General features: G+C 25.5%; 17 protein-coding genes across 23 annotated transcripts; 10 read left to right on the forward strand and 7 right to left on the reverse strand.

The window, feature by feature from the left end:
* The first annotated feature begins 4066 nt into the window (after window positions 1-4066).
* Window positions 4067-26754, forward strand: LOC122718480. The gene is made up of 5 exons (XM_043943550.1): window positions 4067-5623; window positions 22670-22813; window positions 24659-24960; window positions 25303-25559; window positions 25775-26754. Exons 1-5 carry the CDS (start codon window positions 5311-5313, stop codon window positions 26523-26525), a joined length of 1767 nt encoding a protein of 588 aa, XP_043799485.1. The 5' UTR covers window positions 4067-5310; the 3' UTR covers window positions 26526-26754.
* A 192-nt stretch (window positions 26755-26946) lies between these two features.
* Window positions 26947-30348, reverse strand: LOC122718534 (ATP-dependent RNA helicase DDX24). 2 transcript variants are annotated; one of them, XM_043943639.1, is made up of 10 exons: window positions 30247-30348; window positions 29829-30094; window positions 28892-29668; window positions 28671-28816; window positions 28292-28584; window positions 27996-28218; window positions 27836-27947; window positions 27590-27707; window positions 27329-27506; window positions 26947-27250 (listed from the first exon to the last, which is right to left on the reverse strand). In XM_043943639.1, exons 2-10 carry the CDS (start codon window positions 30012-30014, stop codon window positions 26947-26949), a joined length of 2337 nt encoding a protein of 778 aa, XP_043799574.1. In that variant the 5' UTR covers window positions 30015-30094; window positions 30247-30348. The 2 variants fall into 2 exon arrangements, with proteins under 2 accessions (XP_043799574.1, XP_043799572.1); XM_043943637.1 differs by lacking the exon at window positions 30247-30348 and having other exon boundaries at window positions 29829-30154.
* A 1004-nt stretch (window positions 30349-31352) lies between these two features.
* On the reverse strand, window positions 31353-34211 carry LOC122718536 (conserved oligomeric Golgi complex subunit 8). The gene is made up of 10 exons (XM_043943641.1): window positions 34035-34211; window positions 33846-33917; window positions 33646-33770; window positions 33254-33529; window positions 32976-33189; window positions 32758-32909; window positions 32399-32674; window positions 32112-32300; window positions 31886-32041; window positions 31353-31732 (listed from the first exon to the last, which is right to left on the reverse strand). The coding sequence occupies exons 1-10, from the start codon at window positions 34087-34089 to the stop codon at window positions 31427-31429; spliced, it is 1821 nt and encodes a 606-aa protein (XP_043799576.1). The 5' UTR covers window positions 34090-34211; the 3' UTR covers window positions 31353-31426.
* A 653-nt stretch (window positions 34212-34864) lies between these two features.
* On the forward strand, window positions 34865-35839 carry LOC122718573 (39S ribosomal protein L48, mitochondrial). Its single transcript, XM_043943712.1, has 4 exons — window positions 34865-34888; window positions 35021-35098; window positions 35237-35370; window positions 35441-35839. Exons 1-4 carry the CDS (start codon window positions 34865-34867, stop codon window positions 35736-35738), a joined length of 534 nt encoding a protein of 177 aa, XP_043799647.1. The 3' UTR covers window positions 35739-35839.
* Window positions 35840-35981: 142 nt separating this feature from the next.
* Window positions 35982-41270, reverse strand: LOC122718487 (WD repeat-containing and planar cell polarity effector protein fritz). The gene is made up of 15 exons (XM_043943562.1): window positions 41059-41270; window positions 40716-40845; window positions 40469-40646; window positions 40095-40288; window positions 39840-39940; window positions 39625-39739; window positions 39343-39552; window positions 39100-39263; window positions 38921-39028; window positions 38643-38851; window positions 38453-38576; window positions 38210-38379; window positions 36443-38130; window positions 36184-36316; window positions 35982-36127 (listed from the first exon to the last, which is right to left on the reverse strand). The coding sequence occupies exons 1-15, from the start codon at window positions 41139-41141 to the stop codon at window positions 36039-36041; spliced, it is 3696 nt and encodes a 1231-aa protein (XP_043799497.1). The 5' UTR covers window positions 41142-41270; the 3' UTR covers window positions 35982-36038.
* Window positions 41271-45173: 3903 nt separating this feature from the next.
* Window positions 45174-61885, forward strand: LOC122718565. Its single transcript, XM_043943693.1, has 3 exons — window positions 45174-45365; window positions 60846-61105; window positions 61758-61885. The coding sequence occupies exons 1-3, from the start codon at window positions 45266-45268 to the stop codon at window positions 61806-61808; spliced, it is 411 nt and encodes a 136-aa protein (XP_043799628.1). The 5' UTR covers window positions 45174-45265; the 3' UTR covers window positions 61809-61885.
* A 1580-nt stretch (window positions 61886-63465) lies between these two features.
* Window positions 63466-66281, forward strand: LOC122718538 (reticulon-4-interacting protein 1 homolog, mitochondrial-like). The gene is made up of 9 exons (XM_043943643.1): window positions 63466-63652; window positions 63705-63821; window positions 64158-64398; window positions 64571-64716; window positions 64861-65010; window positions 65087-65376; window positions 65441-65626; window positions 65766-65943; window positions 66014-66281. The coding sequence occupies exons 2-9, from the start codon at window positions 63774-63776 to the stop codon at window positions 66215-66217; spliced, it is 1443 nt and encodes a 480-aa protein (XP_043799578.1). The 5' UTR covers window positions 63466-63652; window positions 63705-63773; the 3' UTR covers window positions 66218-66281.
* A 415-nt stretch (window positions 66282-66696) lies between these two features.
* LOC122718540 (flap endonuclease 1) lies at window positions 66697-68964 on the reverse strand. The gene is made up of 8 exons (XM_043943644.1): window positions 68754-68964; window positions 68566-68668; window positions 68336-68502; window positions 68101-68210; window positions 67841-68044; window positions 67384-67602; window positions 66970-67152; window positions 66697-66883 (listed from the first exon to the last, which is right to left on the reverse strand). The coding sequence occupies exons 1-8, from the start codon at window positions 68833-68835 to the stop codon at window positions 66809-66811; spliced, it is 1143 nt and encodes a 380-aa protein (XP_043799579.1). The 5' UTR covers window positions 68836-68964; the 3' UTR covers window positions 66697-66808.
* A 421-nt stretch (window positions 68965-69385) lies between these two features.
* Window positions 69386-73581, forward strand: LOC122718491 (probable ATP-dependent RNA helicase DDX27). The gene is made up of 13 exons (XM_043943570.1): window positions 69386-69530; window positions 69602-69790; window positions 70025-70115; window positions 70176-70315; window positions 70405-70710; window positions 70868-70995; window positions 71061-71258; window positions 71365-71509; window positions 71608-71789; window positions 71853-72184; window positions 72277-72525; window positions 72597-72678; window positions 72793-73581. Exons 1-13 carry the CDS (start codon window positions 69444-69446, stop codon window positions 72881-72883), a joined length of 2220 nt encoding a protein of 739 aa, XP_043799505.1. The 5' UTR covers window positions 69386-69443; the 3' UTR covers window positions 72884-73581.
* A 254-nt stretch (window positions 73582-73835) lies between these two features.
* LOC122718488 (sister chromatid cohesion protein PDS5 homolog B) lies at window positions 73836-81771 on the reverse strand. 5 transcript variants are annotated; one of them, XM_043943564.1, is made up of 18 exons: window positions 81523-81771; window positions 81314-81432; window positions 80650-80801; window positions 80344-80538; window positions 79992-80182; window positions 79649-79856; window positions 79065-79571; window positions 78686-78984; window positions 78242-78584; window positions 78035-78139; window positions 77531-77950; window positions 77074-77436; window positions 76665-76911; window positions 76302-76549; window positions 75905-76201; window positions 75503-75538; window positions 75332-75382; window positions 73836-75269 (listed from the first exon to the last, which is right to left on the reverse strand). In XM_043943564.1, exons 3-18 carry the CDS (start codon window positions 80728-80730, stop codon window positions 75213-75215), a joined length of 3648 nt encoding a protein of 1215 aa, XP_043799499.1. In that variant the 5' UTR covers window positions 80731-80801; window positions 81314-81432; window positions 81523-81771; the 3' UTR covers window positions 73836-75212. The 5 variants fall into 5 exon arrangements, with proteins under 5 accessions (XP_043799499.1, XP_043799500.1, XP_043799498.1 ...); XM_043943565.1 differs by lacking the exon at window positions 81314-81432 and having other exon boundaries at window positions 80650-80782; XM_043943563.1 differs by lacking the exon at window positions 81314-81432.
* A 669-nt stretch (window positions 81772-82440) lies between these two features.
* Window positions 82441-83280, forward strand: LOC122718490 (40S ribosomal protein S20). The gene is made up of 3 exons (XM_043943568.1): window positions 82441-82596; window positions 82785-82890; window positions 82973-83280. The coding sequence occupies exons 1-3, from the start codon at window positions 82594-82596 to the stop codon at window positions 83227-83229; spliced, it is 366 nt and encodes a 121-aa protein (XP_043799503.1). The 5' UTR covers window positions 82441-82593; the 3' UTR covers window positions 83230-83280.
* A 161-nt stretch (window positions 83281-83441) lies between these two features.
* Window positions 83442-85317, reverse strand: LOC122718532 (eukaryotic translation initiation factor 2 subunit 1). The gene is made up of 6 exons (XM_043943635.1): window positions 85240-85317; window positions 84780-85025; window positions 84435-84666; window positions 84123-84355; window positions 83900-84015; window positions 83442-83818 (listed from the first exon to the last, which is right to left on the reverse strand). The coding sequence occupies exons 2-6, from the start codon at window positions 85015-85017 to the stop codon at window positions 83633-83635; spliced, it is 1005 nt and encodes a 334-aa protein (XP_043799570.1). The 5' UTR covers window positions 85018-85025; window positions 85240-85317; the 3' UTR covers window positions 83442-83632.
* Window positions 85318-85669: 352 nt separating this feature from the next.
* On the forward strand, window positions 85670-90024 carry LOC122718481 (ubiquitin carboxyl-terminal hydrolase 20-like). The gene is made up of 4 exons (XM_043943551.1): window positions 85670-86332; window positions 86455-88209; window positions 88310-88581; window positions 88673-90024. Exons 1-4 carry the CDS (start codon window positions 85914-85916, stop codon window positions 88972-88974), a joined length of 2748 nt encoding a protein of 915 aa, XP_043799486.1. The 5' UTR covers window positions 85670-85913; the 3' UTR covers window positions 88975-90024.
* A 992-nt stretch (window positions 90025-91016) lies between these two features.
* On the forward strand, window positions 91017-95649 carry LOC122718509 (vesicular inhibitory amino acid transporter). The gene is made up of 4 exons (XM_043943597.1): window positions 91017-91379; window positions 91977-92280; window positions 92500-92629; window positions 92719-95649. The coding sequence occupies exons 2-4, from the start codon at window positions 91994-91996 to the stop codon at window positions 93901-93903; spliced, it is 1602 nt and encodes a 533-aa protein (XP_043799532.1). The 5' UTR covers window positions 91017-91379; window positions 91977-91993; the 3' UTR covers window positions 93904-95649.
* A 4902-nt stretch (window positions 95650-100551) lies between these two features.
* On the reverse strand, window positions 100552-102808 carry LOC122718528 (ER degradation-enhancing alpha-mannosidase-like protein 2). The gene has a single exon (XM_043943633.1). The coding sequence runs from the start codon at window positions 102616-102618 to the stop codon at window positions 100552-100554; it is 2067 nt and encodes a 688-aa protein (XP_043799568.1). The 5' UTR covers window positions 102619-102808.
* A 989-nt stretch (window positions 102809-103797) lies between these two features.
* On the forward strand, window positions 103798-109120 carry LOC122718503 (protein phtf). The gene is made up of 16 exons (XM_043943592.1): window positions 103798-103823; window positions 103905-104044; window positions 104172-104383; window positions 104506-104692; window positions 104787-104923; window positions 104998-105100; window positions 105181-105393; window positions 105726-105790; window positions 106411-106577; window positions 107033-107169; window positions 107277-107586; window positions 107738-107966; window positions 108076-108171; window positions 108246-108389; window positions 108490-108585; window positions 108655-109120. The coding sequence occupies exons 1-16, from the start codon at window positions 103798-103800 to the stop codon at window positions 108802-108804; spliced, it is 2412 nt and encodes an 803-aa protein (XP_043799527.1). The 3' UTR covers window positions 108805-109120.
* A 2848-nt stretch (window positions 109121-111968) lies between these two features.
* LOC122718499 (microprocessor complex subunit DGCR8) lies at window positions 111969-115660 on the forward strand. 2 transcript variants are annotated; one of them, XM_043943584.1, is made up of 6 exons: window positions 111969-112924; window positions 113205-113288; window positions 113443-113827; window positions 113943-114220; window positions 114426-114862; window positions 115034-115660. In XM_043943584.1, the coding sequence occupies exons 1-6, from the start codon at window positions 112525-112527 to the stop codon at window positions 115364-115366; spliced, it is 1917 nt and encodes a 638-aa protein (XP_043799519.1). In that variant the 5' UTR covers window positions 111969-112524; the 3' UTR covers window positions 115367-115660. The 2 variants fall into 2 exon arrangements, with proteins under 2 accessions (XP_043799519.1, XP_043799520.1); XM_043943585.1 differs by having other exon boundaries at window positions 112718-112924; window positions 113153-113288.
* Window positions 115661-117673: the final 2013 nt, after the last annotated feature.

Genomic DNA, 117673 nt, shown 5'->3' on the forward strand with positions numbered 1-117673 from the left:
CAAGGACAAGGGCACGCCATTTTATAGACGTAAGCGCGCAAACAATTATTATTACCCCGAGAGAGGGCGCAGGGTGTGGCGGCTTCAGTCTGGAAACAAAGCTGGCTGAAGTCACGCGTGCACGGAGGCAGAAGAATGAAGAGTGGAAGAGGGAGTGAGAGGGACGATGGAAAGTGGCGTGATGATGCAGAATGCGCGATTAAGTACTTTTACGGACCTCAAGGTCAGGGACGAAGAATCGTAATAGAGCGAAACAATTATTTCACGTTTGTCCCTTCGGCTCTCTCTCTCTCTCTCTCTCTCTCTCTCTCTCTCTCTCTCTCTCTCTCTCTCTCTCTCTCTGCGCTTCGTGCCGAGTGCACCTGCACTCGGAACGGCTGTGGTTGAATGGCGATCACATTTTGTTCCCTTCTTCCCCCCCTCGAGGCTGAATCGCGGATTTAGAAATTCCGAACTCCCCGGTATGTGGCCGAGGTATCGAGTTAATTAGTTTGAGATTTAAGCACTCCTAAAATTACAGTTCACGTTCCATTATCTTATTCTATCCCTTTGTAACCCAATAAAATATTGCTCGATAATATATATAATTTTTGGTCAGGTTTCGAAGCTTGGAATTGGTGAAGTGTTATTTTTAAAAAAAAAAAATAATTTATTCGCAAATAAAATTCCTCAGAGGAAGGTATCATATCAAGGATACCGAGAAGGATATACTTTCTTGGAACACCCTGTACAACGACAATGGCAACTAATCCGTGTATAGCCGACGACAAGCATTAAACACGAAAGAAAACGAGACGAACACAACAATGTAATGGTCGAGATTCAGCAAAGCCTGATATTACACGGCCATATTTTCACCGCGTTTGTTTTATTTGCAAATTCTCCTACACGGGACGAGAATTTTTCGCCCCCCCTCGAGCGAAACGTGTAACATTGAAAAGCATTTGAGAGACAATACGAATGATCATTTTGCACAAGTGGTGGCGCAAGTGTTCGTACCCCCGTGTTATGCGGACCCTTTTCGCGGTACGTGAAACCAACGGGCAATACGATACGGTCTCAATAGTCCAGATTTCATGGGGTACGCCCAAGGAAGCTTGTCCAACAACCCATAAAGATGTGTAACGGCCAAATAAATGCTACTATAATGCATTTCGAGGGACGAAGGAGACTTTGTACTCGTAAATGTTTATCAAGATGAGCTGTCCACCCTTTTGTCTGGACCATTAACAGCGCCGTTCCAGCCGCTTTGAATATCACGAATGCGCGCCAACTATTCGTCTCCGATGAGATTTTTCAAAAATGGTGGACACGTATATATTGAAAAGTTGGTTATGCTTCTTGGAAGAATGAAAATCGTAATTATCTCTGGTATTGTATTTTCGAAGTTAAAAATGAAACTTTTCTATTTTATGAATGATCAAGCGTTTTAGTCGATGAATTTTTAATAAGTAAAGTTTTATTCGATTATATTTATTTCCAAACAATTAAATCATCGATTTAACAATTTCGAAAAACTATTTAAGAAGTATCATTAGAGAGAAGAAATTTCGTAATACTCTTCGAGGGGAAAAAAAGATGACTGACTCATGCCTCTAAGCCATATTTCTCAAGTTGGACGTCAAAATGAAATAAAAAAAAAAAAAAAAATGAAAAGAAAAGAAAAGAAATAAAACGCACAAGATGCAGAAAACACAGGTCACAAATACTTTCCAAATTTGGATATACGTATATCATGTATTTAAACTCGAGTTACACGCAGTGTTTCTCAATACATTATAAAGATACCTTAAGATCAAGAAAATTAAATACGTGAAAATAATTAACATTTAATATTTTTTGAAACAATATTGAGAAACTCGTGTTACAAATGTGAAACAAATATTCTCATACTTGGTAACATTTATTAAATATTTTCTTTTTATTATAAATTACAACACATTCATGTATCATTATTTTAAACGAATAAATAATTACGTCACGAAAATTTAACTAATTTTCAATCGTTGAATAGGTCGAGAAACACTGAATAATGTCATCTCGAAATCGTAAAAATCGCAAAAGAAACCTTCGTACTTTTTGTGCTTTTTGCCAACAATCGCAATCTTAGCCGACGATCTTCTTCGAACCTCTAATACCCATTGTGAAACAACGAGATTACAACGTGATATAACAATATACATAAAGAGACAAGTTTCTCCGAAAGAATTCATAAATTCGCGCGGATGTGACAATTAATAGCGCCCCTGTTACACAACTGCTCTTACCTTACTGAAGAATAATAACCAGAAGAATCAACAAGTATAAGAGAAAAGTATATCGTTTATAATTTTATTTTTTAATCCTTAAGATACTCTTTTCCAAGGAAACTGCCGACTACGATTCTTATTCATTTCAACAAAACAACAATTCGAACCGTAAATCGCAATTTTTATCACGCGAAACACGTATTTTTCCATCCGACGAAACATTCAAATTTGATACTTTCGCGTTTCTGCGCAGGCGCAGCAGGATATCTCGATGTGGCAATGATCTCTCGTCACGGTACCGTACATCGTCATTACACGTCACTATGCGCGCGCAATCGACGAACAAAAGAGTGTGATTCCCGCGACGACGAAAGAAAGAAGAAGAAGAAAGAAGGAGAGAGAACAAGACGAGAGATAAGAAAGAGAATCGTGCGAACACTATGTATCATCGCTTGGCCGTGATGCAACAACGTGTATTATGCATCGTTATTCTTTCGCGATGGTACACACGTTCGACAATGAAACTCAAGGTCGTTCCACTTTCCAAGCTTCCCAGGAACCGTCGTTCCTCGCGCACCATCGCGATTTTACGTTTCTCTCTCTCTCTCTCTCTCTCTCTCTCTCTCTCTCTCTCTCTCTCTCTCTCTTTATCTCGGATCTCGTCTTCGGGGGAGGGGAGGCGAATAAAATGATATAATTAAATATACATCCCAGGCATGTACCATTTCCCTTTAATGCCGGAGATAACTGTATAAGGAAAGGTATTACGGGTACGGGTTTACGGGTGAACGTGAAGTTTTACTTTGGACGGATCTTTTATAAGGATCGACCGAGCCGCCTTTGCTCCTCCGTGTGTATTTGCCAGTGAGATTGCTTTTTAAGGCGTCACAGTTATATCGTTAAGGATGCGGAGTTGTTACAACTTGCGATCGAGGCGGATTAAAATAGGGGAGAGTTGTGCAAGCGCAAGGAGGAGGGGAGGAAATTTGACGAGAAATTAATTATTCTCGGTCCCAGTTTCTACTAGATATATCCATTTTTCGTAACTCGAACTCCAAGCTTCTATAATATAGAATTTTTAAAAAAATAAAAATAAATTAAAATATTTATCAGAAATATTCTTACAATCTCGTTCTCCTTGTTTACAATAACGGTATCAGTACGCTGGGGAGATAGAGAAAAAGTCCCTGTTTATAGGCACACGACGTTAATGAAACCATTATCGATTCGAAACTAAAAACTAAACCGCTAACTCGAACCCACCAAACGACTCAAATCCAATCTATACACGCACGAGGAAACGCTTCGAGTTTCGATCTTTGCTTAATAATTCATTGACACCCAATCAAAAAGCATCCGTCAACTCCATTTTTATTTAACTATACAGATGATTAAAAAATCATCTGTCTTCAAATTCCCCGCCTCCCCGTCAAATTATCGATACCCGTAACCCGAGCGATCCGTGCGCATGCGCGCGCGTGTGTGTACGTACACGGCAACTTCACTCACCACGCCCGATTACGTTTCCAGAGGAAACTATTAAGGGCGGTTCGCTTCTGTCCGTGGCTGAACAGTTCAGCCCGAGCACAATAGGACCCCTATTGAATAAGCCCACGTCGTCCCCCGTCGTAGGTCGAGCTACGACCATAGCCGTGTATTCTGTTAGAGCCTGGCCGGGGAGGGCCGCCGCTCGTGTAGCACACGCTGGCCACTGGCAGCCGCGCGTGTAGTGGAAGGCCGCGTCGGTGTGTCGGTGGGCCTCTTACGCCGGGCCTCAGTCACGCCGGGCGTCAGTGACTTCGCGTCCGCCGCTTCGATCGGTTCCCTCCTCCGGGGAGGAAGTCCCTGATTGTTGGCCTCGTACCTCGTACATCGTCCCAAATATCGTCCCGAAAGTTTTTCCAATCGTGGAGGGACAATTGCGTTGGAGAAGGAAAGTGATCCACTCCACTCTTCTTAAATATTAGATAAGAGTTAAATGTTTATATATCCAATGGAAGATTTTATAAAAGTGATTACCTTTAATTGGTGTGAATCCAATTGAAGGAAAGAGTTTATACAATTGATATATATATCGAAGATCTTGTTTTAAGAAAAAGGATCGTACAGTTTCTTGCCAAGTAGGATGCTGAGGGCTCTGAAGTCTGGAATCTCTTAAAACTGATACACCGTATACAATATTCGCGTGAGAAGTTCCATTAGAATCATAAACGCCAACTGGGGAGCACGTATGGATTCTTGAAGGAGTTGGACGATTTAGACACGTGGACAGATCGATCGAAATGGCGTTGAGGGGGATCTCGAGGTCGGGGCGCAACACCATGGTCGGAATCATCAGCTGCTTGGAAGAATGACCTTGCTGCGATCCTTGCCTCGACCGACGTCCGGAAAGGGGGAGGCCGAGCGAAGCGATTTCGAGGATGGAAGGATCTCGAAGAAAGTTTTCCAACGAGAGAATTTTCGCAAGGGTCGAGATACGCGCCGCCCGTTTTGCAAGAACCACACCGTGATCTCACTGCGCCCTGTTGCTTGCGGTAACAGTTAGTGTACAGTGAATGAATTCTTCGGTCGCGCTCGATGACTCGAATCGATCGGCGGCTTTCAGGCTTGATCGAGATCGGTTCTGAAATCTTGCCCCGCCCCCCCCCCCTCCCTCCCAGATCCCTTATCGCGACTGTGTGGCTCCACCGCGGATAACTATCGAGGTGGAAACAGTGACAGTGACCGGGCCGGACCCCTAAGCAACCGACGTAACCTCACGTTTATCAGGGAAGTGGTCGTCCAAGATAGAGCGGATGAGAGATAAAAATGTTGTCGAAAGTTGGAATAATCGTTCGGACTGGAAGCGCCGCTCAAACTTCTAAAGAGACGTTACCGAGCATCTTGTCCATACGGGGCGATCCCTTCAATCGTGGCTCGTCGTTGTTATCGTTGATTTGGAACGATGCGCAATAGAGGATTTGCCGATCGGCGGACAGACACGAGTGGAACGTTGGGTATTTGATATCGGGTAGTAGTCGGGAAGTTGGAAGAATCTCCTCTCCTTGGGGTGTCGTCGAAGATGTCGTCGAACGGTGAATTTTCGACGATGTCGAGCGAGGAGGTGCCTTCGTTGCCGAAATCGTTGCCGAGCTCGAGGGAGGCGACGGCCGAGGGTAGTTCCGGGTCCAGTGGCGGCTACATGCCCCTGCGCGAGTTCCTGGATCGATTCTCGTTGCCGAGGGTGGTGAGGCTCGAGGGCACCGGCGGAAGGCCGGTGTTGCTGTACAAACAGCAACAGAGATCGCTCCGCGTTACCGCGACCCTTTTGATACATCGTTACAGGCACGATGTCAAAGTTGGGCCGGAAATAGTCATTCCAGAAGGTTATCCGGGTGAGTTGTCCCTTTTCTTTTAATTCTTTGATAAAATGCATACGTTCTCGAGGTTCGTGTCCCCGCATCATTTTTCACTTTCTGTTAATCAAGGGGCTTGACAGTTGTTATTAACTGTCAATGCTTTATGACAAATGACGTATACGTATAATGTATATATCTGGTATACATTTCAACAGAAATTAGCTCGATATCTCTCTCTCTCTCTCTCTATAGTTAATATCGAATTATCGTAAATTATGTAAGGAACAAATTACTTTCTCTAGAGTTATCTTTAAATTTCATCCTCGTCCACAACGAAACAATAATAAATAATCCTTCGTGAATTTCGCCAACGTCCCATTTAACCATCTTCGCCGCTCATCTTCCGCTCGAAGAATAAATCAAATCCCGCGAAAACTTGTTCGATGCGAAATATAAATCTAAAAGAAAGAAAGAAAGAAAGAAAGAAAGGGGAAAAAGGCAGAAGGATCGCTCATAATTGATAGTGAAGTATAATCGTTCGGCAACCGGCGGTTAGCTCTTAATGGCCCCTGTATCCGGTAGACATTTTCAGGAAAACGTAAATTATGCCTGGCAAAGCAAACGGGAACGGTTGTGATAACCAGCTTAGATCACTGAAACTGGTTATACACAATATGTATATGTATATGTAACGCGAACTCGTCGATAATATCGCAAAGGGCTCGCCAATGTCCCCCCCCTCCCTCCCCTGTCTTTCAAACTCGTCCCGATATTGGAAAAACCTAACCTAACCTTCCACTCTCGAATCGTAAACTATATCCATTGTGGCAATAAGTGTGCAAAACCGTGTGCGGGGAGGAGGACCCGACCCTCCGCTCAAAGGTGGATATCTACCGGAGGTAGAAGGTATTCCATATTGGTTTTCTGACGTTCACCAAGAAAATTACGAGGCAATAAAGAAGGGTAACGCGAGCGTATTAAGGTTGAGCCGGGCGAGAATGGCGAGAGAGAGAGAGAGAGAGAGAGAGAGAGAGTTTTAAGATGGAAAGGATTGTCGGTAGGAACCACTGTCCTTGGATCCTCTCGTATTCTTCGGGGGAAAAATATGATCGATAGATGGACCGATAGTTCGTTCTATTATTTTCTTCATTTTGTTGCTGCTTCGACCGTATAGCAACGATATTTATGTTTGGTGGATATGTTCTTGGTACATGCATATTATATACATTGAATATTGTAGAAAGATGTTGCAGAGATGAAATTATGATGTATAATGAAATTTGAATAATTGTACTTTGTAGAGATCTAGAAACAGTTTCTCATTATAATAAAATATTTGAATTATACTGATTATATATAATCGATCATATATATATATATATGTTGTTTGACAGATTTATTAAATTATATTGTTTATAAATTTTTACTCCTTTAACGGGAGTCAAGGGGTCGAGGTAACTGTACATTTAAACGATTTCAATCTTATTCTAACCCCGATCGAAACCGATTATCCGTCCTCGGCCTCCTCTAATGAAAACGTCACGAGTGGGCATAGTGGTTAGCATACCTGCCTGTTACTCGATAGTTGCAACACACGACAGCGTTATTGAAGCGACGCCTAACGGATTAACCTGTCGATTACCGATCGTGACGAAAGGAGGTTGCGGCCACCACCGTGTGATGACGCGTGGATAAGCGTGAAAAGAAAAAGAGGAAGAAGAAAGGGAGAGAGAGAGAGAGAGAGAGAGAGAGAGAGAGAGAAAAAGGTACCCGAGTGCGAATTTTTATGATCGTCGCGTGCTTTCGAGATAGCGTTGATTCATCGCGGGGGAAATCGGTTACGTGCGATTGCGACACTTTTACTATTGGTGCCGATCCACGTAGGCGAAAACGATCCGTGAATGAATCACGCTGTTTCGTTTAAAATAATCGAGAGACCACGCTATGGTCGAGTATGCACTGACCTTTCCATCTCGGACAATGTGTTACGAGGGGTTGTTACGTGGGGATCATCATTAACGTTTTGAAATGGTTGTCTCGTTGCGTTTAAACGAGTATTATGTAATTGTGTAATTGGAAGATGTAATTTGAGAAAAATGTGGGATGCACAATCCGTGGAATCGAGTTCAATAGGATGGATTTGGGATAATGAGGAGCATAGCGAGCGATTGAAAAGATGTAAAGAAGATTGCATTTATAGAAAAGTGAAATTTTAAAATGTGACAAAATACGCTTTAATATAAATGATATTTAATTATTAGTACTCTTATGACAAACGTAGTAAAATGAGTAAGTAAATCTGCATGAGAAAATACACTTTTGAATATGATTTTTTTTTAATTTTTATGGATCCAAAATTAGACGTTTTCCTATATAGATACTGATATACTGATAAGAAAGATACATCATCGTAAATGTTTTATTGGTATCGTAGAAATATATATGAAATTTTATGGGAACTTAATCAGGATTATAAATAGCCATTTTCCTCATAAAGATACGCTCCGAAGGAGTTGCAACGTCTCTTCGCAAAAACAATGAACACTTCCTTAGTATCGCATACTATCCTGAAACAAAAAGGAAAAAATGCTTCAGCATATTGTCTCGAGACCGTTTGCTCCTACACCGACATTGTAAATTATTTCAACGGACGGATCGTTATCGGTCGACAATAAGGATGATCATTCCGTGGAACCCAGAGCTCGTGACAAATTGGCCTGCTCCAATTTATCGTAGCAAATAGTGCAACGCACACGCCTAGCCGACGGTTTACAACCCGCTCGTAAATATGCAGTTCGTGCCGGCCAAGCGCAGGTTATATCGAACAAGGCACTAACAGTAAATTGACTAAGGAAACATTATTTAACGCCTACGAATACTCTATAAGCGCGGCACAATTCACGATGAGCCTCGTGAACGCGATAAAAACTTGACCTGTGCCCACGTGACAACTGTGTTTCCGCTAGTTTCTTCACCGATCGCTTGACGTGGCGCTAGTATCTAATTCTAATGTAATTGGAACACTTTATGCCCGAATAAAATTAGATTTTTTTTTTTACAGAATGACTATTTTAAAAGAATTTTAATTGTCGAAAGGAATCCAGTTAAAATGAATGCCGAACATTGGAAATCTAAAGACCCCAAAAGATAAACTAGGGTTCCCTAGTATATTAGATTTAAATTTTTAGATTAGAATCTAGATTTTTAAACTTTTGTTTAAATTATTTTTTTTTTAAACTTAACATTCTCTTAAAATTTTATCAAATACTTTACATTTCTTTATCACCATACATTTATCAGTATCTATATCCAAGAAAAAAAAACTTAAAATTCTAAGAGATCTAAAATTCTACATCGAAATTCATCCCAATTCATCTTCTCCGATTGGCCAAAGAAACGCAAATCTCTTTAAACGATAGAATGTCAATGCACGAGTGGAGAGAGCCGCGTTTACCTCGAAGCCAGGTGGCTTCATTAGGTGAATCGATCCTCGCGTCACTCCAATCAGGCCAACCAAGGACTCTTTGTGATTCGCGTGTGCAACAAGAAATTCTCAGGTGCCCCGGCATCGAACAGGGCCCCCGGTTAACTGTTCCACCGGCAACTTTTCCTTCTGCGTCATCGTGGAATTTCAAACGGCACGATCGGTTCCGTTCCGAGCGGACACTTTCGTCACCCGGCTAATCCCATTTGTCCGACGCACGTGCATGAAATGCACGATCGGACGCACGTTGTTGCGAGAAGCGGATTACCGACCGAGCAGATATACACAGTGTTCGAATTACGAATTTAGACGAAGAGTGAAAACGTGGATATTTTCGTGAAAAATATGTGTTATATCGTTCGAAAAAATTCTCTTGGTAAGTTAGAGAGTTGAAGATGTAGTTTTTTTAGTGATAGTTTATTAGAAATGATCGAAACTGTTTTCAGTTATAATCTTCTGGATGATTGCTCTAAAATGAAAATTCTTGAGATGATTTTTTTGAGAAGAAGCCTAGATTTAAATTAGGATAAAGAGTTAGAATAAAGACGTATGTTTTAAATAATGGAATAAAATGTTGATACTCGTTAAATTCGTCTGTTTCATCCGAACACCTTGTGTACAAGGTTGCTACTTGCTCTGGACGATTTCGAAAGCAAGTGAAACGATATAGTTATTTCTTTGCGAAGGAAGGTTGTTCGTTTTAATGATTGTTATACAGGGAACTGGATTGTATGATTATTCGAGCGTTGCAGTTGGAGTTTGTTTTGAAAATGTGAAATATAGGGTGCTAGAGGTGTAGAAAGTAGGGAAGAGTTGGATAAGATGGGATTACGACGGGATACCGCTTCAAAAAACTATCATAGCATGTAATTTATAACGAAGTAAATGTTTTCTATTACTTAATACGGAGATACGTTTATTGGAAGAAATTGAAAGCGTGCAAACGTAAGATTTTTTTTCAAAGTTTCGTTTATATTTTGTCTTATATAATTTGATGAAAGTGTTGAATACTACTTTATTAATCATTTATTTATCCTTCGATAATATAGGTATATTCAGACAAGAAGTTCAATATAGGAAATTGAAAAAAAATAGTTAAACTTTTTTATTAAAGTTTTGAAAATTTTTATGACAGAAAATATATGATGATGATGATGATGATGATGATTATGACAAAGCATGATCGAGATGATCGGCTACGTCATTGGATTAAAATCTTTAAATCTTGATATTAGATAAAAGATTAAATTTAACAATTATAACTAATTATCCGGCTAATTGGCAGTCAACGATCGTATATGTGATTTATGTCGCTTCATTTTATTACATAATTAACTATCAAATTATAAATTATACGTATATGTACGTTAAACGTTATAAAAATTGCATTGTTCAAATATTCATCTGCTGTTTAACGATGTATTTGTAGGTAGTAATTTCTTGTATATATATATATATATATACATTAATAACTCACCAAAATATCGTTAGAGCGTATTTTTCAATTAACTTTATTGCCTTTACGAGATCTTTTGGAATTTTTTTTTTTTTCTCTTTTCGTTATCTTAATCAAATTAACTGTTCTGTTTATTTCAGTGATTCTTATGAAAAATGGAATTATCGTCAGAATTGGTAATCTCTCTTTTAACAATTTAAAAATATTATTTTTTAATATCGATATTCTGATAATCTATCGACTAATTACAAAAACAAGTTTGATTACAAGTCTCCAATTATAATAATTCTCTCTCCCTCTCTCTTCTTCATTAAGAAATAGCAGCCAGAAAGATAAGTACATACACCTGATAAGTACAACGCTCAATATATTCATTATAATCGTTAAACATACAATTCAATAGCAAAAAAAAAAAAAAAAATGAAATAACTAAGAGGAAGAATAATAAAAAAAAAAAACTACGTTCATTTAAACATTTATTTAGCCATTATTAATAATTATCTTCCCAAGCCTTTATTTTAGCTTCCAGTAATTTAAGAAAAAAAAAAAAAAAAAAAAAAAAAGCAAAAAACGCTTAAAGGATGAATCATAAATTCTATTGCATCGCAACTTTTATCTAACACAAGGGAAATAACGGGAATCATTCATAAAAAACTAATGGCTGCTAATCAGGACTATGGTTGTGAAGAAAGTTTATTACTTTGCACGTCGTGTCATAAAACGGATGAGGATATGGTCACTATGAAAACCTGAAAAGTAGCTTTATGACTGTAAAACGAGATGACTTGTAAAATAATTAGTAGTCAATATACGAATTTTTTTTTTATCGTTTTATAAAAACTTACGTGAAAATCGCTTATGCTCGATTTAGAAGGAAGTAATAATGTTCGAACCCTTTTAATTGAAGATTCATATAAATTTATTAAATAAAATATCAGTCTATTTTTTCTTTATTTTATCACGTTATTATAAATCATTATTTTAATCGTTTGCGAATGATGAATCTTTTTGAACAAACATTTATAAAGAAAAGGCCTATTTTAAGCCTCTCTTCTTATGGATAATAAATAATTATGGAAAATTAATATTAATTTGTGATAATCTATTACAAGATAAATACTTTTTTTAAAAATAATATTAATATATATTGAATAAATTAATAATATTCACTTTGAATAACTCCATAAACAAGCATAACGAATAGAATTCTAGCATAAACGAAGAATGATACTGTCACTTTTGACCCACATTAAATCTTCAAACTCTCATTTTATTAAACAAATTATTACAAATTTTGGAATATTAAAATTTTTCCAAATTCGATACAATCGACAAACTCTCCAAGATCCTCGCAGAGGAAACAGGTTGCCCCCCTTCAGGATCGTCCCTTCCTACGATGCACACATAGTACCCCCACCCCCTCTCCTCCCCCCATATCCGTGGAATGTAAATTTCACGACAGGAGCGCGGTCGATGATTTTCGACGTAGCAAAAACCATCTCTCCTTCCCAGGGGGATGGATCCTCCATCCTAACCATAAAGCCATTCTTCGAGGTTAGAAAGAAAGAGATAGAGATAGAGATAGAGANGAGAGAGAGAGAGAGAGAGAGAGAGAGAGAGAGAGAGAGAGAGAGAGAGAGAGAGAGAAGGAAAGCATTTGAGGGGAGTATCGTCGCGAGGGCACCGTAGAGGGGGAGGGAAGGGGAAAAAAATGTAAGGATCCGAAGGTCTCCTGATGAGAGGGACGCAGGACGTCGACCTCGTCGGCCAAGAGCTGGAGGTTTACACGCCTAATAAATTACTGTAAACTGGAGCCCTGAGTCGTAGCCGAGGGTTTGCACGAATAGTAGTTAAGTGAGCCGGTGATTTGTGCGATATCGTCCATCGTCCCTATCAGCCCCTGGAATCGGATGCACGGTTGAATCTTCCCCAGTAATTTTATCCCGGTTGAAGGTTCAAGTTCCCTCGACTCGTGGATTCCGTTTCCCCCTTACTACCGATTCAGAGAGGAGAGAGAGAGAGGCAACGGGTCGGTCGCGCACCAATAGGCTAACAATTCCACCGAAAATAGACGTTCTTGCACCTCCTTGAGCATTTTTGCGCGACACTCGATATTTTTTTCCCTTAGCTTCCTTTTCGAAAAGTTTGGGTGAATTTTTCGCATCGTTTCGATATTTCAAACTTAAGATAAAAATTAAGATCTATAAAATTTTTAAAATTAAAATTCGAAGATTAGAGATAGAGTCAAGAAGATTAAGCTCCAAACATATATATATATATATCTCTATTATATACGTTTCAACAAAAAGGGTGTAAAAAAATCCGGGGGAGAGGGGGAGACGAGGGTGCGCAGAAGAAATAATCCGCGACGAAAGTTTGGGTGAATTTTTCGCATCGTTTCGATATTTCAAACTTAAGATAAAAATTGATCTATAAAATTTTTAAAATTAAAATTCGAAGATTAGAGATAGAGTCAAGAAGATTAAGCTCCAAACATATATATATATCTCTATTATATACGTTTCAACAGAAAGGGTGTAAAAAAATCCGGAGGGGAGGGGGGGACAAGGGTGCGCAGAAGAAATAATCCGCGACGAAAGCGCGCAGCGAAAGCTACCTCCTCCATAAATCATAGTAATCAGCTTACGACAGCGTGCAAAAACCGATGGGTGAATTTTTTCCAAGTTTTTCCTCACGGACGCGTAACCAGAGGGACGAAATGAAGACATTGAGGGCGAGCAAAAAAAGGTGCGTCGCGATCTCGGAGAGAGGGTGCATCAAACTCGAGAGGACTCAAGAGTGAGGAATATCGTGGAACAGAGGCGCGTTGGTTGGCTGCTTATGAAATTGTAATTCGATCTTGGTTTGTACTCTCGATCGACGAACGAAGCGAAAGATTTTAATTCCAGCAGATGGGGAAAAAGCAACGAGAGATGAAGGCAATCGTTCTTGAACGTTTCTTTCTCGAGCAATTTACAAGTCGGGGAAAAGAAGGTGAATCTTTCGATATTTTTCGTAGATTAAATTCTTTCTTGTACTTACCAAAAGCTTTTGCTACTGTTTTGAGTAAATTTTGGAAGAAGAAAGAAAATGTTTTAGTATCTGACGGTATAATAAAATTGTAGATATTTATAAATATAAAAAGAAAGAATATGAAATTTAGTTTAATCTTTTTTACTTGTGGAAATATATAAGGAAAGAAAAGCTGAATTCAACGATAATTTATTGGCTATAATTCTTTCCTGATACCACATAAATTTTATCGATACTCATCGGAAGATAGAATACTCTTGACTACTTGTTTGATCAAGATATTGAGGCAGGTTATAGTTTCTAAAAAGTTTTTATCCTTGCAATGATCCTTTAAACATTTATTATTATAGAAATTTGAATATAGAAAAAAATAAGAAACTAAAATTAGATGGATCTTTCTTCATTATAAGAATTTATTTTTCTTCAAAAATTCATTTTTTCTTATTCATGATTTATTATAAAATTATACTTCCATATAAATAACAATATAGCATGAAGAAGTCTCTAATGTTTTTGTCTATTTAATTAATATTTCTTGATAAAAAAGCTCACTCTTAAATTTATTTGAGAAAGAATTTGATTAGATGCTTGTACCAATATATATGATAGTAAAAACCATAAGAAAGAAATCAAAGATAGAAATCAAGTTTTCTTTGTTCTATAACGAACCGTTTCACAGGTATGAAACGCGTGTCATTCTAATTACAGAGTCATTTTGCGGAAATAGCAGAATCACGGGTGGCAGAACGCATAAAAAATTCTTGGGTTTGGACCTTTGTCGATCTCCAAAGCAGGCTAAAGTGCGAAGGAAAGTTCTGTGACCACAAGTCACGCCAATTTAACATGTCTACTGCGAGTACTACTGGCCTGCAAACTCCACGCTCTACTGCTTTGTTCGGTTGGCTGCAAATCATGCTAGTTTTAACACTGATACAATGTCCAACAAATACAATCGAGAATAAAAAAGCGAGCACTGTTGTTGGCTGATTAGAAATAAATTTTGCGTTAAGGATCTTATTGTTAGAACAGAAAATTTTAATTCAAGTATCATGCAAATAATTATTTTCACAAAGGAAATTTACTTTGCTCGTAAAATGTTATAATGAATATTTTATTTTGCATATTATTCTTCGTTTTTTTTTTTTTTTTTTTTGCATTTTAAAATCTCTAAATTTGAATCTCAAGATCTTTCGTAGAAATATATTAATTCAATTTTTGTCCAACAGTGTTTACGGGTTCCAAGAAAGAATTTAAAGAATTTCGACGACCACATGGCTTTTCTAAATCACTTCAAAGAAATTTGGTCGGACAAGCTAGACTCCATTCTAAACAAAGCGAGGATGTTTTAGCAGACGTGCTCCCGCAAATAACTGCTCCCCCTAAATTTCAAATAACGGTCATTATATCCATATAGCCTTGTACGGATATCGTGAACCTACAAAAATGGACGACAATAAAGGAGCAATTACATTCTCCTGTCTACGATTCGCGTCTGTCTGCGGTTAACTAATTGCCTAATTTCCTCCAGACGATAAAATTTTAAGATACGCTTTTGAACCAATGATTTCTAGGATTGATCCATCGTTAGTAGAAAGAAAAATTAAGTTGGACTTGATATTGTCCGGCTTTGAAAATTATTTAAACGAGATTGAAATTATTTATAATCCTATTTAACTTTAATTTCGAATCTTTCTTTGATATAATTTTTCTACGGAAGGAATAATCACCATTACTATTATTTTCATGATTGCTATTAAAAGGAATCTTCTGTTATAACCTCACTTTTTCGTGATAAGATACGTTTATTTTCGAAAGATTTCTAATGCCACGTTCATTCCTGAAAATAAAAAAGAAATATATCTCCGGTTGTTCATTGACTATAACGTTACGAAACATAAAACGTTCCATGCCTTGAACCGAGATTATCCTCTAAATCGAAATAATTATCATCGTCGATGTTTTATAATTATTCCTCGAAATTGCGTGTGAAAGCGTAATCGCGATTCCACGTAATTAAAAACCTATTCAACGGGGAAGTTAAGTTTACTAACTTGTTTGCCCCACGTTTAGGCGCGCCACCTTTTCCATATAATTATCTCGAGCGTACATTACTTTAAATTTTATTCCTATTGAGATTAATACGTGAAGTTGTACCGTACATAGTGCAACAAACTGCTTGTGTGTTATTACGTTGCAATGGCAAAAAATTGATTACTATAATGACAGTAAAATTCAGTATGTAATATATTAATTTTAATATAATCACTATGCATCAATAACAATCATATTTTTTATCGTGTTAACCGGTAAAAAGGATTGAGAATAATTTATTGTAATCATTTTCATCATTTTAGATATAATAAATTTATATTTCGCTGTTATTATTTATTATACAAAAATAAAAGTGATAAATTATTTAATGAAATGGACGAATAAATATAATTGGATTTCGCTTCGAAAAACGAGTATTGAGAGAAAAAAAATATGATAATTTTAGAAATGGTAAAAAGAATTAGATCTTAGAATTAGAAAAAAAATCTCACTTTTGATCGTTATGTCCTTACTCTTTGCTCTAAAAATATTAGAAAATATTAGTAACAAAAAAAAAAACAGCAATAATATCGTTATGCAACGATATTCGATGGTAAAAAAAAACGTGCAAGCTGTCGCACCGTGTAAACGAGGCATAAAGTTCTGTGAAAATCCATCATCCGGAGATGTAGAAACGGTTTCGAAGAAACTATTTCAAATTACAACCGGCACTTCGGTAAAACACAATGGATCTTTGACAAGAAGTAAATAAGGGCTTTGAAAGGAAATCGTGGCTTATATGAAATATCACAGATCCGGTTGAAGTATCGCGAAATTGCGTGAAAAATCCTCGAAATCATTACGAAATCAGGAAGACATATATTACGTATCAAGATGTATCAATTTTACAGTGCATCTTGCGTATCACAAAGTATGAATCTTACGGTACCTCAAGAAATATGGATCTTACGGTGAATCAGTGATTAACGGTGATGATACGAGTTCTAATCACGGCACATTTTGATCCCATCGCATTGATATGGAGTTATATACGTCTACATAATTAAACATTTTCCTCTCTTCTTACGTACTAAAAAAAATTTTTTTTTCAACTTTGTAGAAATTTATTTTTATTGACTTTAAAAAATGCAAAACAAAAAAAAAAGTTATTGGTTTCGTTTCGTTAAAAATTTTCCAATAATAAAATAATTTAATTTGGAATTATTTGCATTGCTAGTTGAAATAACCTAACCTAAATGTAATCGGAGTGAAGCATTCGTGCGCATGCGCCGCATGCACCGGGACATTTAAAACTGTCAGATAGGGAACGGAAGATAACATCTGGAATCAAGCGTACCATTGTCGATTTCATTGAAAAAGGAGAAGGTCTCCTTTCAGAGGAAGTCAGGGAAAAATCCTTTGGCCGGAATTAATTCCTGAAGAGCGTTACAATGTGACGTGTATCTTGAAAGCGCACCTGGATCACACGAACATCTGGTTCCTCGTGGGGATAACAACCTTAGCCATGGATTCCTTCTGCGATTCACTGACAATGAGTCCATTTACGGTTCTTAGACGAGGGGGAGGGAAGGTTGCTCGACGCATGGCTTTATTCAACGCCCCTGTTCTGAAACTTAAACCCGGACACGTGCTGAAAACACGTCCCGCAATGCGTTCACGTTTCGCAATGCATCGCTGCGTACCAAACGTAGACCAGTAATGCGTCACTTCCGATTACTGGGGACCAACGTTACGTTAAATGTGGCCTGAATCATTTCGATCTTGTGTAACTTGATTTAGAAAAAGATGATTTCGCGTAGAAGTATGTATTGTCGTAATCTGATGGTGTATAATACTGAAAATATTCTAACCTAACCTATTATTCATCATCGTAAAACTCATTGCAATCTCTCCTCAAACGAACTTTTATTTTCCTCGATACCGTTTTAATTTCCACAGGCGCTGATTGTAATGTTTCATCCGCACGATTATGTGAACGCAAAATCGAAGAAAAAAAGCGGATTATTATTATTAAGCTGACAATGACTTTGACACGAAATCCCTTCTCAGAGGAAACATTATATCCCCTTGAATAATTAATCGAAAAGCTATGTAATTACACCATTAAATTGCGTAATCTTATGATAGCGTATACTCTAATTAAGAAGTCGAGGAAGTGGAAGGAATTTCTACCGGGTTCTGCGACTCGTTTTACCCCTCTTTTCAAGAAGCTACTTTTTCAAATAGACTTTTCCAACGGATACGGCAATCTTCTATTCGATTGTAATCTGAATGCAAACACGAACATGCAAGTCGCGTTAACTATGTCGGATACGGGCGTGGAAATGGAAAGTGGAGGAAGCCCGTTTGTGCAATTCTTTGTTGATTACGAGGGATATACGCGTTTGCAACATTTCTTTTCCGGAGTGCACGCTCCCCTGTATATCCTGTGTCTATCGTGTACAAACCGAGAACGAGAAATCACAATCACGGTTTCTATTGAAATTTATTTAAACGTAATTTCTAAACTGATTTCAATAATATATCTTTTGTTCAAAGGTAAAAGAAACTTCAAACGTTCAAACACTCTCTTGCGAAATACTTTACTATATATATTAACTATAACAATTGTTAATAATATTAACAATTTGACATGTTGCTTCTATTATTTCAGAAGAAAACTTTTTCAAATTACAATTAAAACCAAGCAAAAACTTTCTCAAACCTATTCTCAAATCTTAGTACATCCTAACCTAACTTTCACTCACTCGCTCGCTAATCTATTAAAAGATTATCATTGTCCAAATGTACATTCCATGTTCGAACAGCCATGTGAAAAACAAACTTTACAATGGTTAAAATAGAAAAAAAAAAAATATACGATCTAAAAATTTAGGTCTCTTCAAGACTAGGATCGTCTAGAATAATCGAAGCATTCCAATTCGATGGGCATGGAGGCGCTCGTGTTCACTAGCAAGCGCACACGGTCCTTAAAGGCCGGATTCGATGCGCAGCATGCGTGCATTCGCATCGGGGCGGCATTCTTAAATCAATTAGCGACGACCAAAAGAACCAGCCGACCTTCGATCAGCCGACCACTCGGCTACCGTGTCCCCGTTGCCGTGGCTCGCTGCTATTACCGCCGCGGGGCGCGCGCCTGGTATCTTTGTCGAACTTTGGAACGCTTTTTGCGGACGAACCGAAACACGTCGGTGTGTATTTCCTTCCTACTAAATGGCTACATCCTTCGTCCTTCTTCGGAAGACCACCAACCGCGAACACGGTGGAACGCGAATCCTCGATTTATTTGAAGTCTCTAAGCCAGCTTTTTCCCCGCCTCCACGGGACGCCAATGACGGTGACCTATGTACGTTTCGAGATAGTTCTGGATAAGGTTATGTTGAGATCTTTCAATGACATTATTACGAGTTGTTATAGGGAAAGATTTTTAAGAATGTAATATACAATCGAAAATACACGTGGTATTTTAGAGTAATGTATAGTGCAACTTAACCTCTGAATCGTCCAAAAAATTGTACTTATACATCATTCTTTATAAAAATGTAAAGAAAAAACTTACAGGTTATTTGATCATTATAAAAGGAATTTTACGATTCGAAGAAGATTGAGAATTACTGGTACAATGTAAGGTTATACCAATCGAAAAATGTCAATTTGACTCGAAACGAATAACACGGAATTCTCGTTAAAATTTAGAGCGTCGTAATTTTATATTACGCATAGATTGGCGCACGAGTTCCTTCAACATCGAAGCAATATACGTTACTTGGAAGTTCGTAAATTAGCAAGGAGAACAACAGAACGATACATTATATGCGTTACTTACGATCCACAAAACAAAATAGAAAATACAAAAAGGCGGAAAGCGTAAAATTGCCATTTACCGGTAAATCATGCGTAAATTCTAAACGCCCACCGGTATTCGAACGTTGGAAACGTCGCAGGCGCACTAGTTCCTGAAGACGTAGCATGGAAGCCCGTTACGAATGACATAACGGCAACTTCGATCTTGCGCCAGCGTGGAGAAAACGAGGCAAAACACGGATAATGCCTCGGACCGCGGCAGTACCAGGAAGGGACGATATTTCGTTTCTTCGTCGGATCGTTGCGGTCGATTCCTAGATCAGCAAAGGGGACAAATCGAAACGGAAAAATAAAACGAACGGTGATGAGGATCAGGCAAAAGGGCTATCGTGAACGAACGGTCGTGATCCAGCCACAGTTCTTGGTGAACAAGAGAAAAAAACGCAGCTAAGAAACACGCAAACTGAAATTATTTTGATGATCTGCGTTTCGAACGGATAGAGAAAAATATTTATCTTAGATCATTAAACAAGTATTTCTCAGAACTGTCTCTACAAATTGGCTAGTATAGTTTTTCAATAATTAATACGAATTTACAAACAAAAAATTTATAGATGACTCCAATGTAATGATCTATTATTTCAATTTTAATTATTCATTCTAATAATTCATGCGATGCTAATTTCCTAAAAAAGCCGAAATATAATCAAAAAGAAAAAGAAAGGAAAATGAACAAAAATAATAGGAAAAGAAGCTATTGTCTCCAAAAATAAATCAAAGAGAAATGCAATAACCTGTCACATTCCGAAGACCGGCGGCTCTCGCAAGCGTAGTCCAAAGAACGCGACCAATTATAGCCAGAAGAAAACCGAACGGTTTCCGGCGTGTTCCATTGGAAATTGCATGGCATTCGCTAATTGCCCGGCAGAAGCTCGCTCGCGCACACGCATCGATGCCTTTCCCCCCTAGTAGAAGGCCGGCAGAAATCAAAAGACCAGGTCTCTCTGGTAACATTTTAGGTCCGTTTAAACTGTATCGTAATTACTCGAATCTCCGACGTAACTCGTGGCGGCTGTAATAACGCGAGATAATTTTATATGCATAACGCATATCGGTTAGCGGACGATACCAGGCCACACACCACATTCACTGGCGCGGTTAACTATAATTTAAAAGCGTCTTGTTATATTTCTTCTCACGTTTCTCGTTACCCATTGCACACACCAACGACATAACCTATACAGGATAGTAAGACTTTTTCCCTTATGCACATGCATATCGCTACTAACCGAGGACGAAAATGCGCGTGCGCACGCATGCGCATGAGGGTGTAATATAATTCAGCGCCTCGCCCGGCGAATGGCGGATGGCAGAGCTTTTCGTTCGACCGATATAACGCGCGAATTACTTGCACGTAATATATTGCGAAACAAAGCCCGTTAACGTCATGAAACGGTAAGCTGCAAAGTATTTTGTTTAGTGTCTCGTAACTTATACTGTCCACGCACGACTTTGTAAAGAAGCAGGATAATTGAGTACTCGTACGAAACGACTGTTAATACGGCCGACCGTTTTTACGCGCGCCAAACTTGAACGTAAATCTGTCCGGAGCGATATCTGAAAATGCTCGAGCTAATTTATGGGTTGGATCAACTGTGCGAATATATCAATGTATGCTGCATACATTATTAAATGTAACGTGAAAACTTGATATGCACTTATGTTGTGTTTGGCGGTATGTAATATACTCAAATAAGTAGATAAAAAATGCTGGATCTGTGTAAATTGCAAATTAAACTTATTCGAGTTGTGTATTACCTTGTTATGATTTGAATTCCAATTAATTCCATTAAATGGATGATATTAAACAATTATTCAATGATAAAGATTTAAAAATCTTTTTGATTACATAAAATGAAAGAATTGTAATTAAATTTAATATTTAACTTTCTATTCTTTTCAGATGATGCCACTTAATAAGGAAAAAGTAATAAGATATTATGAAAAATTATAAATTTTATTTTATTAATTTATACTATATAAAGGTAATTTCCATGCAATTGATTTAATATACTCTTTAAAAGTTAAGTCAAATACAATTATTGTTTCTTTTTCTTTAAGTAAATCAAATAATAACCATATAATGTAAATTGTTTATTTTCTATTAATTATAATCAAACGACAAAATAAAGAGAAACATTCTATATAAAAATTATAATTTCATTGTAGTTAAAGTTTTGTTTTGTTATTTTCATAAACGACCCCCGTTTATATCCATATCCGGTCGCCTATTCGTATGCAATTTGCAGCTACTTGACTCAATAATTTGATGTAAATCATGCGTTGCAGGGTCAGATTATTTCTTCACTTTGCAAAAACCAATTTAGTTTACTATTTTATTACTGACATTATTCAGCTACTCGCTGCATCATCCATTATTCATTATGTAGCCTGACGCACGATATATTCATCAAACTTTTCACAGGAAAAAAAATTCTGGCACTCAACTTGGAAACATTTTTCATGCTAATGATTCATCATTTACAATAATGAACTAAATATCAAAATAAAATTCAAATAGGAATTTTTTTTTAATTTGATGCTGTCTTTGTAAATATGATAGAAATCATAAAAAAAAATTAATTGCTAATTTTAATATGATGAAAATGTATGAATAAGAATAATGAAATGTAAATGTCAGTCCCCTTGTTAATAAATTACATTGGCACATTATGAACAATCATCAATAGTCGTTCCCATGTCTGAATATCATTACTCTCAAAGCAATTGAGCAGTAAAATTTGCATTCAATCGTAGAAAGTATTATTTCTATGCACCTAATGTTTCTACACAAACCTGTCCCCTGAAATATTATCATAGGAAATCATATAGAGTCTTACGATATTTCTCTTGTAATTTTCTTTCTAAGTTTCATGTTTTTTTTCTCTGTTCAAAGGAGTATAATTCAAAAAAATAATTTATAGATTTACTGAAAGATAACAAATTGATGATTTATTATTCAATTATTATTCAATTGGAAGAATATATAATTGTCATTTAAGGATTGCAATAAATGCAATTTTTATTAAATCAATATTGAACTATTTACAATACAATTTTCCAATAGAATCTCAAATAAAACTAAATATTAATATTTAGAAATTAAACTATATTATAATTAAACTGAAATTTATCATATAATTAATTGCATTAAAATACATATAAATAAAAAATTAATTTTCATTTATTTCAGGATGGTTTTCTGTGATATCTGGGAACAATACAACGGGCAGTGCAAGGGTGTACAGAAGAGTGGATTCCTTGGTACGAGCAGGGGTACCAGCGTTTCTTTTAGCCGCACCTTTAAGGGCATACATCTTGACCCACTCGAAAATGGGTAAGTGAGAATGCCACGAAAATTAAAGACGTATACACATATTAAGATTGGAATTCTTCGCTGTATCACGCGTCACACACATGCACAATTCTTCAGGGCATCTCGTTAATTATACGATTCGTAAATTAACTTCTTGCACCGTCGCATTTCTACCGTTGATTAGCGTCTCTTCGAGGATTTAATTAAGAGCACGAGACGAGAATACAGAACGAGAAAATTGAATTGAGATCGAAAGTGAGAAAAGAAATGCACTCGTATATGTATAAGTATTCGATCATTTGGTGAAATTCGATTAAAAAATTTATATCGCGTTTAAATTTTTTATGTAAAATGATTATTACTTTAAATTTGATATTTATGACAACCATTGTATAATTTCTTTAAGTTCACTAATGTTTTTTTTTTTTTTTAATTACTTTGAATATATATAACTTTGATTACATATTATTTAATCAAATAAATTCTTATATTTCACGATAAAAGTGAAATTTGATTAAAATACTTATAAATATAGTAAAAGAGTATTTAGATAAGGAAAAAAGTATTCAAAAAATCAAACTAAGATAGTCAAAGGTAATAGAAATAAATAATGTGAAATATGAAAGAGAAGGTAAAGATAAAAAGAACTAAGAAAGTGTTTAAAACAAAACAAGAGAAGATTCAAAATGAAAAGAAGGAAAAAATAACAGATAATCACTATGAAGCGAAGAACAAGTTAAGTATGAGAAAAGAATCAAAACACCATAAAAAAAATTGCTGGAGAAGGCAAAAAAAGCAAGAGGCGGAAAAAGGAGCAAAGGAAAGAGAAATAATGACACACGTGAATGTAATATCGGTTGTAATGTCAAGCAGCAACGTTCTTGACCTAAATGCATATAAATATCAGCGTTCATACCCTGACATGGTAAAAAGAGAAATATGGGGAATGCGCAAATTATACGTTCCAAGCGGTAGCAGAAAGTTAAATGCGGTAAATGGAGTATATAGCGGCGGAAACACACAAAGCAATGATATAAGAGGCATAACAGAAGGGTATTCAAGTTTCAGTTTCTGTTTTACGCTTGAAATTGTCGATATTTCCATTTTAAAAAGTGAAATACCACGTATCTTGTATAAAATAAGAAATTATATCATCTACAAGGGAATAATGAGCGGATTGAAAATATATTTTTTTAAATAACTAGATACTTAGTAATATCTTGGTAGGTTATTACACAGCGTTGAATGTCTGTAGGCAGTGCCATTCTATTTGCAGTCACAGAGGAAATGACATTGCATTAACTATTCTAAATAATAGAAAAGAATAGAAAATTTGATGGAATTTGAAGAATAATAAAAAAATTTATTATACTCAACTTATTTTTTTCTTTGACAATTTAATAGAGAAATATTTATATTGAATTTGTAAGTTTAAATATAATTTTTCACTTTCTTAGAAATCAATATGTAGTAGATTTATATCAAAAATATAAAATAAAGAATCTTAATTTGTTTCTGTAATTTCAAATACTGATATTAATTTTTCAACTAGAAATTGTTATTGCTATAAAATTACACGACATCTTTGTAATCTTCCTTTCTGAATGTAATATTATACTTTTCTCTCCTAGTTTTAAATCAAAACAAAATGTGTGGAAAAGCTTCACGACCGCAATTCGCAAACCGCAAATGGCAAGAATTCCACCTGCGACCGCAAATAATTTAACCGCAATTGGAACTGTTTCGTTGACCAAAAATATGTACATTGAACCTAACTCTATCTTCTTTCAAAGAGATATTAGTTAAATTCACACGTTGTTCAATATTTAATTCTTTTTTAATCAAAAGATCTTTATTAATTTACAGAAAATGGCAATCTACGAGCTCATTATACAAAGACCACGATCAGAGCTGGAGAGATTCTACGATTAATAGCGGTTTTCCAAGACACGCGAAAGTGTAGTACGGTTTCCTTCGGAATTTCTGGCAGCTCTTCCGAAAAGGATCAGTACGCACAATGTTTGGATCCACATGGTCGTGAGGTATTCGCTTCTTTGTCGGCAAGAGGGGAATTCTATGCTATTTGCCAGAATGGAAGTATCGATACCGGAAGCGATGCAGTACTGTACAAAGTACATCATCTTGCTAAAAGACCGTTGCCTCTCAGGGTAAATATATTTTATTTTTTTAATTTCCTTAATTACACTTGATAATATCTGTTACTATCATTTTATTTTATTTTCAATAATAATTTAAATTGCGTATATATATATCTGATATAATATTTTCTTTCTTATTCTAATACAATTTTTTTAAAAAATTAAAAAAATCATATGATCTGTTATTTTATATTATATTATATCATATGATTTGTTATATTTTGTTATACACATTTAATTTCATTATTATTGTTCATTTATCGATTAAATTATCAGAAGAGGTAAAAATTTACTATTATATAGTCGTATCGATAATATTGTAAAAAATAAAATTATTATTATTATTTTTAGGTTCGCTTAATAGCCGGTCCATTACCTGTACCATTGCCAAGGGAATATGGCGGCTTAATGCAACTGGAAAGTTCAACTCGAGGTCCAATTGTTTTAGGATGCATTGTACCGGAAAGACCTGTTCACAATCCTGAAATGCTTGAGTTGGTTGTGACCGGAAATGGTGCACCAAGAGTGAGAAGAGCACGATTAGGTTATCCATCAGAAGCTAGACTTCTGGCATCACCGAAAATGCAACGATTATTATCTGCCTGCAGGTAAATTAATTATAAAATAATATTCCATTTCTAGAAAATAATCGATTCATCGATAAATCGCTTTCATGCATACATACACGATGGGATAAAAATATATGCAATCACTGATAGAAAATAATATATCGTACTATATTTCGTATTACCATGTTATTCAAAGGATATAAAACATTTGTAAATATATATTCTATGTGGCTTAACCTGTTCTTCCACTTCAGCCGGGCTGTCGGAGATCGTGCAACGGAACCAAGAGTGGCACCTTTGAAACTGCATCCAGTCGGTGAAAATCTTAAGGAGATGCATTTAAAAAAAATCAAACCGAAACCGGAAACGAAGCCAATATTGCAAAGTCTGAAAGATGGATTGGAACAATTGAAGAAAAGCACCGTTCGAGAAAAGAGTCAAACCAGACAGAATTGTCGAAACGGATTTCTAGATCGAATTTCGAAATTCGCTCAAGGCAATCGTAGCAGGAACCCCGCGAAAAAATCAGCTTCGTTCACGTTTGCAGTGAAACCGGAAATTGCAATGAGATGTCAAGAGCGTTACTCCAGTTTAGAGCCAGAAACTACCTCTCATCCGAATCATTCGAATTCTTCTAAACAACCTGTACAAAGATCGGCATCCACCAGTGTTCTAGAAATGCCAGCTAATGTTGAATTACAACCCAATTATTCTCGTGTTAGAGATAGTCTTACACCAGTGCCATCCCTTCCCAAGTTAACTAGGACTAAAGCTGATGACATTTATGCGGAGATTTGTGAGAACGCGGCTGCACAGGTCCAAAAATGTCCCGGAAGTCATGTTATGGCTAGGATCAAAATCGTTGTAAAAGGTCGTGATTCGACTACAGCTTTGCCAAGCAAAATTAGTGACAATAATAGATATGCAAACTCGATGGTAACGACTGATCAAATTGATTCGATTATCAGCACGGAAGATGAAGTTATTTACAATACGATATTTTGAAAATGGAAAATTATTATTATTATTATTATAAGTTAACCGGCTGTGTTTGATGATCGAGAACTCGTTGATCGTTTTTTATCAACGTAGAATTAGAAATTGAATCTGTATTATATTATATAAAAAGCACTATGAAATAATATGTAATATTTTAAAAGTTGTAATAGTTGCATGTACATATCTTTGCCATATATACTAACAATAGTAATGAAAATGAATAAAGTTCTAAAAATGAAAAGTTTTATGTTTTTTTAAAAAATAAAATGAAAAACGAATATAATACAAACAAAAATCTGAAAAATTTTTCTTAAAATTTATTTTATTAGAGGAAAAACAAGATGCAAAGAATAAAACAGATTTATAAAAAAAATTTATGAAACATTTATTTATACTTATTGCCTTTTATTTTACTGGAAAATATATATTACATTTTCTTTCTATTTTTTTTCTTTAAAGCTTTAATTTTATAAGAAGCTGTTTTAAAAGATGCATTAGATTTTTTATTTCTTTCTTTCTTTTTTTTTGGAATTTCTTCTATAACTTTTTTCATTACATCAATAGCTTTTTGATTATCTTCATTTAATTTAAGTTCAATATTAACATCAGGATATTTTCCAGAAAATCCTTTTGGAAATAGCAGTTTTGACATAAGTGATGTTAATTGACGTTTTTTTATTTTTAATTGATGTTTTAAATCTGCTTGTTCTTTTATTCTTAACTCTAAATCTCTGTAAAATAAAATTATTTTCACAAAAGAAAACGAATATTATTAATTGTTATTGAATTTAAATTAAAAGAAATCTTACTCTTCATCCTCCTCTAAAACCAAATCCATATCTTCAATTGCTTTACGTAACCAACCTTTTTGTGAATTATCTCTACGACACTTCAATTCCAATTTATCAATTTCTCGAGCAATATCAACTCTCTCTTTTACAGCAACTAATAATTTATCTACTACAGGAAACATCGGTAAATCTTCCGCTAAAATTAAAATTATTGTATTACTAAAAATATGTGATATTAAAAATGAAAATATCACGTCATAACTTAATTTCTTTACTTACTGCGACCAAGTGTTTTACATAATTTACTATAATATTGTTTTTCAGAAGGTTCCATCATAAGTACTGTTATGCCATTTTTTTCTGCTCTTGCTGTTCTGCCACTTCTATGTACATAACTCTAAACAATAATTATAAACATAAAATTTAAATTGTCAAATATATTTAATAATATTGTATTAATTTGATAACAAATGTTCAATCAATTTACACATAATTAAAATTTTTATTATATCTATTTATACATACCTCACTCGTTCTGGGAACTTGATAATGTATCACATGTTCAATATTTGGAATATCCAAACCTCTTGCAGCTACATCAGTAGCTATTAATAATCCATTTTCATCCGTCTGAAATCTGTTCTTTTTTATTATTTCAAAATTATATATATTAAATAATATTTACCTTTCAAGATTTTTTAATCGTTGTCTTTGCTGCATACTTGCATGTAACGGTAAAGGTTTACAATCAAGAATTCCAAAAAGAGTACTTAACCGTTTTACGCAACCAATACTGTTACAAAATACTAATGTTCTACCATTATATCTTTTCAAAAAATAATAAAGATAATAATCTTTATGATCCATTGTACAAGCTATTCTACATTCCGTTAAATTAGCGGTAATACCTAAAAAATAATTTTAATTATGTTATATCAAATGTATTATTTTCAATTATATGATAAAAAAATTTAAATTAACCTGATTTTTTTGTAACATCAATAATTTTTGGATTTTTTATTCCTACTAATTCCATAATTTTTTCTAATTTTTGACCAGGTGTAAGTTTTTTTATCTTGCTTTTAATATGCTTTCTTTTTTTCTTTTGTAAATACTCTGGAATATCATGTACCATAGTTAACGTAGCAGAAAATACAAATGTTTGTCTTTCCCTCAATTTTTTTTCATTTGTATTTATTTTTTCCAATAACTGTTGCAATTCTTGGAAATGTCCTTTTTCTAACATTCTATCTGTTTCATCAATAACCAAATACCTGTTGAATAATATTATTTCAATGACATATATTGTATGTATTTGAAATAGATCATTAATTTAAATAAAATATTTAATGAAACTTACTTAACAGAATCTACTTTACAAAGATGTGGATTACCATACTGTATTAATTCCCATAATCTACCAGGTGTTGCAATTACAATTTCAGGACCTTTACTTAATATTCTTTCTTGTTTAACAGCTGCCATTCCTCCTAATACAACAGCTATCTAAATAGAAATATAAATATCAATACTTAATAATTAATATTTAAACAATTTTTAATATTATTTATCAAGTCTTACTTTAATATCTATATATTTTGCTGCTTTAGTCAAATGATCTTTAATTTGAATAGCTAATTCACGAGTTGGAGTCAATATTAAGGCATATAGTGGTTTTTCCATATAATTTTCTGTATTTGTTTCATTAAATTTTATATTATTAATTACACGTACACAACCTATATTGTTTTCATTAACACTATCAATATTTTCTTCATAATCAGATTCAGAGCTATTATCAATTTCTATTGTTTTATTTTCAGAGCATATCCAACCTTTGTTCTCAATAATTTTATTTTTTTCTTTTTCAGATTTTACATTTAACTGATCAGATTGCTTATTTTTTAATTCCAAAATACCATTTATAATTGGGATTCCAAATGCTAATGTTTTGCCACTACCTGTTTCAGCAGCACCTAATATATCTCTATGACCTAATATTGCTGGTGGCAAAGTTAATGCTTGTATAGGAGTTGGTTGATAAAATTGTTGATCTTTTAATGCCTTTATTATAGGAGTAGATACACCTAATATTTGCCATTGTTGGGTATCAATATCATATACATCATTTTTATTCTCATTGCATTCATTAAAAAACTGATTATCATTATTAGAATTAATATCTAAATCATTTCTTGGAGATAATTCTTTTCTTATTTCTTTATCATTTTTTTCTTTAATATTTTTTTCTTTAATCTTTTTTTCTTTAAGTTTCATTTTTTTAGTTTTCTTTAATAATGGTTCAGTATCTATGTCATTTTCCAACCATTTATTGGAATGTTTATGCTTTCGTGAACTCTATTACAAATAAATAAATGTATGTTCATAAAATATACATCATATATATATCATAAGTTATTAAATAATAAATTTTCAATAATAATAAAAATTATCATCGATTAATAATTAAAATGGATTAAAAATTCAATATTATTGAAAAATATATTTCTTATTTTACCTTAAGTTCTTTCTTATCATTTTTATCATTGTAAATTACAATTTTTGTTTTATTATTTTCTTTTTCCAATTTATAATCAGTTAATTCCTCAATACCAATTAAATCCTCAACATTACCCGAAAATACAGAACCTTCTAATTTTAATGGTTTCCATATACTTAGATTACTATGTTTCTTTTTTGCCATAGTTTTTATATTAATATTAATATAATTAATATTACAATTGCAAAGTTATTATATTTAAATATATATAATTTTAAGAAAACCTGAAAAACAGAAACACGTGGAGAATCAACATTAGCACACACAATATAAATGTACTTAAACCTTGAATGAATGCTTGAAATTATATATACTTATTTATATACTTTTTGATATATAAATAATAGTTAACAAATATAAAAAATAATCAAATTACATGATAAAATATATCGGAACCGTCTCTTAAGCGAATAAATTTTACAAAACAAGTATAAATGAGAAAAACATATAGTGAGAAAAGGATAGAGATCAAGTAAAAATTGTGGAATCAGCGCCATCTCCAGAGTGCCGCAAAAGAAACTCATATATAAAGGATAGCAAATAATGAGAGAAAGATAGAGATAAAATAAGAATTGCCTATTGGTGCCATCTCTTGAATGTTTATAGAAACATGTTTTCTGAAACTACTCAAGAGATAGCACTAATTCTTAATTCTTATTCTACTTTATTATGTCTTCATCACTAAGAGATGGCGCTAATGGATAATTCTTATTTTATATCCTTTTCTTTTTATTTGCTGTCTTTTATTTATGAGTTTCATTTGCGGCACTCTGAAGATGGCACTGATTTCATAATTTTTACTTTACCTCTATCTTTTTCTTAGTATTTATTTTCCTTGTCTTATTCAGTTTAAAATTTAATTTTGATTTCAACGATTACAATTTTATTCTGAATTAGTAATGTAAAAAAAATAATATTAAAATAAATAATTCTTAATGTTCTTAAGATATAGAAAATAAAAATATATTAAGTAAATCTATTGTGTATAATATAGTATAATAATAGTATATATGAAAAGTAATAGAACATTTCAAAACTTTATAAATAAACTTTCAAATTCAATCATCTTTTAAAAGAATTATATTATTTTTTAATTATAATTAATAAAATTAAGATATACAACAAATGAATATTCAAAAAGATACAAATGAAAAAAATGTTTTGAAATAATTCAATTATATATAATTTTATAATAACATTGTACATATAATATAACAATGTACATATAAAAATTAAAATATAGCAAAAAAATATTTTGTTAACATTAATAAAATATGATAATTGTTTTTTTGCATAAATTTATATAAATAATAAAATAAATTTATTTCAATAATTTGGTATATTTTAATAATTTTATATTTCCCATTATTATAATTTTATTATTTAAATATATAATTAAATAAAAAGATAATACTTATTTAATAATATTAACTACTATTAACAATTTATATTTATAAGGAAATAAGTATTATGTGCATGTAATTCATTTAAAAAATTATGTTTTTATTTACAAGATTTTTGTATATAATAACATATAAAGGAACAAAAATTAACAATTACCTATTTTGATTTTCACCATCAGCACTTGAATTATTTGCAAGAATTTTATTATCTTCAGTTAATAAAAGTTTCTTTTCTTCTTGTAAATCAGTTTCCTGTTCTGTAACTAAGAGTGATTCTGGCATTTTCAATTTTTTTAATTGCGAAGAAGTTGTATCTATCTCTGTATTTTCAAATGACGATATTTCAGAAGTTTTATGTAACATTAATGATTGTACATTAGAGATTGGTAAATTTTTCTGAATTGGCAATAAAGGAGCCAAAGGTTCCAGAATAATATTTCTGCTTAAATATGTTATTCCCTGCAAAAAAAATATATTTATTTTTTTTCATATCTGCATATTATTAATATACTTTATGTTGTAATATAATTTTATTATATTATAATAATATATATATAATTTTATAATATAATTTTATGTTATAAAATTTTATTACTTATTATTATTTTATACCTCTGTTTGTAATAAATTTTCTGAAATTCCTAAATGAATTGCACTTTGGTTTGGAGGAAAAATAGCATGAATACAATACTGTACATAAGGAATTAATTGTTCACTTAAACATTCTATAAATTTGAGCATATTTTCTCTTTCTGGAGCTGCAAAAGCCTGAAAAATAAAATAATATTGCAAATATAGATTTATTTAATTAAATTATAAATTAAAGATATATATTTACTTGCTGTTCTTGTTTATAAAAAATTAATATTGATTTTACTACGTTTTGTAAAGATTCCTGTAAAATTTTTGTACAAAAAACAGAAAGTGCTATTGGTGGACAAAGTCGTATTTCATTGAAAGCTGATATAAGACCATTACAATATTCAGCTAAAGGATAAAATTCTACCAATTGTTCTGGTGGATTTTCCTATAAAATTAATCCGTAATTTTTATTCATATTATTAATATGCAAAAAAAAAAATATTATATATGTATATATATATATAAAGACAAATATTTACTTACTGATTTAATTGTAGTAGTCATTTTAACATTTGTCTTTTGTATTTTATTAATTAATGTAAATGACTCCATATCTTTTTCAAATTTTTTTGTAGTTTTGCGAACACTAGTTTCAAATTTTTCTCCGATAACACGTACAAATATATCGCACATTCGACCAGTAAAATCAACACCTACTCTACCAAATGATAAACCAAAATATGTACACTGACCCAAAATAGAATCTATTGATGTCACACCAGGTAAATCTTGTTCTAAAGTCATTAAAAATTGTGATATCTAAAAAAGAAAAAAAAAATAAAATTATATTAAATATAATTTTATATTCATATATATAATCAATAAATAAATGTTCATTATACCTTTTCTTCAATCCAATGATAAAATATAGCACATTCATTCACTGTTAGATCTCTTCCTGGTTCATCATCATTAAACATAGCTTTATATTGTGTTATTATATTAAATAAATATATTCTTGATAATTCTATTGTTTTTGTGATATGAAGATTAGCTAAATAAAAATATTAAATATTATTAAATTATCTATTTAATAATGTTTCATACAAAATTAACTTACAATCATCTTTGGGTATAGCAGTCAAAAGACTTTGAAGCCAACTATCACGAGCTTGTAAAAATTTAATACGTAATTCTGGTTCTGTAAAAGCATCCATTGATCGTAATAATCCAACAAGTTGTAGACATCTTGCAAGTGGTAAGTCTCCCCTTAATGAACCAACAACTTGTCCTACCATACCAGACCAACTACTTTCAATTTCTGCCACTATGGACTAAATTGTTAATAAACAAAATGAAAATGAATTTTTTATATTTTATAAGCATGTTAAATCATACCGATATAATTGGAATATCTCCATGTTTAGTTCCTAATTGACGTGCATATTGAGATAATTCTAATGCTTCATTATATTGATTACTCCTTAAACAAGATTCCATTAATTGAGGCATTTCAAGTACTTCAAGTAATTCTGCATTTCTTGTTAATGTTAAGCTATTTATTCTTCTATGTGTATTTATGTCTTTTGATGTATCACAAAATGATTGGCACTTTTCCACAAATTTAGGTATTTTTTGTACAAGTCCATCAAGTCGATTTTCAGTTTCATTGAACTTAAAATTAAATAACATATTTTTATTATTGTGTATTTTAATGTATATGTGTTTATTACAAATATATTAATATTTAAATATATTAATATAAAAAATATTAAAATCTATAATATTACTTGTTTAAATATTTCTCTAGAACTTTCTGCTGTTTGAACAAAAGTTTTATAATTTGCAAACACTAAGTCTTGTGTAGTTTGTAATACTGATGTTTTCTCATCATCTAAATGATTAGGTTCTTTATCTAAAAAAATATAAATACTTAAATTCCGATTTTAATAAAAAAATTAATTAAGGAGTATAAGAAAAAAATTCTTACTAAGTTGATCAACATCATAACCACCAAGTTTTGATAAATATTGATAAAAATCCGGATTTTCTTTCCATGATTCTATAAGAATAGACAAATATATACATATTTTTAATTAAAAATTAATTTCAAACAAACAATGTAAATACATTATAACATATTGAATATATTTTTCACGAAAAAACAAAAATATATTACCTGGTATACCATTTGGAAATACAAGATTTATAACATTTTCAGTTTCGATATCCATTTTTTATTTAAATAATACATTTGTATATTCCATAAAAATATTTAAATCATTATTATGAATTGCATGTTTCATAAACACATATTACACATCTAAAATCTTGTTTTAATCTTACGAAAATATCTTGATTGTACTAGTGCAATTATTGGCTGTTCATTGCATCAATGATATGAAAGTTCAATAAAAAAAGTTTAGTATTTTTAATTCTTAAATGAATTATTAATATTAATGGAATTGTAAAAAAAGACAGAATTTCAATGATAATTGTAATAAATTTTCGTCAATTAATTGAATAATAAAATATAACAATATATAATTGATAAGAATACATGAATAAAATATATTTACAATAATATTATTAATAAATTTATTTAAAATAAAATTATTTTAAAAATAGAAATTTTTAAAACATTGAAATTTTATACTTAAATATTTTTATATAAATCTAATTTTTAAAATAAATAAAAAAATAACATTTAAAATAAAAATTGAATCTTTTGAATAAATGCAACGATTATGTATTAATATTATTATTATATTTAATTCATATTTGTAAACAATATTTATATTTTAATTTCGATTTATGTAAAAATTTTTCTTAAATGTATAGATATGTTACTTAACAGTATATGTATTATATGTATATGTGATTATTACATTCATATAGTATTTAATTATTAGCTATGATACAATTTAATTGTAATAAATAGTAAAAATTAAAATTATCTATATTGAAGATTAAACGATATTTTTCAATATTAATTTCATTCAATACAAAATGATATTAAGCGTTCTTAAACAGGTAATTGTATATATTGTTTGATTAAAGTAAGGTTATATATATATATATATTATTAAATAAAAAATATTATTAATATAATATAATATTATTTATCATAATTTATATGAGAATAAAATGAAATTATATATGTAGTTTACAACATATTATCGATGTCCGCTATTTAACAAAGGAATAAGATTTTATGGTATATATGAACCACCATATCTAAAGGTAAATGTTTATATTATTATTATATTGTTATACTTTATATAAATTATATAATATAATTATATTTAATATAATTTATTATGCTGATATTATGTTGATATATCATACTTATGATATATCAATTTATTTTTATTATTATAGAAAAAAGAATATGAAATACCAATTTATCCTGTTTTAAATATACAAATTAAAGGATATAAATATTCTCTACTTGAAAGTTATCAAAGTTTTATTCATAAAATAGCAAAGGTACTTGATATTACTATTGATGACAGGTAATATTAATTCTAATTTTTTTATAATAAATTATTTAATATTATTTTAGTAACATATTTATTTTTATAGTTTTGCTTTTCCTCATAAAGAATTTAAAATAAAAAAATTTAAGAAAAATAGTACAGTAATTGATGCTGAATATCATTTAAAAATTTATGAGAGAGATATACAAATATCAAATATATCATCTACATTATGTCCTATTCTTATTAGGATATTAGAAGCAACATTACCTGAAGGTGTTTCATTATCTATACATGAATATGATCCAATTCTAAAAAAGAAATGTATAATCCCAAACAAAGAATTGCTTGATCTCAAAACAGAATTACAAGAAATGACAGAACATAAAACAAAAAAAGATTAATAATAAAAAATTTAATATTGATTATGTAAGAATATATAGCTTGTTTAATTATAATTTATTATAATTTAAACAAAATATTTTGCAAATTAATAACACAAATGAATTTCATAATTCATGTAATGAGATATAAATATTTTAATAATAGAATTCAAAAAACTTTTATTGCATAAAAATTATATATAATACAAAAGTATATATATTCTTTTATAAATTTTAAAAATATGTAAATACAGTCTTATTTATATATATATATATATGTATATATTTTTTTTTTTCATATTTGAATTTTAATCTTTTTTTTTATAATAAACCAAAGTGTACAACTTTTATTTTTGAACTTTCTTCTGGTCTTGAAGATTCCTTTATTTTATCGTTAATATCTTCTTCTTCTAAAAATAATATATATATTTGAAAAATATTATGATTATTAAACAATATTACTCACTTGATAATGGTTGAAAATCTTTAAGATAATCTTCATTTCCAAGGCATAATGGAAGGCTTTCTGCTAACTCACGTTTGGGATCAGTTAAATGCACTTGACTAATTGTAGAACGTTTTTGTTTATGTGATTGCCCCTATCAAATTTGATAAAGAATAAGCACATATATAATAAAATAAATATTATATATTATTGATTTTTAATATATTATTTACATACATGTAATTATGTAAATAATTATTATATAATAAATAATACTTACCGTACCAGGTACCAATATATGAGTCACTGTATCTGAAAATTTAACCTTTGGTTTTTCATTTGTTGCTAATGTTGTATCTGTGAAGGTAGAAAAGGGAGTACAGGATATAGAATTAGATATAGGAGATGATATAACAGGTAGAGGTGGAATGTTAGAAGATATCTTAGATTCTTTATTAACACTAGTATTTGTACCATTTTGTGATAATACTAATTTTGAATGTCTTTCAAATTTGTTTTGTATACCATAAGGAGTAGAAAATTGTGAATTACTTAATCTCAAATTATTAGTAGAAGAATGCATATCAATATTATCACAACTTCCATGAAGTGAAATGCAATCAAAATCATAATTAAATCTATATCTAGAAGATTTAATATTATTATATTTAAATTGATCTTGTAAAATATTAGATGTTGAATTTTGTTTTTGTAATAAATATGAATTGACATTTCTTGTTTTAATAAATGAAAATTTTCTAACAGACTCATCAATATCTGCTAATCCAGATGTACTCCTAGATAAACGAAGATTTTTTTTTGGAAGACCTTGAAAATAATTTGTAAATGAATTTGTTAAAGAAGGTGGTGGTGGAATATTAAAATCCACTTTTTTTGTTAGACTAGATTGTTGTAATTTCATATTAGAATTATCTTCACTATTAAAATTTTTTAAATTACTATTGCCAGAATCTTGTACTTGATTTTCAAGAAAATTAAATGAAGTAGAGGCAAGATTACTATGATTGTTATGAAAATTAGATGTTGATTTATTTATTACAATAGAATCAGGAAGTGCTTTAGACATAATATCATTCATTATAACAGATGATCTTATGCTTTTTAGAGGAGATGAAGCAATATTTGAATCAGATTTAGTAACTAAATCATTAAAAGAATTATCATATGAATTTGAAGTATCCATACCAACTGTACTGAAAGATGTAGACATAATATTATTATCTATATTATCTAATGAAGATCTTAATAAATCAGAAGAAACATCTGATGTAACTGATTCATATGTTGGATTATTAAAAGGAGTTGACATAAAACTGTTTTCTTGTATTAAATTTGCTGTTGTTGCATTATTAGATACATCATCAAGAGAAAATTGCATTTCACCACATAAAACTTTGTTTAATGCAGTATCTACAGAGTTTTCATTAAATCGATTAGATATTCCGGTTTTTCGTTCATTTAAAGATAAACTTCCAAATGAAGTTGTCATTAAATCATCAGAAATATTATTGAAAGATTGTGAATTAGAAGACATTGTAGATACTGGTATTGAATTTGTATGAATTTTATACAGTGGTTTGTTAAAAGATGTTGATGTAAGAAATGTATTTGAGAGGGAAAGATGTGATGAATGATTAAAAGAAGTTGTGACAAGAGTACTATTAGGCATGTTGAAAGATGTTTCTAAATTACAGTCAGTTTTTGCATCAGATGATACATCAGTAAATGATGTGGATAACAGATTTTTATGAAGAGGATGTGGATGGAGAACTGGTAAAGGTGGAATTTGATTATTGGATTCTTTCTTATAATTATGATTTTTCGATTGTTTCGTATCAGTCTGATTTTCTTTTGAAAAATTTTCACTTTCATCACTGCAAGATTCTTCTCCTTTATCACTTATTGAATAAGAACAAATTGAACAGGATGCTCTAGAACACGTAGAATCTGAAATTTTCAGAGTTTCTTTGTATAATAGTTTATAAAATAAAATTTTCTGTAAAATATTTAATTATATAACTCTTACGTGAACTATTGCAGCTGTTTGATCGACTTAATATACGTTCGGCATTTTCTTTTGCTGCAGTTGCCATTGCTGTATCATTTACAACTAATGCATAAAAATGTATATCCATAAAAAGATCATGATCATTTAAATCTATAGCAAGCCTAAAAGCTTTTTCAAACATATGATACCTACAATATTTAAAATTAGTTTTATATATTATATGACTATATTATGTTTTTAAAAAATAAAGATATGCAATACCTTAATAAATGATGGAAAAAACGTCTTGTCAAATCTCTTATTTCATCTCCATATTCTTCTTCAATAGCTTGACTTATTGGTTTGATAGGTACATGGAAACTACCCAAAGCATTCTGTATGAGATCTATAGAAAAATAAATTATTTGCATTATATAAAATAAGATAACTAAATTGTAAAAATATATCTTACTTTCACGTTCTGTTGTCAGTGGTAGTTTAAATAAATAATTTACAATCTGATTTAATGCATGCATACATGCACGAGAATGAGTATCCCAATTCATAGCTAGTAATAAAGAAGTTGCTTGTTCAACTTGTGATAAAGATAAATATCTTTTGACTAATACATCACCGGTGAAAGAATTCCCTTCCAACATTTTTATAACACCAAGAGATCCTCTATTAATATATTATATTAATATTTTTTTATTTGTTATTTGTTTTATAAGAAATGTTTATAACTCATACCGTTGAAAAATTATTAACAATAAAGAATTCCCATGATTATATAAATTAATATAACAATTTAAATCATTTTTTTTATTCCATTCCATACGCAATAATGCTGGCTGAATTCTACAATGTAAATAAATATAAATTATTCAACAATTTTTATTAATTTAATAAAAAAAGAATTAAAATAATACCTAAAATACGAAGATAAATCAAGAATATTAGCTTGTGTTGCTTCTTCACTTAATGTTTGACTTTTAATACAATTTAAAGCAATGTCAAAATGTTGAAGTTGTCCTTTATCATTTCCAACAACAAATATTATTCCATCATTATGCCATGATGACAATGTAGGTATCTTAAAAATTGGATAATTTAGAGATATAATGATTTTTTTAGTTTTGTTATTAAATTTTATATATATGTTCATAACTTACAAAAACTGCTTTTACACTAGTAGTAGTAGCTCTAGTTTGATCATAAATTATAATAGAACCATCTATACAGCATAATAACAACAATTCTTGAGTTGGTGAAAATTTTACACAACTTGTATGTGTAGGTAATGGGATAGATACTACTGCTATTCTTTGAAGTTTATCTTGTTGAGAAACTTCATATGTACGCCATTCTATAGTTACTTCTCCCTAAATTATATTTATGAGTAAAATGCTTAATTGGAAAATTAATATTATATTATTATTAATAAATACTATTACCTTTCGCGATACTTTTTGTTCTACAGAATGAATAATATTATCATTGCATACATCAAACATTATACATAAAGGATCAAATTCACTACGTATATAACAAATTAATTCTAATTTTACTCTAAAAATAAAAATATATTATTTATAAACATTTTTATTACTATGAATAAGAATTCAAATGTTTATTAAATATTAAAAAATTAAATTAAATAATTTTATACCCTATTAAACGATAAAGATGTATGTTAGCACGATCATGTTCTTTTACAGCAGGACTCCAAGGATAAACTTCATTCATAGTAGATTTCCACCAAATTAATATCTAAATTTGTAACAGTTTATCATATTAATATAATATATAAATATTATATATTACATATTAAAATTAAAAAATAATAAATAATAGAAATTACTAATTATGATATATGAAAAATAATTTACTTTAATTCAACAGTTTTTAATACAAATATAATTACCAAATCTCCACATTTATTGGTCTGAACTTTTTTATCCAATCTGCGACCATTAGGACCAAATAGATCAATTGTAGACAATTTTGGTTCAAGTTTATTAATTTTATCAAAAACATGTCTTTTTGATCTTGTAAAATGTACAATAGTTATTTGATTATCATTATAAGTGCAAAGAATATAATTTTTAGTGATTATCACTGTAAATATAGATAGTAATTAAAGTTTCTTAATAAATAGTTTCTTAATTATAATTTTAAAATAATTTTAATATTAAAATTATATATATATAAAATTTAAAAATTATATAAATAATTTCTTAATTATATAAATATAAATATATATAAATATATTAATTATATATAAAAATAAATGATTACCATCTGATATATGATCCAATAATTTTCCTATAAGATATTTATCAAAAGTTATTTTACAAATGTCACCAGTGTCTATATTAGCTTGTATTTGTATTAATAATGCATTATTTAACATTAATTGTAAAGTACAATCATTATACCATTGACAATATACAATTGAATTATCCTTTAATTGTTCCTACAAAAATCAATTCAATGTAAGATTATAAAACAATATATATTTTTTAGTATTTAATTGCAATTTTACCTCTAGATATTTAATAGAATCTTTCAATTTATTTCCTTTTTTATTTGTTGGGACATATATCATACCACGTTTCTGACAATAAGATTTTTTTCCTTCTTCATGTATATGATCAATACGTTTATCGTGATATCTAAAATAATAATATGAGATTTGCTTTTATTATAATAATAATAAAGATAATTATAAATAATAATAATAAAAATTATTATATAATTATATAAATATGGATAAAATTATTATCTTATAATAAAAATATTTTATAATATTATATTTTCTATTTAATTTTATTAATATATTTAATTATTAACATAATTTATAATACAAATAAATTAATCTATTTTACCGAAATGCACCAAAATCTGTACTCTTTATATTGATATTATCGTCGAAAGTCCATAAGTTTACTTCTCCTAACAATGTAAACATTATAAAATACTACAATTCTAAAACCATTGAATATTCATATCAAAGTATTCACAAAGAAACGTCACGTTAAGCTTAAAAGAATTAAATTGAATTATATTAGAATTAAATATAATAATATTTAACATAAAAAAAATTAATATTTTATTTACGATTATTGGGACTTGTTCTTCACCATTTTATTACAGAATACTATATTATCGGTATATCATTTCGATTATAATTATAAAGTTAACTATAATATTGTTATATAAATTGTTATATATGATAGTGTTACACGAAATTGAAACATTTTAATTATTAATGAAATAAATTTAAATATCATGATAACAATAATAGTTCAAAAATCACAATTATAAACGAATTTTTTAAATTGTTTTTTTTATAAAATATCATTTAAAGCATTTTTTAATATCTAAATCTTAAAAATTTTTTTTATAGATTTCGATAAAAATAAAATATATTCTAAAATATTTATATAAATATATTTCAAATATTTATATATTTAATAGAATATTCATTTAAAAAATAAAATTTTAATTTTAAAATTTATATATTTAATATATTTTATTTTTTAAATCAAAAATATTTGAATACAGTTTTATTTATTTAAATTTTATAAATATTTTTAAGAAAATCTTCAAGGTAAGTGACCTAACAATATAAATTTAGAATAAGAAAGAAAAAGCAAAAGTAAAAAAGGATTAATATATAGGTTATTAATTTGAAATAAATAAAAACTTAAAATATTTACCTTTTTCATTAAAAAATTTAAATTTCTTTCTTTCATTGAAAATATTTTTAAGTTTAAAACGATATACATATAGTACTTACATATATCTTAATCAATTGAGGATCTTATTAATGTAATCATAATAATCGTTTGTTATTTTCAAAATTTAAAATCGAATATAAAATTAAAAAGAAAATACATGATATTAATAATTTTTTACTGCTATATTAATATAAAAATATATAAAAATTGAAAAACTGAAACTGAATCGAATTATTAGTTATTAGTATTATTAATAATTTCTTTTTTGTAATTGCTAATACAAGTGATATGTAAACCGATAAACCATCCAATAAACCGTGCGAATATACCATATGTCACATGTCTCATAATAATACTTCGATTCATATAGTGTGCATATGATTGCAACCGTTTACATCACGTAAGTACTTGTATTACATTTTGTATTCTCAGGATAACTTTTATTATCTGAATATCTTAATTAAGATTATGTGTATATATATATATATATGCATGCTAATATTTAAACTGTTGTACAATTTTCTTAGATATATATATATATATATATTATTTAATGACATTTTTAAATATCTTACGGAACTCTTATGTAATTTATATTGTATTGAATATATATATATTTTTATTGAAAAATCTAATATAAGTTTAAATTGTTTAAACTTAATATTTTTATATATGTTTTGATCTCTACAATCAATTTTTCAAAATTATTACATAAATATTTTTATATATCAAAAAAGTCGATTTCATTTAATAGATTAGAAATATTCATACGTATTTAAAATATACTATTATTATATTATTATATATATAAAAATTAAAAATTACAAAATAGTAATAAAATTCATTTCCATTAATGATACTTATTATAGATTACTATAATAAACGAAACGATAATGAAAAAAGCATATTATCCTTATTCGAAACAAAAAATTTGTTGAGGTTAAATTTAAAAAATTTTTAATATTTTATAAATGTCAAATAATAATATAAGTTATTAAAATTATATAAGTTTAAAAAAGTTAAAGTTATATAAATTAAAATAATATAAGTTATTTCATTAGCAAACAAAGATATTCTATATACATATAAACAAAATTTTTTTCTTCAAATTATTTTAAATTAATGTAATGTGATAGATTTAATTATTAAAATAAAGATATTATCTTAATTAAAACAAATTATTTTTTGTTTTGAATGAAATGTATTAGAAACAATACTATACATATATACATATTATTTTCTGCGAGTTTCGATTTATCGAAGAATTGTATAATGAATAAGCTTTTCATTATCGATTTACCGAAGAAACTGTATAATGAATAAACTTTCGTATGTGATGAAACTTGTTTCGATTCCGCTAATTAAACTTTCTAGAATTGACTATTCTTAGTTACTATGGATTTATATATAGTTTTAATTGTATTTATTTTGTACATTCATTGGAATATATCTACATACTTGATTTTGGTTATAATCACATTCGTAAGACCTTATAATCATTTAATATTTTATAAAATATATAAAAAATATTTCTATAATTATAATTACTATATATATATATATATATATATAGATCTAATCTATCTATAATTTTTTCTAAAATTAATTTAATTATAAATTAATTTTTTTCAATTTGAAATATAAATTCAATTATCAAATCTTAATTTGAAAGTGAATTCTTTGCATTTCTATCAATTTTACTTTGAAACGAAAAATATTGATATATTGAACGCAAAAAAAAAAATGTACAATATCAACAATTTTTTCAATGGAAATAGATTTTTTTCAGTTGAGTTATACGATATACGAAACAATACAATTTTATTTTGCAAGAGAAAAGAAAGAAAAAATAATCAAACAGAAGTTACACTTGTTTATGCATCGCATTCTAAACTTTAAATGATTTTGAAAATAAAAAATATTTATGTCAAGGCATAAAATCATATCAATATCAATGGCAAAGAGATTGAAAAAATTTTAGCTTTTTTTTTTTACAACAGATTTATATTTGTCAAAAAAATATTTTTTATTTTTTTTAATAAATTTTTTTTTAAAAATAAATTACATTTATAGAATAAACATCAAGATTAATGATCAGATGTGCACTTTGCATTTTTTTTCTTGTTGATGATAAACGGGATTAGTGACCTAACGATAAGCTTGATTATAAAAATTATATTTAACTTCATAGTATATCAGCTAAATTATATACTTCTTTACTCAGGTATTTTCAAAATGCACTTTTTATGCAAGAATAAATTTTAAAATTATTAAAAGAAAAAAAGATTATATTTTTCAATAATAAATAGCATAATCGAAGATTTTAAATATAAAAATATTTTTAATTATTTAGAAATTAAATATTGTTTAATAAATTAAATTTTAAATAATTAATAAATGGAAAGGATTTATAATATCTTTTAGAAAATTTATTCTTTATTTATAAGTAATCTAAAAGTATAATTATTTCTTCAATATATTCTATTATCTTGTAAAGAAATAATGTAAAATATCTTTAAAAGTAAGTACAATTCTATGAATTTGCAGATAAACATTACAGAAATAGTATATAGAAATATAAATATATACTATAAATACATATCTTACAAAGTAAAATCTGAATCTAATCAAAAGATTTACAACCATTTAGTTAACTTTAATACAATAACTTTAATACACAATTTAATACAAATTTAGAATAAAATGAAAGAGTTGAACATTTTCATTTTTTTGAAAAGTTTCATCAAAAGTTCTGTAGAAAATTGCAAATATAAAAATATATTATTAAAACAATCAAATTAACTTTTAGATTTTTTTATCTGCAAATATTTTTGACAAAATTTATATTGATTTTTATTCAGATAGAAATATAATTGTGTGTATATATATATATATATATAATTATTTTCATTATACTATTTCAATTTTAATCATTTTAAATTATATTGTAATAACAATCTATTATATTAAAGCAACACGATTATGAATATTTACATACGTATTATAAGTATACAAAGTACGTGTAATGAAACTCGGTCTGACAAACGAGTTAAATGCCTCTCAAACTTACATCTCTTTCAACAAGTTTTATCAACTTGCATTTACAATGTATATATCAACACCCTGTACATGACCGGTATCATACACCACCCACAGTATCTGCGTAGTCAGCATGCTCGACCCGACAATGTTCGGCTGCGCCACTCTGGTTTCCGCTCCCGTAAAAGAAGGACCTCGTAACGTCTCCTTCGTTCATTTACAACCACCTGCTCATCGAGAAAGCATCGGGATTCTTTTAGTTTATCCATCAGTTGCCTATTACTCGTAAGGAACGGGTGCAAGAAGAACCAGAATGAAGAACAATGCGACTTCCGGTCTTCCACTATCTGTCTGTGCGTCCATTTGCGCGCTAATAATCCTGATTTCCTTCACCGATAATTCTTATGCTAAACGTGAGTAATATTTTTATTTTATTTAATTTTCAATATTATTCAAATTTATTTATTTACTTTTTTTTGGAAAATATATTTTTAGTAAAAAACCAAACCTGTTAATATTATTATTAATTATTTTAAAACAAAATTTTTCCGATAATAATTATTCTTAAAATTTATTTTTTCGTGTTGAAAAGATAAATTTTCTTAATAATATTTTTGGATGTATTGTATTATTATTTTTTAACAAAGACACAAATAAATTTATCTTTGTATGGGAAAACTAGTCACGCAATAAAATACTTTAGAACATGCAATTTCGAGATTCACTTTCGAATAATAGAATTTTGCAATTGTTAACGAATAAATATTTATTTCGCTTGAAATTGATTTAATATTATTAATATGAGTTTTCGAAGAATAAGAATATGTGAAGTAAAATATTTTGATAAAAATTTTGATGTATAATATTATTAATATTATTTTACTATTACATAACATATTACATAAATAATTAAAAAATATTAAAAGATTAAAATTAATTTATTTGAGCCTTATTTTTTCTATAATATTATTAAGATTCAAGATAACAAGTTTAAAATTTTTTATTTTTACGTAGAATAACACATTACAATTAAAACTTCATTTTCACAACAAGTTTATAAAAGTATTATTTATTATCTATAAGTATTGTATTTTTAAATTAATAGAAACATAAAATTATATATTATTCTTCGAAATATTATTATTGCAATTTAATGCATCTTTTTATATTTTATTATTAGTTAGATAAAAGTGAAAATAAAATTTTACAAAGTCATTACTAAAAGCAATTTATATTAAGAAGAATTTTATTTGCTTTATATATATTAGCTTTATATATATATTAAAAAAATAAATATGATATAATTTATAATATATTTTAATAAAAATGATTTTTTTTATATAATATATAAAAATATATAAAGATTATTTTATACATCTATATTCTTTATTAACATAATATCAAAATATTAAATAATTTAAGATATTATCAATTCAAAGTTATATTCAAATAACTTTCTTTAATGATTTTTAAATGAGGATATCTGAAAAGTTTTGTAGAAACTTTATTATTAAAAATCGATTTTAAACAAAACTTTTTTAACAAAATTATATATTAAAAGTTATTTATTTCAAAGTAGCACAAACAAAATAATGACAAACTCAAAAATATCAATCAAGTTATTAATTCTTATTATACTATTCCCACCATTCCATTATCATTCCATTTTTGCAATATCTTCCTGTCATAATCAATTTTCTAGCTTTTACATAGATCATAATTAGACATTCGCGAACATTTCCATAATCCAATTTGTTCCAGTCAAAGCTTAATGAAGATACTCATGATTCAATGTATTGTACAACTGTTGATCCCTGCAAAGAATCATGGCGCCCGTTTAGCGAGCAAAAACCGATAAAAATCGTATTTTCAACAATTACTTTTGAAAAAACGAATTCTTAAATAATAAAATTTAAGAATTTTTCATTTCTTTCATTTTGATTTGCACGTAAAATCATTCTGATAATACAATGATAATGAAGTTGGTTAACTAAAATTAGAAACTTCTATTAGAATTTTGTATTGCTGAATATTATTCCTATTGGAAATTTATGATAATGTATTATCTATATTTCAAAAAAATTCTAGAAATGGTTTTGCAGAATAACTTTTAATTCTGTCTTTGTATTAACTTTTGAAGGAAAGACATTTTGATGCCAATAATGACATCAAAAGTAATATAATTCTAAATTTCATAAAACAATTTGCAAAATTACTTTAAAGAATAGATAAGATCAATATATAGTTTTTCAAAAGAAGTATTTTGAAGATAATCATAATGATATTCAGCAAATAAACAAGTAAAATAATAATTTTATCGCGATCAGTTTTAGTTTTGTCAACTTTATTGCCAGATCTCATGTATCAAATGAAAAAAAGGTGCATAGTATTCGTGAAACCTTTGATATTCCTTCCTTGCAGGAGATAGGGAACTTGATTTAAGAAAAACTTCATTCTATGTCGCGTGTGATCTCTAAGAGCAATCGAATGAATAATTCTCGGCTGTTCAGTGCAACCTGAACTTAAATTAGTTCCATCGTGATGGCAAACAAAGATTATCCACTCAATGTTACGCATTAATCCGAATGTTTGATTATAAATGAATGAATGAGATATCGAAAAGAAAGAATGTGTGTATAAAGTTATGTGGGTGAGAATAGTAAAAAAATCAACGAGGGAAATCAGAAATGTGATTGATTTTTAAATTTTCAGAAAGTATTTGTTGAAAGTAAAGAAGGAATATTTAGTATTTTGAAAATAAAAATGTATTTAAAAATTATTTTATGTATAAATTTTTAATTATAGAAATAGATAATATATTATTTGAAATATTTTTTTAGAGATTTTTTTCTTCTTTTTTAGAGATTTCAGAAAAATATTTTTAGAAATCTTTTTGTATGTAAATTAGTATGTAGGAAGAAATACGAGGCATTTTGAAATTATGAGAAGAATATATTTAGAAATTAAGATTTTTTATATATAAAAATCAATTCTAAAATCTTAAAACACCTACCATTTATTTCTAAGAAAAATTTTAATATTTATAATTTTAGCATTATAATTAAAGCATTATAATTAAATAAATGAATAAATTTTAATTAATTGCATTTACTTTCTAAAATAAAATTAATGTATCTAAGATTTTCAAATGAAGATGTGTTTATTACATTGAGTTTTAACATTCTCATAATTTAACTGGAACGATAACATTCATATAGAATAATATGGGTATAATCATTTGTTTTGACTTTAATACCTAGTTTATCGAACTAAATACCTGATCTGTTAAGCTAACTACATGGTTTTGCATACTATATAGGTTGAAACAAAAATGAGAAACAGATCAGAATTATAAACGAAAAGAAAATTTTTGATATTTTTATTTAATGCAACTAATATTTCACATTTCTCATATAATTTCACATTTCTCATAATCTTTTTTCATTTTCTCATATAATTTATTTTGATATATTTATTATATTTATTTAGGTTTAAAAATTGAAAAATATTAGATAATTATTAACTAATTTGTATATTATTTTGTTAATAATAATTTTAAAAGTTCTTATTGCAATATCATCGACAAGTTGATTTTTTTGAGAACTACATTTACATATAATCAATTTCATATTTTCATTAATATTTTAATTTTTCTTTTTTTAACTTTAATTTCTTAGTTAATCATCTCAATGCAGTTATTTTAATTTCATTTAATTCATCTCAATTTTTTAATATTTATCTTAATGTTTATCATTTAATTGTCATTAAAATGTCTTATAATCTTGATATTTTCTCTTTCAACTTCTACCGTGAGAAGCTTCCATCTTGTTGAATTTATCTTCTTCGTTTCGTAAAATGTAATGTAAAAATTCAGTTTGAACTTACGTAAAAATTGACGAGTAGGAAAGATACGAACGAACACCATACAGTTTCATATTATACCCTCGGTGTTCGTGCGTAATTGGATTTGTTCATATTTGTTGATACTTCCGTTGCTAATTAATCGTGGATTTCCTTCGATCAACTCAATTCTCAGTTTTAAGTGAATCGCGGCTAATGACAACCATTTTGATCAATGTGAATCGAAAAAGATGAAGGAAAATGAAAATTTTATTTTGAAAAAAAAAATAATAATAATAATAAATTTTTACTATAAAAAAAATGTTTTTTACATTCAATATTTATTAAACAGAGTTTAAATAGAAATTATATACAAAAAATATGAAATGAGTTTAAAGGGAATTTTGGAATTTCTTCAAATAGCTCAGAAAATTCTCAAATGGGCTGAAATTTGAGAATTTTTGAATTTTCTAAAAAAAATGATATTGGTTAAAAATATTATATCTTCGAATTTGATATAAAATTGAAAATTTTCAGTTAAATATGCTATTAATTTCAGGAATATTTTATTCTTTCAATTCTTTCAATATCACGTGTTTTAACACGTGACATCTTCTTTTACAGGAATCTATCTTATTTATTTTTATAACAATTTTGTAATATTTTGATTACAATATATTGATATCATAAAAATAATTTTTTACATTAATAATAGCAAAATTTATTTATAATTAATATAAATTACAAGTAATTGATAATAATTAGTGAATATCTTGTTCTCTTCATCATTTGAAATTTGATAGATTATTCTTTTAAATGTTATTTCTATTTTTAATCTATGAATTTCTTTTCTTCTAATTTTCTAATATCTTTATTTTATTTATTAATTTTTTTTTTTATATATCACAAAAAGAAATAATGAAACAAATTTTCATATATATTTTCTTTTTCTTAGACAAAAATTTTCTTTAATTACACTATAGAATTTAATTATTTGAACATTAAAAATGATTATCGCTGGTTTTAATATTATTATAAGATAGATTGCACAAATTTATCGAAAATTGTATTGTACACAAGCTATGCGGAACGAAACGATTGATTTTTTTATTATTATAAAATTTTCTAATGTACTAGAATTGTTATGATTATTTAATACATATTTTTATTCTATTGACATAATTATTGGTATAAATTACTTGTTTATTGTTTTGAATAATAGTCAAACTATCCTTTTCAATATTTCTTTTTTATTACTGTCCATAATAATTGTTTCATGTAACCAATACAATATCAATAAATAAATATTTCTAAATGATGGAAATATTTGATAACATTATCGTTTAATATTGTAAAATAAAAGTAACAAAAGTCAGAATTAAAATTATAATTTGCAGACAAATTAGTAATAATGGTAGATATTAAGTTATTTGCTAAATTATATGATAGTATAAATCATATTACATTTATTTGTATGATCAAATAATTAATTGTAGAAAATGTAAATGCAAATTAAATTTATTTCAAGATTTATTTATGTTGTTGTTTGAAAGTTATAAAATTAATGCACGTTAAAAGTATAATATTTTAAATAAAGATATATTATTTTTATTATAAAATATGCGAATTATTTTTTAATATTAGTAACATTTTTTTCTTTTTCTTTAATTTTTACATTTATTATTTTTATTTTTCTAAAATTTTTTAAAAATAATTTTCTCTTGTAAAAAGATATCTTTATACGATCTCTAATTTTTTCAGAATTTTTAAATAATTGTTTTTTCCTGGAATTTTTTAGATATGGTGATAAATGATGGACATAAAATACTTTCATTAATATTCTAAGCTTAAAAGTAACTTAAATTTACTCTAAAGTAATGAAAGTAAGGAAATAATAATTAATAATATAAAATATGAAATGTGCAATTGAATTTGTATTAATTAAGATTTATTTGATATGATTATTCTAAAAAATGATAAAATATAAAATAATAAAATAATTATGAAATTGATTTATACATATTTCAAAATAAAAACTTTTATATAATTATTATTCTTTTTGAAATTAATAAAAAATAATTTATATAATAACATAATCCTGGTTTTCTATGAAGAATGTTTAATAACCTGTGTAATATTGACAACAAAGAATATAAATAATAATAGAGATTCATAAATACATTCTATATTTCATTTTTTTCTTACATTTAAACTCAAATGTTGACAAATGGTTTGAGTGCACAATAAAATAAATCATACTAGATAAATAAATGAATATATCATTTAAAAATTCTAAGTATATATTATTATCTAATTCATTGTCAAAAATTATTTAAATATAGAAAAGACTAGAAATTATTTGAAGAATAAAATTAAAAGAAAAATTATTTTACATTATTTATATATTTTATATTATGTTAGAGTAATGTTTTACTTCTTGTTTTTTTATTATATTTTATTATATTTTAATTAATTTTCATTATTGAATTATACATTTTTATTTATAAAAACAATTGATTGACATTCGTTTTTGTGAAAGTTTAAAACACATTTATGCTATGTTAATTCTTAATAATTCTTAATTTTTAACATTATAATTTTTTTAATCATTTTAGAGAAGTATAGTAAACTAGAAATGCAATTACATGTTCGAACTTACAAGTTATTAATTATCAAAAAACTTTTAAATTAAATTATAAAGCTAGAAAATATTGTGTGAATTTTATATCAACTTGATCAAAAGATTTAATTAATCATATTGAAAAAGTTACATTTAAATAAAAAAAAAAATTTTTTACAAAGAGAATATACTTCATCAGATCTTCATAAATGCTCTGAAAAGTTAAAATTCAACGAATATAAGAATTGAGCTTTTATAATATTTTTCGAAAAAATAACAAATTAAATATTTTTTAAACAATTAAATATTCATAGAAATGATCAAATATAAGTTAAATATTAATATTTATTGATTTCATACTGATCTACAAATTTCTATTTAAATTAATATATTAATTATTTTGTTGCTAATATATATTTTTGTATCTGTCTATTTTTAAATCATTTTAAAATTCATTTAATATATTCACTTTTAATATGAAATATTATTATTTCTAAATTTGGAATTAAATGTCAGAAATAATTGATAGATTTTATCCATACATTAATAAAAGATATATTGATAGAAATGACAAATATATTGTTAAAATTAATTAAATTTACTTTTCTTCTTTATTTTTTCAAAATTTATTTAATCATATTATTAGAATTGTTTCTTAATAATTTATTATAAAATTAAGTAAAAAATTAAAAAATAAAGATTGAATAGTGCTAAAATTTTTAAAAAAGATCATAAATAAAATCATAATAATCTTTATATCATCGACATATACATATACATATTTTTGATGTATGTTTTGTTTTCTTTTAAAATCTTATATTTTACATATATATATATTTATTTCCATAATATAACAAATATAATACAAACTTTCGATCAAAAATATAACAAAATTTCCTACTTCACATGAGATGCCATTATTTCCCTTAATCGTCTTACTCGTTGCAATTCCATTCGGCTAAATCTTATTACTCACGATAATTTGATGTATGGAAAGTATGATGGGAAAAGATTTTTACTTACCATGAACTCAAAAATATCTTGTACCAACTCTATTACCACTATCACAGTCAATATCATATCGGCTTATCATAATATATATATGTGTAATCTCTTACTACACTCGTATATTTCAGAATGTAGAAAAGGATCAATATCTGATTAAATATGAATTGGTTTAAATAAAAAAATAAAAAGAACCGTATTCAAGCAGAATTTACATCTTTTATGCATAAAAACATGATTTATTAATCTCGTAGCTCTTTCTCATTTTCTCTCTCTTTCTCTCTCTTAGCATTTCAAAGATGTTAATTATATATTTATAACTAATATATTTATAACAGTTAAATATTTATAACTACCATATAATTTTTTTTATGTTGAAGTTCATTTTTAAGGAATTTTTCTTTAGAAAGAAATGCATTCACTATTAATGCATAAAAAAATTAATTTATTTAAAAAAATTGATAAGATAAATTATCTTTGAATATGAAAAATTTCATTTAGAAAAATTAAGAAATTATTTTAACAATAATTTTATCGATAAGGTTTGATTGATAATAACAGCCTTTTATAATAGGTTCTCGTGAATCAATAATAGGTACTCACTTATTCTATTATAACGAGCTAATCTTATTTTACCTTAACGCAAAGCAAATTATTTTATTTATAATGATTTTTATAAATAGGAAATTATAATTGTTTTTAACATTAATTAATTTTTTATTTTCTAGTTTTTTCAAATATTTTTTAAAATAAAATTTATTATCAAAAATATTATAATTTTACTTAGAAAGAAATAAAAAAAGTAATTATAATTAATAATTATAATTACTAAAATCAACTTTGATTTATATATAACAATTATATTTTATAATTCATTCATTTTTATTATTAAAATATTTATATATTTATATATTTAAAATATATTTTCTAACATTGATAGAATCAAATTATAAATTTTAAATATAATATATATTACAGACAGATAATTTCATTAAAATTTATTTTTATAAAAATTTAAAATTATATCAAATCTATCTTTTTAAATTTAAATAATATGTATCCACTAATAAAAATTGAAGAATATGATAACATTCCTTGAAATATTACAATATTATATATCTTTTGTGCCTGACCAAAATCGATCTACTTCATTTAATATCTATAATCAAATTGTTTCATTTTCCTGATCATAACGACTCTATTCTACTTGGTTCCACTATATTGAATCTGTACTACTTGTTGAATCATTACTGTCCTACTTCACTAGCTATAAAGGCCTTCTACTACTTGTTGAATCATAATTTGCCTATATTACTGTATCTAGCCTAATCTCAAATCTCAAATATTTCTTTTTACCAATATTATCATTACATTAGTTCTGTTAATATTCTTATGTTAATATTCATAATTATTCTTTTATTTATTATAAAAATTATAAAATTAAATTTAATTAAAATTAAATTATTATTTTTTCTTCAAAAAATTTTCAACTCTAGAATCCTAATATTATTTGATATAATATATCTATTATCGAAGTTCCAAAGGTTAGAATTTTATTAGCAAAAAATTATTGAAGTCAAAAATTATATAAATAATATCTGAAACTTTGATCATTGATTTAAAGATTAGTATTCTGATTAATTTGTAAATATTAAATATTTCAGAAATTAATCATCTATTCTAAAAATTAAATATTAGTGAGTTCAGCAGATTATCAAAAAGTCAATATCATATTACTCCTTTGAAATCTTTAATCAAAAGATTGTTACAAATAACTAATCATCTTCTTTTCTGATTACTCTCTAGAATATCTGATTGGTTCATTAACAATCACAATTGTTAGTTGCAATACGAACTAACGTGAAACCATTGTTTTCATCCAGGTGTACCATGAACTTCATTTATCTCTTGCCTTTAATTGGGTAAATGTTACGTCTTTCGTTAGAACGATTAAGATTTGTATCAAACAATCGATTTAACTTTTTCAACGATATCAGAATTATCGAATAATATCAAACGTTACGTAACTTTATTAAAATTTTCATAACATTTAACATGGACATCATGATTTGAATGATTTAAAGAATTATTTTATTTTCTGGCTCATTCTTACTTTATTATCATGATACTTTCAAATGTTTCGAGACATAATAAAAAAATATTACCTACATATACTTAATGAAGTGGTAATCACGTATAAAACTGACAATCTCGTAAAAAGTGGAAATACTTTTCACGCAGTTAAACAGAATTAGAAGATCCTGGAAATTGGAAAACAACGGAATGCACTTTCGTTACGCAATAAAAGGAAACAATCATTAGATCTCTATTACCAGGCGAATACTACGTATCAACAAGTTCGTTATTTATCGAAGTACTACTGTTTTATCGATTACAGGCTAAATATTTTCGATCGTGAGATTAATGAATGGTACATCTCCGGTTTTTTTAAAAAAATAATTGCATAAAGTGTGCTCGTGATTTAAGGTAATTTTTCTTGCAATTAGTTTATCGGAAAATTGATTTCTGCACCAATCTTCTAGTTCTATAGTCTAGTGATATATTTGATATTTAGGGTTCCAAGTTTACGTGAAAATTTGAAATCATTAGAGTTTTTTTATGATTTCTTTTTTAAATTCGTATTATTTTCTAATAAAGTATTCTAGGTACATCTAAAATATTGAAAAGTTATGAAATTTAATCTTTAGAAGTTCAAATTATAAAAATTTAAACTTAAGCAAAGTTTTTTTTATAGATTTTCGTAAAGTTTAATATTCTAGATTTATCTAAAATATTTAAAAATTAGGAATTAAAAAAAAGAATCAATTTTTTTAAAATTTACTTTATATTTTTATTTTTGCATAGCATATCTATATGTATTTATTTTCAATATCTTAAATTTGTTTAAATATTGTTTATTAATATCTTTTGTTATATATTTGTTATATATTTTAATAAAGTTTTCAAGATATATATATATATATATATATATATATATATATANTATATATATATATATCGTTGTGAATAAGTTATATTAAATTTAAATATTCCTCTGAACATTGCGTTGTTAAATAAATATTAATAATTCCTTTTCATTTTGTAGTCAAAAATGTGTAAAATAAATAACACAGTAGTATCAATATTAGGAGTTGTACAGTAATACAATAAATCATGCATTGATTTTATTTTATCAAAGTAAGCACATAATAAGAAAAATAAATAAAATAATTAAGTTATTATTTAATAAACAAAAATATTTAAATTCATGTATTATTATATTACTATAATTTTATTTATATATATTGTATAAGAAATTTTTTGATTATACTACAAAAAAATGATTAAAAAAATAGGTAAAATACTAGATATCCATTGTTATGTCGCTCTTTAAATGCAGTAGGGATTCATAGAGTTTGTAGAAACGAATCGCTTTTATCAAATCACTCAGATCCAGGAAAAACGTCATTTCTATCTACAACGAGGTCGAGACCAGTTATTCCTTCCTTACTGTTGCTTTTCACGATGTTTTACCTTACTTGAAACTCTGAGATGTGAAAATCACTTTGAAAATTTAATATACGTTATGGAAGTAGGCACTTTTTATTATTCTGTCCAATTATTTTTTGGAAATAAAGAGTAAATTTTCACTTATAAAAACACATCAAAAGTGATTTTCCATTCACGCTTTATTTATATTTTTTAATAAATGTATTATTCAATTATTTTTAGAAATAAATTTAAATGATATTTCATTATAAAGAAAAAAAGAAAAAAAATATAGCAATTGATCTTAAATTAGCATATTATTTTACTTGTATTTTTTTATAAGTACTTTTTATAAATACATTATTTCTGAAAACATATTTAATGGAATTTATTTTATCAAAAAAAAAAAAAGAGAGAGAAAAAAAGATATTGAAAGCGATTTTAATTTGGCATACTATTTTATTTATTCGTTAAGTATTTTTAAAAATACTTTTAAAATAGTACACTTTAATAAATATGAATTTTATAGATAGAATTTTATATATAAAAATTTGAAATTAATTTTTATTTCAATTCATTCTATAGTTCACTTGCGTTATATGGGATTTTTTACAATTCTTTTTTTTTTTTTTTTTTTTTGTAATATAGAAAGATATATAGAAGTATTCGTATTAAAATATTTATGAAATTTTATAGATACATTTGTAAATATTTGAAAAAAATTTTTTTTTTTGTAAATATTCATATTCATAACGAACGAGATTTAGAATATTTACTTAATCTTCTCTTTAATCTATGGATTAAGGTCAAAATAAAATTAAAGTGAATAATATTGAATTGATTCAAATTTTATCATGTATAAAAAATCACTGAGTGTTTGTTTTATTTATTTGAATAATGAGAAGATGATTTGTTTGATTAAAATTAATCAAACAATCTTGGGCAATGAGATATTATATTTATTCCATCAGCGTAATCCATCAAATTTATCTTATTGGAAATTTTTTAATTTATGATTCATAATTTGCTAATATCCACTACTAATACCCAATTTGCTAATACCCAAGACAATTAAATTTTTTCTAATTGTCTTCGTAAAATGTTTATAAATTGAAAAATATCGTAACATTTGAATATGTGCAATTTGCGCGCCAAAATTAGCAGCGAATTTATTAATCGATTTTGTTAGGAAAATGTGAAATTTTCTCAATTGATTTTATTTATCATATTTTTTCATATTTCATTCACCGCCATTTTTCATTTAATTAACAATATAATTATAATATATTCATAATTTTCCAATATAATTTTATATAATTATTATATGAAAATTATTATGTAAATTTTATACTTTATTCCTAATGATTATTCCTGTTAATTTATTAAAATCATTAATAAGATATTAATTTTATACGACGTTTCCATTTCTTTTTTTTTCTTCTGCTTGCTTTTTTTCATTTCATCGTTATATTATTTATACAAATAGAAATCGCATAATGAAGAGAAACAGAAGTCAAGAATTCAATATTTATTCAATAAACACGTCGAAACACGATAAATCGTTTCTAAATATTAAATAATTGGAGGAACACTCACAGTTAATTACACAACACTTCCGAATACATCGGATTACAACATTAACAGCAGTATAGTAACAGCAGAAAACAACAGGAGCAATAATTTAACAATATCGCAATTCCATCAAGAATAAAACAGTGCCATGATGAATCAAGGTGTTAAACAGTAATAAAAACAGGCTGAAACGTGTACGTATAATTTGACACATCTTTCATCCAGAAATAATGGAATCATGCAAGCTGCCAAGCTCGTTCACACGCTCGATGTATGTGACTGCGATTCCAATTGGAACCAACAGATTAAGTTGTCCAGTCGTGGAATGCATTTCGTCCACGATCATAAGCACAAAGTGAGAGAGAAACGTTTTGCCATATCGCCTGAATGTTTCCATTTTCCATTTTCTATTTCTCATTAGACTGAAAACGATTTATCATTAAAAAGGTCTCCATAAAGAAATTTAATGTGTCTTTTTTAACTTTTCGAACAGGGATTTTTTTAAACAATGAATGCAATGATAGTTATAAATCTACTACTAAATGGACTGCCATATTTCGTTTTGAGAAAATTGTTGGAATCATGATTAATCGGTGAATTTTTATCATTGAAAATTTCTTAATTTATGAATGACATGTAATTTGTTAATATTCTCTTCTTTGCTAATATTCAAAATTATTCATCTCATCGCGATAAAACATTAATTCTTTTAATCTTGCTTTGTTTTGTAGAAGAATATTTGAATATTGCAAAAGATTGCAATTTAAAAAAAAAATTGAAAATGCTATATAATTGGATAAATATTCGAAATGATCTATGGACAATTTCTAATCTGGTTTCTAATCTATCTTATTTTCTTTTTAAATTTTCCTTATTCTGGACGGAGGAGGCGACAAATTCTTTGAATATTACAAAAGACACAATTCAACATGAAACAATTGATTTAAAATAACTGATCCAAAAATAAGAGAAATGGAAGAGGGATCATTTTTATGATTTTGTATATTTATCTCTTTACATAAAAAGCTTTGTAAGAGGATAATCTTTATCGGTAACGAGGTCTCTCGTGATCGAGCCTCTTTAAAGAGCTTTCGAAGCTTTTAAAACGTAAGAACAAGATGCGGCCGAGGAAAAAGGCTCGAAATCGTTGATCGATTAGAACCAGTCTTCAGATAATAATTGAGTGAATAAGGTTATAATTCTCTTTTTCTCTGATCCGCTCTCTCACCGTGGATCAATCATGTCTTATGCCGCGCTTTTTAATTTGACTTTTAATTTTGCCCTTTCGCGACACTTTTCTTTTTCGCATCTCTCTCTTTTTTTTCTTGTGTCACACTCGATTTATGATTCGCCATTTTACATAAAGTGTGAATACCATTCTATTTTAAATTATTTAAAGGGCGCATTTTACTTATTCTTTAACATGGAATGCGTTTTTTAGTGGATGGAGAATGAGTGAATTCGTGCAATTTCGATGTGAATATCATTTTAATCGTAATAATAAATAATTGTATGTTATTATGTTGTAATAATGATTAATTGAATACAAGAATTTTGATACAATAGAATCAGTTTTATATACGATATTTGAAAACAAAGTAAAATTTAGTTGTAAATAAATTTTGCTTTCATAAAAAAAATTAATATATCGAGTTATATTATTCAGTATGATTATTAATTAAGTTATACAACTTGTTGATAGGATCTCTCATTTATATTATAAAGATACTCATTAAAACAATTAAGAATCTTTTTCTCTTCTCTTTTTGTTTATAAGCTTTTTAGCTTTTCTCATAATATAAATATAAATTAAATATTTTATTATTCTTATTATTATTATTCCAGTTTCTGTTCTGAATGGCATTTGATTTACAATCTTCATTTACATTTTAAGAATACAACATTTTTCTTTTTCTTTATATTCTTTAAATTCTCTGCTTATGGATTAAAAACGCGTTACTCATTCTCCTTTTTCACTTCCGTCTAATAATCGATTATATAACTTTACTTTGAAAAGCTTTAATTTATGCTATTACCTTTATAGATTTTTGCATTTATTTAAATAATATTTGTCACCTTTTACAATGTTAATTTTTTTTAAGTTTTATTAATTTTAGATTTGTTAATTTTATTTTTGTTTCAGAAATTATTAATTATCAAAATCATAATAAATATATATATAAATTTTTATATGGTACATTATATTTTAATATTTGTAATTGTAATTACTTTAAAAACAAATTTTATTACTTTTAGTTTTGTTATTGAAATTTAATTTCATTCAAATATTTTGAAATAAAATATTTTGTATTACTTTTTCTTGAGAATTATTACGACCCAATTACTAATCCCTTAAAAGCTTACTTAGTTTTTCTATGTTTTCATTATGTTATTAAAGAAATAAGAAGTAAATTTGAAAGTGAAATTAAATTTTATGGTCTTGTTTATCATATGCTAATTCTTTTAAATTTTATACAGCATCTTGTTTCTTATAGTCGACCAATCTATTTAATTTACTTATATTCTATTATAATTCTTTTGAAAAATGTTCATTATATTTTACATAAATTATTTCTTTTATATTTTCAAACAATTTGATTAAAAATTTTCTAATTTATCTAATTAAATTATTTTTATAATATATAAAATTTTTTAAAAAATAATCTTTTGATTATTAAAATTTTATTTATTGACAAAATATATCAACTTATCGATCTTTTTATTTTAATGATTTAAATGAAGCTTTAATTTAGTTTGTAAATTATTTTTGCCTCTTTAGATGAATATAAAATGTTATTTATATAATATAAAAAAGATATAACTTAGGTTCTTGAATAATTTGTATAGTAGAGAATTATAACATATTGAAATATTATAGTATATTTTCAAGTTAAAAATTAGTTGAATGAAATAATTTGTTATATATAGTTAACAAAAATATAATCTATTGTTAATTGAATAAATTATATATGATTAAATCTATATGTGCAATAAATCTATATAATAAATCCATTAAATTTATATTAATATACGATATTTTTTCTAAAAAATTTTCATCTTTTTATATTTATATAAAAATCAATTACAAAAAATCTTGTAAATTTTCAACACTTATTTATTTTAATATAATAAGTATGAGATATCCTAAATAATATAGATGGATATTAGAAAAATATTAAATATTATTAAATGTTAAATATTAAAATTTTCTTATATATATACATTTATATTAAACATTTTATATACATAGATTTTTAATATTTCTAAATTTCCACTTTGATTTAAAAATAATATTTATTAATTAATCGGAATCAATAATATTTAATATGTGACACGAAAATATAATATTAATTTATTATCTTAACAGGTGGTTGTTCTGCATTTGGACATTCCTGTTTCGGTGGTCACGGCAAGAGATTTGATCCAAATATACGGGAGAAGATGCTTCAAGATGATGATACGATTATTAACAGTAGACATCGAGAAATAGAAGATTTAAATTCGCGTAATGAATTCGATGTTTCTGAAAAAAAGTTTGGAGGACAGACAGAGATACTTCCTTCTCAGAGTCGTCAAGATTCTTCGAGATTTAATCCTTTCACATTATCCTTCATCGTTCGACAATGGGTATATTTAAATAATATTTTATCTAAAAAGAATAAAAGATAAAAATAAAAGATAAAAACGAATGAATATAACATAAATTTAAATTTATCTGTATAAATACTAGTATTATTTTATAATATATAGATAGTTGTATGTAGACTCTTTCTTATATGTAGTTTTATCTCCCTATTAATTTAATATAAAAGATTCTAAGTATTGTATATTGTTTGAATATAATAGAACGATAGTATAATTTTTGGATAACAAATGTTTCAGATAACAAAAGTTTAACTATATTAAAGTTTTATCGTTATATAAAATCTCATTAAAAATTTAATATACTTCAGCACTTTTTTCTGTAAGTTATACACTGTGCATAATAGTCTTGTATGCTAATTAAAATCAAGATTGGATCAGACCAGAATTAGATCCCTAACCCACACTATTTCAATATTTTTAGCCTAATCTTCTTTGCTTCTTTTTATTTCTTTTAAAAACGTGATTTAATAGTAATTATTGTAAAAATATCATGTAAATGATGCTTAATTGATATTCAGTGATTAATGTATCATATATAAATATTTGATAAAAGCCATTCGTTCATTTTTATATTTTATTTTTAAAAATTAAAAATAATATTTCAATAATCAATGATTAATGATTCAAATTACAGTTGACGTCGCATCGTCTTCATCAACCGGACATGGAACTTAATAACAAATAAACGGATAGGATTTCTATTATATTTTGAATTTGAAACAAAGAATTTAAAAAACTTTAGAAAACAAACATAAAATGAAAATTGATAAATGAAAATATTTTAATAAAATATCCCGGTTGTTGTTACATTATAATTTTAATAATTTTCTATTTTGTTTTTCAAATTCTATGAATAAAATAAAATAAAATAAAATAAAATAAAATAAAATAAATTATATTTAAATAATTGTTAAGATAATACATATATTATAAAACTAGAATATTTTTATTTCTATTTTCAATCATTTAAAATTGATAAGCAGAAATTATATTATATTATTTCTGTATCTATGGATTTCTGTTTTGATGATGAAGTACAATTGTTAATATTCTATTTAAATTATATGTAAGCAAAAAGTAGAACAAATAAAATGTTCTTCCTTAAAATATTTGTTTAACGTATCTTAATTACATTTAATAGATATTAGAATGTAATTTAAGATTTTAAATTATTTAAATTAAGATAATTTAAATTAAGATAATTAATTTTTTAGGAAATCAGTGCCACTTTCAAAATGCCATTGGTAAAACATATAAATAAAAAGAATGGTAGAAGAATAGAGATAGTATAAGAATTGAACTTCAATGCCATCTTTTGACTATTAAAAACATTTCTTTAAAAATAAAATAAGGAAAAGTAAGAATTGAGTTTCAGCACCATCTTTTAAAATTTATGTCTTTCTTTCTTTTTATACTTGTGAGATGGCGCTAATGTCAATTCTCCATTTTATTTCTATCCTTATTTTACTTGCTCTCCTTGTTTATATTTTCGAAAGAAGTACAAGATTCGATATTTCGATTCGATATTTTCATTCAATACATTAATTACATTTCAATATTTAATTTCTTTTTTATATTAAAAATTAGATTTTAATTTTTAATGTAAAAAAATAAATAATAAATTATAAATAGTATATATAATAATAATATTTCTTTTGATTTTTAAAAACATATGTAAGATGACCGTAGAACGAATATATTTGCTTCAAGAATAGAAATCAATTTATTGATTGAGCTTTATCAGAGTTATTATTTTAATTTTGTGTTTGTTAGGAAAATTTATCAATTTTAAGATATTTAAAATTATGCGTCCATGATTTTATTACTAATAATAAATAATTACGTACACTGATTCTGTAATCGTTATTTTTTTAATGAATATAAGAAAATGAATTGTGAAAAATATACAAATCAATGATTGAAAATTTAACAAAGTATGATGCATATATAATGAACACATGAATTTATATATACTATATATATATATATATATATATATATAGTTGCGTAATTTGAATGTTTTTCTTACAAAAGCTTATTATATGAATAATGGATTTATAATTTGTAAAATATATTATATAAAAATAAAATGCTAGTAAATTTTTATCAAATAAAAGTATTATTTAAAATTTCAAAAAATTATTTCAAAATAATTATATTTTTATTAAATGTATCTTTTATTCAACAAAAACAATTTTATTTTTTAAAATAATTTCTTTACGTATTTTTGTTCTTTTTTTTTTCTATTGTATTAACGAAAATAAAACTATTTTTTAATAATTAATTAAAATTTCTTTAATATTACTTTTTTATCACGTGATAGAATTTCATAACCGTTATATCACATCAAAAACAAATAAATTTGCGCCGAACTTATATAGGACAAATTAACCTTTTTTATTCAATACGACGTTATTTCTTTTAAAATTTTTTTATAATCATGAAAAAATAATATTTAAATAATATGTAATATAAGGACAACTATAATTTTCAATAATCATGAAGCAAACTTGATATCTATTTTGAGTTGTACGTAATGTGTTAATCATTTATTTATAACACTACTGTGCTGCATTTTCAGCTAATCGGACAAGTAAAATATAAAATGGTATATTATATTTGAACTGTCAAATAACTTGTTTATAAAATCATGGACGAAATTTGGTTTCATCTATCTAATCAATTTGAGACACTTCAGGTAATTATAATTCTTGAAAAAATATATATTTTAAATAATTTATATAATATATGATTTTAATGTGATATAATAAATTCATTAAATAAGCTTAACTAAGCTTTTTAGAGGAAATAATATTTTTTTTCTAATATTTATAGTTAATAATTTGTTTAAAAAAATATTTCTAAGAGTATAGCAATTCAATTTTATTAATTATAAATTATATTATTCTTAATTATAGATTATATTAAATAAGAAAAATATCATTATTAATTATTTGTTTCATTCATTTTTGTATAAAAAAAATTTAAATTATATTCAATTTTATATTTTTAAATATGGATTTTTTTGGAAAAGATTCAAACCTCATTACTTGTACAACAAGGACAACAATGGATCATAACATGGTTTGCTCAAGCACGTCAGGTTTTTTATAAATTATACAATAATCAAAACATACAAAATGTGAAAGAAATTGTACAACATCTACTTATTTGGATTGAAAAAACATGGGAACACTTACAATTTCAGTATTATAATATACATTTCAATATCACTGGACTTTATAGACAAATAAAAACTTTTTATAATAATGAAGGTATTAAAATAATGTTAAAAATTTTGTGATTTCATATCAAAATTAATTGAAACAATGTTATATAACATTTATATTAAATAAATATATAATAAATAATAACATTTATATTAAAATATCAAAATAATATTATATTTAAGTCTATAATAATATAATATAATTTTTATTTTTTTAGTGTCAAATAGGGAACTTGCATTTTGTTTAGCAGGTCTAGTTGTTGGTACTTTAGTTGGTTATTATATTAGAATTACTTGGGAACATGTGCCTCGTCATATGCATCATATAAAAGCTATTATATGTCATCATTACATTGGTATTGAGGTATTGTATTAAATTAAAAAATTTAAATAATAATAATAATAATAATAATAAATTCATTTATATAATAATAATTAATTTTTAATTTAAAATACAATATTTATATTATTTAATATATTCATATTGAATTTATTATAAACAATGTAGGGTGTATCCATGATAGATGATGCAGAAATGCCTATGATAGAAAGGTCTAATGAATTATTAGTACAAGTTAAAGCAGCCTCTGTTAATGTTGTTGATACAAAAATTTGCAATGGTTATTCTAAGATTTACAGAAGACTTCTTAATTATGGTGTATGTAAAATAAAAAATTATTTTTTTTATTATCTAAATTATATTGTTAATATATTTATTATTTATTTATTTTTAGAAACATAAAGAACTCCCAGTAACTTTAGGTAGAGACTGTACTGGAGTGATAGTAGGTATAGGACAAAATGTTATTAATTTTGACATTGGGGACGAAGTATTCTTAGCTGTACCTTCTTGGGCTCCTGGTACAATGGCAGAATATATAGTAGTTCCAGAAAGTCAAGCAGTTAAACGACCAAAACTTTTTACTTTTGAAGCATCTGCAAGTCTTCCCTATAGTGGATGTTTAGCTTGGGATGCTTTAATTAATAGGTCTATAATTCAAGAAGGCGATGCAAAAGGAAAACGGTATTGTAAAATAAAATAAATATCGTTTGTATATGTAAATAAGACTATAAAATTTATTTTTTAGAGTACTTATATATGGTGGAAATACACCTGTTGGTTGTATTTTAACTCAACTAGTTAAATTATGGGGTGGATATGTATTTACAATATGTACACCAAACGCAATTCCTGTATTAAAAGCCTTAGGAGCAGATAATGTTATATCATTGGATAATTCAAATATAGAAAAAGAATTACAATTACATGACAAGTAAGTATAATGCAAATACTTTTTTATGAAAAATAAGAAGTACATATTAAATTTATTCTGAATTAATATTAATATTAATAATAAAATTCAAATAGCTTTTAATTAAATTTTTAGTATTTGAAACTAGCTAAATTTGTAGATTCGATGCTATATTTTATACTGGAGGTCAACCAATTGATGAACGTATATTAAAACAGAATTTAATACCTTATGGTTCTTATGTTTCTACAGTCCCTGAACAATTAATATCTGATTCATTAGGTTTTATATTTAGAAGTATATTTGCTGGATGTGTACGAGTGAAGTTATTAATTCAGGTAAAATAATACTTGATAGCTTAATTAAAAATTCAATATTATTTAATATGCAGCATTATATTTATTGTAGTATGTATTTGGATTCAATATGCATCAGTGGAAAGAAGGTTCAAAAATTAACACAGCATATTTGCAAGCATTGTGTGATTTAGCTGATGCTGATCAATTGCAAATGGTTGTAGATAGAGTATATGGTCCTTATAATATTGAACAAGCATTACATCACATATTAGATCCCAATGCTATTGGTAGTACTATAATAACATTTCAGTGACAATTAAATGTTATACATATGTAGAAAAGTTTTCAGTTATATAAATATTGGTTTCCTTTATTAATATATGTTATATGTATATAATATCCATAATGCCTAATCACTGCCAAATACCATCCAAAAATTGAAATTTTAATTCTATATAAGATTATAAAAACAATAATAATAAAAAATTTTAATGAATGTGATGAAACCAGTAAGACTGAATAAATATTGTAATGAAATTATTTTACATAGACAAATTGTTATCTATTTGTATATGTAAATGAACAAAAATTGTAATAAAATATACAACGAATACAATCAATAATATTGAATGGTACATATTATACTATGTATAAAAATGTATAAAAAACATTTTTATTGTAAAATGTAAAAAGAAAAAATGTAAAATGAAAATTAATTAAATTAAATATTATTTGTATATGTATAATCTATTTTATGAAATAAATATAAAATTGTTTAAATATTTTTAGATTTACAATAACTTTATATATTGACAATATTATAAGTGATTCAAATTGAAATATTTTTGTAAACATTGACATTCATATTTGAAAAAAATTAAAAAATTTTTAAATTTTTAAATAATTATTTTGGTCTTCCACGTGGTTTTCCTGTTGTACTTTTTTTAGTTTTTTTAGTTGTTCCTTTTGTCTCTTCTATCTGTAAAAATATAATATATATATATATATTAATTTAAAAATAATATAAAATAATATAATATTAATAAAATTGTTATTTATACTTACTTTACGTTTTGTAGGAGTTGAATTTGGTAATACTTTAAAGAATGTATCCAATCTTCCTTGAGTGGAAGTATTTCGTGCTTTATGTAATTTTTTTGCACCATTTCTTACTCTTTCTTCATTAAATTGTTTATCACCACATAGGTACTTTACTAAACCTTCTTCATCTGGTTCTATCCATTTTAACTTGAAAAACATACATATTTATGTACATATTTCATGTGAATATTTGTTATAAATATAATAATTATAATAATATATATATAATATTATAATAATATATATATAATAATAATAAAACTTATTAACATAAATTATTATATAATATACCAATATATAGTATTAACATATAAGTTTATTATTATTATGCAACCATCAATCCATCAAAATCTATTAAATATAAAATTTTAGACTTACATCAATTGTTTCAGGATCTGTTACTTCAGGTTCTTGAAATAATAATCGAGCTTGTTTGTAATTCCAATCTTCTGGAATTGGAAATTTCTTAGTATCCAAATTTTCTACAATTTTTTCAAGTGTCCTATGTGTTTTAATTAACTCAATAGCTCTTTTTGGTCCAACTCCTTTAATACTATTTGTATAGTCACAACCTAACATTATACAAAGATCAATGAACTGTAAATAATAGAAATAATAAATGATTAATTTTTAGAAAAATTGAAGATGAAGAATAATGTGTATAATATAATTTATGAGAAATTACACATTTTAACTTGAATGTGCTTAAATTTTACTTCATATTATATTAAAATTTTTATATATTTTCTTATAACATTTTTATACAAAAATATTGTATATTTATCATATAAATAATTAATAACAGAAATATTAATATCATGTTATTTTTACATACTTCATCATGACTTAATTCAAGACCTTCTAATACTTTATCTTGATGAAATTCTTGTACAGGCATTTTTCTTGCTTCACTAAATGTTAATCGTCTGAGTAAAATATTGCATCCAAAAGTAAGTGCATCCATATCTTCTGTAGCAGTTGCAAAAACTTTACCAGCTTTTACCATAGCAGCACATTGTGCTTCAGCTTCACATGGAGCCTATAAATATAATATATTATAATGAAAATTATAATTAATATTTTGTTTTTACTTACATCAATGTAAGGAATACCCATTAACTTCAATAATTGTTTAGCTTCTTCTGCATGCTCTTTTGTAACTTTTACTAATCTTCTGTTAAATTTTTCTATATCTTCTACATTTCCTATGTTCAAAATATATAAAATATTATAAAAAAACTTTAGAATCATATTTATATAATAATATAATCAAAAGCAATAAATTATATTTATTAGTTTTAAAATTAAATAATCGGATAATTAAAAATACCAGCTTCTTCTGCTGCTTGTAATAATTTCTGTGCTTCGTCTCTCTTTTCAGCTCGTTTTGCTAATTCTCCACCTTTTAAATTTGGTGGTTTTCCATCAAATACATATACAGGTTTTATTCCTTGCTCTACTAAACGTATTGTTCGATAAAACATACCCATTAAATGACTGTAACGCAAAGAATAATCAAAGAATAATATAAAATTACATAGATATTCACTAATTATGTACCTAGTTGTTTCACCATCTACAGATGTAAGTTGAGCGCCTTCGCTACGTACTGCAATAAGAAATTGATATAAACACATAGATGCATCTATGGCTATTTTACGACCTAAAATAAAAAATGAAATATTGTTTTTATAGTAAATTTTGATAAATATTTGAATAAATATTTCAAAACTCTGAATTATTCATACCAAAATAATGTTTCAATTCTTGTTCTTTGATAGCATTTGGTGCAATATCTGCTATTAATTTTGCTAAACCCAAAATACCCATAATAATAATTAATCACTCACGTTGATTAATAAAATTATTCAACAATAATTGAAACATAGAATTGAGCAAAGATGCATAAAACAGGTCTTTCGCGCCAATATTACGTTCTATAATAATCATTATATATATAATATATATATTATATTACAATAATAAAAAAAATTCTTGCATTATTTATCAAATTTAAGAAAATTGAAATTATCAAATATTCATTGCATATATATTTTTTTATATTTAATTTTGTTTTTCAAAAATAAATAAAATATTAATAAACTTAAGCAATATTTATAGCTTATGTTATCATGAAAATCGTATTTAATCGTATAAATTTCAAAAATTATATTATTATATATATTTTAAATTAAACATAAAATGTATATTATTTTTATAGAAAATAAATATTTTATTATAATTCATAAATAATATCATTAAAATATTTTTAATGAAAATATGTTAAAAAATTAAAGCTTAGCTTATTGAATTGATATATATATATATATATATATTACATATATAGTATCTATGTACATATATATGGCAGTGCATTTTTCCACGTGGTTTAAGTATTCGGAACTGAATATGATTTTGTAATATATTTGACATGAAAAATGGATAATAATTGTGATTTAATAAAAACAATTGTTGATGATCAAGAAGTGCCAAATTTCTCTGAAGATTCTGATACCGAAAATGATGTAAGATATAATTGAATAAATTTTAATATTTAATTTTAAAAATGATCATAATTTTAAAAATTTCAATATAGTTTCAGCCAAGGAAGCGAAAAAAAAGAGAAAATAAAGATTTTGATAATAATTTTCAATTTTTAAATGATGTTTCTGATTATAATAAGGATACATGGAATGACTTGAACAAATATATTAAACGAAAAGCTAAAACAAAACTTGATGATAAAATTAAAAAAATTAGGAAAGGATCTGAACATAAATTATATGTACATATATATTATTATTATTTTTATTACTACAAAAGTTATCAATAATAATAACTATATTAATATTATTATATTAAAATAAAGAAAAATACATAAGTAAATAATTTATAAATATACAATATATTATATTTATATAATACAATTTTATATTATAATATAAAATACTGATTATGATAATAAAAATTATTTTATATTGATTTATAATTTGTTATATTTATGTATTTTTTTTTTTAGAATGAAATAGATAACGAATCCAACGTAGATATATCTGAAATTAAAAAAATAGATGATGAACTATCTATATCAGAAGACGAACTTAAAAAAGGTAATGTTATTAATTTTACAAAATAAAATAAAATTAATTACGAATTTTGTTTTATTTTAGATATATTTAAAATTAAAGAAAAAAAAAAGAAAAAAATTACTAAAAAAGCTAATGAAGAAACAATTGACTTTGAAGAATATTCAAATATAGAATCTCATGCAACATTTCATCAAATGAATTTGTCACGTCCTTTGTTAAAGGTATAATATAAATATTAATTTTTATAATATAATAAAATTTTATATTATTTCATATACAGATATATATATATATATATATTTTTTTAAAGGCTATAACATCTATGAATTTTGTTCATCCAACACCTATACAAGCTGCTACTATTCCTGTTGCATTAATGGGTCGTGATATATGTGGTTGTGCAGCTACAGGTACTGGTAAAACTGCAGCTTATATGTTACCAACATTAGAAAGATTGTTATATAGACCATTAGATGGTCCTGCTATCTCTCGTGTCCTTGTACTTGTTCCAACAAGAGAACTTGGTGTACAAGTTTATCAAGTTACAAAACAATTATCTCAATTTACAACAATTGAAGTAGGATTATCTGTTGGTGGTTTAGATGTAAAAGCTCAAGTATGTAAATACATTGTAATTTAATTAATAATAAATTATATATAAATATATTATATATAATTAAATTAACTACTAAACAAAACTTGAAATAATATTAATAGATAAATATAAATAATATAAATAAATAGCTATTAATATATTTATTATTATTTTTAAGGAAGCTGTATTGAGAAGAAGTCCAGATATTGTAATTGCTACTCCTGGAAGATTAATTGATCATTTAAAAAATACACCAACATTTTCATTAGATAGTATTGAAGTGCTTATTCTAGATGAAGCAGACAGGTAAAAAATATATTTTACTTATATTTCTCTCATTCTAATTAAAACATTGTTATGTTTAATTTAAGGATGTTAGATGAATATTTTGCTGAACAGATGAAATATATAGTAAAACAATGCTCAAGAAGTAGACAAACAATTTTATTCTCAGCTACTATGACTGAAGAAGTAAAAGATTTGGCTGCTGTATCTTTAAATAAGCCTGTTAAAGTATTTATAGATAGTAATCAAGATGTTGCTTTTAATTTACGCCAAGAATTTATTCGGTAAAATTATATTTTATATTTTTTATATTTTCTTTAATATATATTTTTATATTTTTATTTTATATATTCATTTAATATATTCACATTATTATTATATATTATATAGAATACGAAAAGAAAGAGAAGGAGATCGAGAAGCAATCTTGGCAGCTCTAATTTGTAGAACTTTTCATGATCATGTTATGATTTTTGTACAAACGAAAAAGCAAGCTCACAGATTACATATTTTATTAGGATTACTAGGTATCAAGGTAAATTATTAATTATTTTAATAAATATTAAGAAAGATTAAAAGTTATAAATACAATTATAAAAAACTTTTTTAAAATAATTTTTAAATGTAATTTAGGTTGGAGAACTTCATGGTAATCTTACACAACCACAACGTCTAGAAAATTTAACAAAATTTAAAAATGAAGAAATAGATATTTTATTAGCAACAGATGTTGCTGCAAGAGGATTAGATATTAGTGGTGTAAAAACTGTAATTAATTTTGTAATGCCAGCCACTATGCAACATTATATTCATAGGTATTAAATTTGTACATGCAAATGTATTATAGGAAAAATAACTATTTTATAATTATTTATCAGAGTTGGAAGAACAGCTAGAGCTGGTCGTGTTGGAGTATCAGTATCATTAGCTGGAGAACAAGAACGTTCTTTAGTTAAAGAGATTATTAAAAATGCAAAAAATCCTGTAAAGAATCGAATAATACCTTCTGATATAATTGACAAATATTATAAAAAATTACAATCTCTTGAACTCGATGTAGAAAAAATTTTGGAAGAAGAACGAAATGAAAGAGAATTAGCTAAGATAGAAAATCAGGCAAATCGCGCAGAAAAATTATTAAAAAATGAAAGTAATAAAAGCATTCAAAGAACTTGGTTTCAAACTCAAAAAGAGAGGAAAGAAGAAAAAGGTTATTTTGATATTTTCATTTCTTATTTAAGATCATAGTTGTATAAAATTTAATGTATAATAGATTTTTAAAATAATTTATATTATTTTTAGAAAGATTATCATTAACTGAAAAACAATCAAACAAAAAAGAAAAAAAAAAGTTAAACAAAGAACCTTCAAACATAGTTGAAGAAAAGAAAAAGAAAGCTAAAGAACCTAAGAAAGAAACAGCAGAAGATAGAGCTAAAAAAGAATTAGAAAAAATTGCAGCATATCAAGCAAGATTAGCTAAGAAACAAAATAAACTAAATAAAATTCGTACAATTGTAGATGATGATAAATTTACACCTAACAAAAAAGGTATTATAATAAATTATTCTTTTAATTTTAAAAGACTGGACATTTTTTTTGTAATTTGAATTTCTTTTTAGTATTACAAAAACGGCCTAGATCTTCATTTGTTGCTGACTTAACAAATACAAGTAAAAAAGCTGTAAAAAAAATGCGTTACGAGTAAGTACATTTTATTAAGAATAAGATAAAAAAAAATATTACATATTTTATCATATCATTTTTATAAATATTATATATAATATTATCTTTATAAATACAATTATTTTGTTTTAGGGCTAATGTTAAAAAGAATCAAAATATAAGAAAAAATGCAAAGAATTCAAACATAGGAAAAAAGGATAGAAAAACTTTTAGAAAACGTTAAACTAAATATTAATATTTGTAATTACATCTTATTAAATACATACCATTTTACTTAATTTCTTTTATTATAGAACCGTTACAATGCGTCACTTATGTCTCACAGATTGACAAATGAATAGCACTGATTAATTGGTTTTATTTTCATCAGAATATGTATACTCTGTAATCTATAACCTGTTTGAAAAATTCCAGTACTATGCAATTAATTTTTTGTAAAAACAGATGTTTGATAATGATATCATAAAATATAATTGCAAACGATTTAAATTTATAAATTATTTTAAAAAATGTTAAACAAAATTTTATAAAACTTAACAGTAACAATGCTTTGTTGATGAATTATGAACAATATTTCATATATGAAAAAATAAAGAATGACTTTTACAAATTATTACAAGAAATAAAATTTATAAAATTTGCATTGTACTGTAATTTCAGTGAAGAGGTAATAGGTATGTATTAATTCTATAATGTTTATTATAATAAGATCAAACATTCATCATCATTCACAGCCTCATACATCATTTTCATTCTCATCTTAATATTTAATACACTTTTAATGCTTAATGCTAAGGATTCTAACAATGAAAAAGGAAATTTTATAAAACCTAGGCCCATTTTAAATTATTTAAATTTAAATTCAAATTTGTATCCAATTTTTGGATTTTTTTTATAATAAATAAAGATATTTACTTTTAATTCCAAATATCAAATAAATTCTATAAATATAAAATTTTAATTCATTTATTCAAAAATTTTATTTATTTTTAATGATTGTATTTATAAAATACAAGATATTTTCAAAATATCTTATGTGAATATATCATGTTTAAAATTATCGACATTACATATAAAGTAAAAGAGATTTATGTATTTTTACCACTAAATAAATATTTATAAATTCAATGAATATTTTTTAGCATTTTATAAAATACGAAATAAAAATATATTTTTTTTTTGTTATTTAATGAAATATTTGTTGAAATATCGAAACAATACTTTGACTACATTGTTTATAGACAAAAATTTCTGGATACAAACTTGAATAAAAGTGATACGAAAGTTGTTTTTATAATACATATATAATAATGACAGTAATGTAAGAATAACTGTCATATTTGAGAATGATAAATTTTAATCGATTATTGATGGTGCATTGTCAATATTTTTGTATAACAAAAATTTTTACGAATAATTTTTTATATTAATGCGCACTATCTGTCGAAGATATATTTATATGTATATATATTAGATGCTATTGAATTACTTATAAGATCATCTTGTTTAAAATAAATTAATAATTAATAGTCGTGCGCTGACCAAATTTCATTTAAATTAATTTTAGAATTAAAACATAAACAAATAATTTTATAAGAATATATATCTTCTCAGAAAATAGTAATTACCAAAACTGTCATTTTTTTAATAAAATAATAATAGTAATAAGGCAATAATATTAGTAATAATATGATATAATATAATAATGATAATCAAATTAATAAAACAAACAACTTTGGATCACAAAGCCAATTAACACACACCCTTTTGTCTAGCATACGATGTTCACAGAAATCCAACAACGTTATGTTGTTCTCTTCTGCTTATAAAGATTCAATGTAGTGTATTATTTCGATGTATTTCGTATAATAAATATGATTTTCGATTATTTCTGGAAACTACAATTAAATTCGATGATATCATGTATGAATTTCACTATTTGAAAATAGTTTGTTACAAAAATTTTGTATACAGTCTCATTGATCTATGAAGAAAAATGCGCATGAAATAGTATAAACACTTGTATTCATCAATGCAAAAGTGAACAATACAACAATTGTCAGATATTTCACAAGGAAGAAAGACCTTCAATTGGGAAACATTCATAATGACTTATGTAAAAAAGATGATGGTTATGCAGTTACCAAGTTTTAAAGATGATACTTTTGTATCATTGAATGTGCCATTGTTTTCTTAACATATAGTGAAATTAAAAGAAAAACAAGTTCGTGTTTTTTTTCGTAATTAAAACAAATACATCTTTCAAATAGTCAAATACTAAATTTTTAATTTTCTTGCAAATGCAATGCATCTCCACAAAATTTTTTGACTTGTAAGCTTACATATATTATTTGACGTTAATGTATCATTATCTTAACATCTTACTGTCTAGACATACGCGAACGACAGGTTTATTAATTGTTGTACATAACCAAAATATTCTGTTTTCTAATTTGTAAAGTATTTTTAGATTCTTTAATTCTTATGATCATCACGTCCCTCTTAAGTCTTTCCCCTATTCTTAACATCTCTTTGAATGTTCATTCACTTAATTATTTATTTACTTTATCTGATTCTCTTAATGCCCTCTTTGCTGGTGGTTCTTCAATCTGAAATAATACATTTTTATTATACATTAAATTATAAATTAAAATTTTTTATTTTCACTTACTTCTTCCTCTAAACCAGGTAATTGAATTCTAGTTTCTGATGCTTCTGCTGGCTGTAAATAAATTAAAATTTAAAATATAAATTATTTATGATATTAAAAAAATATGAAAATATATTAAAGAATAAAAAAAATATATATATAAAAATATAAATATAATTTAAATAGTTTTACCTGTGCGTCAATACATTCCACTTCTCCAATTTGCAGCTTGAAATTATATATACTTACATTTCTTTTAGGATTATTATTTATATATAGAATTATTCACAAAAAACAAAACATGTAAATATTTCTATTATGATATTATATATTTTTTCTATATTATAAAAATAAAAAAGAAATTCAAAACGAAAAATATTTGTATTATATTTGTTATCTTGAATAATAAAATTTTATCTTAAATATTTTCTATATAATAATATTTACATGTTTTGTAATTTGTGATTAATTTTGTATATCATTTATTAAAAAATAATAAATTTATTAAAAAAAATTTTCTTTTAAATCATATTTTCTATAAATCATTTATCACCAATATATTTATGTTATTATATTATCTTATAATTATCTTACCCTTGCATCAGTTTCATTTGGCCCAATGCCTACTTCTTTTTGTTGTTTGGACTTAGCTCTACGTTGTGGTCTTTCACTAACAGAATGTGCATTATGAAGTGAACCTTTCCCTTTAGGACTCGACATATTTATTTGCATTTCAGCAGGTAAATAGTTCCTAGTATTGGCTAGTAATTCATCTGCTCGTTTGAAATACATGGTAGGAATTCGTGTTTCACTTGGGAATTCTTTCATATCAAAATTTGTTGTTTTCGTATATATCACATTCATGGCCAAATCACAAACAGCCCACAATTTCTGTAAATATATAATATATTTAAATAAATAATATATAATAAATTATAATATATTTATTTTATAAATTAATTCATAAATAATTAACAATCGAATCAATTACATAATTCATGTTATTATCTTCTGGTTTTAAAGCATCTTTATGACTTTTCATTCGTTCTATAAGATTTTTATAAAAACCATAACAGTAATATTCGTTTTTTGTTATAAGAGGTTCTAATATAAACCATAAACATTGTTGTATCACTTTTAACTGATTAATCATTAAATGACTGGTGAATTCAGGATCATGTGCAAGAATAGGGACTGCAAATACTAGCATATAATCAGGAAGAATATGAGGCAATTGACCTATAATAATAATTAAATAAAATTATTTACTAATATGTAATTTTTTTAATAATATATATATATATATTAAATAACGAAAAAAGGAATATTAAACAATATTTCGATAATGCCTTACTATTTAGTTTCTTACCCATGGCCCGTTCCACGGTACCCAATGACAATGTCTTAACATAATCCCTCCTTTTGTTTATATCAGTTTGCATATAAGTTTTTAGGACGCATTTTAATCTTTTGTCTTGTTCTTTGCCAGCAAGAGCATAATAGCCCATAAAATCCAATGGTAAACATTTATTTGGAATTCCTCTTCCAAGTCCTTTATGTAATTTACTACCAAAAGCTTCTCTTACTTGTGGAACTTCATCCTATAAATCAATTTGTATTAAAAATATGTTATTGTAATATTTTTTATCAATTTCCTTTCAATAAAATTTGTTTTTACATCTATAAATACAATCTATAAATTTACTAAAAAAAAAATAATTATTATTATAGAATCATAGTTTATAAAATAATATAAAACACACCACCATAAGTTGAGACAAATTATAGAATTGTTCTGCTGTAAATTGATCACCAACACCTTTTTGTTCACAAATTTTCAGCATTGAACAACCAGCTTGTAACCGTAACCAACTCATTTCTGCTTTACTTAAACGACCTTGTTGTAAAAGATCTCCTTTGTTTACTACAAATGCATTCAGCATTCTAAATGTTTTCTGTGCAGAAAGCACATCAGTCTTCAATCCTAGTAACCAACGTGCCATACATTTTAATCCTTCTAATCTACAACGTGTTTCTTCAGGTAATTGATCTTCTCTGCACCAGTCTCCTTCAATGGTGTCAGCAGTTTGTTCACTGCTTTCTTTTACTAATAACTCCTTAACTATCTATTAATTTTCAATATTTAAATTAAACCAAATCATATTTATATTTTATATTATAATTTGTAAATAATAGTGTTATAATAAAAATAGAACTTACCTTTCTAGACACCATATTTTTTATTTGTACTTGATATTTTTCTGGTAAATTATAAGCTATATGACCTAATGTAACTATAGATGTTCGATAATATTCTGAAGTTGGTGCAAGATTATTCTTAATTCTTTCAATAATTTCAGGAAAAATAGTATCATGGATATTGGTCATATTAACAAATAAACACCTGACAGCTTGTTTTGCTTGTTTTGGTGTTCCTGTTTCTGCAAAATTTTTACATATTGGAACCATAAGGTTCATAATATCTGGTGCAACATCACATAAAGGTTTATATTTTCCTAAAAATGTAAAAATCGAAAGAACCAATGGAGCTACCATCTCATCTTCTAATTCCAAAAGATGGACAAGTTGCATTAATATATCATTATGAAGAAAATGTGGACCAAATACAAATGAAAGCATCTACAAGAAAAATATCTACTTTTAAAAACTAGTCAATTATATGAATAATGAAAATATTTATATAAAATAAAATTATAAACATACCACAAGTAACCTTAGACCCTTTTCACCTGCATTATTTGGATTAAGTCCAACTTCTTCTATTACATTGCCTCCTTTTAAACAATCTAATACATATCCAATTAAAACCTATTAAAATATAATTATAAATGATATGAATACGAAATAATTTAGAAAATTGAGATAAAGCATATGAAAAAGTAATATTATATGTATATTATATGTACTTACCCTAATTGCTTCTTCATCAATCATTACAGAACTTACTCTTTCTAACAACATTTTTATTGTATTGTAATATAAATTTGTCATGACAGGTTGGCCTAATTTTTTAAGAACCATACTTATTGTATCTGCGCACTCTTTGCAAGAAACATTTGGTTGAACTATTGTTTCCATTCCTTGTAATAATGCTGAATCTTTTCTCATATGAGCACTAAACTTCTGTAAAAATTCTTGTACTTTCATAGGATCGGGTAAAAAGCGAGAAATCTGATGAATTTTAGCTACGAGTTCTACCATAGCATCTGGTTTTTTTACAATCTCTAACCATTCAACCACTGCTCTCCGTACACTAAAATATAATATTTTATATAAAAGTATGAAATAAATATAATATAAAAATATAATGAAAATTTTACTTAAAAGTATAAATCTTTAAAAATTTTAACTTACGCAAGTTGATGTTTTTGCAGTTCTACAAATGCTTTAGATGCATGATCATCAATTGTACCTAATAAATGATATAATTTTTTCATTCTTTCTCCAGCTGGTAATTGATAAGGTACTAAACAAGTATTTAATAATCTTTCTACTAGTAATCTATCTTCCATGCCTGCCATATAATAACCATGTAATATTTTATCTTTTATCCAAGTAACAGCCTTTTTTGTAGCTTGCGGTACATCCGCATCATTTAAATGTTTTTTATATATCATTGCTAATCCTGCCATTGCTTCTTTCCTGATTTTAAACTATAAATTAAAATAATTATTAAAATATATCATATTTTACAATCTATATAAATATCATGAAAAAATAAAAAATAACATACTTTTTTATCTAATGTTCTTTCTTTAACGAATTCTAACAAATCTTCACTGTCTGACACCACTTCAAAATCTCTTCTGGCAGTAGTCACTATAGCCATAACAACTTCATATCGAACACTTTCATCTGCATCATGTTGTCTTAATTTTAAAGTATCAGTAATATCTTTTCTCAATTCAGGATGATTTAATAAAAAATGCATTGAATACTGCACACATTTGATACGAATTGATACACTGATGTCATTAAACCTTCCTAAAAATGCACGCCACAATTGCGTATGTTGCACAGCTAATTGAGATCCTTTTTCAGAAAACATTCTTGCTAACAATGCTACAGCACCCAATCTTTCAGTTTCAGAGGAAGATTTTAATTTACATTCTAATTGTGGTAGGACGGACAACAAGACGCTTGGACATATATGATTCAATTCATAAATTAAATCATATACTTTCTTGCAAATTTGTAAGCTCTTTTCTTCTTTGCCCAAGATTAATACGTGGTTAAAGAACTATGAATATTAAAAGATAAAAAGTATTTCTTTTTTTATTATTAAAAAATAAAAAATTTTAATTTTATTCTACTCACTGCTTGAATATATGGTTCTAATGTGTCGCTACATTTAATCACTAATTCTTTTGCAAGTAAATATGCATTTTTCTTCTGTGTTTTGTTTGGTTCTACAATATTCATAAGTATGATGTCTAAAAGTTCATTGCTAACAATGTCTGATTCTGTAATAAGTGGACATAATACATCTAACATAAAACTCTTGACTTTTCCAGAATGTTCATCACTAAAAATATGATTACAATTCAATATTTATTTAAATAATAATTATAATTTATTAATTACATATTTATTTATTATATATTTATTTATTATAATTACTTATTAAATATTATATTATATTTAATTATATTATACTTACTTCACTATCCTAAACATAAGAGAAAAAAGTGCACAAAAGATTTCTTGACAATCCTCTAATTCAAAACACATATTGAATGATTTCACATATGCCAAGTTTTCCAAAAGATAAAAATATCTTTTAAAAGCAGGATCTTTGGGATCTTTTAAACCAGCTAATTGTTTAATAAGAAATAAAAATATTGTTTTAACCTACAAAAGAAAGAGAAAAATTTAATATGCTATTAAATTTAATTTGCAAACAAAATAAAATTTTTAAAAAATACTTAATGATAAAATCATTTATAAATTCTATTCTAACATTTATTCTACATATAAAACTTCATAATTTAAGAATAAGAAATTTATATTACCTGTTCTGCATCTTTATATGGTGCTTCTGGAGCATAAACCCTTAAAACATCAGCAATACAACAAGCAATAAGAAGTTGTACATCTTTACTTTGATGCATTAAAAAATGTTCTTCTGCTAAATGCAATGCAAGTGGTATATATTGTTGATACATTCCTTCATCTTGGCCCATTGCTTGCAATGTGTGGGCTAATGTCTATTTAATTAATTTCAATATCAATTATTTTTATTTACTTATCTATTATTTCTTTTCATATTATGTTTTTTTTAACGAATATTTATGATAATATTTATGAATTAAATATACCTTTAATCTTCTAATAAGTTCATCTGGACCAAGATCTTCCGTAACAGACCTACACCCTTGTGGGTAAACTATTTCTGACATGTTTGCTAAATGATTCAACCAAATATGAGAAATTTAATATCCTTAAAATAATCTAGAACACCGTCCAAATTCTGTAATATTATATGTTTTATCAGTCATTATTTTATATCATTATTCTTTTTAATATTTTGAATAAAAAATCATTCTAATAATAAAATATCTTAAGCAATTGAAACTTATAAATATTTTAATATTTTAATATTTCATAATATGAATTATAATTAATGCATATTGAATAATTTATAATATGAAATTGATTTTTATACAATGATTAAAGAATTATATAATTATATAAGAAAATATAACCCTTATAATATTAAAATAAGAAAAACACAAAATCATAAATAAAATACATATAAAATCAATAAATAAAAAAAATTAAATTGATCAAAAAGAAGAATAAACATCAATATTTATTTTATTATTGAATTAATAACTTTTATTTTTATATATGATTTCATATATTATATTGGTTTTTATGTCAACACAAATAATAAATAGAAGCTTCTACATATGTATATACTTCTCACATAACAAAAATATGACTTAAATCGATTAATTAAAAAACAAAATAATATATTACCTATTGTTTAGTTGTATTAAAATACAGTATAAGTATTTTAAAACAAATTATAATGCACATCATGTAGGTTATGTCTATGATCAGTTCATAAATATAAGAAAACAATGTAAACAGTATTGCTATTTAGCATACATATAAAAATAAAGAATTTTTAAATACATTATTATATAGGAGATATTGAATATTATATTTATTAAAAGATGTATTACCTCAAGATATGCATAGGCACCACAAGGCCTGTGACACTCAAAATATCAATAAAGCAAATATATGTGATGGATACACGGCACTATCTTAGTTTCTGGAGTTCACACACTTTCACTTTATAATTATTACTAAGTGCGAATATATCGCCTTCGACGTAACTTTCTGAATTTCTTGTAAATATTTGGCATGGTAAAACAATCAAAATGTTAGCAAAAATGTAGCGAAATCGTTTTCATAAACGGTTAAGCGTGTCAAAGGACGCGACAGCGCAATTCGATCACTTGAAGTTATTCACATTTAAGTTTATTGGAGAATACTTCAGATTCTAGTTGTTAAACATACTAACATAAAAATACTAAAAGGAAAATAAAAATAATGCTGGTTAAAATTGGTTAAAATATATGGAAAATATATACATTAGTACATTAGTACACAATGATTCTATTATATATATAAACGAATTTAAATAATTTAAGAGAATTTATAATAAAATATGATGATATTTAAATATATATATATAACCAATAATAAAGTTTAAAACAAATGATATTTAATAATATTGTTAAAAATTTGTAATTAATCGATTAATATAGATTGCAAAAATTAAAATTTAGACTAATAATAAAATTCAAATATTATATATTTTATTAATAACCTAATTTTTAAATAATTATAATATAAAAAAAATATAAATATTAATTTTAGATTTTAAAACAAAGATTAATTTAACATTTAATAATATAATTAATAATATATTATTAAATATATAAATTATATATTATTATTATATAAATTAATATATTATTAAATATATATAATAATATATATATATATTATTATATATATAGAATTGTTTATATATTATAATTAGGATATTATAAAAATATTTTTATCGATGTATTTGGATCAAAATTTGTTAGCATTTGAAAATCTGAAATATAGACATAACCGGAAATTATATTATGTCCTATCTCTTTCTGTTAGCACGCGCAACGTGTGCATGCATTGGTTCAGCGCTGATCAATTTTATTTAAAAAGAAATTGATTATCTCGACCAGAAAAATAATTAAACAATGGTGTGTGGTTATTTCAATAATTTTATACTGCAAATATAAAATTTTATTTAATTACATATTTTTATGAATTATAATTCTTTTATATAATAAATTCAATTTGTTAGGTTAGTTCTGTATAACATGAGGTTTATAACTTCATGTTTTTAGTTTCAATGCTATTGTTTATACTTTATTAAATAATATTTTAGGCAAGTACAAAAGTTGACAATCCTGAAAAACCAGGACAAGAAGTAACTCCTATTCACAGAATTAGGATTACTTTAACTTCACGAAATGTGCGCTCTCTTGAAAAAGGTAAATTATTTTCTATTATTTATATATTATTTTATATATTATAATTATTATATATATATATTTTTAATAAATATTATTTTAGTTTGTTCGGAATTGATTAATGGAGCAAACAAACAAAAACTGAAAGTCAAAGGTCCAGTTCGTATGCCTACAAAGATTTTAAGGATAACTACGCGTAAAACGCCATGTGGTGAAGGATCAAAAACATGGGATCGTTTTCAGATGCGTATTCATAAAAGAGTTATTGATTTATATTCACCATCTGAAATTGTAAAACAAATTACAAGTATTTCTATTGAACCTGGTGTGGAAGTAGAAGTTACTATTGCAAATGAATAATTTAAATAAAACTGTATAAGATTTTAATAAAAATATAAAAATATAAATAAATCAATTATGTAAAATTCATTTATATTCTAATAAAATCACAAAATACATAATATATTACAATTAACATATAACATTAACATATAAAAAATTAAAATTTAAAGTTCTTAAATAGAATATTAAAAATATATTCTTAATTATACAATAATTTTTCTATTAATAACAATTTACATATTATTAATTTGTTTATTTCATGAAGTTAATAGAAAATTATATATAAATTATAATACATTGATTTTTATATATCTATTTGAAATATTTTGCATAATGTCCAGTAAGGCAGTAGCACACTTATAAAAGTATGATTGTGATTCAAGAACTGTCAGAAAATGAAACATGGTAATTTATTCTATATTTATTCTTCTTCTTGAGACTCATTTCCAGGTTTTTTATCTTCTTCTACACCTTCACCACCACTAAATCCATCCATACCTTCCACTTCTTCTTCATCATCATCACCAGCAACTTCAGCATTTTCAAGTTCAGCCCGTTCCATTTGTCTTGCTAATTCAGCTTCATCAGTAGCAGTAACAACTTTTGGCTACAAATTATTAAAAATCGTTGTAATAAAATAAATATTTGCATAACATGAATATATAATAATAAATATTATTTAACATACAGCCATTTGTACATTAAATACACCTCCCAATGATGTTATTTTATTTTGGATAGCATCAATAGCATCATTTAATGCTTTTAATCCATCTTGTTTTTCTGGTGTAGATGTTGTCATAACTAAAAAAAAATGTAGATGTTGTCATAAAAAAAATAAAATGATTTTTAACTATTTTTTTCAATCTCAAAATGAACATCTTGAAAAACTAAAAAAAATAAAAATGTACCATATAATGGTGGTGCAATTAAATTAATTTTAATTGGAAGTTCATCAGTAGAAAGAGCTAAACCAGCTTTTAAAGCAGCTTTAACTGCATCAATTCCTTCATAACCATAACAAGCTACTTCTACATCTGCTCTAATTTTAACTGCTTGAGAAGTTAATTTTCGTTTAATATTATTTAATAATACTTCCTTTGTATGATCATCGAGACCACATTCTGCTAAAATAGATGGATCCCTAAAGTAATAATGTTTTAAAAATTATTAAAACATTGCAAATTGCATATTTCCTTTCGTAGTTTTTGTTTTATACGTACAGAACTGATTGCTTAAAGAAATCATATGCAGAAGCTTTTTGTTTTTTATACTTTTCTTCAAAATGCCATGCAGTTTTTTGATATAATTCCTCCAATTGATCATCACTATCATAATGTAATAATTCTGCAACATGTCTTAAAATTGAATTAACAGCTTTTGCTTTTGCATATCTTTCTGTGCATTTTTCTACATCTTCAGCTGATACACGTCGTTTACTAAGATCAATGTAACCTACATTAAACCATTTAACAAAATTTTAAATAAAATGATACATATATATAATAATAAATATAATATATATAATTTAAAAAACTTTTAATTCATAAAATTTTTATATATTTTACCTTTTTCTTTGTCAACTCTGATAACAACAACTGGTTCTGTTTTTCCTACTCTAATAAGTTTATTAATAGACCTAATACGTCTTCTGGATAATTCAGAAAGAAGGATCATACCCTCTATATTATTATATTCTAATAAATGTACATATGCTCCCATTTCAGCTATGCTACGTACATTTACCATAACTACATCTTCCACTTCTGGGTATTTTTCTTTATAAAATCGGCACGATAATACCATTTTTATTGCTATAAAATAAAATTTCTTTTTTTTTTATTCTATATATTTATATAAAATGATTTGTTTTATTTCATAATTTTTTTAATCAATAAGTAAATAATAAATAAATAGGAAAACATTTACTTCTGTCAAGTATTTTGATAAATAGAAAACAATAGTTTATCATATAGGTTAATTTTAAGAATTGAAAATATTGTATAATAATATATTTTTTATAATTACCAAAATGAATATATTTGCACAAATATTGATGAATAATTTATTTATATTATTAAAATACAATTAGAGTATAAAAAACTTATTGATGTATTTTAATAATCCATGTGCACTTCTCTTTCAATTTTCAATCAGGTTATTAAAAGAAATTTACAGCGGTGATCAACTTGAGGTTTATTCGTTTTATTCACTGATAATACTTTACCTAACAATGCGACATCTATCGCAACGAATATCTTTAAATAAATATTATATAATTAATATTACTATATATAAATTATCAACTTTTGGTATAAATATATATTTAAAATAAGAATTCATGTGAATTATATTTTTTTAATTTAATTTTAATATAATTTACAAAAGAAAAGTAATGTATAAATTTATTTTAAGTTTCAATTCGATTATCGACATGTACACCAACCTATATTCTTTCTCTTATATTGGCTATTCGATTATAATAGCTAATTTTCTGGATACAACTATCTCCAATGACAATCGTTTTCGTGGATAATGTTCGATTACCAAGAACGACATGTCCCAATCAGGTTAGAAAATGATTATAATTTTATTCGAGTCGCGTGTAAACCAAATTTAGACGAATGTGAAAAACTAAAGTGTACGCGCGATTTCGCGTCCTACGATCAATAATAATCGACAGGACAAATATCAAAATCCAAATGCCTTTAATTTCGAGGAATTGTCCTCATATCGCCAATCGTGGTGATCTTGCTTTTATTGAGATCGTTGTGTCTCAAAAGGAAAGATTTAAAAAATGTAGTGAATGTGATACGGATGGGCCTAATTTATGGTTATGTTTGTTTCCTGATTGTCGTTGGGTCGGATGTCCAGAAACACATTTGGATCATAGTACTGTACACAACCAAAAATTTCCTAATCACTGTGCTCATATGAATCTTTCTACAAATCGTATATGGTGTTACTCTTGTAAAAGAGAAGTTATAACTAGGCATGTACCATCACCATCAATATCACCTACTCAAGTGGATATAAAAGCACAAAATAATAAGTTTTCTGGTGATGCACCTATTAATATAGATTGTAAAACTGATGACCTTAATCGACTTATATTGGATAAGTAAGTATTATAATTATTTTTTTCATAAATGTTTTTTATATATATTTTTAAAAATATAAATATTATAAATTTTTGATATACAAGTTTTTAGGAAATAAACATTTTCTTGTTTCTATAAATAGGTTCTATGGAGAGCTTATAAATAGAGTAAATTATGAAAAAGATAGATTATTTAATGAAAAATCTGGTGATTCACCAGATAGTACAGATTCAGATGAGAGTAAAGATTTTTCTGGAAAACCAAGAGGTCTTGTTGGTCTTCAAAACATTGGCAATACATGTTATATGAATGCAGCACTTCAAGCTTTATCAAATGTACCTCCTTTGACTCAATTCTTTTTGGATTGTGGTCATATGGTTAGCTATATGTCCAAAGATAGAAAGCCTGGTTTAAGTTTAAGCTATTTAAACCTTATTCGAGATATGTGGAATAGAAAAACAAGAGGATATGTTGTACCACATGGAATATTATCTGGTATTCGAACAGTTCATCCAATGTTTAGAGGATATCACCAACATGATACTCAAGAATTTTTAAGATGTTTTATGGATCAATTACATGAAGAATTAAAAGAACATATAGAAGATGATCGTGACAATGTATTGAGATTGAAGGGATTAGGAGAACAATCTTCAGATGAAGATGAAACTGAAATTGATGGAAATGGTTCTAGCCAATCAGATGCTGAATATGAAACTTGTGATTCTGGAGTAAGTGAACAAAGTTCTCTTAGTGATGAAGGTGAACGTGGTACAAAAAGAAGATATTCTCGGGTATCTCAGACAGAAAAATTAAGAAGTAAATTTACAAATAGAAGCATCAAAAAATCAACTGTAGATCAACCATTTTCTCAGCCACAAAGATCAACACAAAATTCACCTGTGAAATACAGAACTAAAAAACAAATGAAAACACGAAGTATCATTAGTGATATATTTGATGGAAAACTTTTAAGTAGCGTACAATGTCTAACTTGTGATAGAATTTCAACAAGAGTAGAAACTTTTCAAGATTTGTCATTACCCATTCCAAGTAGAGATCATATTGATATGTTACATCAAGGACCTTTAACACCACAGAAAGCAGGGCCATGTTCTGATGTTGTGTATGTGACTAATCAATCTGGTTGGCTATCATGGTTTTTGCAATGGATGCGTTCTTGGTTCTGGGGACCAGTTGTTAGTCTTCATGATTGTCTTTCTGCATTTTTTAGTGCAGATGAACTTAAAGGAGATAATATGTACAGTTGTGAGAAGTGTAATAAGCTGCGTAATGGAATTAAATTTTCAAAAGTTTTAGAGCTACCTGAAATATTATGTGTCCATTTAAAAAGATTTCGTCATGAATTAATGTTTAGCTCAAAAATAGCAAATTATGTTTCATTTCCATTAGAAGGCTTAGATATGCGACCATATCTACATAAGGAATGTGTATCCAAAGTAACAATGTATGATTTAATATCAGTCATTTGTCATCATGGAACAGCTGGTGGTGGTCATTATACTTGTTATGCATTAAATCCTATTGTTAATAAATGGTTTGAATTTGATGATCAATGTGTCACAGAAGTCTCATCAGAAACTGTAAAACATTGTGAGGCTTATGTGTTATTTTATAAAAAGTGGTCACCAGAAATGTTGCAGCTGCGTGATAAAACTATGGAATTGATGGAAATTTCATCTAGAGAATTATCTGATTTGAATTTTTTTGTATCACGACAATGGATAAATCGTTTTAATACATTTTCGGAACCAGGACCTATAGATAATTCTGATTTTCTTTGTCCACATGGTGGTGTTAATCCTGTTAGAGCACAATTTGTAGATAAACTTAGTATGCCTATTCCACAAGCAGTTTGGGAATATTTATATAATACGTAAGTGCTATATAAATTATATATTTTATACATTTTTTAAATTTTTAAAAATTATTTTCTTAATCGGAATTTAAGTTCATTAATTAAAATATTATTTCAGATTTGGAGGAGGTCCTGCATGTACACATTTATATGAATGTCCAGTTTGTGAAGAGAAATATGAATCATTACAGAAAAGGAGACAATATGAAATGGAAATATTTCAACAATTAAATCATAATACTGATAATCCTACTGCTATATATGGATTGGCTATGGCTTGGTTACGTCAATGGCAAAGTTTCGTTCGTGGTAAAGAGACTCAGCCACCTGGACCAATTGACAACAATTCTATTATAATAAATAAAAATGGTCAAAATATTCTTAAAGTTGGTAAGTTTTAAATTAAAATATATTCAAATTTGCAATAAATTTATATATAACATATTTATAATAAATATATTAACATAATAATTATGTATAGGTTCAGATTATGGACAAATACCAGAAGAACTCTGGCAATTTTTTTTAACTACATATGGTGGAGGACCAGAATTAATGTTGCATTCATGTCAAAGACCTGTCTCTGCTCAGTCTAATGTATCATTACATTCCACTTCAAATTCAAATTTAGATCAGAATTTTAAATCTAATCGTATAGAAGCTAAATCCAATAAACTCTGTATGACTAGGAGTTCTGAAACAATTTCACAACCAGATAGTGCTATTGAAAGTTTAACTTCAGATAGTGATTCACATCAAACACAGAGAGATGTCAGTGAGTAAATTCAATATTCTATTATTATATATACAAATGAAAGCTTCCACATGGACCCTAAAGTTATAATTGATATCCTTATATAAAAGAATTAATTTTTAATTGTCATATCCTAGTTATGTTACAGATTATAGTTAGATTTATAAAACAAAAGTAACTTCTTTGATAAAACTATTTGCACAGTACTATTTGTACAATATTTGAAAATTGTGGAACATTATATAAAAATTTTAAGAAATGTCTATATATCTCATGGCATTTGCTTGTGTGTTTTTTGTTTATCACTATGTGCAATTTAATGTAAATTTATGGGTGTTAAGTGTATTTGGTGGGCAATTAGTTAGTACAAAATTTGGTATCTACGACTGTATTATTTAAAGACAAATATTTAGCTGTATTCTTAGCCTAAGCTGATGACATTATTAGTCCTCCGACTTTGGTGTTAAATTTAACACTTTTCCTCTTTGTATATTTACTATAATATCTATGTGTCATTCCTGCATATGAAATGTCCAAATTTACATATTTTCTGATTTATATGTATTCATTAAAAAAAAAAAAAATGCATACATTATATAAATATAAGTGGAAGACTGAAAAATAAATCACAGACTTAATTTAGCAGAAATTTTTAGTTAATGAGAATAAAATATGTCAAGTGCATCTGGATTGCAACACAATTTTACAGATAATAATACAATCAAGCTTCTTATCATAGGAAATTAGTAAGACTTCTACAACAATTAAGTTATAAATTTATTGATATGTACATCTAAGTAGAAGTTAAAAGCATTTTTTGTTGTGATCTCACGGCCTTATATTGTTATCAGAATTATTAAATCCAATAATTAGCGTTTAATTTGTATACAATATATTATAATGAAGTATTCATATTGTATGCGTGAAACGCTTGTTTGAATGTTATTATAATTTGAATTACAAAACGCAGGGACACAAATGATTGTAAAGTTAATATGAATTATTAATTATCACTGTGAAAAGTAACATACCTAAGATAAAATAATAAACAAGTTGATTTCTTTATTTATTAAAAACTATTGCTTATGGTTTTCATTAATACCTTTAATATTATATCTTAGTAGATAATATTATTTTTCAAAACTATGAACAAGTATTCTTTTAAAAACATAGATCATTGTATATAATCAATTTTATTGAGTAACTTTTCTCATTTATAAATGCAAATATTTTATATAAATTCATTACCTATTATTTTAGAATTATGAATTAAATCTATTATGATTATACAATCTTTATTGAATACTTTATTTCCTGTTCATCGATATTAAATAATATACTTTATTTATTTTTTAAAATATTCTTATCTGAATTTTAAACAATAAATATCAAATATTAATTATTTATATATTTTAAAAAGAAATGAAGAAGTACACGTATTTTATATTCACTTATACGATCATTTATTTTTATCATAGAAAAGATTAATAATTCTTCTATCTCGTATTATTTGAAAAATCATTATTTATTCTATTCTATATTCATATTTTTATATTTTACGACTAATTAATATAAAAAATATATTTTCAAATTCAAATATCTAAAAACAAAAAATTAATTTAATTTATATTTATTAATAATATTTATTAATTTTATTAATTTATTAATTTATTTTCAAAATTATCTCCCTTCAAAATTATCAAATTCTAAAATATATGTATTATCAATTTCTATAAGAAGATTTGCTATTTAAAAAACGCTCGCCCGAATTGCAACTTTTTGCAAGTTTTGATATCAGTCTCGTCTTATCAAATGTACTTCCATGATACCAACAATGAATTCTTTTTTTCAAATTTCGATATTTTTTTTAATATCAACAAGAAATCCCTTAGATGTCTTAAGAAATATACAATTGACTCAAATTAATAGATATAATACATATGACAAATTCCCCATCAGAAGTCTCCAATCAGTGGACAACTGACAATTACCGCTCTCTGGAATCTCGGTTTTTCCTTTCATTTCACGTGGGGAGATCTAACTTTAAACTACAGTACTGATATGTCGAGAGATGCCTCATGGACCACATCGATCGAGACTTGCGCGTTCGAGGGATGCTGGCCATATTCTTCTGATGTTCCAACCCCTGACACGCCAATCCCGTAGTCTATGTCGCGATTAAGGGCTCGCGATTAGGGACTCGAGGATCGCGGTAGACCGTAGACGACCATGCGGTGTCGTAGCCCACGTAGTTAGACGGTTTCGTACCCTTTATTTTTCAACTATTTCCGTTCTTCGGATCGCCGCCGCTGCTGAATGCTGAATCCTTTCTTTTAGTTTAAGCCTTTCGCTCCACCTGCAAAAAAATCGGGGAGATAAAAATTAAAAGAAACTCGAGGTGAAGGAAATTACGTCTGCCTAAAATTTCGTTACGGTAAGTGAAAGCAAGAAATTGACATTTTGACCGATATTTCAATAGCATGGGAAAAACAGAGGAACATATCAGAGTTATATTAATATTGAAAAGTTTGGAAATGCATGGAGAACGATTAAATTAATTATTAAAAAATTTATGGAGTACACGTTTAAATTTGATTATATGCGTACGAAGAATATCTTGGTTGAGTTTAAAGTCAAATGGAATCGTGTTAAGTTATATGTACATTCTTCTTATTCAATCAAAATGACTTGTATACAATTTAATACATCTAATATTTTTTTAATAATATTTTTCTAAAACGAAAGAATTAATTGAAAAAAAATTTCGAAATCAAAGTGTTTAAAATAAGGTGTGAAAAATTTTGTTATAAAAATATCTTATTATAAACTTTTCAAATTAAAAGTTAATCGAATATGTTCCTCTTAAATTACATTTCTATATTGGCATTTCATCATTTTGTATATGCCAGAGAAATGTGAATTATTCTGTAACGAATATTGAATAATTGGCTGAATTTAAATGCTAACTTGTAATTATATTAGATTCCATATGCATATTTTAACGAAGATTGTAAAATTAATTTTCTTTCAGAAGTAACGAGTTAAACAATGGCTCATTTTCGCGGATTCTACATACCAACTTTGGGAGCAACATTTAACGTTGCCTGGGAAACATTGAAAGCTAAATGGCCAGAGAACAGCCCCTGTATGGAGCTTATCCGTGGCAGTGGTCCAGATCAAAAACAAGCACCGGGACAAAGTGGACATGCACAGTTCAAATCGTTCGACGAAGGCCATGATAATACGGAAATGATGACTATGAATGGAGATCAAGCGTATCGGGACCAGAATAACGTAGCCATCGCTGAGGATTCCTTCAGCTATCAAAGAAACGGGTAAATAAACGAGTGTGTAAAATAAAATGATAATATTACAATAGATAAAAAGAAATCTCTTAACTCTATTCTTTTTTTGTTTTTCCAAAATTTTCTTTCTTCAAAAAAAAAATATATATATATATATATATATATTGAACATCATCAATTTTTTTAATTAAGCAACAATATTATAAATATTACATTTTATTTCGAGATATATGCAATTTGATATTACAGGGACAAAGTTAGAACGGGAAGTGTAAGTAGCGGTGAATTTAGCGAATATGATGAAGGTGGCGGCGAATTTGGTTCAGGAGTAAAAATCAATGAATGGCAGGCTGCGTGGAATGTTACAAATGCTATACAGGTATTTTTTATTTCGCGATTCATTCAATTCTTTAAGTCATACAGGACAGAGGAAAATCGAAAAGAAATCTTCATCTATTCTTCTTTCAGGGTATGTTTATCGTGTCATTGCCATTCGCTGTATTACGAGGCGGTTATTGGGCTATCGCCGCAATGATCGGTATTGCGCATATCTGTTGTTACACTGGCAAGATACTCGTCGAATGTTTGTACGAACTTGACACGACAACTGGACAACGCGTACGCGTACGAGACTCGTATGTGGCAATCGCCAAAGAATGTTTCGGACCTACTTGGGGTGCCAGAGCGGTGAATATCGCGCAGATCATCGAACTGCTAATGACTTGCATCCTATACGTGGTCGTCTGCGGTGATCTCATGATAGGAACTTTCCCGGAAGGCGCAATCGATACTAGAAGTTGGATGATGCTAACTGGAATATTTTTACTGCCCCTCGGTTTCCTCAAGTCTCTGCAACACGTCTCGGTGCTCAGCTTTTGGTGCACGATGTCTCATTTGTTCATAAACGCCATCATCGTCGGTTATTGCCTCTTAGAGATCGGTGATTGGGGTTGGTCCAAAGTGAAATGGACGATCGATCTGGAGAATTTCCCGATCTCTCTTGGCGTGATCGTGTTCAGTTATACCTCGCAAATATTTCTACCCACGCTGGAGGGCAATCTGATCGATCGTTCGAAGTTCGATTGGATGTTGAATTGGAGTCACATCGCGGCCGCCGCGTTTAAATCGCTCTTCGGTTGGATCTGTTTTCTAACTTTCCAAAACGATACGCAGCAAGTGATCACGAATAATTTACACTCGGCCGGTTTCAAAGGTCTGGTGAATTTCTGCTTGGTCATCAAGGCCATGCTATCGTATCCATTACCTTATTACGCGGCCTGCGAGCTCCTCGAGCGGGCATTCTTCAGAGGTAAACCGAAAACCTATTTTCCAACGATATGGACCGTGGACCGTGAATTGAAAGTTTGGGGTCTGGCGTGGAGAATTGGCGTGATCGTTTTCACCATTCTTATGGCAATATTTATACCGCATTTCAGTATCCTTATGGGTTTCATAGGCTCTTTCACCGGTACCATGTTGTCGTTTATATGGCCCTGTTACTTTCATTTGAAACTGAAGAGAAATTCCATGGAATGGAGCGCGGTCGCCTACGATTGCTTCGTGATTTTTCTCGGAGTTCTTTTCGGCGTGATCGGTGTATACGATTCAGGCTCCGCCTTGATCAATGCCTTTGAAATAGGTTTACCGTTTTGAACGAGCGCTCGTGAACGTTATTCATCATTATTCCATCTTCACTCGCCTCTTTTACGGAAACAGAAGAATGATATTACACGTGTAGATACATTAATGCTTAAGGAAACCATCGAATTATAGCTTGCGTCAATTGATTCTTAGCGTTACGTTGAAACGGTGATTTCATTAATATTCAATCATTATCTTATTACATGTATCACGCATGTAATTGAATAATACACACACGTACGAAATCTTCGTACGTATCACTTATAGGGGTTGCAGTGTACAATCCGCTAATAAAAATTCCCTTGAAAATATAATTCAATCAACGCGACGACGTCTATATTTTTGCTGGTTTCGAATGTTTTTAACGTTAATCGTATATAAGGAAGAAAAAAAAAAAATATATAATATAATTGCGTATCAACGCTTAGGGAAATTCTATATAAAAAAAAAAAAAAAAAAAAAAAAAAAAGGAAAAAGAAAAATATATCTCATTTCGCTCGATCAAGTAGATATAAAAATTCGTTCGATCGAAAGCTATACAAAAGAGATGTTTTGAGATTGTATATTTATATTCAACCAGAACTTACACATATCTAGCAAATGATCTATTTAAGATGAGAAAATTTAGTAGAAGAAAAATGAAAAAAAAGAAAAAAAAAAAAAAAGATCTATTCGCGTATACAGTTCGGCTTGGACGTGTGTTCTTCTACATCCTTCTCTCTGGTTTCTACATCTTCCTTTCTTCATTAAGAAAAATCGTCGAGATTCAGGGGCTTTCTAGGCAACATATAGACTACTATTCAGTACGCAGTAAACATGACAATACATATTATTGCTGGTTGTAAGTGATCGATGTCTTCCATAATACGTTTACAAAAGCGTATATATTGTACGTACAAGTTAACTACTGTTATGCAGATTTCGGGATTTTATAATCATGATTGCGGGTCTTGTAATTTCTATCTACACGTTGATTAATCACGCTGCGATCGAGGAGGCGTTTTCATTGTTAAATATACAATTTAGTGGTACAGTTTAGTCGATTTCATTGAGCGAAAAAGAAGAGAAGATGACAACGTTTCGTATTATGGTTAAAACTTGAGGATTTTAGCTGCCAACGCGTTTAACAAGTTATAGCACATAATATACTCTCTACTAACGTCTCCTCGTCATCCAAGCGAATGCAAATACATATGTAATCAAGTTATGTACGAACGAGTACAATTAGTTGTATAATCCAACGTCTTCCAAAGGCCTTTATAGGTCTGCATAGTTCACGTTAGTTTGAGCAATATGAATGTAGATGAACTAGTAATTCGGAGGAAGCTGCGAGATGCTCTCAAGTTGAATTGATTTAAATATTATACATGTATTAAGAATTTTAAGTTTTTGCGTAGATATGAATATATACAATTGTTGCTGTTTCAATTGTTTCTTTAAATCTTAAACATATCCATGTCCATTAGAAATTTTTTTTTCGCTTAGCATTACATATTATGTATGTGAAGAGAAAAACAAGAGAAAAAGTCAAATGATTCTGATGAATACAATTTACAAGAAGTATCGAGCAGCAACAATTGTTATATTAATTTTTACGATTTAAAAAGATATCACGTTTTTCGATTTAAGCTTTAGCGATATATGTGAGTAAAAGTTGAAAGTATGGTATTAATATCAAGAATTGAATATCGGTCTAATATTATTTAAATGTTTTATAAGCAAAGTATAGGTAAAACGAAATGAAAAATTAGAAGGAACAAAACATATATGAATATTATTATAACGAGATTAGCTTTAATATATAGTTAAAATAATATTAACATTATTTAATAGAATTCTATTTATATTTTTTTCATTTCAATGATTTTTTTTCGATCGTAATTTTTTTTTTAAATAAATATCGAAAATAAGAAAAAAAGAGGATCTCGCAGTTACAAAAGTATATTATTTAAATGATGAAACGATAATATTTATGAAACGAGTCTTCCAATGATGTCTTCCAAGATGATAATGATAAATTAATATAATACGATCTATTGATCGAAGGAAATTTTTGTCAATGATATTAAACGTTATATTGAAGAATTATAGAAGTTAAGTGTTAATTATTAAGGCTATGATCAAATTTAATATATAAGTATTTAAAAACCATACGCAAATTATTTTAGTATCTTTTTCTTTTTCTCGAGGAATTATTTTCTTCTTTAAACATCATTATATATTCAAAGTAAATTAAAAACATAATATTGCCTTTTATTTAAAAGAAAATATTTCAAAAAAAAAAAAGAGAGAGAAAAAAGAAAAATAAAATTGATATCATATATATATATATATATATATATATATAATGTCAATTTCTTATTTAAATCAAATGTATAATACAGTTTTCATTATAATTGCTGACCAAAAAAAGAAAGAAATAAACATTAAATAAAATTAAATATGGCGTATAAAAATGTCATAATTGAATTTAAAAAAATATTCATGTTATAACAATTCAATTAATATTTTCTAATCACTGAATATTAATCACCATCTATATGTACATAAAAGTACATGTTATTGATTTTAAATAATATAGAATGTTTATTTTATAAAACATTTATAATATAATGTTATCTATAATTTTAGATACATTAATATTCTTTAAATTTAAATATAAAAATATTCTTTAAATTTTACTTGATCTTAAAAACTATTTAATACGATGTGAAAAAAATATTTGATTGTAACGTATAAAAAAATGTCCGTTTTTAAGTTGAAATAAAAGCTTCTTTTTGACAATATAAATTTATTAATCAGATATTTCGGTGTATTTTATTTTTATTTTTTTATTTATTTTTTTTTTTTTTTACAAAATGTTCTGATCATAATAACTATTAAAAGTGATATTTTTTTTAAGTCTTTTTCTTAAATTGATTAGAAGAAAATGTTTTTGTTAGTAAAAAAATTAAAAATATACATATATACATATAAAATCAATAAAATAATCAGAAAGATGTCAGAAATAAAAAAAATAATATGTTTAATATGAAATAATTAGAAGTTTAATTTATATACCATTTTTTTATTAAAAAATATATATATGTAAAATATCGAATGAAAATATATAGAATTTCTGTAATAATTGAATATGTCAAATATGATTATTTATCAATTTTGCTTTTAATTATAGATATTTAGCAATGTGTAAATATTCATATTAGTTTATAAATTATTTTATGATTTAAAAATTGATGATATTTAATTAATATTTGTATGCAAGGATTGTTATATTTATTCGCGCTTTTAAAGGACTTACTCGAAAACATAAATATTTTTCGCGATATCAAAAACAATCTCATTAATGTTGTAGTTCAATAAAAATATATAGATATTATAAAACGATGTAAAATGGGCTTCCTTGGATATACATATATATATATATATGTATAAATTGTACACCTATATGTATATAATATATAATTTATATATGTATATATAGATAAAATAAATATATACATGTATAAATATATGTATAAAAAAAATGAAAATATATTATCAAAATTTTACACATGCGCTATTTGCTTTCATCAAATATTTAAGATTTCTCTATATAATGTTCAAAATAAGAAAGAAATAATAATTTTTTTTAAAAATATATAGTATTTAAATCAAATCATATTTGATCAATATAATAGAAAAAATAATATAATTAATTTTTTGATAAAATAATTTCTATTCATAGAAATATTATTGACAAATTAAACGAATTAAAGTTTGTAGTTTGTTAAAAATAATTTGAAAATTATTTTAATGCCTTTTCTTTCTTTTTTTTATTTTCAACTTTTCAAGCAAAACTAAAATAAAAAATGGAAAACTAAAATAAAAATTTGAAAATAAAAATAAATTTAATCGTTTTTTGTTATTTTAATTAATAAAATTTATAATCTATATTTTAATATATAATTTCTATTTATTTTAATATTTTCACTCTTATTTGTAAAAAAAAGAAAAAGTAACTTTCTCTGCAACAAAAAGTATCTGAAAACCATAAATATCTGGTTCGGTTATGCTCTAAATGCTCTTTATGGCTATATAAAGAGTTCGTTTCCATCGGGAAATATCATTAAATTTATATTTATCATTATGAAACTATTGGTAAGTTAAATAATATTATATTAGAGTATAATATAGATTAATAATATTTTTTCTATTTTAAACAAAAATGTTTTTATTCTTTCAGAAAATTGTTAGCTTATTTTATTTTCTTACATTAATTATTTTTGTAAATGCAAAAAATAGTACAAAAGAAACATTTATACAAAATGACGCTATGGAAATTGGTAAGATTGAAAATACATATATTCATCACATATATCTTCACATAATTATTTATAAATTAATTAAAATTATCTAACATATTTTGTCACACGAAATTTTATTAATTTTATTATTTTCTTTACATTTATTTTCAATATTGTTATGCGTACATTACGATAAGTATAAAATTAAAATATAAAATAAAGTAAAATAATTTATTTTATATATTTATTTTATAATTTTATAATTTTTAAATTTTATTATTATAATAGTAATTATTTATTATAATAGCAATTTGATATGTTAAATTTAAATTTCATTTCAATTTCGTTTAAGTTTTATCATTTAAATATTAATTCAATTTTATATATTTTTATATATTTTATATTTTAATTTCTTTATTTTTAGATGAAGTTCCGCGTGTAAAAATAAAAGTATTTCGAAGTGCAGACAGAGAACAAGATGGGGAACAATTTGCTACTTGGGGATTTTGGATCAAACAACCAGCAATACATTAAAAAGTTAAATTTTCGTTTATATATATTTTTTATAAAATACGAATTTATTCTATTATAAAATAAAACTTTAATTAAATAATTAAATAATATAAATAAATATTAATAATTTAAAAATTGATTTTTAATATAAAATAAAAATAGATAATTATATAATTACAGGATCATAAGAAATGTTAATAAATGTTAATAAAAAATGTTAATAAAATGTTAATAAAAAATCAAAAATTATTTCAATGCATATTTATTATATTTATTACTCTTTTCTAATTATGTTTTATACATAATACAACGCAATTTCTTTTTTTTGTATGTATAATAGATTATTAAGATGTATTTGATGTAATGTAAATTTTCTGTTTTAGTGTAAATAAAATAGTTAATTTAATGAAAATTAATAAAATTTTGCAAAAATAAAATTTCTGAATCGTATATTAGAATATACAAGATTATAACTTTAAATATAATGTAAAATCATTAAAAAAAAAATTAACTGAATGTTAAATATTGTTATTATTCAACAAGACATATAAGAAACAATAAGATATTTAAAAAATCTTTATCTATTTTGTTACAAATACAAATTTTTATATAAATAATATATCTTATTTGTTTTATATATCAATAACATTAATTAATTTCTTTAAATATTTATAAAATATAATAAAGATATAATTTTTTAAAGCTAATTACATCAATATATTCAAATATTTATACGATAATGCAAATATAAAGAATTAATTCAATTTTGTTCAATTAAGTGTAACAATTTATTGCATTTTTAAAAAGAAAATTAATAAAAGTTAATATAAAATAAAAAAAGAAACAAATTTTAAAATATTAAATTATAAAAATAAATTAGTTAACATGAAAAATATATTTACTTTTTACTTCAAATTATTAATAATTCTTAACAAATTTTCTTTAAAAAATATCTAATCTAAATACTTAATTTAAGTATAGGAAATATGTATATATAAATATAAGTATATATAAATATAAATGTGATGTTACATATTCTCTGCAAAAATTCTTTTCTATAGCCATTTTTAATGTAATGTATCTTCATACGGCAACCCTTTAATATAAGCAATAATCTATATAAATAATAATTTATATAAGATTGCGAATTATATTATGTTGCAATGCTACTTTTAATTTCACAAAATATAATTTTATTTTTGCATATAAATATAAATAATTTTGTATACAAATATTCATTTTTTTCTCTCAGAAATTATTAATTATTAAAAATTAAAGATTATGATAAAGAAAGAAAAAAAAATATTTTAGCAATAAATTGATATATATAATAAAACGATTTTATAAATATTATAATATAATTTTTTGTAAAATTAAGTTTTTAGCTAACTTTTTACGTATATATTCAATTTTATATCACAAAAATAATAATATTTTTACATTTTTTGTTATGTAAATATAAATAAATGATTCATTTTATTTAAAAACTTTCTTATGAATTATTTGTAAAATATATAAATAAAATATATATATTGTGTGTAATATATATATTGTTATTTTACTTTCGAATATATGTTTATTATGTATTTATTTTTATATTATTTATAGCATTATTAGCAATATAAATATATATTCAATTTTGTGAGTAATTATATATATAATTATTATATTATTATTATTAATTATTAATTATTAATGACAATTACTATTAAAATATAAAAATTATTCTTAAAATAAACAAAAAAAAGATATAGGAATTATACATTAATTTATATTTATAATTATATTAGAATTTATGTATATATATACATATATAATTTTTATATATTTTTTATATATTTTTTTAATATTTAAAATAATATTAAAAAAATTCTCCTATAATCGATATTCGCTGTAGGAATGACTGAGATTGACAAGACAAAAGATGATAATTTAATTTTGCAGTATTATTTGTTGGATATAAATTTTTTTTTCTAATATTTTCAAGTAATAATTGAGGTTCAAATCTTAATTTTATATTATTTTGTTTAATAAATGATTCATTATTGTTTATCATAGCAGGGGTAGAATAATGTTCATCAGAAGTACTATAAGTTTCATAAGTATCAATATTTTCACTATCATCAACTTTATAAATTCCTGAGGGAGGTGCAGCAACTTGTACTTTTAAAGACTCTTCTTCTGGATTATTTATGTTTATTTTATCTTCTTCTATTCTTATAGTTTCATCTACTTTACCATTTATAGCTGATAAAGGATTGATTGATTTTTCATCAATGTTATTTTCTATATCATTTGTAAAAGTATGCCTCATTTCAGATAGTTTTACAATTTCAATTGATTCTTCATTATTTTCATTTTTAATATTTTTTAAATGGAATATATTATGTTCTGTATTATCTTTTTCTTTTTGATCATTTACAGGAATAAATTTCCATAATGTTGCTTTCTGATCTGAAAATAAATTCTGGCTTCTATGACAACAATATAGTGCTCCAGGATCAATAGGATGTGCTTCAGTATTAAAAATATATCCTCCTGCATCAATAATACATTGACCCCATTGTGTTTCAATAATTTCTCCTTTTTGACCAGAATTATGAATAAAATTATCAGGATCAAAAAGAAGATAAAGATATTTTGTTGTCTCTGCCAAAAAAAAAGATTCCATTCTATCAGCTTTTCGATGATCTCTAACATCATTAATAGTTGCATAGCCACATGTAGTTTTAGCACTATGTTGCAAACTTCTTAATATATCTACTCCTACTTGTATTAAATAAGGATCTCCAGTTGCTCTATATAAATACATAACTGATTCTATGAGTTCTGGTCTTAATGGATATCCTTCTCTATTAGTACCTGCTTCAGCTTGTGGTATATTATAAAATTCTGGTGTGAATCCAAATTGTTTCCAAACACGATGATAATTATGTAATGATTTCATAGCATCTCCAATTTCACCAAATAAACTTAATACTCCAGGCCAATATGCATCCAAAGATTGAAATACTGGTAAAGTTACTTGACCTTTTGTCATAGAAACCCATAAATGCCAATCTTCTCTGCGAATATATTTTTCAATAGCCGCTTTGTGCTCATGAAATATTGTTCCTAATAGTGGTTCTTGAAATAATAATGTACCTTTTGCTAAATATTCAAAGTAAGAATCAACTCCTGCACCAATTCCAGAATCTTGAGCTGTCCAATGACCTGTTAATACATCTACATGGTTACCTACTAATCCAATATTTGATTTATAATAATGTAATGCTTTAATAGCATTCATAGCTACTTCTTCATATAGTGGATCTCCTGTTAATCTGGACAATGTTCCAAATTCTAATAAAAATGTACCTATTCCAGCAGTACAAGTAATACTTGTTTCACCTTCAGGTACTCCATATTTCAAATTAACAGTACCATATGGCATACCTGTTGGAGTGTCAAAAGCTGCAATTAAACGTTTTGCCATGTCTTCAGCAAGACGTAATAATGGACCATTACAAGGCCATCCTGGTTCCAAGTGAATGCCTGCTTTATGTGACAAGAGATGAGCACTAAGTAATCCTCCAACTACTCTTATATTAGTTTCAAATACAGATACATTAATATTAGCTTCAAAATTTGCTCTTGCACTTATAATTTCTGCTACACGTCGAAATTCAGAAAAATTGCCCATTACGGCAAGAGTATCCAAAGCATCGATAAGTGTTAATGAAAAACTACCCCATGTATCGAATCCATCGCAACTTAATGATCGCAATTCATCGTAAGGATAAGCATATGTCAAATAACTTGAATAAGCATGATCAAACATAGATCGTACTTCTTCTCTTAGAGTAATTAAATCTTTCTTTTCGTATTCGCGTAGTCCATTTACCCAAAATAAAAGGCCAAAATATAACCACATATCAAAAAGAAACATTTTGATTATTTAATCATTTCAGATTTTATTAATTATAGTGTAAATTTATGTAAAATAAAATAATAATGTGACATTACTTGATAATGACATTAAAAATTCTTACAAACCGGCAATTATTCCGGTATAATATACGATTTATTTCTATCTATTGTACTTTGACATTATTTGGAACATGCTCACTTTATAATATTGAATCATATGTTTTTAATTCCATTAAAAATATATAATTTAATTCTTATTTATAAAATGAAAGAGAGGAAAAAATAAACACAAATATTTACTATTTTATACATATTAAAATATTTAAATATATATAATTCATAAATTTTATTTTTAATAAAATTTTCATTCTATGATTTTTTTAAATATAATACATCAAAATGAATTAAATTAAGTATTTAGTAAAGTATTCGAATTTTTTATATACAATTTAGTTTTTATTACATTTTTATAGCAATATAAGTTTTCGCTAAAATTATTAAGAAAAATTGTGGTAATACAAAATAGATATATTAAATTAATAATTTGAAAATATTGATATTTAATTTTCCTGTTTTAATTCTTTTTAATTTTTAAAAAATATAATATAAATCACGAATTTGAATATTTAATAGTTAAAAAAAAATCAAAATTATTTTAATGAAAATAAAGATTATTTAAATTAACAACCAATGAAATTATTGTTTTTTGCATATTATTCTGGATTGGTAGTAACATTGTATTTCGCAATGTTGTAACATAGTATTGCTGTTACTATTCATGAATCAATTTTAATAGCAAATACATTTACTATAAAAAATACCATACACATAGAAATTATTTCAAATAAAAGTATTTTACAATAATCATAATCATTCATAGATTAAAATCAATTTTATTTGATTGGCACAATTATTGCTAGGAACCTTCTGAACATTTTGTTTCTAGGCAATGGCGTAAAATTATTAAATGTATTGTAAATGTTCGTATTTTATGTTTATCATTTGTTGAAATATCTAAATTAAAAACATTTTTTGTAATAAATAACAATTATTATATATTATGGGAGCAATATTTTTTTTAAATTTACTAATAAAAGTATACGGAAAATCATCTTCCGTTTGCACAAATATTGTCAATTATTGGTTAAGATTAAAAATTAACAGTCATTCTGTACAACTACGATAGCGATCAACAAAAATGAAACTGAATGAGCTCGTTTATTGGTAAGATATTTTTATTCTATTTATCAAATTTCAATCAAAACTATGTAATTGTTTATATATTGTACAATTCTAATATTTTAGGTATCAAAAAAAAATTGGTACCTATGACAAGCAACAATGGGAAAAAACTGTGGAACAACATATTCTTGGAGGATTTACACATGTACCAATGAGAACTGCAAAATTAAAAACAGAACTTATTGATGTAGATCTTGTACGAGGTAATAAATTAAATAAAAAATTATAATTAAGATTTCATTATATTAAATTACTTTATGATATAATTATTCTTATAATTAATATTCTATTTTATAATTATTTAATCTTAAATAATATTAATATATACAGGTTCTTCTTTCCCAAAAGCTAAACCAAAACATGGATTGTCAACAGTGGCTTGTTTAGCACTTCAGCGTTTATTATTTCTTCCTTTATATAGGAAATGGTGGATACAACAGACTAGTTTAAAAATTTTTACTTTATTTTTATTATTATATAGTTTGCAGTTAATCAATATGTGTATATATTTTTGTCAAATGATGAAGGACAATGAAAGTGATGTACGAATTATTTAATTATTAAGTATTAGTTATACATATATATATATATATTTCTGTATATGTATGTATATATATATATGTTGATTATATATATATATATTTATATATATATATATTTATAGATTATATCAACATCAGAAGTATTAATACCTCTTATTATGATGTTGACCTTATGCATTGTTCATTCTCATATTGTATCAACTCATTCAGGACCAATGATAGGTGATGGACAAAATAAACAAAAAATAGTAAGACGTTTACGACATACTAGATGTCGAATGGGTAAATCAAGAACAAGACAAAACTTGCGTAAGTTTTTATTATATTATAAAATTATATAATTATTATAATAAATCTGTGAATTTATATTTATTACAATTTTTATTTATTATGTACTTTATAGGTTTGCATGAAGATTCTAAATCATCTCAAGATACAGCATCTGAAAAAGCTAGTACAGTAAGTGATGAAGTATTAACATCTGTACGATTTGCTAAAAAAGTTGTAATTGAAAATTCTTTGACTGTCAATCGATCACAGGTAATTATAATTCATTATTTAAAACATATAAAAGTAAATTTAAAAAATTTATATATAATAATTTATTTTTATAGGAATTTGTGACTGTTCAAGCATTTTGTGATAATGACCCAATAAATGTGACTGTAAACAATTCTTTATCCATGAATGAGGCTTCAACTAGTCATACACAATCAAGTTAATACAGTACTAAAACTTTCTGTTTTGCTATTAATCATATATTTTTGTTTAAATGTACAGTATATTTTTTTTCATAGATGAAGTTCCAGATCAAAGTATGAAACATGTACATCAAGATGATGATGGATTTGAAAGTTTAAATGGAAATGTATCTAGTGATAATGATAAAAGTACTACACAAGCAACAGTAGAGAAACTTAAACAGAAAAGGGATTTACTTAAAAATAACGAAGAACGCATTCTTTGGTTAGAAGATTCTACAAGTCAAGTTTTGCAATCAAAATTTTCAGGTTTGATTTGCAACAAATTTGATTTAAATATTTTTTATAATTATTTTATTATATATAATATTAATGCAAATGCTATATAATTATTTAAAATATATTATTTATAATATATTAATGCAAAATGTTATATAATTATTTAAAATAATGTTTTTTTATATTGTAAATATATATGTATTTATTCATTAGATTTTTTTTTGTAACAATTTATTTTCTTTTTATTTACTTTACTCATTAGATATTTATTATATGTTTTGAACTGCTAACACGCTTTAATCTTTGTTGGAAAGGTAAAATGGCCTATTAGCTAAAATGATTGTCTTCCACTTTCCACGCAGCATCTGAATTGTTAAAAGCACGAGACAATTCTTCAAATAGCGAACCAGAAACTTCTAATAAGATGGTAAATATTTAATTTCTAACTTAATATATAATATATAATATAAATATAAATATAATAACATAATTTATTTTTTTTATTATTGATATTATTAATTTACAAATAATGTAAATTTGATTTTTTAAATAATATAATATTGAAAAAAAAATTCGTTCAATTTTTTTATGATGTTAATTACAATTTATAGTACTAATTAAAATTAATTTACAACTATTTTATATTTTTACTTAATTTTATATTTATATTTAATTTATATTAAAAATTTATATTTTTTTATTATATACATAAAAATATATTAATAAATATACAAATAATTTTATAATTTTAATAATTAATGTATATCTTTTTTAATTTTTTTCTAATATATTAATTATTTTTTAATAATATATATATATAATATTTTTATAAATTATGTTTACAATTTTTAAAGTTGGGTATTCAATGAAAATAATATTTGATTTTTTATTATAATTTAAGTATATTACAAAATATTTTAGAATATTAGTTCATCTTAATTTTTTCTTAATATATTTCATTATATTAAATGAATACATTTTATAAATCTATTTTATTTTTGTAATAAAATACAAATATATTAAAATTTGTTGAGTTATTATTTAAAGGATAAAGATCAATGTCTGGGAATAGGATCAAGAGAAGGACGCCAGCAATGTGAAAGTGAAGAAGAAGGAGAATGTGAAGAAACAGTTACAAATCATTTAACTGAAGCTACAACATCTGCAACAGAATGGATGGGAGTGACTACAAATAGTGATGAATGTAGTTACAGGTGAATACTTAAATATTGTTGAAATATATGAAATTAATTATATATATATTATTAAATTTTATATAATTAATCTTGTTAATTGATTAATTAATTGAAATTATATTTAATGAAAAAATTCTATATATAATAAATAAAAATATATTTCTATTAATATAAAATAGTCATTATATATATTTTTATTCAAGAATTTAATTGTTTATTTATAATTATAATTAAAATTACTAAATTTATTATTTAAATTTTATAAAATATTATATTATAAAATTGTACAAAATAGCTTAATAATTTGTTTTAATAAAAAAAAGATTATTATTTAATAAAAAAAAAATCAAAACAAATGAGATAATGAGTATTAATTTTTGTTGATATTTATATAAAAATATATACATTATGTTATTATATCAATTAATATAATTTAATAATAAAATTCGTTTTAAAATTGAAATTTTTTATAGTTCAGAACTTGAAGAATCCGATCTACATAGTGAAACTAATAAAAATTATGGAGAATTTGTTGAACATCCTTTTTCTTGGGAATTTGAATTACCACCTTCAATGATGCTTAGCTCTAACTGTGCTTCATATGATCGTGGTAACATATTAAATTATAATAATATAGATATAAAATTTAAAAATTTAAAATTAATTAACAATAAATGTAATCTATTATTTAATAAAAAAGAATTCTATATATTTTAGTCTCATGTACTATATGGACACGACGTGATATAAAAAAGGCTGAACTATCGGTGCTGGACATCAGTTCGGCTATTATTGCTAGAGTAGAATCAATGCCTGAAAGTATGAATTACTTTTATGGAGGCCTAATGCTTAGTGTGGTATTATCTTTAATACCATCTATCAAACGATTGAGCGATCATGTTGGGATGGACAGTAGTAGCAATGTAACTAGTTCCTTAATACCAAATGACTTAACTTATGTCAATTTGGAAACATATAGCGATATTTTATCTAAAGTTATAGATTTGGCATTTGGAACAACTCTTTGGTAAATATACATATATTTATATAAATTAATGTATAATCAATAAATCAAACATAACAAAAATTATTTTATATATAATAAAATATATTATTATTAAAAAAAATATTAAAATAAATATTTATGGAAAAAAAATAATTATTATCATTAATTTCAGGGAACGTACTGTAGTACTTATATCAGCCTTTGAAAGACTTATATTATCCTCTTTATTATTTTTTTTATTAGCAGTTGCAGAACGTACTTACAAACAAAGACTCTTATATGCAAAATTATTTTCACATTTGACATCATCAAGACGAGCCAGAAAATCTGATTTACCGCATTTTCGATTAAATAAAGTACGCAATATAAAATTATGGTTAAGCGTTAGGTCTTATTTAAAGGTAAAATAAAAAAAAAGGATTTTATTTTTATATTTTTAATATATCTTTAATATTGAAGTCCACATTTTTTATAAATAATAATTAATTTTAAATGTACTACATATTATAGAGAAGAGGACCGCAACGTTCTGTAGATGTAATAATATCAGCAGTATTTATTGTTACCTTATTGTTATTATCATTTGTAAGCTTGGAACTAATTAAGGTAAAAAAAAAAGAATAAAAAATATTGAAATGAAACCATTATATAAATATAATATTAATATTTATGAATTACAGGATCTTGAAAGTTTGCATTCCCGATATAACGTTGAAGCACTGTTTTGGAGTTTTTCTCTTGGAATATTTATATTACGTTTCATGACATTGGGTACAAAAATTAATAAAAAATATAGAAATCTTTCTGTTTTGATTACTGAACAGGTAATTTTAATAAAATGAATTTTGTTTTATGTCATATAGAGATTTAAGTATAATTTATATTTTTTATTTTTAATCAAAATATTGTTTGATTTTTTTTTAGATTAATTTATATTTGCAAATAGAACAAAAACCACATAAAAAAGAAGAACTTATGGTAGCAAATAATGTACTCAAATTAGCAGCAGATTTGATAAAGGTAATATAATAAAAATTTATTATTGAATTTATAAAATGAATGAATTAAATAATCGGTATATATTTTCAGGAACTTGAATGTCCATTTAAAATATCTGGTTTATCAGCTAATCCTTATTTATATACAATTACAAAAGTAGTATTATTATCTGCTCTTTCAGGAGTGCTTTCAGAATTGCTTGGATTTAAGCTTAAGTTACACAAGATAAAAATCAAATAAAAAGAGGGATATTATATTAAATATTCATTTCCATATAACTACCTCACAATATTAAATAATTAACAAAAATAACAATTTTGTTATTAAATATTAAGCTATTCTATAGTTGTATTTTGAACAAATGTTCAAAAGATATAGTTTCATTTTTTAATTTCTCAATTTATGAATTGAATATATATATTACATATCATTGTTATTTCATACAATTAATAGAAATTTTATGTTCTATTTAGCAAATTAAATTATTATAATATTTTCATGTATTATAGTAAAAAATAATAGGAAGTTTTGCTCATAATTATTCTAGATAAATTATATTATAATAGATCACTAAATATTAGATCCACAGTAAATATTTGTTTATCTTAAAATAATTTTTATTTTATGCATATAAAAATTTATAATGCTAATAACAAAATTTAAATATAATTATTTTGTCAATAATATTTAATGAACAATGTAGATATTAAATATTTATTGATGCTTTGTATATATAGGATATTTAAATATCATATGAACTGTAAATATTTCTACAAACATTTTAAGTGCTATATATAAAATGAAAGAATTTACAGCCACATATAAACACACATATACTTTTGAAAAATTATGAATATTACTACTTAAATATAAATTATATGGCTGATTGAATTAAATATTTTTATGTCTGGTTTTTAAAAAAATAAAATTACATGCAATAATAGTGATTTTTGTTTTTGATGTGCTTAAAAGATTGAAAAATAAATATTAAAAAAATAGTACCTGTAAAAAAATGTATGTAATTGTATATCTTTTCTTCATAGAATGATTTTAAGTGTATTCATGTATATTAAATAAAAGAAAAATTATAAGATCTGTAATTATTTATAAATAATTTTAAAAATGTAATAAAATTAATTATATATGTGAGAAATTTAAATTTTAGTTTATTTAAATTCAATTTTTGAATTATATATTTATTTTATGCTCATACATTACTTATATTATTCAGAACAATAATTTTTAATACACAGTAATTTTTAATACTCTGGAATGTTAATAATCAGAAATTTGCGAATAATTTTTCAAACTAAAATTGAATTAATTATATTATAAAAAATGAAATTTATGAAATTTCAATTAATTTTTTATTAAAATTAACTAGTTTTTTATTCATGTTTACGAAAATTTATGAAAATATTTTCTGATCTTATACTAAAGAAAAATATTTGAAAATTAAAGATTTGAAAAATACAATGCAATGCAAAAAATATATAAAAAGATGTTTAGTATCCTGTGAAATTAATTATTACAATTTAATACAATTTAATACAATTTAAACAATTTATAAAAAATATTAAAATATAATCAAATAATATTATAGATTAAATATAGAATAAACTTCAAAATATATTTATTACTTAATTCGAGTAAAATTATAAATGAAATAGGAAATAATGAAATAGGAAAAATGATAAAGTTAAATATCGTAATCATCTTTTAAACATAAATTTTGCACACTTTATATAAACAAGGAGAATAAATAATGAAAGAAGAAGAAAAATAAAATAAGAATTGATACGAATATTTTTAAGTACTAAAAATATCTCTTCAAAAATAAAATAAGATAAAATAAGAACTGAAAATCAATACCACAAACTAGATATAGACTAGATAAAATTATATAGATGAAGTTATTTTTATAATAGATATAGACATTTTTATATTTAATTTATTAATCAATACCATTTTAAATGCAAAATTTTTTCAAAAATATAAAAGATGGTGCTGACAATCAGTTTTTAATGTATTTTTATTTTTTTCTTTTATTATTTATTTTATTTTTGTGTTTCATCTAAAACATTTTAAAAATGATACTGATTCCACAATTTTTAAGTCTATTTTTTTTCTATTATTTATATTCATTCTAGTTACATGATCATAAATGCAATATGTTAATGAGTCAATGATGAATTCAATGTTTCAAATTTAAATCATGAATGCATTTTAATTTTTAATATAAAAAAAATAAATATTATATTTTCAAGTTTATAATTTATATCATTATATAAATATAATCTATATAAATGCATGTATAAAATGTAATATTTATGCCTACAAAATATTCTATAATAGAATATTTGTTTTATTTCATTTATAATTTTATAATGAAATTTAGAACATTTTTTTTTTTTCAATGTTTTATCACATATAAACTTATTTTGAATTGGTAATATTAAAAATGATATTACAATGATAAAAAGATTCTAGGCATAAGACAAAAAATACATTGAGTATTAGATCTATTGTTGTATCTTGTCTATGGTATATATAGTCATCAAAGATTGTATAGTCATCATTATCATTCTTGTATCACATGCGACATTATCGATTCAGAATAAGAAGAGACATCAGCGCTATTGAGAAGAAAGAAATTATTAAATATAACGAGAGCACAAACTAGGCATGTAACGTAAGATGTTAAAGCATATAAAAGTTTCTATTCCATTGTGTTATTTCGTGAAATACAATTAAAATTATAAATAAAATGAATATAATTTTATTTTAATTTTAAATAATTAAGTGCTTATAATATTGTGTTCCAAATAAGACTATTATAAAAATTTTTTTTCTAAAATTACAAATTTTAAGAAATTTTCAATAAACGAGAATATTTGAAATAATTTGTATATCTAATTCTATATTATTAAAGTGAACTACAGTGTTTATAATTTTCAGAAATATATATATTGAGATATACATAAATAAAGGTATTTTCACGGAGCTACATGAAATTAATGATGATGTATCATAATATTGATTTATATGATTTATTAAACACGAAAATCATCTGTTTTTTTTAATTAATTTTTTTAATTATATAAAAAATAATTTTAGATATTTCTAAAATATTATGCTTTTTATGCATTATTATAATAAAATAATTATTCATTTAATAATTTCTTATTTATGATTTAATTTAAAACAAGTTTTTTTTAAATTATATATTCATTTAATTTATATGAATTATGAAATTAAAAATTCCATAACAAAATTTATATAATTAGAACTTTATATGTTTCTTAACATATCTTTATAATAATATTATATTATATTTTTATAAATATTTTATATATTTTTTTTAAATTATTATATATTATTAATATATACATAAATAAAAAAATAAAAATTCTATATAATTTGTTTAGTTTAATATGAGAAGAATATTTCACATTATTACTTTAATAAATTTAATTTTTTTACCATTAGTGCATAATTCGGACTAGTAACAGGTTCAATTTTTCAATGTTGTTCCTGTCTAGTTTCGGAGGCAACCACCTGTGTCAACTACATTCTACAATATTCTAACAATACAATGTATTATTTGTGCAATATGTACTCATGGATATATAATAGGCCCCAAACTGCTAACACTAATGCAAATGTCCAATTTTCGTTGCCATTTTTAAAGTGGTTTCAAATTGATTGGACTTTGGCCTCATTGGTGAAAGTGGTGTGGCCATACAACGTGCTTAATATTATTTAATCCATGGGTTATTATATACAGAGATTGTGTTTAATATTTTAAATAATAAATTTTGCTGCACACAAAGATGATTGATAATTTGCTTATTATTATACAAATGAGCTAAATATTTAGTCAAGATTATTATAATTAAAATTTTATGTACTACAAATAACTAGATCTTACAGTATTTTAGCAGATTCTTTGTACATATAATGGAGATTAATAAAGAAGTTCCTGAAGAGATTCCTGAATCAACTATGGCTCAAAGTGAAAACATAAACGAAACAGTTTTGGATAATCAACAAAGTATATTGGAAATAAATACTGATAATCAAAGTAGAATATCAGATAAAAGTAATTGTAGTGATATAATGGAAGAAGAAACTATATCTACTGATGATATAAATGTATACAATGGTTCTACCACTGAAGATTGTATTATGGAGTCTAATCCAGACAGTATTACAGCTACTGATGATTTAAGACAGTTTGATGTTTTGGATGACTTAGAACGCCATCCAGATCAAAACTGCTGTGATATGGATTCTGATACTAATGAAAGTATGGATTCTGATGTACCTGATGAAGAAATTGAAGCCATGCTTGAAGAAGGTAAACTTTAATATTTCAGACCAATCAATTATGGAAATAAATATTTTTATTATTTTCTGAGGTAAAGTATAAAAGATATTAAATAAATTATAGTAAACACAATATATAATGGAATTTTATAAAAATAGACTTAAATTATAAAAGTTACATATATCTGAGATAAAATTATAAAAAGGAAAAAAAAAAAAAAAAGATTATTTGTTATTTATTTTTGTACTTCTTATATAGATCATGCAGCTGCAGAGTATTTTTTTAGTTAAGTATTATGTGCTACTATTAGGTTTACCAGAAGAATTTAAAGGCAAAAGAAAAGACAAGAAGGATAGTGTACCATATGAAGAAAAAGTAAAACTTGTCTTAGATGGTAGGTATCTTTGCAAATTAAGTATTTTAATAAATGTTTAATATAAAAAAATTTTAATTTTGTATAAAAACTATGATAATATTATCATTTTTAATGTTATTTACAAAAAGAAAAATATAACATATAATTTATAATAATATTATTTTTTTTACAGAAATTGGACATAATCACTTTGACGTACTTCCAGAAGGTTGGGTACAAGTGACACATAATAGTGGAATGCCTTTATATTTACATAAGCAAAGTAGAGTTTGTACTCTTGCAAAACCATACTTTCTTGGACCTGGCAGTGTGAGAAAACATGAAGTACCTGTTAGTGCAATACCTTGCCTTCAATATAAAAGAGCTCTTCATGAAGAAGAAGAAGAAAGAAAAAAACAAAAAGAACGTGATCCAAATGCAGAAGTTTGTAGCCTTCCAAGTGCAAAAATTGAAACAATTCAAGAAAATCGAGCAGCACATTCATTGGATAGTGAACAACTAAGAAATTATTGTCAATCATTATTTCGATTTAAAGCTATTAAAGTAATGAGATTTCAGTAAGTATATGTTAAATAATATTTAATAAGTACTAATATGATGTATAATATAATTAACGTATATAATATTTAATATATTTTAATAAAAAATCTTAATTATTCTATAATTATCTAGATCATGGTCAGCAAGAAGAAAATTCACAAAAAATAAAAAACATCGCAAACAACTTGAACGACCTACTTTACCTGATGGAACAAAATTAATAACATTTCCAGTTAGTAGTTCTGGTCTAGCAGGAAGTAGTAGTGGTAATGCTGGAGATGATAATACTGGACAAAGACCACCAAAACATTGGATAATGAATCCCTCTGGCAAAAGTTATGTTTGTATACTTCATGAATATGTGCAACATGCACTTAAAAAACAACCTACTTATAAGTTTAAAGAATTAGGTGAGTTAAACAAAAATAATTTTTTAATTATTAGTATATTAAAATATTAAATACATATAAAAGTATATATAAAGTATATTAAAATATTAAATACATATATACATATATTTATTTATTTGTTAATTTATTTAAAATGTCTTTGAATAGTAAAAAAAAAAATTAATAAAAAAAAAGATAATCTATATTATTAAATAATTAATTTCAGAAAATGCAGCAACTCCATACTCTGCAGTTGTTTGTATAAATGATATGGAATATGGGAGTGGTTTTGGCAGTAGCAAAAAACAGGCAAAAGCTAATGCTGCTCGAAAAACTCTTGAAATTTTAATTCCTCAAATGAGAGATAAAATTTCTGGTGACAATGGTGGAGATACAGTTTCTGGTAATAATAATCGAATGATTAAAGCATCTAGAGCAAATTCTGATGCAGATTTATCATTTTTTGATGAAATCTCAATTACTGATCCACGAGTCGCAGAATTTTGCGCTAAAACAACTGAACCATCACCACATGCTATTTTAATTACTTGTCTTCAACGAAATTATGGCCTAGGTGATATGCATATTAATTATTCTGTAAATACATTAAAACATCAACGCAATGAATTTACAATGCGTGTTGGCAAACATGAAGCTACTGTTGTAAGTAAATTTAATCATAATTTTAAAATTTATAGTTTTTATGATTAATTTATATTTTTATTTATTTTCTTCAAAAAAAAACGAGTAAAATTATTAATATATTTTCATTTTATTTTTCTCTTATATAATAAATATTTTCAATCCTAATATGTTTATAAAACCTGATTTTAGGTATGTCGTAATAAAAAAGATGGTAAACAACGAGCAGCACAAGCTATTTTGCAACTTATGCATCCTCACATTCAATCTTGGGGTTCTTTATTAAGACTTTATGGATCTCGAAGTGTAAAATCCTTTAAAGAAAAAAAACAATTAGAACAAGAAATCACATTGTTGCAAGGTAAAGCTGCAGTTAATCAGCCAAATCATGCTATTTTAAGTAAACTTAGACAAGAAATGAGGAAATTAGCAGAGCAAAGACAAGCTATACAACCTATCGGTAAATTTGTACCGCCAGATTTGCCAACTGGATCTGCAGCTAATTTGAACAATGTAGATTTATAACACACTAGTCAACTCCATATTTTATAAATATTAATTTATTTTGTAAGTTTTGTAACAAAAAAGGCATCTTTAATTTGTTCTATTTTATGTTCTAAAAAATAAGCGCAAAGTATTTTATATATGTTGTATTATAATATGATAATAATGTAGGCTTTTAAATGGTGCTAAATCTTATATCAATATTTTTTTAACACTTCGACACATTTTAATACATTTTTATTTTTTATCCTGAAATCAATTTTTGTTATTAATTATTTCTCGAATTGTTTAAAAAGAACTAGAAATCATTTTTAAAATTTGTTTTTTGAGAATAGTTCTTCCAAATATTCGAAGTATCAGAATACTACCTCAATCATATTAGTTCTTTTTATAAATTATTAAACTTGATTTCAATATTGATTTTTTAAAATCTTAATTATTTTTATTTAAAAGGGAATTTAATATTACATACAAATTATTAGTAGTATCTAAATATGTTATTTCATATGAAATTATGAAAAACGACAATTCTTAGAACATAACTATTTATTTTTAAAGAACTGATTACAATAAAGTTTCAGTTCTATAGATGTTAAGGCATCAAACTTGCATGTTAATAACAATTATAGTATATTGAAAAGTATTACAATTGTCCTAATAAATTTACTAATAGAATTATTCATAGAATATAAATAAATTGTCAAATAATACATAAAACATTTGTATCTTCTTTGGCACTTATATATTTTTTTTTTTATATTACTATTATTTATTTCTGTATTTTATGATATTTTATTAATTCTTTAACAATACAAGAAAAAATTAATACAGATTATTAAAATCTATTTTAACATTTAAATTCTTATAATATTACAATGTATATATATTTCGAAATTTATTGAAAAGAATTTTTTTTTTATTTACTATGATATTTCAGTAGAAAATACAAATATTAACCTTCATTATTTATGTACCATAAATCATAGATTTCATTTATATTTAATTATGTGTAAATGAAGCTTTTGTTTAATTACAATATAATATGTTACATGTATAAATATTTTTCTACATAAAAATCATACATTATTATTATAACAATAAGTATATTTAATATAATATTCTAATATTCTATTTAAAAATTTACATATCTATATGAAATTTTATTTGGTTTAGTTTCTTTTTATATTATGAAGATTATTCTTTGAATTATTATACTTTGCAAAAGATTTATTGATTATAATAAATTGTAGTAAAATGTATTCCATTCTAGACAAAATTCATATTTATCAATTATTTCAAAAAACTTGTTAAATAAATGCAAGATAAATACATTTATGTAGTAGGCACATGTAATAGGACTAGAATTATATAATGATTTTAATAAATTATATTTAAACAGAACATATATTTTGTTATAAAATAAATATATATTATTTTTTACTTTGCAAAATATAACTTCAGTTACAAATATGTTTTATTATTGTAACTAAAGTTATAATATATTTTTAATTTTTTAAATTTATTTTATATATCTTGTTAAATTTAAAGCTGTTTAATTAAAAATATTTATAAGTATGTTTATACTGTTTAAAAATACATATTTCACAAATTCTTTAATTTTATATTATAACATTTGAAAAATAATAAAATATTTTAAAAACATTAAAGTTTTGTAAGAAAAATTTAATAAATTTAAAAAATTTAAATGTTAATTCATAGTAACAAAATTAATAATTATATTTTCAATGATTAATAATAATTATATTTTCATATAACATACAATATGCATATTATAAAAACTTTCAAATTTAAAATATTTTTTAATTTTTTATAGATTTTTCTTCAAATATGTTGAAATTGATAATGACGACTATTTTGATTTTTTTTTTTTCTTTTTTTTAATAATTTCAATTCATATATCTATATGAGAAGTCACTAATACTATTATATTTTATAATTGAATTTAAATATATTTTTACTTGTCATATGTTTTCATTAACACTACTGTTATTATTTATTGTATCATTATATGTTATATTAAATATCTACGTTTATAATTTTTAAATCCTATTTACAATTTCTAATTATAACTTATTTTTATTTTGACATTGATATTTCATAGCACAAATTATAAAAAATAAACACAATATCACAATGTCATTTAATATTGTTCAAATATATTTAAATTTTAATTAAAAAATTTTTAGTGAATTTTGAACTAATTTAAACAAAAGTTAAAAAAATAAATCTATTTATAAATATAAAGAGTTAAAAAATAATTATAACCATACAATTTTTTATATTTACTATAACATTAAATATTTTATA

This window comes from Apis laboriosa, unplaced genomic scaffold (assembly GCF_014066325.1).
Source record: "Apis laboriosa isolate Shangri-la unplaced genomic scaffold, ASM1406632v1 scaffold64_cov150, whole genome shotgun sequence".
NCBI classification, from domain to species: domain Eukaryota; kingdom Metazoa; phylum Arthropoda; class Insecta; order Hymenoptera; family Apidae; genus Apis; species Apis laboriosa.

Excerpts from the sequence above, each read along its gene's own strand:
- LOC122718509 (XM_043943597.1), top strand. The coding sequence starts at position 91,994 with ATGGCTCATTTTCGCGGATTCTACATACCAACTTTGGGAGCAACATTT. Across the intron at positions 92,281-92,499 it reads TTCAGCTATCAAAGAAACGG|GGACAAAGTTAGAACGGGAA; the intron begins GTAAATAAACGA and ends TTGATATTACAG. Across the intron at positions 92,630-92,718 it reads ATGTTACAAATGCTATACAG|GGTATGTTTATCGTGTCATT; the intron begins GTATTTTTTATT and ends TTCTTCTTTCAG.
- LOC122718480 (XM_043943550.1), top strand. The coding sequence starts at position 5,311 with ATGTCGTCGAACGGTGAATTTTCGACGATGTCGAGCGAGGAGGTGCCT. Across the intron at positions 5,624-22,669 it reads CATTCCAGAAGGTTATCCGG|GATGGTTTTCTGTGATATCT; the intron begins GTGAGTTGTCCC and ends CATTTATTTCAG. Across the intron at positions 24,961-25,302 it reads AAAGACCGTTGCCTCTCAGG|GTTCGCTTAATAGCCGGTCC; the intron begins GTAAATATATTT and ends TATTATTTTTAG.
- LOC122718540 (XM_043943644.1), bottom strand. The coding sequence starts at position 68,835 with ATGGGTATTTTGGGTTTAGCAAAATTAATAGCAGATATTGCACCAAAT. Across the intron at positions 68,669-68,753 it reads AGAATTGAAACATTATTTTG|GTCGTAAAATAGCCATAGAT; the intron begins GTATGAATAATT and ends TTTTTATTTTAG. Across the intron at positions 66,884-66,969 it reads CAACTCCTACAAAACGTAAA|ATAGAAGAGACAAAAGGAAC; the intron begins GTAAGTATAAAT and ends ATATTTTTACAG.
- LOC122718503 (XM_043943592.1), top strand. The coding sequence starts at position 103,798 with ATGAAACTGAATGAGCTCGTTTATTG. Across the intron at positions 104,384-104,505 it reads TGAAGGACAATGAAAGTGAT|ATTATATCAACATCAGAAGT; the intron begins GTACGAATTATT and ends ATATATTTATAG. Across the intron at positions 105,101-105,180 it reads AACTAGTCATACACAATCAA|ATGAAGTTCCAGATCAAAGT; the intron begins GTTAATACAGTA and ends TTTTTTTCATAG.
- LOC122718491 (XM_043943570.1), top strand. The coding sequence starts at position 69,444 with ATGGATAATAATTGTGATTTAATAAAAACAATTGTTGATGATCAAGAA. Across the intron at positions 70,116-70,175 it reads AGAAGACGAACTTAAAAAAG|ATATATTTAAAATTAAAGAA; the intron begins GTAATGTTATTA and ends GTTTTATTTTAG. Across the intron at positions 71,510-71,607 it reads TAGGATTACTAGGTATCAAG|GTTGGAGAACTTCATGGTAA; the intron begins GTAAATTATTAA and ends AATGTAATTTAG.
- LOC122718536 (XM_043943641.1), bottom strand. The coding sequence starts at position 34,089 with ATGGATATCGAAACTGAAAATGTTATAAATCTTGTATTTCCAAATGGT. Across the intron at positions 32,910-32,975 it reads TGCTATACCCAAAGATGATT|CTAATCTTCATATCACAAAA; the intron begins GTAAGTTAATTT and ends ATTTTTATTTAG. Across the intron at positions 31,733-31,885 it reads AAAATTTATTACAAACAGAG|GGAATAACATATTTAAGCAG; the intron begins GTATAAAATAAT and ends TTTTTTTTGCAG.
- LOC122718490 (XM_043943568.1), top strand. Across the intron at positions 82,891-82,972 it reads TGTGCGCTCTCTTGAAAAAG|TTTGTTCGGAATTGATTAAT; the intron begins GTAAATTATTTT and ends ATATTATTTTAG.
- LOC122718532 (XM_043943635.1), bottom strand. The coding sequence starts at position 85,017 with ATGGTATTATCGTGCCGATTTTATAAAGAAAAATACCCAGAAGTGGAA. Across the intron at positions 84,356-84,434 it reads TTCTTTAAGCAATCAGTTCT|GGATCCATCTATTTTAGCAG; the intron begins GTACGTATAAAA and ends TTATTACTTTAG. Across the intron at positions 84,016-84,122 it reads AATTGCACCACCATTATATG|TTATGACAACATCTACACCA; the intron begins GTACATTTTTAT and ends ATTTTTTTTTAG.
- LOC122718538 (XM_043943643.1), top strand. The coding sequence starts at position 63,774 with ATGGACGAAATTTGGTTTCATCTATCTAATCAATTTGAGACACTTCAG. Across the intron at positions 63,822-64,157 it reads ATCAATTTGAGACACTTCAG|ATTCAAACCTCATTACTTGT; the intron begins GTAATTATAATT and ends TTTTTGGAAAAG. Across the intron at positions 64,717-64,860 it reads ATCATTACATTGGTATTGAG|GGTGTATCCATGATAGATGA; the intron begins GTATTGTATTAA and ends TAAACAATGTAG.
- LOC122718499 (XM_043943584.1), top strand. The coding sequence starts at position 112,525 with ATGGAGATTAATAAAGAAGTTCCTGAAGAGATTCCTGAATCAACTATG. Across the intron at positions 112,925-113,204 it reads TGAAGCCATGCTTGAAGAAG|GTTTACCAGAAGAATTTAAA; the intron begins GTAAACTTTAAT and ends TGCTACTATTAG. Across the intron at positions 113,289-113,442 it reads AGTAAAACTTGTCTTAGATG|AAATTGGACATAATCACTTT; the intron begins GTAGGTATCTTT and ends TTTTTTTTACAG.
- LOC122718573 (XM_043943712.1), top strand. The coding sequence starts at position 34,865 with ATGATATTAAGCGTTCTTAAACAG. Across the intron at positions 35,099-35,236 it reads ATGAACCACCATATCTAAAG|AAAAAAGAATATGAAATACC; the intron begins GTAAATGTTTAT and ends TTATTATTATAG. Across the intron at positions 35,371-35,440 it reads GATATTACTATTGATGACAG|TTTTGCTTTTCCTCATAAAG; the intron begins GTAATATTAATT and ends TTATTTTTATAG.
- LOC122718534 (XM_043943639.1), bottom strand. The coding sequence starts at position 30,014 with ATGGCAAAAAAGAAACATAGTAATCTAAGTATATGGAAACCATTAAAA. Across the intron at positions 27,708-27,835 it reads AAGTTCCCAGAACGAGTGAG|AGTTATGTACATAGAAGTGG; the intron begins GTATGTATAAAT and ends ATTATTGTTTAG. Across the intron at positions 27,507-27,589 it reads ATGTAAAACACTTGGTCGCA|CGGAAGATTTACCGATGTTT; the intron begins GTAAGTAAAGAA and ends TTTTAATTTTAG.
- LOC122718488 (XM_043943565.1), bottom strand. The coding sequence starts at position 80,730 with ATGTCAGAAATAGTTTACCCACAAGGGTGTAGGTCTGTTACGGAAGAT. Across the intron at positions 76,912-77,073 it reads ATTTGTCTCAACTTATGGTG|GATGAAGTTCCACAAGTAAG; the intron begins GTGTGTTTTATA and ends ATTGATTTATAG. Across the intron at positions 76,550-76,664 it reads CATGGGTAAGAAACTAAATA|GTCAATTGCCTCATATTCTT; the intron begins GTAAGGCATTAT and ends TTATTATTATAG.
- LOC122718487 (XM_043943562.1), bottom strand. The coding sequence starts at position 41,141 with ATGTTTACATTGTTAGGAGAAGTAAACTTATGGACTTTCGACGATAAT. Across the intron at positions 40,647-40,715 it reads ATTCTATTAAATATCTAGAG|GAACAATTAAAGGATAATTC; the intron begins GTAAAATTGCAA and ends TGATTTTTGTAG. Across the intron at positions 40,289-40,468 it reads ATTGGATCATATATCAGATG|TGATAATCACTAAAAATTAT; the intron begins GTAATCATTTAT and ends CTATATTTACAG.
- LOC122718528 (XM_043943633.1), bottom strand. The coding sequence starts at position 102,618 with ATGTTTCTTTTTGATATGTGGTTATATTTTGGCCTTTTATTTTGGGTA.
- LOC122718481 (XM_043943551.1), top strand. The coding sequence starts at position 85,914 with ATGCCTTTAATTTCGAGGAATTGTCCTCATATCGCCAATCGTGGTGAT. Across the intron at positions 86,333-86,454 it reads AATCGACTTATATTGGATAA|GTTCTATGGAGAGCTTATAA; the intron begins GTAAGTATTATA and ends TTCTATAAATAG. Across the intron at positions 88,210-88,309 it reads TGGGAATATTTATATAATAC|ATTTGGAGGAGGTCCTGCAT; the intron begins GTAAGTGCTATA and ends ATATTATTTCAG.
- LOC122718565 (XM_043943693.1), top strand. The coding sequence starts at position 45,266 with ATGAAGAACAATGCGACTTCCGGTCTTCCACTATCTGTCTGTGCGTCC. Across the intron at positions 45,366-60,845 it reads CGATAATTCTTATGCTAAAC|GTGGTTGTTCTGCATTTGGA; the intron begins GTGAGTAATATT and ends TTATCTTAACAG. Across the intron at positions 61,106-61,757 it reads CCTTCATCGTTCGACAATGG|TTGACGTCGCATCGTCTTCA; the intron begins GTATATTTAAAT and ends TTCAAATTACAG.